Source organism: Ascaphus truei, unplaced genomic scaffold (genome assembly GCF_040206685.1).
Source record: "Ascaphus truei isolate aAscTru1 unplaced genomic scaffold, aAscTru1.hap1 HAP1_SCAFFOLD_909, whole genome shotgun sequence".
NCBI lineage: Eukaryota > Metazoa > Chordata > Amphibia > Anura > Ascaphidae > Ascaphus > Ascaphus truei.
Window position 1 is genome coordinate 14,485 of NW_027457248.1, and position 136,136 is coordinate 150,620.

The 136,136-nt window shown below is 56.4% G+C and overlaps 1 protein-coding gene across 1 annotated transcript; it reads left to right on the forward strand.

Annotated features, from left to right (window-relative positions):
* The first annotated feature begins 51,263 nt into the window (after positions 1-51,263).
* LOC142486499 (ciliary microtubule associated protein 1A-like) lies at positions 51,264-121,515 on the forward strand. Its single transcript, XM_075585079.1, has 6 exons — positions 51,264-51,482; positions 82,224-82,405; positions 105,979-106,182; positions 107,058-107,159; positions 117,680-117,801; positions 121,270-121,515. Exons 2-6 carry the CDS (start codon positions 82,297-82,299, stop codon positions 121,513-121,515), a joined length of 783 nt encoding a protein of 260 aa, XP_075441194.1. The 5' UTR covers positions 51,264-51,482; positions 82,224-82,296.
* Positions 121,516-136,136: the final 14,621 nt, after the last annotated feature.

Consider the following 136,136-nt stretch of genomic DNA (forward strand, 5'->3'; position numbering starts at 1 on the left):
TTCCCCAATGTGCCTCCCAACCCCTACATACCCCAGGGTGGCAGCTTCCCCAATGTGCCTCCCAACCCCTACATACCCCAGGGTGGCAGCTTCCCCAATGTGCCTCCCAATCCCTACATACCCCAGGGTGGCAGCTTCCCCAATGTGCCTCCCAACCCCTACATACCCCAGGGTGGCAGCTTCCCCAATGTGCCTCCCAACCCCTACATACCCCAGGGTGGCAGCTTCCCCAATGTGTCTCCCAACCCCTACATACCCCAGGGTGGCAGCTTCCCCAATGTGTCTCCCAACCCCTACATACCCCAGGGTGGCAGCTTCCCCAATGTGCCTCCCAATCCCTACATACCCCAGGGTGGCAGCTTCCCCAATGTGTCTCCCAACCCCTACATACCCCAGGGTGGCAGCTTCCCCAATGTGCCTCCCAATCCCTACATACCCCAGGGTGGCAGCTTCCCCAATGTGCCTCCCAACCCCTACATACCCCAGGGTGGCAGCTTCCCCAATGTGTCTCCCAACCCCTACATACCCCAGGGTGGCAGCTTCCCCAATGTGTCTCCCAATCCCTACATACCCCAGGGTGGCAGCTTCCCCAATGTGTCTCCCAATCCCTACATACCCCAGGGTGGCAGCTTCCCCAATGTGCCTCCCAATCCCTACATACCCCAGGGTGGCAGCTTCCCCAATGTGCCTCCCAACCCCTACATACCCCAGGGTGGCAGCTTCCCCAATGTGTCTCACAATCCCTACATACCCCAGGGTGGCAGCTTCCCCAATGTGTCTCCCAACCCCTACATACCCCAGGGTGGCAGCTTCCCCAATGTGTCTCCCAATCCCTACATACCCCAGGGTGGCAGCTTCCCCAATGTGTCTCCCAATCCCTACATACCCCAGGGTGGCAGCTTCCCCAATGTGTCTCCCAATCCCTACATACCCCAGGGTGGCAGCTTCCCCAATGTGCCTCCCAACCCCTACATACCCCAGGGTGGCAGCTTCCCCAATGTGCCTCCCAACCCCTACATACCCCAGGGTGGCAGCTTCCCCAATGTGTCTCCCAATCCCTACATACCCCAGGGTGGCAGCTTCCCCAATGTGTCTCCCAATCCTTACATACCCCAGGGTGGCAGCTTCCCCAATGTGCCTCCCAACCCCTACATACCCCAGGGTGGCAGCTTCCCCAATGTGCCTCCCAACCCCTACATACCCCAGGGTGGCAGCTTCCCCAATGTGCCTCCCAATCCCTACATACCCCAGGGTGGCAGCTTCCCCAATGTGCCTCCCAACCCCTACATACCCCAGGGTGGCAGCTTCCCCAATGTGTCTCCCAACCCCTACATACCCCAGGGTGGCAGCTTCCCCAATGTGCCTCCCAACCCCTACATACCCCAGGGTGGCAGCTTCCCAAATGTGTCTCCCAACCCCTACATACCCCAGGGTGGCAGCTTCCCCAATGTGCCTCCCAACCCCTACATACCCCAGGGTGGCAGCTTCCCCAATGTGCCTCCCAACCCCTACATACCCCAGGGTGGCAGCTTCCCCAATGTGCCTCCCAATCCCTACATACCCCAGGGTGGCAGCTTCCCCAATGTGCCTCCCAACCCCTACATACCCCAGGGTGGCAGCTTCCCCAATGTGCCTCCCAACCCCTACATACCCCAGGGTGGCAGCTTCCCCAATGTGTCTCCCAACCCCTACATACCCCAGGGTGGCAGCTTCCCCAATGTGTCTCCCAACCCCTACATACCCCAGGGTGGCAGCTTCCCCAATGTGCCTCCCAATCCCTACATACCCCAGGGTGGCAGCTTCCCCAATGTGTCTCCCAACCCCTACATACCCCAGGGTGGCAGCTTCCCCAATGTGCCTCCCAATCCCTACATACCCCAGGGTGGCAGCTTCCCCAATGTGCCTCCCAACCCCTACATACCCCAGGGTGGCAGCTTCCCCAATGTGTCTCCCAACCCCTACATACCCCAGGGTGGCAGCTTCCCCAATGTGTCTCCCAATCCCTACATACCCCAGGGTGGCAGCTTCCCCAATGTGTCTCCCAATCCCTACATACCCCAGGGTGGCAGCTTCCCCAATGTGCCTCCCAATCCCTACATACCCCAGGGTGGCAGCTTCCCCAATGTGCCTCCCAACCCCTACATACCCCAGGGTGGCAGCTTCCCCAATGTGTCTCACAATCCCTACATACCCCAGGGTGGCAGCTTCCCCAATGTGTCTCCCAACCCCTACATACCCCAGGGTGGCAGCTTCCCCAATGTGTCTCCCAATCCCTACATACCCCAGGGTGGCAGCTTCCCCAATGTGTCTCCCAATCCCTACATACCCCAGGGTGGCAGCTTCCCCAATGTGCCTCCCAACCCCTACATACCCCAGGGTGGCAGCTTCCCCAATGTGCCTCCCAACCCCTACATACCCCAGGGTGGCAGCTTCCCCAATGTGTCTCCCAATCCCTACATACCCCAGGGTGGCAGCTTCCCCAATGTGTCTCCCAATCCTTACATACCCCAGGGTGGCAGCTTCCCCAATGTGCCTCCCAACCCCTACATACCCCAGGGTGGCAGCTTCCCCAATGTGCCTCCCAACCCCTACATACCCCAGGGTGGCAGCTTCCCCAATGTGCCTCCCAATCCCTACATACCCCAGGGTGGCAGCTTCCCCAATGTGCCTCCCAACCCCTACATACCCCAGGGTGGCAGCTTCCCCAATGTGCCTCCCAACCCCTACATACCCCAGGGTGGCAGCTTCCCCAATGTGCCTCCCAATCCCTACATACCCCAGGGTGGCAGCTTCCCCAATGTGCCTCCCAATCCCTACATACACCAGGGTGGCAGCTTCCCCAATGTGCCTCCCAACCCCTACATACCCCAGGGTGGCAGCTTCCCCAATGTGCCTCCCAACCCCTACATACCCCAGGGTGGCAGCTTCCCCAATGTGCCTCCCAACCCCTACATACCCTAGGGTGGCAACTTCCCCAATGTGTCTCCCAACCCCTACATACCCCAGGGTGGCAGCTTCCCCAATGTGCCTCCCAACCCCTACATACCCCAGGGTGGCAGCTTCCCCAATGTGCCTCCCAACCCCTACATACCCCAGGGTGGCAGCTTCCCCAATGTGCCTCCCAACCCCTACATACCCCAGGGTGGCAGCTTCCCCAATGTGCCTCCCAATCCCTACATACCCCAGGGTGGCAGCTTCCCCAATGTGCCTCCCAACCCCTACATACCCCAGGGTGGCAGCTTCCCCAATGTGTCTCCCAACCCCTACATACCCCAGGGTGGCAGCTTCCCCAATGTGCGTCCCAACCCCTACATACCCCAGGGTGGCAGCTTCCCCAATGTGTCTCCCAACCCCTACATACCCCAGGGTGGCAGCTTCCCCAATGTGCCTCCCAACCCCTACATACCCCAGGGTGGCAGCTTCCCCAATGTGTATCCCAACCCCTACATACCCCAGGGTGGCAGCTTCCCCAATGTGCCTCCCAACCCCTACATACCCCAGGGTGGCAGCTTCCCCAATGTGCCTCCCAACCCCTACATACCCCAGGGTGGCAGCTTCCCCAATGTGCCTCCCAACCCCTACATACCCCAGGGTGGCAGCTTACCCAATGTGCCTCCCAACCCCTACATACCCCAGGGTGGCAGCTTCCCCAATGTGCCTCCCAACCCCTACATACCCCAGGGTGGCAACTTCCCCAATGTGCCTCCCAACCCCTACATACCCCAGGGTGGCAACTACCCCAATGTGCCTCCCAACCCCTACATACCCCAGGGTGGCAGCTTCCCCAATGTGCCTCCCAACCCCTACATACCCCAGGGTGGCAGCTTCCCCAATGTGTCTCCCAACCCCTACATACCCCAGGGTGGCAGCTTCCCCAATGTGCCTCCCAACCCCTACATACCCCAGGGTGGCAGCTTCCCCAATGTGCCTCCCAACCCCTACATACCCCAGGGTGGCAGCTTCCCCAATGTGCCTCCCAACCCCTACATACCCCAGGGTGGCAGCTTCCCCAATGTGCCTCCCAATCCCTACATACCCCAGGGTGGCAGCTTCCCCAATGTGCCTCCCAACCCCTACATACCCCAGGGTGGCAGCTTCCCCAATGTGCCTCCCAACCCCTACATACCCCAGGGTGGCAGCTTCCCCAATGTGCCTCCCAACCCCTACATACCCCAGGGTGGCAGCTTCCCCAATGTGCCTCCCAATCCCTACATACCCCAGGGTGGCAGCTTCCCCAATGTGCCTCCCAACCCCTACATACCCCAGGGTGGCAGCTTCCCCAATGTGCCTCCCAATCCCTACATACCCCAGGGTGGCAGCTTCCCCAATGTGCCTCCCAACCCCTACATACCCCAGGGTGGCAGCTTCCCCAATGTGCCTCCCAACCCCTACATACCCCAGGGTGGCAGCTTCCCCAATGTGCCTCCCAACCCCTACATACCCCAGGGTGGCAGCTTCCCCAATGTGCCTCCCAATCCCTACATACCCCAGGGTGGCAGCTTCCCCAATGTGCCTCCCAACCCCTACATACCCCAGGGTGGCAGCTTCCCCAATGTGCCTCCCAACCCCTACATACCCCAGGGTGGCAGCTTCCCCAATGTGCCTCCCAACCCCTACATACCCCAGGGTGGCAGCTTCCCCAATGTGTCTCCCAACCCCTACATACCCCAGGGTGGCAGCTTCCCCAATGTGTCTCCCAACCCCTACATACCCCAGGGTGGCAGCTTCCCCAATGTGTCTCCCAATCCCTACATACCCCAGGGTGGCAGCTTCCCCAATGTACCTCCCAACCCCTACATACCCCAGGGTGGCAGCTTCCCCAATGTGTCTCCCAATCCCTACATACCCCAGGGTGGCAGCTTCCCCAATGTGCCTCCCAACCCCTACATACCCCAGGGTGGCAGCTTCCCCAATGTGACTCCCAACCCCTACATACCCCAGGGTGGCAGCTTCCCCAATGTGCCTCCCAACCCCTACATACCCCAGGGTGGCAGCTTCCCCAATGTGCCTCCCAACCCCTACATACCCCAGGGTGGCAGCTTCCCCAATGTGCCTCCCAACCCCTACATACCCCAGGGTGGCAGCTTCCCCAATGTGCCTCCCAACCCCTACATACCCCAGGGTGGCAGCTTCCCCAATGTGCCTCCCAACCCCTACATACCCCAGGGTGGCAGCTTCCCCAATGTGCCTCCCAACCCCTACATACCCCAGGGTGGCAGCTTCCCCAATGTGCCTCCCAACCCCTACATACCCCAGGGTGGCAGCTTCCCCAATGTGCCTCCCAACCCCTACATACCCCAGGGTGGCAGCTTCCCCAATGTGCCTCCCAACCCCTACATACCCCAGGGTGGCAGCTTCCCCAATGTGTCTCCCAACCCCTACATACCCCAGGGTGGCAGCTTCCCCAATGTGCCTCCCAACCCCTACATACCCAGGGTGGCAGCTTCCCCAATGTGTCTCCCAACCCCTACATACCCCAGGGTGGCAGCTTCCCCAATGTGCCTCCCAACCCCTACATACCCCAGGGTGGCAGCTTCCCCAATGTGCCTCCCAACCCCTACATACCCCAGGGTGGCAGCTTCCCCAATGTGCCTCCCAATCCCTACATACCCCGGGGTGGCAGCTTCCCCAATGTGTCTCCCAACCCCTACATACCCCGGGGTGGCAGCTTCCCCAATGTGCCTCCCAATCCCTACATACCCCGGGGTGGCAGCTTCCCCAATGTGCCTCCCAATCCCTACATACCCCAGGGTGGCAGCTTCCCCAATGTGCCTCCCAACCCCTACATACCCCAGGGTGGCAGCTTCCCCAATGTGTCTCCCAACCCCTACATACCCCAGGGTGGCAGCTTCCCCAATGTGTCTCCCAACCCCTACATACCCCAGGGTGGCAGCTTCCCCAATGTGCCTCCCAATCCCTACATACCCCAGGGTGGCAGCTTCCCCAATGTGCCTCCCAACCCCTACATACCCCGGGGTGGCAGCTTCCCCAATGTGCCTCCCAATCCCTACATACCCCGGGGTGGCAGCTTCCCCAATGTGTCTCCCAACCCCTACATACCCCGGGGTGGCAGCTTCCCCAATGTGCCTCCCAATCCCTACATACCCCGGGGTGGAAGCTTCCCCAATGTGCCTCCCAACCCCTACATACCCCAGGGTGGCAGCTTCCCCAATGTGTCTCCCAACCCCTACATACCCCAGGGTGGCAGCTTCCCCAATGTGTCTCCCAACCCCTACATACCCCAGGGTGGCAGCTTCCCCAATGTGCCTCCCAACCCCTACATACCCCAGGGTGGCAGCTTCCCCAATGTGCCTCCCAACCCCTACATACCCCAGGGTGGCAGCTTCCCCAATGTGTCTCCCAACCCCTACATACCCCAGGGTGGCAGCTTCCCCAATGTGCCTCCCAACCCCTACATACCCCAGGGTGGCAGCTTCCCCAATGTGCCTCCCAACCCCTACATACCCCAGGGTGGCAGCTTCCCCAATGTGTCTCCCAACCCCTACATACCCCAGGGTGGCAGCTTCCCCAATGTGCCTCCCAATCCCTACATACCCCAGGGTGGCAGCTTCCCCAATGTGCCTCCCAATCCCTACATACCCCAGGGTGGCAGCTTCCCCAATGTGCCTCCCAACCCCTATATACCCCAGGGTGGCAGCTTCCCCAATGTGCCTCCCAACCCCTACATACCCCAGGGTGGCAGCTTCCCCAATGTGCCTCCCAACCCCTACATACCCCAGGGTGGCAGCTTCCCCAATGTGCCTCCCAACCCCTACATACCCCAGGGTGGCAGCTTCCCCAATGTGTCTCCCAACCCCTACAAACCCCAGGGTGGCAGCTTCCCCAATGTGCCTCCCAACCCCTACATACCCCAGGGTGGCAGCTTCCCCAATGTGCCTCCCAACCCCTACATACCCCAGGGTGGCAGCTTCCCCAATGTGTCTCCCAACCCCTACATACCCCAGGGTGGCAGCTTCCCCAATGTGCCTCCCAATCCCTACATACCCCAGGGTGGCAGCTTCCCCAATGTGCCTCCCAATCCCTACATACCCCAGGGTGGCAGCTTCCCCAATGTGCCTCCCAACCCCTACATACCCCAGGGTGGCAGCTTCCCCAATGTGCCTCCCAACCCCTACATACCCCAGGGTGGCAGCTTCCCCAATGTGCCTCCCAATCCCTACATACCCCAGGGTGGCAGCTTCCCCAATGTGTCTCCCAACCCCTACATACCCCAGGGTGGCAGCTTCCCCAATGTGCCTCCCAATCCCTACATACCCCAGGGTGGCAGCTTCCCCAATGTGCCTCCCAATCCCTACATACCCCAGGGTGGCAGCTTCCCCAATGTGCCTCCCAACCCCTACATACCCCAGGGTGGCAGCTTCCCCAATGTGCCTCCCAACCCCTACATACCCCAGGGTGGCAGCTTCCCCAATGTGTCTCCCAACCCCTACATACCCCAGGGTGGCAGCTTCCCCAATGTGTCTCCCAACCCCTACATACCCCAGGGTGGCAGCTTCCCCAATGTGTCTCCCAACCCTTACATACCCCAGGGTGGCAGCTTCCCCAATGTGCCTCCCAACCCCTACATACCCCAGGGTGGCAGCTTCCCCAATGTGCCTCCCAACCCCTACATACCCCAGGGTGGCAGCTTCCCCAATGTGCCTCCCAACCCCTACATACCCCAGGGTGGCAGCTTCCCCAATGTGTCTCCCAATCCCTACATACCCCAGGGTGGCAGCTTCCCTAATGTGTCTCCCAACCCCTACATACCCCAGGGTGGCAGCTTCCCCAATGTGCCTCCCAACCCCTAACTACCCCAGGGTGGCAGCTTCCCCAATGTGTCTCCCAACCCCTACATACCCCAGGGTGGCAGCTTCCCCAATGTGCCTCCCAACCGCTACATACCCCAGGGTGGCAGCTTCCCCAATGTGCCTCCCAACCCCTACATACCCCAGGGTGGCAGCTTCCCCAATGTGCCTCCCAACCCCTACATACCCCAGGGTGGCAGCTTCCCCAATGTGCCTCCCAACCCCTACATACCCCAGGGTGGCAGCTTCCCCAATGTGCCTCCCAACCCCTACATACCCCAGGGTGGCAGCTTCCCCAATGTGCCTCCCAATCCCTACATACCCCAGGGTGGCAGCTTCCCCAATGTGCCTCCCAACCCCTACATACCCCAGGGTGGCAGCTTCCCCAATGTGCCTCCCAACCCCTACATACCCCAGGGTGGCAGCTTCCCCAATGTGTCTCCCAATCCCTACATACCCCAGGGTGGCAGCTTCCCCAATGTGCCTCCCAGTCCCTACATACCCCAGGGTGGCAGCTTCCCCAATGTGCCTCCCAACCCCTACATACCCCAGGGTGGCAGCTTCCCCAATGTGCCTCCCAACCCCTACATACCCCAGGGTGGCAGCTTCCCCAATGTGCCTCCCAATCCCTACATACCCCAGGGTGGCAGCTTCCCCAATGTGCCTCCCAACCCCTACATACCCCAGGGTGGCAGCTTCCCCAATGTGCCTCCCAACCCCTACATACCCCAGGGTGGCAGCTTCCCCAATGTGTCTCCCAACCCCTACATACCCCAGGGTGGCAGCTTCCCCAATGTGTCTTCCAATCCCTACATACCCCAGGGTGGCAGCTTCCCCAATGTGCCTCCCAACCCCTACATACCCCAGGGTGGCAGCTTCCCCAATGTGCCTCCCAATCCCTACATACCCCAGGGTGGCAGCTTCCCCAATGTGCCTCCCAACCCCTACATACCCCAGGGTGGCAGCTTCCCCAATGTGTCTCCCAACCCCTACATACCCCAGGGTGGCAGTTTCCCCAATGTGTCTTCCAATCCCTACATACCCCAGGGTGGCAGCTTCCCCAATGTGCCTCCCAACCCCTACATACCCCATGGTGGCAGCTTCCCCAATGTGCCTCCCAACCCCTACATACCCCAGGGTGGCAGCTTCCCCAATGTGCCTCCCAACCCCTACATACCCCAGGGTGGCAGCTTCCCCAATGTGCCTCCCAACCCCTACATACCCCAGGGTGGCAGCTTCCCCAATGTGCCTCCCAATCCCTACATACCCCAGGGTGGCAGCTTCCCCAATGTGTCTCCCAACCCCTACATACCCCAGGGTGGCAGCTTCCCCAATGTGCCTCCCAACCCCTACATACCCCAGGGTGGCAGCTTCCCCAATGTGCCTCCCAACCCCTACATACCCCAGGGTGGCAGCTTCCCCAATGTGTCTCCCAACCCCTACATACCCCAGGGTGGCAGCTTCCCCAATGTGCCTCCCAATCCCTACATACCCCAGGGTGGCAGCTTCCCCAATGTGCCTCCCAACCCCTACATACCCCAGGGTGGCAGCTTCCCCAATGTGTCTCCCAATCCCTACATACCCCAGGGTGGCAGCTTCCCCAATGTGCCTCCCAACCCCTACATACCCCAGGGTGGCAGCTTCCCCAATGTGCCTCCCAACCCCTACATACCCCAGGGTGGCAGCTTCCCCAATGTGCCTCCCAACCCCTACATACCCCAGGGTGGCAGCTTCCCCAATGTGCCTCCCAACCCCTACATACCCCAGGGTGGCAGCTTCCCCAATGTGCCTCCCAACCCCTACATACCCCAGGGTGGCAGCTTCCCCAATGTGCCTCCCAACCCCTACATACCCCAGGGTGGCAGCTTCCCCAATGTGCCTCCCAATCCCTACATACCCCAGGGTGGCAGCTTCCCCAATGTGTCTCCCAACCCCTACATACCCCAGGGTGGCAGCTTCCCCAATGTGCCTCCCAACCCCTACATACCCCAGGGTGGCAGCTTCCCCAATGTGCCTCCCAACCCCTACATACCCCAGGGTGGCAGCTTCCCCAATGTGTCTCCCAACCCCTACATACCCCAGGGTGGCAGCTTCCCCAATGTGCCTCCCAATCCCTACAAACCCCAGGGTGGCAGCTTCCCCAATGTGCCTCCCAACCCCTACATACCCCAGGGTGGCAGCTTCCCCAATGTGCCTCCCAACCCCTACATACCCCAGGGTGGCAGCTTCCCCAATGTGCCTCCCAATCCCTACATACCCCAGGGTGGCAGCTTCCCCAATGTGCCTCCCAACCCCTACATACCCCAGGGTGGCAGCTTCCCCAATGTGCCTCCCAATCCCTACATACCCCAGGGTGGAAGCTTCCCCAATGTGCCTCCCAACCCCTACATACCCCAGGGTGGCAGCTTCCCCAATGTGCCTCCCAACCCCTACATACCCCAGGGTGGCAGCTTCCCCAATGTGTCTCCCAATCCCTACATACCCCAGGGTGGCAGCTTCCCCAATGTGCCTCCCAACCCCTACATACCCCAGGGTGGCAGCTTCCCCAATGTGCCTCCCAACCCCTACATACCCCAGGGTGGCAGCTTCCCCAATGTGCCTCCCAACCCCTACATACCCCAGGGTGGCAGCTTCCCCAATGTGTCTCCCAACCCCTACATACCCCAGGGTGGCAGCTTCCCCAATGTGCCTCCCAACCCCTACATACCCCAGGGTGGCAGCTTCCCCAATGTGCCTCCCAACCCCTACATACCCCAGGGTGGCAGCTTCCCCAATGTGCCTCCCAACCCCTACATACCCCAGGGTGGCAGCTTCCCCAATGTGCCTCCCAACCCCTACATACCCCAGGGTGGCAGCTTCCCCAATGTGTCTCCCAATCCCTACATACCCCAGGGTGGCAGCTTCCCCAATGTGCCTCCCAACCCCTACATACCCCAGGGTGGCAGCTTCCCCAATGTGCCTCCCAACCCCTACATACCCCAGGGTGGCAGCTTCCCCAATGTGCCTCCCAACCCCTACATACCCCAGGGTGGCAGCTTCCCCAATGTGTCTCCCAACCCCTACATACCCCAGGGTGGCAGCTTCCCCAATGTGTCTCCCAACCCCTACATACCCCAGGGTGGCAGCTTCCCCAATGTGCCTCCCAATCCCTACATACCCCAGGGTGGCAGCTTCCCCAATGTGCCTCCCAACCCCTACATACCCCAGGGTGGCAGCTTCCCCAATGTGCCTCCCAATCCCTACATACCCCAGGGTGGCAGCTTCCCCAATGTGCCTCCCAACCCCTACATACCCCAGGGTGGCAGCTTCCCCAATGTGTCTCCCAATCCCTACATACCCCAGGGTAGCAGCTTCCCCAATGTGTTTCCCAACCCCTACATACCCCAGGGTGGCAGCTTCCCCAATGTGCCTCCCAATCCCTACATACCCCAGGGTGGCAGCTTCCCCAATGTGCCTCCCAACCCCTACATACCCCAGGGTGGCAGCTTCCCCAATGTGTCTCCCAACCCCTACATACCCCAGGGTTGCAGCTTCCCCAATGTGTCTCCCAACCCCTACATACCCCAGGGTGGCAGCTTCCCCAATGTGCCTCCCAATCCCTACATACCCCAAGGTAGCAGCTTCCCCAATGTGCCTCCCAACCCCTACATACCCCAGGGTGGCAGCTTCCCCAATGTGCCTCCCAATCCCTACATACCCCAGGGTGGCAGCTTCCCCAATGTGCCTCCCAATCCCTACATACCCCAGGGTGGCAGCTTCCCCAATGTGCCTCCCAACCCCTACATACCCCAGGGTGGCAGCTTCCCAATGTGCCTCCCAACCCCTACATACCCCAGGGTGGCAGCTTCCCCAATGTGCCTCCCAACCCCTACATACCCCAGGGTGGCAGCTTCCCCAATGTGCCTCCCAATCCCTACATACCCCAGGGTGGCAGCTTCCCCAATGTGTCTCCCAACCCCTACATACCCCAGGGTGGCAGCTTCCCCAATGTGCCTCCCAATCCCTACATACCCCAGGGTGGCAGCTTCCCCAATGTGCCTCCCAACCCCTACATACCCCAAGTGGCAGCTTCCCCAATGTGCCTCCCAACCCCTACATACCCCAGGGTGGCAGCTTCCCCAATGTGTCTCCCAACCCCTACATACCCCAGGGTTGCAGCTTCCCCAATGTGTCTCCGAACCCCTACATACCCCAGGGTGGCAGCTTCCCCAATGTGCCTCCCAATCCCTACATACCCCAGGGTGGCAGCTTCCCCAATGTGCCTCCCAACCCCTACATACCCCAGGGTGGCAGCTTCCCCAATGTGCAACCCAATCCCTACATACCCCAGGGTGGCAGCTTCCCCAATGTGCCTCCCAATCCCTACATACCCCAGGGTGGCAGCTTCCCCAATGTGCCTCCCAATCCCTACATACCCCACGGTGGCAGCTTCCCCAATGTGCCTCCCAACCCCTACATACCCCAGGGTGGCAGCTTCCCCAATGTGCCTCCCAACCCCTACATACCCCAGGGTGGCAGCTTCCCCAATGTGCCTCCCAACCCCTACATACCCCAGGGTGGCAGCTTCCCCAATGTGCCTCCCAACCCCTACATACCCCAGGGTGGCAGCTTCCCCAATGTGCCTCCCAACCCCTACATACCCCAGGGTGGCAGCTTCCCCAATGTGCCTCCCAACCCCTACATACCCCAGGGTGGCAGCTTCCCCAATGTGCCTCCCAACCCCTACATACCCCAGGGTGGCAGCTTCCCCAATGTGTCTCCCAATCCCTACATACCCCAGGGTGGCAGCTTCCCCAATGTGTCTCCCAACCCCTACATACCCCAGGGTGGCAGCTTCCCCAATGTGCCTCCCAACCCCTACATACCCCAGGGTGGCAGCTTCCCCAATGTGTCTCCCAACCCCTACATACCCCAGGGTGGCAGCTTCCCCAATGTGCCTCCCAACCCCTACATACCCCAGGGTGGCAGCTTCCCCAATGTGTCTCCCAATCCCTACATACCCCAGGGTGGCAGCTTCCCCAATGTGCCTCCCAACCCCTACATACCCCAGGGTGGCAGCTTCCCCAATGTGCCTCCCAACCCCTACATACCCCAGGGTGGCAGCTTCCCCAATGTGTCTCCCAACCCCTACATACCCCAGGGTGGCAGCTTCCCCAATGTGCCGCCCAACCCCTACATACCCCAGGGTGGCAGCTTCCCCAATGTGTCTCCCAACCCCTACATACCCCAGGGTGGCAGCTTCCCCAATGTGCCTCCCAACCCCTACATACCCCAGGGTGGCAGCTTCCCCAATGTGCCTCCCAATCCCTACATACCCCAGGGTGGCAGCTTCCCCAATGTGCCTCCCAACCCCTACATACCCCAGGGTGGCAGCTTCCCCAATGTGCCTCCCAATCCCTACATACCCCAGGGTGGCAGCTTCCCCAATGTGTCTCCCAACCCCTACATACCCCAGGGTGGCAGCTTCCCCAATTTACCTCCCAATCCCTACATACCCCAGGGTGGCAGCTTCCCCAATGTGTCTCCCAATCCCTACATACCCCAGGGTGGCAGCTTCCCCAATGTGCCTCCCAATCCCTACATACCCCAGGGTGGCAGCTTCCCCAATGTGCCTCCCAATCCCTACATACCCCAGGGTGGCAGCTTCCCCAATGTGTCTCCCAACCCCTACATACCCCAGGGTAGCAGCTTCCCCAATGTGCCTCCCAACCCCTACATACCCCAGGGTGGCAGCTTCCCCAATGTGCCTCCCAATCCCTACATACCCCAGGGTGGCAGCTTCCCCAATGTGCCTCCCAATCCCTACATACCCCAGGGTGGCAGCTTCCCCAATGTGCCTCCCAACCCCTACATACCCCAGGGTGGCAGCTTCCCCAATGTGCCTCCCAACCCCTACATACACCAGGGTGGCAGCTTCCCCAATGTGCCCCCCAACCCCTACATACCCCAGGGTGGCAGCTTCCCCAATGTGCCTCCCAACCCCTACATACCCCAGGGTGGCAGCTTCCCCAATGTGCCTCCCAACCCCTACATACCCCAGGGTGGCAGCTTCCCCAATGTGTCTCCCAACCCCTACATACCCCAGGGTGGCAGCTTCCCCAATGTGTCTCCCAACCCCTACATACCCCAGGGTGGCAGCTTCCCCAATGTGCCTCCCAACCCCTACATACCCCAGGGTGGCAGCTTCCCCAATGTGTCTCCCAACCCCTACATACCCCAGGGTGGCAGCTTCCCCAATGTGTCTCCCAACCCCTACATACCCCAGGGTGGCAGCTTCCCCAATGTGCCTCCCAATCCCTACATACCCCAGGGTGGCAGCTTCCCCAATGTGCCTCCCAACCCCTACATACCCCAGGGTGGCAGCTTCCCCAATGTGCCTCCCAACCCCTACATACCCCAGGGTGGCAGCTTCCCCAATGTGCCTCCCAACCCCTACATACCCCAGGGTGGCAGCTTCCCCAATGTGTCTCCCAACCCCTACATACCCCAGGGTGGCAGCTTCCCCAATGTGTCTCCCAACCCCTACATACCCCAGGGTGGCAGCTTCCCCAATGTGCCTCCCAATCCCTACATACCCCAGGGTGGCAGCTTCCCCAATGTGCCTCCCAACCCCTACATACCCCAGGGTGGCAGCTTCCCCAATGTGCCTCCCAATCCCTACATACCCCAGGGTGGCAGCTTCCCCAATGTGCCTCCCAATCCCTACATACCCCAGGGTGGCAGCTTCCCCAATGTGCCTCCCAATCCCTACATACCCCAGGGTGGCAGCTTCCCCAATGTGCCTCCCAACCCCTACATACCCCAGGGTGGCAGCTTCCCCAATGTGCCTCCCAACCCCTACATACCCCAGGGTGGCAGCTTCCCCAATGTGCCTCCCAACCCCTACATACCCCAGGGTGGCAGCTTCCCCAATGTGCCTCCCAACCCCTACATAAACCAGGGTGGCAGCTTCCCCAATGTGCCTCCCAACCCCTACATACCCCAGGGTGGCAGCTTCCCCAATGTGCCTCCCAACCCCTACATACCCCAGGGTGGCAGCTTCCCCAATGTGCCTCCCAACCCCTACATACCCCAGGGTGGCAGCTTCCCCAATGTGTCTCCCAATCCCTACATACCCCAGGGTGGCAGCTTCCCCAATGTGTCTTCCAACCCCTACATACCCCAGGGTGGCAGCTTCCCCAATGTGCCTCCCAACCCCTACATACCCCAGGGTGGCAGCTTCCCCAATGTGTCTCCCAACCCCTACATACCCCAGGGTGGCAGCTTCCCCAATGTGCCTCCCAACCCCTACATACCCCAGGGTGGCAGCTTCCCCAATGTGTCTCCCAATCCCTACATACCCCAGGGTGGCAGCTTCCCCAATGTGCCTCCCAACCCCTACATACCCCAGGGTGGCAGCTTCCCCAATGTGCCTCCCAACCCCTACATACCCCAGGGTGGCAGCTTCCCCAATGTGTCTCCCAACCCCTACATACCCCAGGGTGGCAGCTTCCCCAATGTGCCTCCCAACCCCTACATACCCCAGGGTGGCAGCTTCCCCAATGTGTCTCCCAACCCCTACATACCCCAGGGTAGCAGTTTCCCCAATGTGCCTCCCAACCCCTACATACCCCAGGGTGGCAGCTTCCCCAATGTGCCTCCCAATCCCTACATACCCCAGGGTGGCAGCTTCCCCAATGTGCCTCCCAACTCCTACATACCCCAGGGTGGCAGCTTCCCCAATGTGCCTCCCAATCCCTACATACCCCAGGGTGGCAGCTTCCCCAATGTGTCTCCCAACCCCTACATACCCCAGGGTGGCAGCTTCCCCAATGTGCCTCCCAATCCCTACATACCCCAGGGTGGCAGCTTCCCCAATGTGCCTCCCAATCCCTACATACCCCAGGGTGGCAGCTTCCCCAATGTGCCTCCCAATCCCTACATACCCCAGGGTGGCAGCTTCCCCAATGTGCCTCCCAATCCCTACATACCCCAGGGTGGCAGCTTCCCCAATGTGTCTCCCAACCCCTACATACCCCAGGGTGGCAGCTTCCCCAATGTGCCTCCCAACCCCTACATACCCCAGGGTGGCAGCTTCCCCAATGTGCCTCCCAACCCCTACATACCCCAGGGTGGCAGCTTCCCCAATGTGCCTCCCAATCCCTACATACCCCAGGGTGGCAGCTTCCCCAATGTGCCTCCCAACCCCTACATACCCCAGGGTGGCAGCTTCCCCAATGTGCCTCCCAACCCCTACATACCCCAGGGTGGCAGCTTCCCCAATGTGCCCCCCAACCCCTACATACCCCAGGGTGGCAGCTTCCCCAATGTGCCTCCCAACCCCTACATACCCCAGGGTGGCAGCTTCCCCAATGTGCCTCCCAACCCCTACATACCCCAGGGTGGCAGCTTCCCCAATGTGTCTCCCAACCCCTACATACCCCAGGGTGGCAGCTTCCCCAATGTGCCTCCCAATCCCTACATACCCCAGGGTGGCAGCTTCCCCAATGTGCCTCCCAATCCCTACATACCCCAGGGTGGCAGCTTCCCCAATGTGTCTCCCAACCCCTACATACCCCAGGGTGGCAGCTTCCCCAATGTGCCTCCCAACCCCTACATACCCCAGGGTGGCAGCTTCCCCAATGTGCCTCCCAACCCCTACATACCCCAGGGTGGCAGCTTCCCCAATGTGTCTCCCAATCCCTACATACCCCAGGGTGGCAGCTTCCCCAATGTGCCTCCCAACCCCTACATACCCCAGGGTGGCAGCTTCCCCAATGTGTCTCCCAATCCCTACATACCCCAGGGTGGCAGCTTCCCCAATGTGCCTCCCAACCCCTACATACCCCAGGGTGGCAGCTTCCCCAATGTGTCTCCCAATCCCTACATACCCCAGGGTGGCAGCTTCCCCAATGTGTCTCCCAATCCCTACATACCCCAGGGTGGCAGCTTCCCCAATGTGCCTCCCAACCCCTACATACCCCAGGGTGGCAGCTTCCCCAATGTGTCTCCCAATCCCTACATACCCCAGGGTGGCAGCTTCCCCAATGTGTCTCCCAACCCCTACATACCCCAGGGTGGCAGCTTCCCCAATGTGCCTCCCAACCCCTACATACCCCAGGGTGGCAGCTTCCCCAATGTGTCTCCCAACCCCTACATACCCCAGGGTGGCAGCTTCCCCAATGTGCCTCCCAACCCCTACATACCCCAGGGTGGCAGCTTCCCCAATGTGCCTCCCAACCCCTACATACCCCAGGGTGGCAGCTTCCCCAATGTGTCTCCCAACCCCTACATACCCCAGGGTGGCAGTTTCCCCAATGTGCCTCCCAACCCCTACATACCCCAGGGTGGCAGCTTCCCCAATGTGCCTCCCAATCCCTACATACCCCAGGGTGGCAGCTTCCCCAATGTGCCTCCCAACCCCTACATACCCCAGGGTGGCAGCTTCCCCAATGTGCCTCCCAATCCCTACATACCCCAGGGTGGCAGCTTCCCCAATGTGTCTCCCAACCCCTACATACCCCAGGGTGGCAGCTTCCCCAATGTGCCTCCCAATCCCTACATACCCCAGGGTGGCAGCTTCCCCAATGTGTCTCCCAATCCCTACATACCCCAGGGTGGCAGCTTCCCCAATGTGCCTCCCAATCCCTACATACCCCAGGGTGGCAGCTTCCCCAATGTGCCTCCCAATCCCTACATACCCCAGGGTGGCAGCTTCCCCAATGTGTCTCCCAACCCCTACATACCCCAGGGTGGCAGCTTCCCCAATGTGCATCCCAACCCCTACATACCCCAGGGTGGCAGCTTCCCCAATGTGCCTCCCAATCCCTACATACCCCAGGGTGGCAGCTTCCCCAATGTGCCTCCCAATCCCTACATACCCCAGGGTGGCAGCTTCCCCAATGTGCCTCCCAACCCCTACATACCCCAGGGTGGCAGCTTCCCCAATGTGCCTCCCAACCCCTACATACCCCAGGGTGGCAGCTTCCCCAATGTGCCCCCCAACCCCTACATACCCCAGGGTGGCAGCTTCCCCAATGTGCCTCCCAACCCCTACATACCCCAGGGTGGCAGCTTCCCAATGTGCCTCCCAACCCCTACATACCCCAGGGTGGCAGCTTCCCCAATGTGTCTCCCAACCCCTACATACCCCAGGGTGGCAGCTTCCCCAATGTGCCTCCCAATCCCTACATACCCCAGGGTGGCAGCTTCCCCAATGTGCCTCCCAATCCCTACATACCCCAGGGTGGCAGCTTCCCCAATGTGTCTCCCAACCCCTACATACCCCAGGGTGGCAGCTTCCCCAATGTGCCTCCCAACCCCTACATACCCCAGGGTGGCAGCTTCCCCAATGTGTCTCCCAATCCCTACATACCCCAGGGTGGCAGCTTCCCCAATGTGCCTCCCAACCCCTACATACCCCAGGGTGGCAGCTTCCCCAATGTGTCTCCCAATCCCTACATACCCCAGGGTGGCAGCTTCCCCAATGTGCCTCCCAACCCCTACATACCCCAGGGTGGCAGCTTCCCCAATGTGTCTCCCAATCCCTACATACCCCAGGGTGGCAGCTTCCCCAATGTGTCTCCCAATCCCTACATACCCCAGGGTGGCAGCTTCCCCAATGTGTCTCCCAATCCCTACATACCCCAGGGTGGCAGCTTCCCCAATGTGCCTCCCAACCCCTACATACCCCAGGGTGGCAGCTTCCCCAATGTGTCTCCCAATCCCTACATACCCCAGGGTGGCAGCTTCCCCAATGTGCCTCCCAATCCCTACATACCCCAGGGTGGCAGCTTCCCCAATGTGCCTCCCAATCCCTACATACCCCAGGGTGGCAGCTTCCCCAATGTGCCTCCCAATCCCTACATACCCCAGGGTGGCAGCTTCCCCAATGTGCCTCCCAACCCCTACATACCCCAGGGTGGCAGCTTCCCCAATGTGCCTCCCAACCCCTACATACCCCAGGGTGGCAGCTTCCCCAATGTGCCTCCCAATCCCTACATACCCCAGGGTGGCAGCTTCCCCAATGTGTCTCCCAATCCCTACATACCCCAGGGTGGCAGCTTCCCCAATGTGCCTCCCAATCCCTACATACCCCAGGGTGGCAGCTTCCCCAATGTGCCTCCCAATCCCTACATACCCCAGGGTGGCAGCTTCCCCAATGTGCCTCCCAATCCCTACATACCCCAGGGCTGGCAGCTTCCCCAATGTGCCTCCCAACCCCTACATACCCCAGGGTGGCAGCTTCCCCAATGTGCCTCCCAATCCCTACATACCCCAGGGTGGCAGCTTCCCCAATGTGTCTCCCAATCCCTACATACCCCAGGGTGGCAGCTTCCCCAATGTGCCTCCCAATCCCTGCATACCCCAGGGTGGCAGCTTCCCCAATGTGCCTCCCAACCCCTACATACCCCAGGGTGGCAGCTTCCCCAATGTGTCTCCCAATCCCTACATACCCCAGGGTGGCAGCTTCCCCAATGTGCCTCCCAACCCCTACATACCCCAGGGTGGCAGCTTCCCCAATGTGTCTCCCAACCCCTACATACCCCAGGGTGGCAGCTTCCCCAATGTGCCTCCCAACCCCTACATACCCCAGGGTGGCAGCTTCCCCAATGTGTCTCCCAATCCCTACATACCCCAGGGTGGCAGCTTCCCCAATGTGTCTCCCAATCCCTACATACCCCAGGGTGGCAGCTTCCCCAATGTGCCTCCCAACCCCTACATACCCCAGGGTGGCAGCTTCCCCAATGTGTCTCCCAACCCCTACATACCCCAGGGTGGCAGCTTCCCCAATGTGCCTCCCAACCCCTACATACCCCAGGGTGGCAGCTTCCCCAATGTGCCTCCCAATCCCTACATACCCCAGGGTGGCAGCTTCCCCAATGTGTCTCCCAATCCCTACATACCCCAGGGTGGCAGCTTCCCCAATGTGCCTCCCAATCCCTACATACCCCAGGGTGGCAGCTTCCCCAATGTGTCTCCCAATCCCTACATACCCCAGGGTGGCAGCTTCCCCAATGTGCCCCCCAATCCCTACATACCCCAGGGTGGCAGCTTCCCCAATGTGCCTCCCAACCCCTACATACCCCAGGGTGGCAGCTTCCCCAATGTGCCTCCCAACCCCTACATACCCCAGGGTGGCAGCTTCCCCAATGTGTCTCCCAACCCCTATATACCCCAGGGTGGCAGCTTCCCCAATGTGTCTCCCAACCCCTACATACCCCAGGGTGGCAGCTTCCCCAATGTGCCTCCCAATCCCTACATACCCCAGGGTGGCAGCTTCCCCAATGTGCCTCCCAATCCCTACATACCCCAGGGTGGCAGCTTCCCCAATGTGCCTCCCAACCCCTACATACCCCAGGGTGGCAGCTTCCCCAATGTGTCTCCCAATCCCTACATACCCCAGGGTGGCAGCTTCCCCAATGTGCCTCCCAACCCCTACATACCCCAGGGTGGCAGCTTCCCCAATGTGCCTCCCAACCCCTACATACCCCAGGGTGGCAGCTTCCCCAATGTGTCTCCCAACCCCTACATACCCCAGGGTGGCAGCTTCCCCAATGTGCCTCCCAACCCCTACATACCCCAGGGTGGCAGCTTCCCCAATGTGTCTCCCAATCCCTACATACCCCAGGGTGGCAGCTTCCCCAATGTGCCTCCCAACCCCTACATACCCCAGGGTGGCAGCTTCCCCAATGTGCCTCCCAACCCCTACATACCCCAGGGTGGCAGCTTCCCCAATGTGCCACCCAACCCCTACATACCCCAGGGTGGCAGCTTCCCCAATGTGTCTCCCAACCCCTACATACCCCAGGGTGGCAGCTTCCCCAATGTGTCTCCCAATCCCTACATACCCCAGGGTGGCAGCTTCCCCAATGTGTCTCCCAACCCCTACATACCCCAGGGTGGCAGCTTCCCCAATGTGCCTCCCAACCCCTACATACCCCAGGGTGGCAGCTTCCCCAATGTGCCTCCCAACCCCTACATACCCCAGGGTGGCAGCTTCCCCAATGTGTCTCCCAATCCCTACATACCCCAGGGTGGCAGCTTCCCCAATGTGTCTCCCAATCCCTACATACCCCAGGGTGGCAGCTTCCCCAATGTGTCTCCCAATCCCTACATACCCCAGGGTGGCAGCTTCCCCAATGTGCCTCCCAACCCCTACATACCCCAGGGTGGCAGCTTCCCCAATGTGCCTCCCAATCCCTACATACCCCAGGGTGGCAGCTTCCCCAATGTGTCTCCCAATCCCTACATACCCCAGGGTGGCAGCTTCCCCAATGGGCCTCCCAATCCCTACATACCCCAGGGTGGCAGCTTCCCCAATGTGTCTCCCAATCCCTACATACCCCAGGGTGGCAGCTTCCCCAATGTGCCTCCCAACCCCTACATACCCCAGGGTGGCAGCTTCCCCAATGTGCCTCCCAACCCCTACATACCCCAGGGTGGCAGCTTCCCCAATGTGCCTCCCAACCCCTACATACCCCAGGGTGGCAGCTTCCCCAATGTGTCTCCCCAACCCCTACATACCCCAGGGTGGCAGCTTCCCCAATGTGCCTCCCAACCCCTACATACCCCAGGGTGGCAGCTTCCCCAATGTGCCTCCCAACCCCTACATACCCCAGGGTGGCAGCTTCCCCAATGTGCCTCCCAATCCCTACATACCCCAGGGTGGCAGCTTCCCCAATGTGCCTCCCAACCCCTACATACCCCAGGGTGGCAGCTTCCCCAATGTGTCTCCCAACCCCTACATACCCCAGGGTGGCAGCTTCCCCAATGTGCCTCCCAATCCCTTCATACCCCAGGGTGGCAGCTTCCCCAATGTGCCTCCCAACCCCTACATACCCCAGGGTGGCAGCTTCCCCAATGTGCCTCCCAGTCCCTACATACCCCAGGGTGGCAGCTTCCCCAATGTGCCTCCCAATCCCTACATACCCCAGGGTGGCAGCTTCCCCAATGTGCCTCCCAATCCCTACATACCCCAGGGTGGCAGCTTCCCCAATGTGCCTCCCAACCCCTACATACCCCAGGGTGGCAGCTTCCCCAATGTGCCTCCCAACCCCTACATACCCCAGGGTGGCAGCTTCCCCAATGTGCCTCCCAACCCCTACATACCCCAGGGTGGCAGCTTCCCCAATGTGTCTCCCAACCCCTACATACCCCAGGGTGGCAGCTTCCCCAATGTGCCTCCCAACCCCTACATACCCCAGGGTGGCAGCTTCCCCAATGTGCCTCCCAACCCCTACATACCCCAGGGTGGCAGCTTCCCCAATGTGCCCCCCAACCCCTACATACCCCAGGGTGGCAGCTTCCCCAATGTGCCTCCCAACCCCTACATACCCCAGGGTGGCAGCTTCCCCAATGTGCCTCCCAACCCCTACATACCCCAGGGTGGCAGCTTCCCCAATGTGTCTCCCAACCCCTACATACCCCAGGGTGGCAGCTTCCCCAATGTGTCTCCCAACCCCTACATACCCCAGGGTGGCAGCTTCCCCAATGTGTCTCCCAACCCCTACATACCCCAGGGTGGCAGCTTCCCCAATGTGTCTCCCAATCCCTACATACCCCAGGGTGGCAGCTTCCCCAATGTGTCTCCCAACCCCTACATACCCCAGGGTGGCAGCTTCCCCAATGTGCCTCCCAACCCCTACATACCCCAGGGTGGCAGCTTCCCCAATGTGTCTCCCAATCCCTACATACCCCAGGGTGGCAGCTTCCCCAATGTGCCTCCCAACCCCTACATACCCCAGGGTGGCAGCTTCCCCAATGTGTCTCCCAATCCCTACATACCCCAGGGTGGCAGCTTCCCCAATGTGCCTCCCAACCCCTACATACCCCAGGGTGGCAGCTTCCCCAATGTGTCTCCCAATCCCTACATACCCCAGGGTGGCAGCTTCCCCAATGTGTCTCCCAATCCCTACATACCCCAGGGTGGCAGCTTCCCCAATGTGTCTCCCAATCCCTACATACCCCAGGGTGGCAGCTTCCCCAATGTGCCTCCCAACCCCTACATACCCCAGGGTGGCAGCTTCCCCAATGTGTCTCCCAATCCCTACATACCCCAGGGTGGCAGCTTCCCCAATGTGCCTCCCAATCCCTACATACCCCAGGGTTGCAGCTTCCCCAATGTGCCTCCCAATCCCTACATACCCCAGGGTGGCAGCTTCCCCAATGTGCCTCCCAATCCCTACATACCCCAGGGTGGCAGCTTCCCCAATGTGCCTCCCAACCCCTACATACCCCAGGGTGGCAGCTTCCCCAATGTGCCTCCCAACCCCTACATACCCCAGGGTGGCAGCTTCCCCAATGTGCCTCCCAATCCCTACATACCCCATGGTGGCAGCTTCCCCAATGTGTCTCCCAATCCCTACATACCCCAGGGTGGCAGCTTCCCCAATGTGCCTCCCAATCCCTACATACCCCAGGGTGGCAGCTTCCCCAATGTGCCTCCCAATCCCTACATACCCCAGGGTGGCAGCTTCCCCAATGTGCCTCCCAATCCCTACATACCCCAGGGTGGAAGCTTCCCCAATGTGCCTCCCAACCCCTACATACCCCAGGGTGGCAGCTTCCCCAATGTGCCTCCCAATCCCTACATACCCCAGGGTGGCAGCTTCCCCAATGTGTCTCCCAATCCCTACATACCCCAGGGTGGCAGCTTCCCCAATGTGCCTCCCAAACCCTACATACCCCAGGGTGGCAGCTTCCCCAATGTGCCTCCCAACCCCTACATACCCCAGGGTGGCAGCTTCCCCAATGTGTCTCCCAATCCCTACATACCCCAGGGTGGCAGCTTCCCCAATGTGCCTCCCAACCCCTACATACCCCAGGGTGGCAGCTTCCCCAATGTGTCTCCCAACCCCTACATACCCCAGGGTGGCAGCTTCCCCAATGTGCCTCCCAACCCCTACATACCCCAGGGTGGCAGCTTCCCCAATGTGTCTCCCAATCCCTACATACCCCAGGGTGGCAGCTTCCCCAATGTGTCTCCCAATCCCTACATACCCCAGGGTGGCAGCTTCCCCAATGTGCCTCCCAACCCCTACATACCCCAGGGTGGCAGCTTCCCCAATGTGTCTCCCAACCCCTACATACCCCAGGGTGGCAGCTTCCCCAATGTGCCTCCCAACCCCTACATACCCCAGGGTGGCAGCTTCCCCAATGTGCCTCCCAATCCCTACATACCCCAGGGTGGCAGCTTCCCCAATGTGTCTCCCAATCCCTACATACCCCAGGGTGGCAGCTTCCCCAATGTGCCTCCCAATCCCTACATACACCAGGGTGGCAGCTTCCCCAATGTGTCTCCCAATCCCTACATACCCCAGGGTGGCAGCTTCCCCAATGTGCCCCCCAATCCCTACATACCCCAGGGTGGCAGCTTCCCCAATGTGTCTCCCAACCCCTACATACCCCAGGGTGGCAGCTTCCCCAATGTGCCTCCCAACCCCTACATACCCCAGGGTGGCAGCTTCCCCAATGTGTCTCCCAACCCCTATATACCCCAGGGTGGCAGCTTCCCCAATGTGTCTCCCAACCCCTACATACCCCAGGGTGGCAGCTTCCCCAATGTGCCTCCCAATCCCTACATACCCCAGGGTGGCAGCTTCCCCAATGTGCCTCCCAATCCCTACATACCCCAGGGTGGCAGCTTCCCCAATGTGCCTCCCAACCCCTACATACCCCAGGGTGGCAGCTTCCCCAATGTGTCTCCCAATCCCTACATACCCCAGGGTGGCAGCTTCCCCAATGTGCCTCCCAACCCCTACATACCCCAGGGTGGCAGCTTCCCCAATGTGTCTCCCAACCCCTACATACCCCAGGGTGGCAGCTTCCCCAATGTGCCTCCCAACCCCTACATACCCCAGGGTGGCAGCTTCCCCAATGTGTCTCCCAATCCCTACATACCCCAGGGTGGCAGCTTCCCCAATGTGCCTCCCAACCCCTACATACCCCAGGGTGGCAGCTTCCCCAATGTGCCTCCCAACCCCTACATACCCCAGGGTGGCAGCTTCCCCAATGTGTCTCCCAACCCCTACATACCCCAGGGTGGCAGCTTCCCCAATGTGCCTCCCAACCCCTACATACCCCAGGGTGGCAGCTTCCCCAATGTGCCTCCCAATCCCTACATACCCCAGGGTGGCAGCTTCCCCAATGTGTCTCCCAATCCCTACATACCCCAGGGTGGCAGCTTCCCCAATGTGCCTCCCAACCCCTACATACCCCAGGGTGGCAGCTTCCCCAATGTGCCTCCCAACCCCTACATACCCCAGGGTGGCAGCTTCCCCAATGTGCCTCCCAATCCCTACATACCCCAGGGTGGCAGCTTCCCCAATGTGTCTCCCAATCCCTACATACCCCAGGGTGGCAGCTTCCCCAATGTGTCTCCCAATCCCTACATACCCCAGGGTGGCAGCTTCCCCAATGTGCCTCCCAACCCCTACATACCCCAGGGTGGCAGCTTCCCCAATGTGCCTCCCAACCCCTACATACCCCAGGGTGGCAGCTTCCCCAATGTGTCTCCCAACCCCTACATACCCCAGGGTGGCAGCTTCCCCAATGTGCCTCCCAACCCCTACATACCCCAGGGTGGCAGCTTCCCCAATGTGTCTCCCAATCCCTACATACCCCAGGGTGGCAGCTTCCCCAATGTGCCTCCCAACCCCTACATACCCCAGGGTGGCAGCTTCCCCAATGTGCCTCCCAACCCCTACATACCCCAGGGTGGCAGCTTCCCCAATGTGCCACCCAACCCCTACATACCCCAGGGTGGCAGCTTCCCCAATGTGTCTCCCAACCCCTACATACCCCAGGGTGGCAGCTTCCCCAATGTGTCTCCCAATCCCTACATACCCCAGGGTGGCAGCTTCCCCAATGTGTCTCCCAACCCCTACATACCCCAGGGTGGCAGCTTCCCCAATGTGCCTCCCAACCCCTACATACCCCAGGGTGGCAGCTTCCCCAATGTGCCTCCCAACCCCTACATACCCCAGGGTGGCAGCTTCCCCAATGTGTCTCCCAATCCCTACATACCCCAGGGTGGCAGCTTCCCCAATGTGTCTCCCAATCCCTACATACCCCAGGGTGGCAGCTTCCCCAATGTGTCTCCCAATCCCTACATACCCCAGGGTGGCAGCTTCCCCAATGTGCCTCCCAACCCCTACATACCCCAGGGTGGCAGCTTCCCCAATGTGCCTCCCAATCCCTACATACCCCAGGGTGGCAGCTTCCCCAATGTGTCTCCCAATCCCTACATACCCCAGGGTGGCAGCTTCCCCAATGTGCCTCCCAATCCCTACATACCCCAGGGTGGCAGCTTCCCCAATGTGTCTCCCAATCCCTACATACCCCAGGGTGGCAGCTTCCCCAATGTGCCTCCCAACCCCTACATACCCCAGGGTGGCAGCTTCCCCAATGTGCCTCCCAACCCCTACATACCCCAGGGTGGCAGCTTCCCCAATGTGCCTCCCAACCCCTACATACCCCAGGGTGGCAGCTTCCCCAATGTGCCTCCCAACCCCTACATACCCCAGGGTGGCAGCTTCCCCAATGTGTCTCCCAACCCCTACATACCCCAGGGTGGCAGCTTCCCCAATGTGCCTCCCAACCCCTACATACCCCAGGGTGGCAGCTTCCCCAATGTGCCTCCCAACCCCTACATACCCCAGGGTGGCAGCTTCCCTAATGTGCCTCCCAATCCCTACATACCCCAGGGTGGCAGCTTCCCCAATGTGCCTCCCAACCCCTACATACCCCAGGGTGGCAGCTTCCCCAATGTGTCTCCCAACCCCTACATACCCCAGGGTGGCAGCTTCCCCAATGTGCCTCCCAATCCCTACATACCCCAGGGTGGCAGCTTCCCCAATGTGCCTCCCAACCCCTACATACCCCAGGGTGGCAGCTTCCCCAATGTGCCTCCCAGTCCCTACATACCCCAGGGTGGCAGCTTCCCCAATGTGCCTCCCAATCCCTACATACCCCAGGGTGGCAGCTTCCCCAATGTGCCTCCCAATCCCTACATACCCCAGGGTGGCAGCTTCCCCAATGTGCCTCCCAACCCCTACATACCCCAGGGTGGCAGCTTCCCCAATGTGCCTCCCAACCCCTACATACCCCAGGGTGGCAGCTTCCCCAATGTGCCTCCCAACCCCTACATACCCCAGGGTGGCAGCTTCCCCAATGTGTCTCCCAACCCCTACATACCCCAGGGTGGCAGCTTCCCCAATGTGCCTCCCAACCCCTACATACCCCAGGGTGGCAGCTTCCCCAATGTGCCTCCCAACCCCTACATACCCCAGGGTGGCAGCTTCCCCAATGTGCCTCCCAACCCCTACATACCCCAGGGTGGCAGCTTCCCCAATGTGCCCCCCAACCCCTACATACCCCAGGGTGGCAGCTTCCCCAATGTGCCTCCCAACCCCTACATACCCCAGGGTGGCAGCTTCCCCAATGTGCCTCCCAACCCCTACATACCCCAGGGTGGCAGCTTCCCCAATGTGTCTCCCAACCCCTACATACCCCAGGGTGGCAGCTTCCCCAATGTGTCTCCCAACCCCTACATACCCCAGGGTGGCAGCTTCCCCAATGTGTCTCCCAACCCCTACATACCCCAGGGTGGCAGCTTCCCCAATGTGTCTCCCAATCCCTACATACCCCAGGGTGGCAGCTTCCCCAATGTGTCTCCCAACCCCTACATACCCCAGGGTGGCAGCTTCCCCAATGTGCCTCCCAACCCCTACATACCCCAGGGTGGCAGCTTCCCCAATGTGCCTCCCAACCCCTACATACCCCAGGGTGGCAGCTTCCCCAATGTGCCTCCCAATCCCTACATACCCCAGGGTGGCAGCTTCCCCAATGTGTCTCCCAATCCCTACATACCCCAGGGTGGCAGCTTCCCCAATGTGCCTCCCAACCCCTACATACCCCAGGGTGGCAGCTTCCCCAATGTGCCTCCCAACCCCTACATACCCCAGGGTGGCAGCTTCCCCAATGTGTCTCCCAACCCCTACATACCCCAGGGTGGCAGCTTCCCCAATGTGCCTCCCAATCCCTACATACCCCAGGGTGGCAGCTTCCCCAATGTGTCTCCCAACCCCTACATACCCCAGGGTGGCAGCTTCCCCAATGTGCCTCCCAACCCCTACATACCCCAGGGTGGCAGCTTCCCCAATGTGTCTCCCAACCCCTACATACCCCAGGGTGGCAGCTTCCCCAATGTGCCTCCCAATCCCTACATACCCCAGGGTGGCAGCTTCCCCAATGTGCCTCCCAACCCCTACATACCCCAGGGTGGCAGCTTCCCCAATGTGCCTCCCAACCCCTACATACCCCAGGGTGGCAGCTTCCCCAATGTGCCTCCCAACCCCTACATACCCCAGGGTGGCAGCTTCCCCAATGTGTCTCCCAACCCCTACATACCCCAGGGTGGCAGCTTCCCCAATGTGTCTCCCAACCCCTACATACCCCAGGGTGGCAGCTTCCCCAATGTGCCTCCCAACCCCTACATACCCCAGGGTGGCAGCTTCCCCAATGTGCCTCCCAACCCCTACATACCCCAGGGTGGCAGCTTCCCCAATGTGCCTCCCAACCCCTACATACCCCAGGGTGGCAGCTTCCCCAATGTGTCTCCCAACCCCTACATACCCCAGGGTGGCAGCTTCCCCAATGTGCCTCCCAACCCCTACATACCCCAGGGTGGCAGCTTCCCCAATGTGCCACCCAACCCCTACATACCCCAGGGTGGCAGCTTCCCCAATGTGCCTCCCAACCCCTACATACCCCAGGGTGGCAGCATCCCCAATGTGCCTCCCAACCCCTACATACCCCAGGGTGGCAGCTTCCCCAATGTGCCTCCCAACCCCTACATACCCCAGGGTGGCAGCTTCCCCAATGTGCCTCCCAACCCCTACATACCCCAGGGTGGCAGCTTCCCCAATGTGTCTCCCAACCCCTACATACCCCAGGGTGGCAGCTTCCCCAATGTGCCTCCCAACCCCTACATACCCCAGGGTGGCAGCTTCCCCAATGTGTCTCCCAACCCCTACATACCCCAGGGTGGCAGCTTCCCCAATGTGTCTCCCAACCCCTACATACCCAAGGGTGGCAGCTTCCCCAATGTGCCTCCCAACCCCTACATACCCCAGGTTGGCAGCTTCCCCAATGTGCCTCCCAATCCCTACATACCCCAGGGTGGCAGCTTCCCCAATGTGTCTCCCAACCCCTACATACCCCAGGGTGGCAGCTTCCCCAATGTGTCTCCCAATCCCTACATACCCCAGGGTGGCAGCTTCCCCAATGTGCCTCCCAACCCCTACATACCCCAGGGTGGCAGCTTCCCCAATGTGCCTCCCAATCCCTACATACCCCAGGGTGGCAGCTTCCCCAATGTGCCTCCCAATCCCTACATACCCCAGGGTGGCAGCTTCCCCAATGTGCCTCCCAACCCCTACATACCCCAGGGTGGCAGCTTCCCCAATGTGCCTCCCAATCCCTACATACCCCAGGGTGGCAGCTTCCCCAATGTGCCTCCCAACCCCTACATACCCCAGGGTGGCAGCTTCCCCAATGTGCCTCCCAACCCCTACATACCCCAGGGTGGCAGCTTCCCCAATGTGTCTCCCAACCCCTACATACCCCAGGGTGGCAGCTACCCCAATGTGCCTCCCAATCCCTACATACCCCAGGGTGGCAGCTTCCCCAATGTGCCTCCCAACCCCTACATACCCCAGGGTGGCAGCTTCCCCAATGTGCCTCCCAATCCCTACATACCCCAGGGTGGCAGCTTCCCCAATGTGCCTCCCAACCCCTACATACCCCAGGGTGGCAGCTTCCCCAATGTGTCTCCCAACCCCTACATACCCCAGGGTGGCAGCTTCCCCAATGTGCCTCCCAACCCCTACATACCCCAGGGTGGCAGCTTCCCCAATGTGCCTCCCAACCCCTACATACCCCAGGGTGGCAGCTTCCCCAATGTGTCTCCCAATCCCTACATACCCCAGGGTGGCAGCTTCCCCAATGTGCCTCCCAACCCCTACATACCCCAGGGTGGCAGCTTCCCCAATGTGCCTCCCAACCCCTACATACCCCAGGGTGGCAGCTTCCCCAATGTGTCTCCCAATCCCTACATACCCCAGGGTGGCAGCTTCCCCAATGTGTCTCCCAACCCCTACATACCCCAGGGTGGCAGCTTCCCCAATGTGCCTCCCAACCCCTACATACCCCAGGGTGGCAGCTTCCCCAATGTGTCTCCCAATCCCTACATACCCCAGGGTGGCAGCTTCCCCAATGTGCCTCCCAACCCCTACATACCCCAGGGTGGCAGCTTCCCCAATGTGCCTCCCAACCCCTACATACCCCAGGGTGGCAGCTTCCCCAATGTGTCTCCCAACCCCTACATACCCCAGGGTGGCAGCTTCCCCAATGTGCCTCCCAACCCCTACATACCCCAGGGTGGCAGCTTCCCCAATGTGCCACCCAACCCCTACATACCCCAGGGTGGCAGCTTCCCCAATGTGCCTCCCAACCCCTACATACCCCAGGGTGGCAGCATCCCCAATGTGCCTCCCAACCCCTACATACCCCAGGGTGGCAGCTTCCCCAATGTGCCTCCCAACCCCTACATACCCCAGGGTGGCAGCTTCCCCAATGTGCCTCCCAACCCCTACATACCCCAGGGTGGCAGCTTCCCCAATGTGTCTCCCAACCCCTACATACCCCAGGGTGGCAGCTTCCCCAATGTGCCTCCCAACCCCTACATACCCCAGGGTGGCAGCTTCCCCAATGTGTCTCCCAACCCCTACATACCCCAGGGTGGCAGCTTCCCCAATGTGTCTCCCAACCCCTACATACCCAAGGGTGGCAGCTTCCCCAATGTGCCTCCCAACCCCTACATACCCCAGGTTGGCAGCTTCCCCAATGTGCCTCCCAATCCCTACATACCCCAGGGTGGCAGCTTCCCCAATGTGTCTCCCAACCCCTACATACCCCAGGGTGGCAGCTTCCCCAATGTGTCTCCCAATCCCTACATACCCCAGGGTGGCAGCTTCCCCAATGTGCCTCCCAACCCCTACATACCCCAGGGTGGCAGCTTCCCCAATGTGCCTCCCAATCCCTACATACCCCAGGGTGGCAGCTTCCCCAATGTGCCTCCCAATCCCTACATACCCCAGGGTGGCAGCTTCCCCAATGTGCCTCCCAACCCCTACATACCCCAGGGTGGCAGCTTCCCCAATGTGCCTCCCAATCCCTACATACCCCAGGGTGGCAGCTTCCCCAATGTGCCTCCCAACCCCTACATACCCCAGGGTGGCAGCTTCCCCAATGTGCCTCCCAACCCCTACATACCCCAGGGTGGCAGCTTCCCCAATGTGTCTCCCAACCCCTACATACCCCAGGGTGGCAGCTACCCCAATGTGCCTCCCAATCCCTACATACCCCAGGGTGGCAGCTTCCCCAATGTGCCTCCCAACCCCTACATACCCCAGGGTGGCAGCTTCCCCAATGTGCCTCCCAATCCCTACATACCCCAGGGTGGCAGCTTCCCCAATGTGCCTCCCAACCCCTACATACCCCAGGGTGGCAGCTTCCCCAATGTGTCTCCCAACCCCTACATACCCCAGGGTGGCAGCTTCCCCAATGTGCCTCCCAACCCCTACATACCCCAGGGTGGCAGCTTCCCCAATGTGCCTCCCAACCCCTACATACCCCAGGGTGGCAGCTTCCCCAATGTGTCTCCCAATCCCTACATACCCCAGGGTGGCAGCTTCCCCAATGTGCCTCCCAACCCCTACATACCCCAGGGTGGCAGCTTCCCCAATGTGCCTCCCAACCCCTACATACCCCAGGGTGGCAGCTTCCCCAATGTGTCTCCCAATCCCTACATACCCCAGGGTGGCAGCTTCCCCAATGTGTCTCCCAACCCCTACATACCCCAGGGTGGCAGCTTCCCCAATGTGCCTCCCAACCCCTACATACCCCAGGGTGGCAGCTTCCCCAATGTGTCTCCCAATCCCTACATACCCCAGGGTGGCAGCTTCCCCAATGTGTCTCCCAACCCCTACATACCCCAGGGTGGCAGCTTCCCCAATGTGCCTCCCAACCCCTACATACCCCAGGGTGGCAGCTTCCCCAGGGTGCCTCCTGTTAATAATTATTCTCTACTCCATATACGTAGGACTCTTCTCCAGTACTCAGATAGATTTCGCACCCCCCGGGAGGCCTTTTCCCCACTGTTAGGACGCTGGAAAAGGAGTCGAGCAGCTCGGAGGAGAAGTAATTGAGTCGGACACCAGTGAGCGTTGTCAAAAACCTCTCCTGTTTATTAAATGGTTACAGTCAGGTTTAATAGGCGAGCGAGCGAAAGTATATACGTGCAAAGCTTACTTCCCTTATTCTATGCTTATCTTCAGAGTGACAGATGGAAAGTTACAGTTTGGGAACTCATGGTTTGCCCAGTCTCAGGGCACGGGGTGCATCATAATTCTTGCTTGAAATGCTGAGACGGTACATACATTTTAGCTTTGCCTTCTTGGCTAAAACTTCCTGTTACTTCATTCCGGAACTATGTCTGAACATATATAGTACAGAAGTTCAGCCAACATTAAGTGGGTAAAAGGTTAGTTAACATCAGACTAAACGAAATGGCAGTTTTAGTATAGAATGGTTATAGCAGACAAAATGGAGTCCCCCCTTGATACACACATTATCAGCCCCTCCTTTTGTCATAAAAATGACAATCCCTTGGATGCGGGGGTCTCGTACTGGATTTGAACATTATCATAATCCACTAAAGGTATCGGGACACTGGTGGTTGTAGTTCTAGAGTGGTATGTTACAGTTGCGGGACCGGGAAAAGGGGCATTAATGTTCAGTGAAGCATACATGTGACTAGCTGACTTAACAGAAGGCATAATCATTTTGCATAAAGATGAACACATTAATTTGCAGCATGAAATAATAACAACTAAATACTACAAACATGCAAACGATAAATATCAGTCCCATAACAATTCTCTTTCCCTCATTTTGTCATGGGTCCATAACCTAACTACTATATTGTTTTTGATATTGTTGATATACTTTGTCGTACTGAACTAGTGGTGCAGGTTTTGGGGGTCAGAAGAAAATAAAAAATATATATATGGCCACAGGAGTTCTTGTTTGTAGAGAGATATATATCGGTGTGGCTGGTATAATATCTTTTCTGTTTACCAGGTTGACTATTACTACAAAACCCATTACCAATTTCTAAATTACTATTCACACTGCTCTTCTATAACTACTAGCACATTATGGCGGCTAAAATTTCTGAAAATTGGTGGGGGCCAATTTCTACCGGGAGCGATTGCACAAATATCCATCTTGCACGCATCTTTCATACTGCATTTATTCAGAATGGCAAAACAGCAAAATGGCTGCTATGGTCAAAAATGGCTGACTTATGATCCTTACCTTGTGGCTGACACACGCCTCTGGGTGACCTCCCACTTTCCTCATAGCCTCATATCCAATCTTCTTAGTCCCCTCTTATTCTTTAGAGACAGTCTATTTAAAGAACAGTTAACCATTGCATAGTCCTGCTGGACCAGGAGTTTGTCCAATTGTGCCTTGTCATTCCTTTTCGGCCATTATCTCGGCCCAGTTAATTTCTTCTCGGTCTCTTCTTCTGGGGGACTGCCGACATCACCGAAAAGAGGCATAGCGTCGGTGGGGGTGCAACGCACTTCTGGATCAAAGTTTACTGCATATGACACATACATAGAGAGTGATGAGTAGGACAGACACACACACAAAAGCATCCAATAGCTTCGCTTCCAGAGAACTAATCCAACCACCAAGTCCCAACAAATCCCATCCGTCATCTCTACCTTTAAACACTGGAACTACTTTTCCCAAATAACATGACCTGTTCTAGTTGCAGGGTAATATTCTATCTGTCCTTCTATCACAGAGTCAATAACTTCCCTAGGGAAAACTCGTATTTCTACACCCTTCGTAACCAATTTCTTATAGATGGTTCTACAAATGTCTTATATCATATTGTCCTTTTCTCAAGGGGTTAAATATAACACTCATTTTTCCTGGGGAATTGAATATAGATAGTACATTTGGGTTACATTATACATAAAATATGGGCTTTGTTTACCAGGATTCCATTGTGTGACAAAAAGTGTGCATATATGCTATACACAAATCAATAAAAACAAAATAACAATTACTAAACAAAATATACCTGTTCCTACCCTATCGTCTTTGTGTGCACACTATTTACATAAACCTAATAGACTATACATTTATAATTAAAATAACAAAACCTGTAAAGAAAAAAGATTATTAAAAAGTTCAAAGTTCATATGTTGAGGCCTGGAATTTTGGCTGTGTCTCTAGGCTTTTCCACTTTGGATACGGTGTAGATTGAAGCAACTGTGGGTGGTGCTGGGATAAGTTTCATATGCGTAACGTGGATCCAAAAAGAGACCTCTGCCACTTTATTTGCTGTAGTGGTGATGAGTAGTACTTTTAATAGTAGTAGTAGCGCCTTTTCATCTGGGATGAAGAACGTTCTTGCGTAGGAAATGCTTGACCATTAACCCATCTCTCGTAGGTGCACTTTCAACTTTGACATGTGCCTAGAGAGACTCGAAAATATATTAGTTGCATACAATACTTACTAATTGTTTTTACTAAACAGTCACTGTGGTCTTGACTTTGCTACAATCTAAATTCATTAAAATTGGTGCCTCAGCTATTGCCAAACCAAAAGAAAAAAATGGCTAAAATAATTCTGTATAGAACTCCAAACTAATTACTTGTAATATAATTTCTTTGAAAAGTGCCGAGCACACTGCCAACCTTAAAAGGCACTCAGCATTATTCTTAAAAATAAAAAAATAATAATTTCAGATTTCGTTCATCCCGGGCACTAAACCATCTAACTTCTGGGCATAGACAGCTATATGATAAACAGCAATAACACCCCTCCTTTGTTCACATAATTTTTTTTATATGTGAACAATATTACAGAAAGGATAACAACATTCAAAACGTAACTAACTATTGTTGCTCGATCTGTAGCAAAACTAACCTGAAACCTTTGGGTATAAAATTTGCATTAAAACCCATGAAAACACTACTGAATATAAATATAATCTGCTATTGTCTTCTGACAGAAACATCCTGTAATATAAGAAATTATAGACACAGATTTAAAAACTTTTTTTTTTTTCCGGATTGGAACAAGCTTGAAATAACGTTCTGGGCATCCTGCCAAAACCTTTGGAACAAAACAGATAAGAAAAAAACTGTTAATTACATTGCAATATAATTTGGGACATCTTAAAAATGCAGCTCCTCACACGGCCTGATTACAGAATAAAATGTGACACACAAAAGAAACAACAATAATACAACAAAAATTACCAAGACAAGGCAATGCAAAACGGTTTGATCCTGCCCGCAAACTATATTAATAAAACATTAAACCTAATTTGTAGCTACAGAGCTTCGGTCACTTTCGTGTCTCAAATGTATCTCCGCACATTTTTTGAAGTGAAACTTCCTCAGTGGCGCCTCATTCAAACTGGGGCAAACATGGATCGTGGAGACAGAAATGAAACGGATGTGACGTCGGTGCTGGCAGCTGAGGCCGGGCTGTGTTCTGGCTCAGCCCAACCCCAACACTGACATCACACCCGCTCCACAAATCAGATGCGGCGGCGATAGCCGCCGGTGCCGCTCCTAACAGCCGCCATTCCCGCTACATGTCCGCTGCCATGCCGCGCATGCGCAGTAGTCATGGGGACGCAGAGGAAAGCCACGCATGCGCAGAAGAGGCTGGCAGCGGCGCCGTTCCCCGCCCGCTGCCATGCCAATGGACAGGAGGAGGGAGGCTGGCGCCGGCGCCGCCCCTAACAGCCGCCGTTCCCTGCCTGCTGCCATGTCATGCCAGCTTTTCTTCCGCCCACTCCACAGGCTGAGCAATGATTGGCTGCGGCCTGCGCATGCGCCGCTGGGCTCACGACAGGCAGCAAGGGTCGCCAAGCTCTGTGCGGCTATAGTCCGGCGCCGCCATTCCCCCCACACTGTGTCCTGTTGCCTCCTCCGGTAACTGGGAGTGGGGGGGTTTGAGCGCGCCGCCGGGGGGTGGGGAAGGGGGGAGCTTGAGCGCGCCGCCGGGTTGTGGGGAAGGGGGGAGCTTGAGCGCGCCGGCGGGGGGTGGGGAAGGGGGGAGCTTGAGCGCGCCGCCGGGGGGTGGGGAAGGGGGGAGCTTGAGCTCGCCGCCGGGTTGTGGGGAAGGGGGGAGCTTGAGCGCGCCGGCGGGGGGTGGGGAAGGGGGGAGCTTGAGCGCGCCGCCGGGGGGTGGGGAAGGGGGGAGCTTAAGCGCGCCGCCGGGTTGTGGGGAAGGGGGGAGCTTGAGCGCGCCGGCGGGGGGTGGGGAAGGGGGGAGCTTGAGCGCGCCGGCGGGGGGTGGGGAAGGGGGGAGCTTGAGCGCGCCGCCGGGGGGTGGGGAAGGGGGGAGCTTAAGCGCACCGCCGGGTTGTGGGGAAGGGGGGAGCTTGAGCGCGCCGGCGGGGGGTGGGGAAGGGTTGAGCTTGAGCGCGCCGCCGGGGGGTGGGGAAGGGGGGAGCTTGAGCGCGCCGCCGGGGGGTGGGGAAGGGGGGAGCTTGAGCGCGCCGGCGGGGGGTGGGGAAGGGGGGAGCTTGAGCGCGCCGCCGGGGGGTGGGGAAGGGGGGAGCTTGAGCGCGCCGCCGGGGGTGGGGGGGGTCTGCTCAGAAGACTCAGACTGAGCCCCCCGGGTCCGCAGCTCCGCCGGGGGTGGGGGGAGTCAGGACACAGACAGGGAGACATACAGTTTGTACACACAGAGAGATACACATACACTGACAGACACACACACACTGACAGACACGCACACACTGACATACACACATTGACTGACACATACACACATTGACTGACACATACACACATTGACTGACACATACACACATTTACTCTGACACACACTGACTGACACACACACTTACTCTGATGCACGCACACACTCTGACGCACGCACACACTCTGACGCACGCACACACACTCTGACGCACGCACGCGCACACTCTGACACGCACACACTCTGACACAGACTGACGCACGCACACCCCAGTGATGTACCGAACACCGCCCCTGAATGATGTGCCTATTCCTTCCCCCCCTGTGAGCTCCCCCACCCGCTCAACATTCATGATGCTGGTACTGCTGCCAATAAACACATACACACACACACTGACGCATGCACACTTTGACGCACACACACTTTGATGCACGCACACTGACTGACACACATACGCACGCACACTGACTGTCACACATACGCACGCACACTGACTGTCACACGCACGCACACTGACTGTCACACATACGCACGCACACTGACTGTCACACATACGCACGCACACTGACTGTCACACATACGCACGCACACTGACTGTCACACATACGCACGCACACTGACTGTCACACGCACGCACACTGACTGTCACACATACGCACGCACACTGACTGACACACATACGCACGCACACTGACTGTCACACATACGCACGCACACTGACTGTCACACATACGCACGCACACTGACTGTCACACGCACGCACACTGACTGTCACACATACGCACGCACACTGACTGACACACATACGCACGCACACTGACTGACACACATACGCACGCACACTGACTGTCACACATACGCACGCACACTGACTGACACACATACGCACGCACACTGACTGTCACACATACGCACGCACACTGACTGTCACACGCACGCACACTGACTGTCACACATACGCACGCACACTGACTGACACACATACGCACGCACACTGACTGTCACACATACGCACGCACACTGACTGTCACACATACGCACGCACACTGACTGACACACATACGCACGCACACTGACTGTCACACATACGCACGCACACTGACTGACACACATACGCACGCACACTGACTGACACACATACACTCACTGATTGACACACATACACACACTGACTGACACACATACACACTGACCGACACAGAGAGACATTCACACAACACAGAGAGAGAGAGACATACACTGACACACACACACACACACACACACACACACACACACACACACACACACACACACACACACACACACACACACACACACACACACACACACACACACACATTGACTGACAGACACACACACACACACACTGACAGACACACACACACACACACAGACTGACACACATGCACACACTGACTGACACACATGCACACACTGACTGACACACATGCACACACTGACTGACACACATACACACACTGACCGACACACATACACACACTGACCGGTACAGATACATACACTGACCGGCACAGATACATACACTGACTGACACACACACAAACAAACACACATACATACTCTCTGACTGACACACATACATAGTCACTGACTGACACATACACTGACTGACACGTGTGCCGAGCACGCGCGTTATAAGTCAATTTCTGTGACAAAAGTCAAAGAAGTTTCACTTACTATGCGCGTGCACAGCACACACAGCTTTTTTTTTCAACTGGAGAAGGGGGGCTGCCTGGGCTGCTATTCTGATTCTCTCTCTCCCTCTCTCTCGACATGGAAATAGAGAAGTTGGAAAAGGATGTCTTTCTGGTTTTAAGAAATCATCGTCTGGCCAGAACGAATAAATCCTCAAAATATACCAGTGACCGGGCTGAATTATATATTTTTTTCCTTTCTCTCACATTTGCCCATTATTTGTCCTTCTCTCAATAACCAGTCAAACTCTCCATTTCCCATTATTGATTAGTTTACGTTATAGTGAGGGTGTTTCTCACCTTTAAAATTTAAACTTAACATGAGCAATTAATTATATTCTTATCTCAGAAACACTTGATAGTACCTAGATAATAATTTTGTATATATACAATAAACCGACATTCATATTATTCAATGCACATAAAACTTTCACATAGTTAGGATTCACTCAGATTATACAAACACACAGGGATTACTCAATCAACCTTTTTACCATACTTGTAAAATTTAATATAACATTCTGGGGAAAAACTATTTTTCCTACCTTGAATTTACACACAAAACATATTTTCCACTAAGATTTACAATACTTGAGATTCTCAATACCGGCGGGAAAGACCCGTCTGAAGTTAGACAAAAATATTCTACTAAAAAAATTCTCTGGTTCTCTTCTTAGGGGCTGGTTTGCAATTACTGGCAAAATATCCTGTCTCTTTACAATTATAGCACAAATAGTTACAATTTAAATTGTTGATAAAATTGATTGCCCCTTCTTGTGCCACGCCAAATAAAAATGACATCATCTATGTAGCGACGCCACAGGGCCAGGTCCGCCCAGAAAACGCCATCAATCCAGACATGGTTCTCCTCCCATACACCCATGAATAGATTGGAGTAACTCGGCGCGAACCTGGTACCCATGGCCGTCCCACACAGCTGAAGATAAAAAATTTAGCTGAGCCAGAAATAGTTATTTTTTAATATAAACTCTATTTCTGAGATTTAAAAAGGCTATTTGTTAATTTTTTACTGATGCATCTTTTTTTTAAAACGTTTTCTATTGCTTGCAAACCTCTTCCGTGCAATGAAGTCACATCGCATCTTACACAAATAAAATCTTTTCCCATTCCATCTGGTCAACTATATTTATTACCTGAGTTGTATCCCTTAAGAAGGCAATTCAACTACATACTTTTGGGGGGGAAAAATCAGTGTATTTTGACAAGTTTTGTGTTATTGTATTAATTCCCGATATAAATCGGTCTCCATGGAGGCTTTTCCATATGTTTATGTATTTTGGGAATAAAATAAAATATGGGAAGTTTTGGAAATGCATTAACTAAAAATACTGAAATACCGAATTGTTAATGATCCCTCATTGTTTCCCATCCAGGAGTATTATCTCCATTTTTTTCTGAATGGGAATGGTGGGATCTCAATCCAAAATGTTGTGTAGCCCTGGTAAGATTATGGGCTATATTTCTATCCTCCTCCTGTGCAGTAATCCCTGTTAAGGGCAGGTTTGCCAGGAGTTATCATGGGTTTGCCCCACTTCAAGCACTTGCTCTGAAATGGTGAAGGTAGGTCACCTGACCCGGTGTCCAATCAAGAGACACAGGGGCGGTGCCTGCTGAAACTATCAAAGAGCAGTGCACTTCCTATTTAGTGACAGAAGTTGTTGGTCTGGGACATCCAGAAGGGAGACAGTCTGCTGTGAGTGACTGCCTATACCTGCTGTAAAGCTGCTGCTGAGGCCTTGAATAAAGAGTCTTCTGTTTAAAAAGACAGTGTGTGGAGACTGGAATCTCTCATCCCTGGGAGGGGATTCTGTGGTAGGGATTCCACCCCGCGTTCCTGGGGCTTACTACAGATGGAGGCGCTGCACCATTGAAGGAGAACGAAGGCATTCACCCCAGAAACCTGTCCTGTTGTCCCCCATGTCATCGTGGGAGACTCAGGCCCTCCTGTTGCCAGCAGGTATGCACCACACAGATACATCTAGCCAGACTAAGAAACACCCTAGGGTACCCGATCTGCGATTGGGTGGGGGTACATGGGCTACAATTGGAGGCGCTGCTGAGATAATCAGGACAGGTTTTCAGCGAAGCAGAGCTGAAAGTAATATGTACACTTTTAGAGCAAGTGCTGCAGAGAGATGGGCATTTTTGGAGACTGGGGGTAGTCAGGAGAGACTGTTCTCTCGCACAGTACACCCTAGGTGCCCTAAGAGGGTGATGTAAATTTGGGTACACTTGGCTATAGCTGTCCTTGTCGCCTTGAGGCAGATAGTGTAGGATTCCTGTGGGGGTAGCCTGGTTAACTTAGGACAGGAACTTCAGCATAGGGTCTGCACTATGAGTGGCCAAAAGTAGGTTGACGCCAAGTACTGCTGGAAGTCCCAGTACACTAGCCAGTACCCAGAAAACACACCACAGAGTGCTTGTAATGAACCATCAGCGAGTGCGGTGTACAAGGAGAGAGTTCTGCCTAGCCTGGGGTATGCCATGCGTTTTTTTCACTGGTTAGAGCACCATTGAGAGTAGTAAGTACCTAGGCACGAGTTGCACTTCAGACACAGAGTAGCGCTATCGTGGGCTTAGAGGACTCACTAAAGATGGCGGCGATATGTACATGTGCTCTGCGGGGAATGGAGGTTAAAATGGCGACTGCGGCGCCATTCACTGCAACGCGTGTTGCAGCCGATCCAAAATGGCGACACCCAATCCTAGATCGCGCACGTGCTGCGTGCATGCAGGCTGTGCGAGAAATGTGCGACGACCGTTTCACGTAAGGCTACGCTTCTTCAGGGGAATAAACGTCACTCGCTGACGTCATCAGAGGTGGCAGCATACAGTGATGAACCGCATTGGGAGAAGACAGGCTTGTATTCACTCCTGAGTCCCATCACAGACTTGGCATACGATCCGCTGTGATCACGCTACATTTTGGGGCTGTGTCATGCTACCTGGGCGCCCCTATACATACTCTAGGCATGACATGCCACGCAGTCTGTTTATAGCAATTTTAACCCCTATGGTACAATCGTTAGAGGGAACGCTAAACAGCAAACACCAGGGTATGATGCAATCTAACTACATGTATTTGCATGGGATCCAGCATGTGTAAATGGCTATCCCAATTCTAATATGCATACAAATAGGATATTTATCCATGCAAGGATATGCTACACCAATGAGCCTGAATAAATAGAATATGATATTAACTAACCTATCATAACCTGTGACTCTCTATTGAATAATAACATTGCATGAATCACTGATATGAATATACAAGAATCAGCAGGGTTCCTATGGATTTAGATAGTTTCCTGAACTAATGCTGATTGTACTAATCACCTCTGGATGAGGTATTTTAATAGTTTTGAATGATATGTATGTGTTTTTAATGAGTATTTAGACTAATAAAACTTTATTATTTTCTTTGGACTTTGTGGTATTATAAGGCTTACTAATTCCCTATCTCCTTATTAGACTGGAGTTCTAAAAGAGCTTGATGTTCCTTCCTATTTAAATTCCTTTTTATGATCGTGTTGTTGAAGTTTTTCAAAATCACAGGTGATCACCTGAAAAAACATTTCAACAAAATTTCCTTTACGAAACTGGGGGGAAAAGGTACAGTTTGGCTTAAGGTTTGAATGAACATATTGATCCTTGCTATCAAATATTGATGTATCCTGCTGCTCGGTCTAGTTTTTAACTTCAGCACTCTGTTTAAAAAATATATTTTTAGAGTTAACTTTCTAAGGTATTTGTGGGCATCAATAAACAGAAATGTGAAAGAGTTCGGCGCTTTGTTTGGTGTGAAATTCAGTCCTTTGTTAAGAAGACATTTGATCTTGAGAGAGCTCCAATGACTCAGATTGAATATCCGTACTGGTTTAACTACCTCGTTCCCTTTTTTGTGGCACCCTCTTGCCCCTCTGGTTCCCCTCCGCCTTTTCTTTTTCTCCCCAATGCTGATGCTATTTTGGATATCTCTTAGGCCAGCTCCCCGCTGGCTACTGCAGCGCCCGCAGTTGGGGACGCTGCAGGGACAATAGCCGCTGCAAAATGGGACCGGGCCCGCTGCGAGGGGGGGGCGCTGCGCTCCGCCGACAGTGACTCCAAGAGAATTGTGAGCAGGAGTCGCGACGGAGCGCTAAGCCACGCCCCCCGGCGGTTCAGCCAATGAGGGCGAACCTGCCGGATGACATCACGGCCGCGGCCAGACCAGGGGAATCTGCTGCACGCGCCGCCAGCCTCGCTGACGCGCGTGCAGCGCAGGTACTGTGGCCGCAGCCTTAAGGGGGAGAATTTGTATGACTCGAGCCACGGATTTTTGGCCGGTTCTACTTGCAAGACTTTTGTCTTGCTTGTGATCTCCGTCTTGTGAATCAGAAAGAGATCTGTATCTCCTTTCTTGGGGTACAGCGGGTTCAGATGGTCCTTGTGGCCTAGATTGGTACCCATACTTCCTAGAGATCTTTGGTTCATATTCTCTTCACTTTTCATATTTGTGCTTTGGGTGAATTCTTTTTTCTTTCTTTCTGGATGCCGAGAAGGCATTTGATCGTATTGATTGGTCTTACTTACGAGAGACGCTGGGGGTGTTTGGGTTTGGGGGCCGCCTGCTGGAGGCCATAATGGCCCTATACTCAGGACCCACTGCGAGAGTAAGACACCAAGGTTTCCCATCAGAACTGTTTAATATACGGAGCGGGACCCGTCAGGGCTGCCCGCTGTCCCCACTACTCTTTGCCCTTTGCATTGAGCCCCTTGCAGCCCATATGGGTGAATTCTTTTTTAATACATGATTCTACCAACACTACTTGTATGTACACAAGCTGTCTCACAAAACTGTAGAATAAATGCTATTCAACTCAACTTAGGCGCATTATAACGCTGTCACACAAGAACTGCAGTGTAAGTCCTCTATCACTTAGTCTGAGCAAACTCAGAGTATAACCAAAGAAAACACTGGATGCCACTCCAATACTCTTACTCAGTGCTCAGTACAATGGTATATTTATAAACCAACAGGGAATATACACGTTGTGTGAAATCATCACTGTCCTCTAGGGGCTGAATAGGGCAGCTGTAGGACTTTTGCAGCACACAGAGTTAATCCTCTTTGGAATGGCTGTTCAGCTGTTACCTAATGAAGCTAATCAGCATGGTCTGAAGTCAGGAAGTGCTTTAAAAGACTGGAAGCTGCCATGCTCAGGGAGACCATTTTCCCTCAGAGAAGCGGGGGAGACAGAGGGGCTCCCCAGCTACCGGAAGCCGGGTCACACGACGCGGGGGTGGGGTCACACGACGCGAGGGTGGGGTCACACGACGCGGGGTCACACGACGCGGGGGTGGGGTCACACGACGCGGGGGTGGGGTCACATGACGCGGAGGTGGGGTCACACGACGCGGGGGTGGGGTCACACGACGCGGGGATGGGGTCACACGACGCGGGGATGGGGTCACACGACGCGGGGATGGGGTCACACGACGCGAGGATGGGGTCACACGACGCGGAGGTGGGGTCACACGACGCGGAGGTGGGGTCACGACGCGGAGGTGGGATCACACGACGCGGATGTGGAGATCACACGACGCGGATGTGGGGTCACACGACGCGGATGTGGGGTCACATGACGCTGGGATGGGGTCACACGACGCGGAGGTCGGGTCACACGACGCGGGGATGGGGTCCCACAACGCGGAGGTGGGGTCACCCGACGCGTGGGTGGGGTCACACGACGTGGGGATGGGGTCACGACGCGGAGGTGGGGTCACACGACGCGGGGGTGGGGTCACACGACGCGGGGGTGGGGTCACACGACGCGGAGGTCGGGTCACACGACGCGGTGATGGGGTCACACGACGCGTTCTCCCCCCGGGGTCCCTGGAAGTAACTGGGCAAGGGTCGTTGTATACTGTTTGCGGCCGTGCGCGTGCGCGTGCGCATGTGCCGCACAGGGCTGCCACCTTCGACTGACGGCCAACCCGGAGATTTTTTTTTTAAATGCACGTGTGTGTGTGTGTGCGCGCTGTGAGTGAAGGTACTGTGGTTGTGTTGTGAGTGAAGGTACTGTGTGTGTGTTAAGTGAAGGTACTGTGTGTGTGTTAAGTGAAGGTACTGTGTGTGTGTGTGTGTGTGTGTGCTGTGAGTGAAGGTACTGTGTGTGTGTGTGTGTGCTGTGAGTGAAGGTAGTGTGTGTGTGTGTGTGTGTGTGTGTGCTGTGAGATAATTGGTACTGTGTGTGTGTGTGCTCTGTGAGTGAAGGTACTGTGTGTGTGTGTGTGTGTGTGCTGTGAGTGAAGGTACTGTGTGTGTGTGTGCTGTGAGTGAAGGTACTGTGTGTGTGTGCTGTGAGTGAAGGTACTGTGTGTGCTGTGTGTGTGTGTGCTGTGAGTGAAGGTACTGTGTGTGTGTGTGCTGTGAGTGAAGGTACTGTGTGTGTGTGTGTGTGTATGTGTGTTTGTGTGTCTGTGTGTATAGATTGTGAATTATGTATGAATTTTTTTTTTTTAAAGTTGTAATATAAATATTATATAAGCGGAACACTGCGCCTGAGGGTCACACGACGCGGGGGTGGGGTCACACGACGCGGGGGTGGGGTCACACGACGCGGGGGTGGGGTCACACGACGCGGGGATGGGGTCACACGACGCGGGGGTGGGGTCACACGACGCGGGGATGGGGTCACACGACGCAGGGGTGGGGTCACACGACGCTGGGATGGGGTCACACGACGCGGAGGTCGGGTCACACGACGCGGGGATGGGGTCCCACGACGCGGGGGTGGGGTCACACTATGCGGGGGTGGGGTCACACGACGCGGGGGTGGGGTCACACGACGCGGGGGTGGGGTCACACGACGCGGAGGTCGGGTCACATGACGCTGGGATGGGGTCACACGACGCGGAGGTCGGGTCACACGACGCGGGGATGGGGTCCCACGACGCGGAGGTGGGGTCACCCGACGCGGGGTGGGGTCACCCGACGCAGGGATGGGGTCACGACGCAGAGGTGGGTCACACGACGCGGAGGTGGGGTCACACGACGCGGATGTGGGGTCACACGACGCGGATGTGGGGTCACACGACGCGGATGTGGGGTCACACAACACGGAGGTGGGGTCACACGACGCGGGGGTGGGGTCACACGACGCGGGGGTGGGGTCACACGACGCGGAGGTCGGGTCACACGACGCGGTGATGGGGTCACATGACGCGAGGGTGGGGTCACACGACGCGGGGGTGGGGTCACACGACGCGAGGGTGGGGTCACACGACGCGGAGGTCGGGTCACACGACGCAGTGATGGGGTCACACGACGCGTTCTCCCCCCGGGGTCCCTGGAAGTAACTGGGCAAGGGTCGTTGTATACTGTTTGCGGCCGTGCGCGTGCGCATGTGCCGCACAGGGCTGCCACCTTCGACTGACGGCCAACCCGGAGATTTTTTTTTTTAAATGCACGTGTGTGTGTGTGTGTGTGTGTGTGCGCGTGCTGTGAGTGAAGGTACTGTGTGTGTGTTGTGAGTGAAGGTACTGTGTGTGTGTGTGTGTGTGTGTGTTGTGAGTGAAGGTACTGTGTGTGTGTTAAGTGAAGGTACTGTGTGTGTGTGTTGTGAGTGAAGGTACTGTGTGTGTGTTGTGAGTGAAGGTACTGTGTGTGTGTTAAGTGAAGGTACTGTGTGTGTGTGTGTGTGTGTGTGTGTGTGTGTGCTGTGAGTGAAGGTACTGTGTGTGTGTGTGCTGTGAGTGAAGGTACTGTGTGTGTGTGTGCTGTGAGTGAAGGTACTGTGTGTGTGTGTGTGTGTGTGTGTGTGCTGTGAGTGAAGGTACTGTGTGTGTGTGTGTGTGTGTGCTGTGAGTGAGGGTACTGTGTGTGTGTGTGTGTGTGTGTGCTGTGAGTGAAGGTACTGTGTGTGTGTGTGTGTGTGCTGTGAGTGAAGGTACTGTGTGTGCTGTGAGTGAAGGTACTGTGTGTGTGTGTGTGTGTGTGTGTGTGTGTGTGTGTGTGTGTGTGTGTGTGTGTGTGTGTGTGTGTGTGTGCTGTGAGTGAAGGTACTGTGTGTGTGTGTGTGTGTGTGTGTGTGTGTGTGTGCTGTGAGTGAAGGTATTGTGTGTGTGTGCTGTGAGTGAAGGGTGTGTGTGTGTGTGTGTGTGTGTGTGTGTGTGTGTGCTGTGAGTGAAGGTACTGTGTGTGTGTGAGTATGTGTGTGTGTATATGTGTGTGTGTGTGCTGTGAGTGAAGGTACTGTGTGTGTGTCTGTGAGTGAAGGTACTGTGTGTGTGTGTGTGTGTGTGTGTGTGTGTGTGTGTGTGTGTGTGTATGTGTGTTTGTGTGTCTGTGTGTATAGATTGTGAATTATGTATGAAATATTTTTTTTTTTTAAAGTTGTAATATAAATATTATATAAGCGGAACACTGCGCCTGAGGGTCACACGACGCGGGGGTGGGGTCACACGACTCGGGGGTGGGGTCACACGACTCGGGGGTGGGGTCACACGACGCGGGGGTGGGGTCACACGACTCGGGGGTGGGGTCACACGACGCGGGGGTGGGGTCACACGACGCGGAGGTCGGGTCACACGACGCGGATGTGGGGTCACACGGCGCGGATGTGGGGTCACACGACGCGGATGTGGGGTCACACGACGCGGAGGTCGGGTCACATGACGCTGGGATGAGGTCACACGACGCGGAGGTCGGGTCACACGACGCGGGGATGGGGTCCCACAACGCGGAGGTGGGGTCACCCGACGCGGGGGTGGGGTCACCCGACGCAGGGATGGGGTCACGACGCAGAGGTGGGTCACACGACGCGGAGGTGGGGTCACACGACGCGGATGTGGGGTCACACGACGCAGAGGTCGGATCACACGACGTGGGGATGGGGTCCCACGACGCAGGGGTGGGGTCACACGACGCGGGGGTGTGTGTGTGTGTGTGTGCTGTGAGTGAAGGTACTGTGTGTGTGTGTGCTGTGAGTGAAGGTACTGTGTGTGTGTGTGTGTGTGTGTGTGTGTGTGTGTGTGTGTGTGTGCTGTGAGTGAAGGTACTGTGTGTGTGTGTGTGCTGTGAGTGAAGGTACTGTGTGTGTGTGTGTGTGTGCTGTGAGTGAAGGTACTGTTTGTGTGTGTGTGTGCTGTGAGTGAAGGTACTGTGTGTGTGTGTGTGTGTGTGTGTGCTGTGAGTGAAGGTACTGTGTGTGTGTGTGTGTGTGTGTGTGCTGTGAGTGAAGGTACTGTGTGTGTGTGTGTGTGTGTGCTGTGAGTGAAGGTACTGTGTGTGCTGTGAGTGAAGGTACTGTGTGTGTGTGTGCTGTGAGTGAAGGTACTGCGTGTGTGTGTGTGTGTGTGTGTGTGTATGTGTGTGTGCTGTGAGTGAAGGTACTGTGTGTGTGTGTGTGCTGTGAGTGAAGGTACTGTGTGTGTGTGTGTGTGCTGTGAGTGAAGGTACTGTGTGTGTGTGTGTGTGTGTGTGTGTGTGTGTGTGCTGTGAGTGAAGGTACTGTGTGTGTGTGTGTGTGTGTGCTGTGAGTGAAGGTACTGTTTGTGTGTGTGTGTGCTGTGAGTGAAGGTACTGTGTGTGTGTGTGTGCTGTGAGTGAAGGTACTGTGTGTGTGTGTGTGTGTGTGTGTGTGTGTGTGCTGTGAGTGAAGGTACTGTGTGTGTGTGTGTGTGTGCTGTGAGTGAAGGTACTGTGTGTGCTGTGAGTGAAGGTACTGTGTGTGTGTGTGTGTGTGTGTGTGTGCTGTGAGTGAAGGTACTGCGTGTGTGTGTGTGTGTATGTGTGTGTGCTGTGAGTGAAGGTACTGTGTGTGTGTGTGTGTGTGTGTGTGTGTGTGTGTGTGTGTGTGTGTGCTGTGAGTGAAGGTATTGTGTGTGTGTGCTGTGAGTGAAGGTTGTGTGTGTGTGTGCTGTGAGTGAAGGTTGTGTGTGTGTGTGTGTGTGTGTGTGTGTGTGTGTGTGTGTGTGTGTGTGTGCTGTGAGTGAAGGTACTGTGTGTGTGTGTGTGTATATGTGTGTGTGTGTGCTGTGAGTGAAGGTACTGTGTGTGTGTGTGTTTGTGTGTCTGTGAGTGAAGGTACTGTGTGTGTGTTTGTGTGTCTGTGAGTGAAGGTACTGTGTGTGTGTGTGTGTGTGTGTGTGTGTGTGTGTGTGTGTGTGTGTGTGTGTGTGTGTATGTGTGTTTGTGTGTCTGTGTGTATAGATTGTGAATTATGTATGAAATATTTTTTTTTTTAAAAGTTGTAATATAAATATTATATAAGCGGAACACTGCGCCTGAGGGTCACACGACGCGGGGGTGGGGTCACACGACTCGGGGGTGGGGTCACACGACTCGGGGGTGGGGTCACACGACGCGGGGGTGGGGTCACACGACTCGGGGGTGGGGTCACACGACACGGGGGTGGGGTCACACGACTCGGGGGTGGGGTCACACGACGCGGGGGTGGGGTCACACGACTCGGGGGTGGGGTCACACGACGCGGAGATGGGGTCACACGACTCGGGGGTGGGGTCACACGACTCGGGGGTGGGGTCACACGACTCGGGGGTGGGGTCACACGACGCGGGGGTGGGGTCACACGACTCGGGGTGGGGTCACACGACGCGGGGGTGGGGTCACACGACGCGGATGTGGGGTCACACGACGCGGATGTGGGGTCACACGACGCGGAGGTGGGGTCACACGACGCGGATGTGGGGTCACACGACGCGGAGGTCGGATCACACGACGCGGATGTGGGATCACACAACGCGGAGGTCGGATCACACGACGTGGGGATGGGGTCACGACGCAGAGGTGGGTCACACGACGCGGAGGTCGGGGTCACACGACGCGGATGTGGGGTCACACGACGCGGGGGTGTGTGTGTGTGTGTGTGTGCTGTGAGTGAAGGTACTGTGTGTGTGTGTGCTGTGAGTGAAGGTACTGTGTGTGTGTGTGCTGTGAGTGAAGGTACTGTGTGTGTGTGTGTGCTGTGAGTGAAGGTACTGTGTGTGTGTGTGTGTGTGTGTGTGTGTGTGTGTGTGTGTGTGTGTGTGTGTGTGTGTGTGTGTGTGTGTGTGTGTGTGTGTGTGTGTGTGTGTGTGTGTGTGCTGTGAGTGAAGGTACTGTGTGTGCTGTGAGTGAAGGTACTGTGTGTGTGTGTGTGTGTGTGTGTGTGTGTGTGTGTGTGTGTGTGTGTGTGTGTGTGTGTGTGTGTGTGTGTGCTGTGAGTGAAGGTACTGTGTGTGCTGTGAGTGAAGGTACTGTGTGTGTGTGTGTGTGTGTGTGTGTGCTGTGAGTGAAGGTATTGTGTGTGTGTGTGTGTGTGTGTGTGCTGTGAGTGAAGGTACTGTGTGTGTGTGTATATGTGTGTGTGTGTGTGTGCTGTGAGTGAAGGTACTGTGTGTGTGTTTGTGTGAAGGTACTGTGTGTGTTTGTGTGTCTGTGAGTGAAGGTACTGTGTGTGTGTGTGTGTGTGTGTGTGCTGTGAGTGAAGGTACTGTGTGTGTGTGTGTATATGTGTGTGTGTGTGTGTGTGTGTGTGTGTGCTGTGAGTGAAGGTACTGTGTGTGTGTTTGTGTGAAGGTACTGTGTGTGTGTGTTTGTGTGTCTGTGAGTGAAGGTACTGTGTGTGTGTGTGTGTGTGTGTGTGTGTGTGTGTGTGTGTGTGTGTGTGTGTGTGTGTGTGTGTCTGTGTGTATAGATTGTGAATTATGTATGAAATTTTTATTTTTTTTAAAGTTGTAATATAAATATTATATAAGCGGAACATTGCGCCTGAGGGTCACACGACGCGGGGGTGGGGTCACACGACGCGGGGGTGGGGTCACGCGACGCGGGGGTGGGGTCACGCGACGCGGGGGTGGGGTCACGCGACGCGGGGGTGGGGTCACGCGACGCGGAGGTGGGGTCACGCGACGCGGGGGTGGGGTCACGCGACGCGGGGGTGGGGTCACGCGACGCGGGGGTGGGGTCACGCGACGCGGGGGTGGGGTCACGCGACGCGGAGGTGGGGTCACGCGACGCGGAGGTGGGGTCACGCGACGCGGGGGTGGGGTCACGCGACGCGGAGGTGGGGTCACGCGACGCGGGGGTGGGGTCACGCGACGCGGGGGTGGGGTCACGCGTTGCGGGGGTGGGGTCACGCGACTCGGGGGTGGGGTCACGCGACGCGGGGGTGGGGTCACGCGACGCGGATTGTGGGGTCACGCGACGCGGATGTGGGGTCACGCGACGCGGGGGTGGGGTCACGCGACGCGGGGGTGGGGTCACGCGACGCGGGGGGTGGGGTCACGCGACGCGGGGGGTGGGGTCACGCGACGCGGGGGTGGGGTCACGCGACGCGGAGGTGGGGGTCACGCGACGCGGGGGTGGGATCACGCGACGCGGGGGTGGGGTCACGCGACGCGGGGGTGGGGTCACGCGACTCGGAGGTGGGGTCACGCGACGCGGGGGTGGGATCACGCGACGCGGGGGTGGGGTCACGCGACGCGGGGGGTGGGGTCACGCGACTCGGAGGTGGGGTCACGCGACGCGGGGGTGGGATCACGCGACGTGGGGGTGGGGTCACGCGACGCGGAGGTGGGGTCACGCGACTCGGAGGTGGGATCACGCGACGCGGATGTAGGGTCACGCGACGCGGATGTGGGGCACGCGACGCGGATGTGGGGTCACGCGACGCGGGGGTGGGGTCACGTGACGCGGAGGTGGGGTCACGTGACGCGGAGGTGGGGTCACGTGACGCGTTCTCCCCCGGGTCCCTGGGTAAGCGGAACACTGCGCCTGAGGATCACGCTGCCAGGCACTGGATGCGGTCTGAACCAAACTCTCTGCGCCTGCGTGTGTATTGAACGTCACTGCGCATGCGTGTGGATAAGGATCGTCACTTCGTCTGTATGGGGCGGAGCCGGGGACACTTCCCGTGCGCGTGCGCATACTTCCATATGGGGGCACTCTGCGCCGTTGCCATGGTAGCAGTTGCGTGGCAGCCGGCGTCCGGTTACCAGGAGACGGTAAACAATGGCGGAGACTAAATCCACAGGCCCGGGGGCGGAGCGGCCAGAGCCGGGGAGCGGACACAGCGAGAGGGCACCGGCACCGGGAGAGAGGTGAGACCCCGGGACACACACTGCCCCCCCCCCCCCCCCGGGACACACACTGCCCCCCCGGGACACACACTGCCCCCCCGGGACACACACTGCCCCCCCTCATCTCTCACTGCCTCCCCTCATCTCTCACTGCCTCCCCCCCATCTCTCACGGCCCCCTCCGGACACTCACTGCCCCCCCCCGGGACACACACTGCCCCCCCCCCGGGACACACACTGCCCCCCCCCCCGGGACACACACTGCCCACCCCCCCGGGACACACACTGCCCACCCCCCCGGGACACACTGCCCCCCCCCCCCGGGACACACACTGCCCCCCCCCCGGGACACACACTGCCCCCCCCCCCGGGACACACACTGCCCACCCCCCCGGGACACACACTGCCCACCCCCCCGGGACACACACTGCCCCCCCCCACGGGACACACACTGCCCCCCCCCACGGGACACACACTGCCCCCCCCCGGACACACACTGCCCCCCCCCCCGGACACACACTGCCCCCCCGGGACACACACTGCCCCCCCGGGACACACACTGCCCCCCCTCATCTCTCACTGCCTCCCCTCATCTCTCACTGCCTCCCCCCCATCTCTCACGGCCCCCTCCGGGACACACACTGCCCCCCCCGGGACACACACTGCCCCCCCCCCGGGACACACACTGCCCCCCCCCCGGGACTACACACTGCCCACCCCCCCGGGACACACACTGCCCACCCCCCGGGACACACTGCCCCCCCCCCCGGGACACACACTGCCCCCCCCCCGGGACACACACTGCCCCCCCCCCGGGACACACACTGCCCCACCCCCCCGGGACACACACTGCCCACCCCCCCGGGACACACACTGCCCCCCCCCCACGGGACACACACTGCCCCCCCCCACGGGACACACACTGCCCCCCCCCCGGACACACACTGCCCCCCCCCCCCGGGACACACACTGCCCCCCCCCCGGGACACACACTGCCCCCCCCCCCCCCGGGACACACACTGCCTCCCCCCCATCTCTCACTGCCCCCCCCCGGGACACACACTGCCCCCCCCCCCGGGACACACACTGCCCCCCCCCCGGGACACACACTGCCCCCCCCCGGGACACACACTGCCCCCCCCCCCGGGACACACACTGCCCCCCCCCCGGGACACACACTGCCCCCCCCCCCCGGGACACACACTGCCCCCTCCCCGGGACACACACTGCCCCTTCCCCGACACACACACTGCCCCCTCCCCGACACACACACTGCCCCTCCCCGACACACACACTGCCCCCTCCCCGACACACACACTGCCCCTCCCCGACACACACACTGCCCCCTCCCCGACACACACACTGCCCCCTCCCCGGGACACACACTGCCCCCTCCCCGGGACACACACTGCCCCCTACCCGGGACACACACTGCCCCCTCCCCGGGACACCCACACTGCCCCCTCCCCGGGACACACACTGCCCCCTCCCCGGGACACACACTGCCCCCTCCCCGGACACACACTGCCCCCTCCCCGGGACACACACTGCCCCCTCCCCGGGACACACACTGCCCCCTCCCCGGGACACACACTGCCCCCTCCCCGGGACACACACTGCCCCTCCCCGGGACACACACTGCCCCCTCCCCGGGACACACACTGCCCCCTCCCCGGGACACACACTGCCCCCTCCCCGGGACACACACTGCCCCCTCCCCGGGACACACACTGCCCCCCCCCCCGGACACACACTGCCCCCCCCCCCGGGACACACACTGCCCCCCCCCCCCCCGGGACACACACTGCCCCCCCCCCCCGGGACACACACTGCCCCCCCCCCGGGACACACACTGCCCCCCCCCCCGGGACACACACTGTCCCCCCCCGGGACACACACTGCCCCCCCCCCCCGGGACACACACTGCCCCCCCCTCATCTCTCACTGCCCCCCCCTCATCTCTCACTGCCCCCCCTCATCTCTCACTGCCCCGCTCATCTCTCACTGCCCCCCCTCATCTCTCACTGCCCCCCCTCATCTCTCACTGCCCCCCTCATCTCTCACTGCCCCCCTCATCTCTCACTGCCCCCCTCATCTCTCACTGCCCCCCATATCTCTCACTGCTCCCCCTCATCTCTCACTGCTCCCCCTCATCTCTCACTGCCCCCTCATCTCTCACTGCCCCCCTTATCTCTCACTGCCCCCCTTATCTCTCACTGCCCCCCCTCATCTCTCACTGCCCCCCTCAACTCTCACTGCCCCCCCTCATCTCTCACGGCCCCCCTTCATCTCTCACTGCCCCCCCTCATCTCTCACTACCCCCCTCATCTCTCACTGCTCCCCCTCATCTCTCACTGCCCCCCTCATCTCTCACTGCCCCTTCATCTCTCACTGCCCACCCATCTCTCACGGCCCACCCATCTCTCACGGCCCCCCCTTCATCTCTCACTGCCCCCCCTCATCTCTCACTACCCCCTTCATCTCTCACTGCCCCCCTCATCTCTCACTGCCCCCCTCATCTCTTACTGCCCCCCTCATCTCTTACTGCCCCCCTCATCTCTCACTGCCCCCCTTCATCTCTCACTAACCCCCCTTCATCTCTCACTGCCCCCCCTCATCTCTCACTGCCCCCCTCATCTCTCACTGCCCCCCATATCTCTCACTGCCCCCCATATCTCTCACTGCCCCCCCTTCATCTCTCACTGCCCCCCTTCATCTCTCACTGCCCCCCTTCATCTCTCACTGCCCCCCTTCATCTCTCACTGCCCCATTTCATCTCTCACTGCCCCCCTCATCTCTCACTGCCCCCCTCATCTCTCACTGCCCCCCTCATCTCTCACTGCCCCCCTCATCTCTCACTGCCCCCCTCATCTCTCACTGCCCCCCTCATCTCTCACTGCCCCCCTCAACTCTCACTGCCCCCCCTCATCTCTCACGGCCCCCCTTCATCTCTAACTGCCCCCCCTCATCTCTCACTACCCCCCTCATCTCTCACTGCTCCCCCTCATCTCTCACTGCCCCCCTCATCTCTCACTGCCCCTTCATCTCTCACTGCCCACCCATCTCTCACTGCCCCCCTCATCTCTCACTGCACCCTTCATCTCTCACTGCCCCCTCATCTCTCACTGCCCCCTCATTTCTCACTGCCCCCCTCATCTCTCACTGCCGCCCTTCATCTCTCACTGCCCCCCCCTCATCTCTTACTGCCCCCCCTCATCTCTCACTGCCCCCCCCTCATCTCTCACTGCCCCCCTCATCTCTCACTGCTCCTCCTCATCTCTCACTGCTCCTCCTCATCTCTCACTGCTCCCCCTCATCTCTCACTGCCCCCTCATCTCTCACTGCCCCCCTCATCTCTCACTGCCCCCTCATCTCTCACTGCCCCCTCATCTCTCACTGCCCCCTCATCTCTCACTGCCCCCTCATCTCTCACTGCCCCTCTCATCTCTCACTGCTCCCCCATATCTCTCACTGAGGGTCTCTCGCTGCCCCCCCATATCTCTCGCTGCACCCCCTAATCTCTCACTGCCCCCCTCATCTCTCGCTGCCCCTCATCTCTCCGCTGCCCCCCTCATCTCTTACTGCCCCCCTCATCTCTTACTGCCCCCCTCATCTCTCACTGCCCCCCTCATCTCTCACTGCTCCCCCTTCATCTCTCACTAACCCCCCTTCATCTCTCACTGCCCCCCTCACCTCTCACTGCCCCCTCATCTCTCACTGCCCCCCCTCATCTCTCACTGCACCCCTCATCTCTCACTGCACCCCTCATCTCTCACTGCACCCCCTCATCTCTCACTGCACCCCCTCATCTCTCACTGCACCCCCTCATCTCTCACTGCACCCCCTCATCTCTCACTGCCCCCCCTCATCTCTCACTGCTCCCTCATCTCTCACTGCCCCCCTCATCTCTCACTGCCCCCCTCATCTCTCACTGCCCCCCCTCTTCTCTCACTGCCCCCCTTCATCTCTCACTGCCCCCCTCATCTCTCACTGCCCCCTCATCTCTCACTGCCCCCTCATCTCTCACTGCCCCCTCATCTCTCACTGCCCCCTCATCTCTCACTGCCCCCTCATCTCTCACTGCCCCCTCATCTCTCACTGCCCCCTCATCTCTCACTGCCCCCCTCATCTCTCACTGCCCCCTTCATCTCTCACTGCCCCCCACTCATCTCTCACTGCCCCCTTCATCTCTCACTGCCCCCCACTCATCTCTCACTGCCCCCCCTCATCTCTCACTGCCCCCCCCCCTCATCTCTCACTGCCCCCCTCATCTCTCACTGCCCCCCTCATCTCTCACTGCACCCCTCATCTCTCACTGCCCCCCTCATCTCTCACTGCTCCTCCTCATCTCTCACTGCTCCCCCTCATCTCTCACTGCCCCCCTCATCTCTCACTGCCCCCCCTCATCTCTCACTGCCCCCCTCATCTCTCGCTGCCCCCCTCATCTCTCTCGCTGCCCCCTCATCTCTCACTGCCCCCCTCATCTCTCACTGCTTCTTCTCATCTCTCACTGCTCCCCCTCATCTCTCACTGCTCCCCCTCATCTCTCACTGCTCCCCCTCATCTCTCACTGCTCCCCCTCATCTCTCACTGCCCCCCTCATCTCTCACTGCTCCCCCTCATCTCTCACTGCTCCCCCTCATCTCTCACTGCCCCCTCATCTCTCACTGCCCCCTCATCTCTCACTGCTCCCCCTCATCTCTCACTGCTCCCCCTCATCTCTCACTGCTCCCCCTCATCTCTCACTGCCCCCCCATATCTCTCACTGCCCCCCCATATCTCTCACTGCCCCCCTCATCTCTCACTGCCCCCCTCATCTCTCACTGCCCCCCCCCTCATCTCTCACTGCCCCCTCATCTCTCACTGCCCCCTCATCTCTCACTGCCCCCCCTCATCTCTCACTACTGCCCCCCCTCATCTCTCACTACTGCCCCCCTCATCTCTCACTGCCCCCCCTCATCTCTCACTGCCCCCCCCCCTCATCTCTCACTGCCCCCCCCCTCATCTCTCACTGCCCTCTCATCTCTCACTGCTCCCCCTCATCTCACTGCCCCCCTCATCTCACTGCCCCCCTCATCTCTCACTGCCCCCCTCATCTCACTGCCCCCCCCATATCTCTCACTGCCCCCCCCATATCTCTCACTGCCCCCCTCATCTCTCACTGCCCCCCTCATCTCTCACTGCCCCCCCCTCATCTCTCACTGCCCCCCTCATCTCTCACTGCCCCCCCCCTCATCTCTCACTGCCCCCTCATCTCTCACTGCCCCCCTCATCTCTCACTGCCCCCCTCATCTCTCACTGCCCCCCTCATCTCTCACTGCCCCCCCTCATCTCTCACTGCCCCCCCTCATCTCTCACTACTGCCCCCCTCATCTCTCACTACTGCCCCCCTCATCTCTCACTGCCCCCTCATCTCTCACTGCCCCCCCCCTCATCTCTCACTGCCCTCTCATCTCTCACTGCTCCCCCTCATCTCACTGCCCCCTCATCTCACTGCCCCCCTCATCTCACTGCCCCCCTCATCTCACTGCCCCCCTCATCTCATTGCCCCCCTCATCTCTCACTGCCCCCCTCATCTCACTGCCCCCCCTCATCTCTCACTGCCCCCCTCATCTCTCACTGCCCCCTCATCTCTCACTGCTCCCCCTCATCTCTCACTGCTCCCCCTCATCTCTCACTGCTCCCCCTCATCTCTCACTGCTCCCCCTCATCTCTCACTGCTCCCCCTCATCTCTCACTGCCCCCCCTCATCTCTCTCGCTGCCCCCCCTCATCTCTCTCGCTGCCCCCCCCCCTCATCTCTCTCGCTGCCCCCCCTCATCTCTCACTGCCCCCCCCTCATCTCTCTCGCTGCCCCCCCTCATCTCTCACTGCCCCCCTCATCTCTCGCTGAGGGTCTCTCACTGCCCCCCCTCATCTCTCGCTGAGGGTCTCTCGCTGCCCCCCCTCATCTCTCACTGCCCCCCTCATCTCTCTCGCTGCCCCCCTCATCTCTCACTGCCCCCCCTCATCTCTCGCTGAGGGTCTCTCACTGCCCCCCCTCATCTCTCGCTGAGGGTCTCTCACTGCGCCCCCTCATCTCTCGCTGAGGGTCTCTCTCACTGCCCCCCCTCATCTCTCGCTGAGGGTCTCTCGCTGCCCCCCCTCATCTCTCACTGCCCCCCCCTCATCTCTCTCGTTCCCCCCCCCTCATCTCTCACTGCCCCCCCTCATCTCTCGCTGAGGGTCTCTCACTGCCCCCTCACATCATTGTCCCCCCCTCATCACTGCCCAACCCTCATCACTGCCCACCCCATCACTCACTGGTCCCCCTCATCTCTCACTGCCCCCCCTCATCTCTCACTTCCCCCCTTTATCACTCACTACCCCCCCTCATCTCTCACTGCCCCCCCCTCATCTCTCACTGCCCCCCTCATCTCTCACTGACCCCCCTCATCTCTCACTGCCCCCCTTTATCACTCACTGCCCCCCTCATCTCTCACTGCCCCCCCCATCTCTCACTGCCTCCCCTCATCTCTCACTGCCCCCCTTCATCTCTCACTGCCCCCTTCATCTCTCACTGCCCCCTTCATCTCTCACTGCCCACCTCATCTCTCACTGCCCCCCCTCATCTCTCACTGCCCCCCTCATCTCTCACTGCCCCCTTCATCTCTCACTGCCCCCCCTTATCTCTCACTGCCCCCCTCATCTCTCACTGCCCCCCTCATCTCTCACTGCCCCCCCTCATCTCTCACTGCCCCCCCTTCATCTCTCACTGCCCCCCCTTCATCTCTCACTGCCCCCCCTTCATCTCTCACTGCCCCCTCATCTCTCACTGCCCCCCCTCATCTCTAACTGCCCCCCCTCATCTCTCACTGCCCCCCCTCATCTCTAACTGCTCCCCTCATCTCTCACTGCCCCCCTTCATCTCTTACTGCCCCCCTCATCTCTCACTGCCCCCCTTCATCTCTCACTGCCCCCCTCATCTCTCACTGCCCCCCTCATCTCTCACTGCCCCCCCTCACTCTCTCACTGCCCCCCCTCATCTCTCACTGCCCCCTCATCTCTCACTGCCCCCTTCATCTCTCACTGCCCCCCCCTCATCTCTCACTGCCCCCCCTCAACTCTCACTGCCCCCCTCATCTCCCACTGCCCCCCCTCATCTCCCACTGCCCCCCCTCATCTCTCACTGCCCCCCTCATCTCTCACTGCCCCCCCTCATCTCTCACTGCCCCCCTCATCTCTCACTGCCCCCCTCATCTCTCACTGCCCCCCCTCATCTCTCACTGCCCCCCCTCATCTCTCACTGCTCCCCCTCATCTCTCACTGCCCCCCTCATCTCTCACTGCCCCCCCTCATCTCTAACTGCTCCCCTCATCTCTCACTGCCCCCCTTCATCTCTCACTGCCCCCCATCTCTTACTGCCCCCCCTCATCTCTCACTGCCCCCCTTCATCTCTCACTGCCCCCCCTCATCTCTCACTGCCCCCCTCATCTCTCACTGCCCCCCTCATCTCTCACTGCCCCCTCATCTCTCACTGCCCCCTTCATCTCTCACTGCCCCCCCCTCATCTCTCACTGCCCCCCCTCAACTCTCACTGCCCCCCTCATCTCCCACTGCCCCCCCTCATCTCTCACTGCCCCCCCCCCTCATCTCTCACTGCCCCCCCCCTCATCTCTCACTGCCCCCCTCATCTCTCACTGCCCCCCCTCATCTCTCACTGCCCCCCCTCATCTCTCACTGCTCCCCCTCATCTCTCACTGCCCCCCTCATCTCTCACTGCCCCCCCTCATCTCTCACTGCTCCCCCTCATCTCTCACTGCTCCCCCTCATCTCTCACTGCTCCCCCTCATATCTCACTGCCCCCCCTCATCTCTCACTCACTGCCCCCCTCATCTCTCACTGCCCCCCTGATCTCTCACTGCCCCCCTCATCTCTCGCTGAGGGTCTCTCGCTCCCCCCCTCATCTCTCGCTGCACCCCCTCATCTCTCACTGCACCCCCTCATCTCTCACTGCCCCCCCTATCTCTCACTGCCCCCCTCATCTCTCACTGCCCCCTCATCTCTCACTGCCCCCCCTCATCTCTCACTGCCCCCCTCATCTCTCACTGCCCCCCCTCATCTCTCGCTGCCCCCCTCATCTCTCGCTGCACCCCCTCATCTCTCACTGCCCCCCCCTCATCTCTCACTGCCCCCCCTCATCTCTCACTGCCCCCCCTCATATCTTACTGCCCCCCCTCATCTCTCTCGCTGCCCCCCCTCATCTCTCACTGCCCCCCCTCATCTCTCGCTGAGGGTCTCTCACTGCCCCCCATATCTCTCGCTGAGGGTCTCTCGCTGCCCCTCCTCATCTCTCACTGCCCCCCTCATCTCTCACTGCCCCCCCTCATCTCTCGCTGAGGGTCTCTCACTGCCCCCTCATATCTCTCGCTGAGGGTCTCTCACTGCCCCCCCTCATCTCTCTCGCTGCCCCCCCTCATTTCTCGCTGAGGGTCTCTCACTGCCCCCCCATATCTCTCGCTGAGGGTCTCTCATTGCCCCCCGTCATCTCTCACTGCCCCCCTCATCTCTCACTGCCCGCCTCATCTCTCACTGCCCCCCCTTATCACTCACTGCCCCCACTCATCTCTCACTGCCCCCCCTCATCTCTCACTGCCCCCCTCATCTCTCACTGCCTCCCCTCATCTCTCACTGCCCCCCTTCATCTCTCACTGCCCCCCCTCATCTCTCACTGCCCCCCCCTCATCTCTCACTGCCCCCCCTCATCTCTCACTGCCCCCCTCATCTCTCACTGACCCCCCTTCATCTCTCACTGCCCCCCCTTCATCTCTCACCGCCCCCCCTCATCTCTCACCGCCCCCCCTCATCTCTCACTGCCCCCCCTCATCTCTCACTGTCCCCCCCTCATCTCTCACTGCCCCCCCTTCATCTCTCACTGCCCCCCCTTCATCTCTCACTGCCCCCCTTCATCTCTCACTGCCCCCTCATCTCTCACTGCCCCCCTCATCTCTCACTGCCCCCTCATCTTTAACTGCCCCCCCTCATCTCTCACTGCCCCCCTCATCTCTCACTGCCCCCTTCATCTCTCACTGCCCCCTTCATCTCTCACTGCACCCCCTCATCTCTCACTGCCCCCCCTCATCTCTCACTGCCCCCCCTCATCTCTCACTGCTCCCTCATCTCCCACTGCTCCCCCTCATCTCTCACTGCCCCCCTCATCTCTCACTGCTCCCCCATCTCTCACTGCCCCCCTCATCTCTCACTGCCCCCCCTCATCTCTCACTGCCCCCTCATCTCTAACTGCCCCCCCTCATCTCTCACTGCCCCCCTCATCTCTCACTGCCCCCCTCATCTCTCACTGCCCCCCTCATCTCTCACTGCCCCCCTCATCTCTCACTGCCCCCCCTCATCTCTCACTGCACCCCCTCATCTCTCACTGCCCCCCCTCATCTCTCACTGCTCCCTCATCTCCCACTGCTCCCCCTCATCTCTCACTGTCCCCCTCATCTCTCACTGCTCCCTCATCTCCCACTGCTCCCCCTCATCTCTCACTGCCCCCCTCATCTCTCACTGCTCCCCCCATCTCTCACTGCCCCCCCTCATCTCTCACTGCCCCCCCTCATCTCTCACTGCCCCCTCATCTCTCACTGCCCCCTCATCTCTCACTGCCCCCCTCATCTCTCACTGCCCCCTCATCTCTCACTACCCCCTCATCTCTCACTGCCCCCTCATCTCTCACTGCCCCCTTCATCTCTCACTTCCCCCCCTCATTTCTCACTGCCCCCCCATATCTCTCACTGCCCCCCCTCATCTCTCACTGCCCCCCCCTCATCTCTCTGCCCCCCCTCATCTCTCACTGCCCCCCTCATCTCTCACTGCTCCTCCTCATCTCTCACTGCTCCCCCTCATCTCTCACTGCCCCCTCATCTCTCACTGCCCCCTTCATCTCTCACTGCCCCCTCATCTCTCACTGCCCCCCTTCATCTCTCACTTCCCCCCCTCATTTCTCACTGCCCCCCCATATCTCTCACTGCCCCCCCTCATCTCTCACTGCCCCCCCTCATCTCTCTGCCCCCCCTCATCTCTCACTGCCCCCCCTCATCTCTCACTGCCCCCCTCATCTCTCACTGCTCCTCCTCATCTCTCACTGCTCCCCCTCATCTCTTACTGCCCCCTCATCTCTCACTGCCCCCCTCATCTCTCACTGCCCCCCTCATCTCTCACTGCCCCCTCATCTCTCACTGCCCCCCCTCATCTCTCACTGCCCCCCCTCATCTCTCACTGCCCCCCCTCATCTCTCACTGCCCCCCTCATCTCTCACTGCTCCCCTCATCTCTCACTGCCCCCCTCATCTCTCACTGCTCCCTCCTCATCTCTCACTGCTCCCCCTCATCTCTCACTGCCCCCCTCATCTCTCACTGCTCCCCCTCATCTCTCACTGCCCCCCTCATCTCTCACTGCCCCCCTCATCTCTCACTGCCCCCTCATCTCTCACTGCCCCCCCTCATCTCTCACTGCCCCCCCCTCATCTCTCACTGCCCCCCCTCATCTCTCACTGCCCCCCTCATCTCTCACTGCCCCCCTCCATCTCTCACTGCCCCCCCCATCTCTCACTGCCCCCTCCACTCATCTCTCACTGCCCCCCTCATCTCTCACTGCCCCCCCTCATCTCTCACTGCCCCCCCTCATCTCTCACTGCCCCCCCCTCATCTCTCACTGCCCCCCTCATCTCTCACTGCCCCCCTCATCACTCACTGCCCCCCCTCATCTCTCACTGCCCCCCCTCATCTCTCACTGACCCCCCTCATCTCTCACTGACCCCCCTCATCTCTCACTGACCCCCTCATCTCTCACTGACCCCCCTCATCTCTCACTGCCCCCCTTATCTCTCACTGCCCCCTCATCTCTCACTGCCCCCTTTCATCTCTCACTGCCCCCCCTCATCTCTCACTGCCCCCCCTCATCTCTCACTGCCCCCCCCTCATCTCTCACTGCCCCCCCTCATCTCTCACTGCCCCCCCTCATCTCTCACTGCCCCCCCTCATCTCTCACTGCCCCCCCCTCATCTCTCACTGCCCTCCTCATCTCTCACTGCCCCCCCTCATCTCTCACTGCCCCCCCTCATCTCTCACTGCCCCCCCCTCATCTCTCACTGCCCCCCCTCATCTCTCACTGACCCCCTTATCACTCACTGCCCCCTCATCTCTCACTGCCCCCCTTCATCTCTCACTGCTCCCCCTCATCTCTCACTGCCCCCCTCATCGCTCACTGCCCCCCACATCTCTCACTGCTCACCCACATCTCTCGCTGCTCCCCCACATCTCTCGCTGCTCCCCTCATCTCTCGCTGCCCCCCTTCATCTCTCACTGCCCCCCTTCATCTCTCACTGCCCCCCTTCATCTCTCACTGCTCCCCCTCATCTCTCACTGCCCCCCGTCATCTCTCACTGCCCCCCTCATCTCTCACTGCCCCCCTCATCTCTCACTGCCCCCATCATCTCTCGCTGCCCCCCTCATCTCTCACTGCTCCTCCTCATCTCTGTTCCCCCCTCATTACTGCCCCCCCCTCATTACTGCCCCCCTCATCACTGCCCCCCCTCATCACTGCCCCCCCCTCATCACTGCCCCCCATCACTGCCCCCCATCACTGCCTCATCTCTCAGTGCCCCCCTCATCACTGCCCCCCATCTCTCACTGCTCCCCCATCTCACTGCCCGTCATCATCAGTGCTTTCCCCATCTCTCACTGCCCCCCCTCATCTCTCGCTGCCCCCCCATATCTCTTCCACTGCCCCCCCTCATCTCTCGCTGAGGGTCTCTCACTGCCCCCCCTCATCTCTCACTGCCCCCCATATCTCTTCCACTGCCCCCCCTCATCTCTCGCTGAGGGTCTCTCACTCCCCCTCACAACATTGTCCCCCCCTCATCACTGCCCAACCCTCATCACTGCCTCCCCATCTCGTACTGCCCCCCTTCACATCATTGCCCCCCTCATCACTGCCTCCCCATCTCGCACTGCCCCCCTCACATCATTGCCCCCCTCATCACTGCCCTCCATCTCTCACTGACCCCTCATCACGGCCCCGCCTCATTACTGTCCCCCATCTCTCACTGCCCCCCTTATCTCTCACTGCCACATCCCTGCCCCCCCGATCTCTCACTGCCCCCCCCTGATCTCTCACTGCCCCCCAACTGTCACTGCCCCCCTTATCTCTCACTGCCCCATCACTGATCCCCCGATCTCTCACTGTCCCACCCCTGATCTCTCACTGCCCCCCCGATCTCTCACTGCCCCCCCACCCAATCTCTCACTGCCCCCCCCACCCGATCTCTCACTGCCCCCCCCCCACCCGATCTCTCTCTGCCCCCCCCCACCCGATCTCTCACTGCCCCCCCCCACCCGATCTCTCTCTGCCCCCCCCACCCGATCTCTCACTGCCCCCCCACCCGATCTCTCTCTCCCCCCCCACCCGATCTCTCACTGCCCCCCCCACCCGATCTCTCACTGCCCCCCCCACCCGATCTCTCACTGCCCCCCCACCCGATCTCTCACTGCCCCCCCCCCCACCCGATCTCTCACTGCCCCCCCACCCGATCTCTCACTGCCCCCCCCACCCGATCTCTCACTGCCCCCCCACCCGATCTCTCACTGCCCCCCCCCCCCACCCGATCTCTCTCTGCCCCCCCCACCCGATCTCTCTCTGCCCCCCCCACCCGATCTCTCACTGCCCCCCCACCCAATCTCTCACTGCCCCCCCCACCCGATCTCTCACTGCCCTCCCCCACCCGATCTCACTGCCCTCCCCCACCCGATCTCTCACTGCCCCCCCGCCTGATCTCTCACTGCCCCCCCCCGATCTCTCACTGCCCCCCCCCACCTGATCTCTCACTGACCCCCGCCTGATCTCTCACTGCCCCCCCCCCACCTGATCTCTCACTGCCCCCCCCCACCCGATCTCTCACTGCCCCCCCCACCCGATCTCTCACTGCCCCCCCCACCCGATCTCTCACTGCCCCCCCCCACCCGATCTCTCACTGCCCCCCCCCCCCCCCCCCCAGCCGATCTCTCACTGCTCCCCCCACCCGATCTCTCACTGCCCCCCGAGACGAGAGGTCAGAGGTGAGATATATGGAGGTACAGAGCGGTGTAATGAGAGGTGAGATATATGGGGTGCAGAGGGTTGTAACAAGAGGTCAAAGGTGAGCTATATGGAGGTGCAGAGGGTGTAACGAGAGGTCAGAGGTGAGAGATATGGAGGTGCAGAGGAGTGTAATGAAATATCAGAGGTGAGAGATATGGAGGTGCAGAGGAGTGTAACGAGAGGTCAGAGGTGAGATATATGGGGGTGCAGAGGGGTGTAATGAGATAGAGGTGAGAGATATGGAGGTGCAGAAGGGTGTAACGAGAGGTCAGAGGTGAGATATATGGGGGTGTAGAGTGGTGTAACGAGAGGTGAGATATATGGAGGTGCAGAGCGGTGTTACGAGAGGTGAGATATATGGAGGTGCAGAGGGTTGTAACGAGAGGTCAAAGGTGAGATATATGGAGGTGCAGAGTGGTGTAACGAGAGGTGAGATATGGAGGTGCAGAGGAGTGTAACGAGAGGTGAGATATGGGGGTGCAGAGGGGTGTAACGAGAGGTGAGATATGGAGGTGCAGAGGGGTGTAACGAGAGGTGAGATATGGAGGTGCAGAGGAGTGTAACGAGAGGTCAGAGGTGAGATATATGGGGGTGTAGAGTGGTGTAACGAGAGGTGAGATATGGGGGTGCAGAGGGGTGTAACGAGAGGTGAGATATGGAGGTGCAGAGGAGTGTAACGAGAGGTGAGATATATGGAGGTGCAGAGGGTTGTAACGAGAGGTGAGATATGGAGGTGCAGAGTGGTGTAACGAGAGGTGAGATATGGAGGTGCAGAGGAGTGTAACGAGAGGTCAGAGGTGAGATATATGGGGGTGTAGAGTGGTGTAACGAGAGGTGAGATATGGGGGTGTAGAGTGGTGTAACGAGAGGTGAGATATGGAGGTGCAGAGGAGTGTAACGAGAGGTGAGATATGGAGGTGCAGAGGAGTGTAACGAGAGGTGAGATATGGAGGTGCAGAGAGTTGTAACGAGAGGTGAGATATATGGGGGTGCAGAGTGGTGTAACGAGAGGTGAGATATGGAGGTGCAGAGGAGTGTAACGAGAGGTGAGATATGGAGGTGCAGAGCGTTGTAACGAGAGGTGAGATATATGGGGGTGCAGAGTGGTGTAACGAGAGGTGAGATATATGGAGGTACAGAGCGGTGTAACGAGAGGTGAGATATATGGAGGTACAGAGCGGTGTAACGAGAGGTGAGATATATGGGGGTGCAGAGTGGTGTAACGAGAGGTGAGATATATGGGGGTGCAGAGTGTTGTAATGAGAGGTGAGATATATGGGGGTGCAGAGCGGTGTAACGAGAGGTGAGATATGGAGGTACAGAGTGGTGTAACGAGAGGTGAGATATGGAGGTGCAGAGTGGTGTAACGAGAGGTGAGATATATGGAGGTACAGAGCGGTGTAACGAGAGGTGAGAGATATGGAGGTGCAGAGCGGTGTAACGAGAGGTGAGATATATGGGGGTGCAGAGGGGTGTAACGAGAGGTGAGATATATGGGGGTGCAGAGGGGTGTAACGAGAGGTGAGAGATATGGGGGTGCAGAGCGGTGTAACGAGAGGTGAGATATGGAGGTGCAGAGGGGTGTAACGAGAGGTGAGATATGGAGGTGCAGAGGGGTGTAACGAGAGGTGAGATATGGAGGTGCAGAGGGGTGTAACGAGAGGTGAGATATGGAGGTGCAGAGTGGTGTAACGAGAGGTGAGATATGGAGGTGCAGAGTGGTGTAACGAGAGGTGAGATATATGGGGGTGCAGAGGGTTGTAACGAGAGGTCAGAGGTGAGATATATGGGGGATCAGAGGGGTGTAATGAGATATCAGAGGTGAGAGATATGGAGGTGCAGAGGGGTGTAACGAGAGGTGAGATATATGGAGGTACAGAGTGGTGTAACGAGAGGTGAGATATATGGAGGTACAGAGCGGTGTAATGAGAGGTGAGATATATGGAGGTACAGAGCGGTGTAAGGAGAGGTGAGATATATGGGGGTGCAGAGTGGTGTAATGAGAGGTGAGATATATGGAGGTACAGAGCGGTGTAATGAGAGGTGAGATATATGGGGGTGCAGAGTGGTGTAATGAGAGGTGAGATATATGGGGGATCAGAGGGGTGTAATGAGATATCAGAGGTGAGAGATATGGAGGTGCAGAGTGGTGTAACGAGAGGTGAGATATATGGAGGTACAGAGCGGTGTAATGAGAGGTGAGATATATGGGGGTGCAGAGTGGTGTAATGAGAGGTGAGATATATGGAGGTGCAGAGCGGTGTAACGAGAGGTGAGATATATGGGGGTGCAGAGGGTTGTAGAGCCTTAAAAGTAAGGAGGAGAATAATGTTTTTTTAAATGGAAAGGAATAGGAAGCCAGAGAGACGGCTCTGGGCGTTGTTCTGCTTCCGATGTCCTGAAGAGCAGGAAGAGATTCGGGCCGCAGCATTTTGAATGGACTTTAAATGAATGTTTCAGTAATCTGTACGGGAGAGAACAAGGGCGTCCGTCCGTGTGTTTAAGGAAGCAGCGTGTCTTAGCCATGCTGCGAGAGGAAGAGACCGCAAGCTTCAGTCCTATCGTTTCTATGTGGGGAGGCGGAGGAGGGGAAGGTAGCGAGACCGGGGGTAGGGGTGTTAGTGACTGGTTTGGGGGGGCTATGAGACGTTGAGGTGAGGGAGGGCCGTGCAGGCAGGGATCGCTGACACAGACCGGGGTGGGGGTGTTAGTGACTGGTTTGGGGGGGCTATGAGACGTTGAGGTGAGGGAGGGCCGTGCAGGCAGAGATCGCTGACACAGACCGGGGGTAGGGGTGTTAGTGACTGGTTTGGGGGGGCTATGAGACGTTGAGGTGAAGTAGGGCCCGGCAGGCAGGGATCGCTGGTACAGACCGGGGGTAGGGGTGTTAGTGACTGGTTTGGGGGGGCTATGAGACGTTGAGGTGAGGAAGGGCCCGGCAGGCAGGGATCACTGACACAGACCGGGGGTGGGGGTGTTAGTGACTGGTTTGGGGGGGCTATGAGACGTTGAGGTGAGGAAGGGCCGGGCAGGCAGGGATCGCTGACACAGACCGGGGGTAGGGGTGTTAGTGACTGGTTTGGGGGGGCTATGAGACGTTGAGGTGAGGAAGGGCCCGGCAGGCAGAGATCGCTGACACAGACCGGGGGTGGGGGTGTTAGTGACTGGTTTGGGGGGGCTATGAGACGTTGAGGTGAGGGAGGGCCGTGCAGGCAGAGATCGCTGACACAGACCGGGGGTAGGGGTGTTAGTGACTGGTTTGGGGGGCTATGAGACGTTGAGGTGAAGTAGGGCCCGGCAGGCAGGGATCGCTGGTACAGACCGGGGGTAGGGGTGTTAGTGACTGGTTTGGGGGGGCTATGAGACGTTGAGGTGAGGGAGGGCCCGGAAGGCAGGGATCGCTGACACAGACCGGGGGTAGGGGTGTTAGTGACTGGTTTGGGGGGGCTATGAGACGTTGAGGTGAGGGAGGGCCCGGCAGGCAGAGATCGCTGACACAGACCGGGGGTAGGGGTGTTAGTGACTGGTTTGGGGGGGCTATGAGACGTTGAGGTGAGGAAGGGCCGGGCAGGCAGAGATCGCTGACACAGACCGGGGGTAGGGGTGTTAGTGACTGGTTTGGGGGGGGCTATGAGACGTTGAGGTGAGGGAGGGCCGGGCAGGCAGGGATCGCTGACACAGACCGGGGGTAGGGGTGTTAGTGACTGGTTTGGGGGGGGCTATGAGACGTTGAGGTGAGGGAGGGCCGGGCAGGCAGAGATCGCTGACACAGACCGGGGGTGGGGGTGTTAGTGACTGTTTGGGGGGGGCTATGTGACGTTGAGGTGAGGAAGGGCCGTGCAGGCAGAGATCGCTGACACAGACCGGGGGTGGGGGTGTTAGTGACTGGTTTGGGGGGGCTATGGGACGTTGAGGTGAGGGAGGGCCCGGCAGGCAGGGATCGCTGGCACAGACCGGGGGTAGGGGTGTTGGTGACTGGTTTGGGGGGGACTATGAGACGTTGAGGTGAGGGAGGGCCCGGCAGGCAGAGATCGCTGACACAGACCGGGGGTAGGGGTGTTAGTGACTGGTTTGGGGGGGCTATGAGACGTTGAGGTGAGGGAGGGCCCGGCAGGCAGAGATCGCTGACACAGACCGGGGGTAGGGGTGTTAGTGACTGGTTTGGGGGGGCTATGAGACGTTGAGGTGAGGGATGGCCCGGCAGGCAGAGATCGCTGACACAGACCGGGGGTGGGGGTGTTAGTGACTGGTTTGGGGGGGCTATGAGACGTTGAGGTGAGGGAGGGCCCGGCAGGCAGAGATCGCTGACACAGACCGGGGGTAGGGGTGTTAGTGACTGGTTTGGGGGGGGGCTATGAGACGTTGAGGTGAGGGAGGGCCGTGCAGGCAGGGATCGCTGACACAGACCGGGGGTGGGGGTGTTAGTGACTGGTTTGGGGGGGGCTATGAGACGTTGAGGTGAGGGAGGGCCGGGCAGGCAGAGATCGCTGACACAGACCAGGGGTAGGGGTGTTAGTGACTGGTTTGGGGGGGCTATGAGACGTTGAGGTGAGGAAGGGCCCGGCAGGCAGAGATCGCTGACACAGACCGGGGGGGGGGGGGTGTTAGTGACTGGTTTGGGGGGGCTATGAGACGTTGAGGTGAGGGAGGGCCGGGCAGGCAGAGATCGCTGACACAGACCGGGGGTAGGGGTGTTAGTGACTGGTTTGGGGGGGCTATGAGACGTTGAGGTGAGGGAGAGCCGGGCAGTCAGAGATCGCTGACACAGACCGGGGGAGGGGGTGTTAGTGACTGGTTTGGGGGGGCTATGAGACGTTGAGGTTAAGTAGGGTCCGGCAGGCAGGGATCGCTGGTACAGACCGGGGGTAGGGGTGTTAGTGACTGGTTTGGGGGGGCTATGAGACGTTGAGGTGAGGGAGGGCCGGGCAGGCAGAGATCGCTGACACAGACCGGGGGTGGGGGTGTTAGTGACTGGTTTGGGGGGGCTATGAGACGTTGAGGTGAGGGAGGGCCCGGCAGGCAGGGATCGCTGGTACAGACCGGGGGTAGGGGTGTTAGTGACTGGTTTGGGGGGGCTATGAGACGTTGAGGTGAGGGAGGGCCCGGCAGGCAGGGATCGCTGACACAGACCGGGGGTAGGCGTGTTAGTGTCTGGTTTGGGGGGGCTATGAGACGTTGAGGTAAGGGAGGGCCCGGCAGGCAGAGATCGCTGACACAGACCGGGGGTAGGGGTGTTAGTGACTGGTTTGGGGGGGCTATGAGACGTTGAGATGAGGAAGGGCCGGGCAGGCAGAGATCGCTGACACAGACCGGGGGTGGGGGTGTTAGTGACTGGTTTGGGGGGGCTATGAGACGTTGAGGTGAGGGAGGGCCCGGCAGGCAGGGATCGCTGGTACAGACCGGGGGTAGGGGTGTTAGTGACTGGTTTGGGGGGGCTATGAGACGTTGAGGTGAGGGAGGGCCCGGCAGGCAGGGATCGCTGACACAGACCGGGGGTAGGCGTGTTAGTGTCTGGTTTGGGGGGGCTATGAGACGTTGAGGTAAGGGAGGGCCCGGCAGGCAGAGATCGCTGACACAGACCGGGGGTAGGGGTGTTAGTGACTGGTTTGGGGGGGCTATGAGACGTTGAGATGAGGAAGGGCCGGGCAGGCAGAGATCGCTGACACAGACCGGGGGTGGGGGTGTTAGTGACTGGTTTGGGGGGGCTATGAGACGTTGAGGTGAGGGAGGGCCCGGCAGGCAGAGATCGCTGGTACAGACCGGGGGTGGGGGTGTTAGTGACTGGTTTGGGGGGGCTATGAGACGTTGAGGTGAGGGAGGGCCGTGCAGGCAGGGATCGCTGACACAGACCGGGGGTGGGGGTGTTGGTGACTGGTTTGGGGGGGCTATGAGACGTTGAGGTGAGGGAGGGCCGGGCAGGCAGAGATCGCTGACACAGACCGGGGGTAGGGGTGTTAGTGACTGGTTTGGGGGGGCTATGAGACGTTGAGGTGAGGGAGGGCCGTGCAGGCAGGGATCGCTGACACAGACCGGGGGTGGGGGTGTTAGTGACTGGTTTGGGGGGCTATGAGACGTTGAGGTGAGGGAGGGCCGTGCAGGCAGAGATCGCTGACACAGACCGGGGGTAGGGGTGTTAGTGACTGGTTTGGGAGGGCTATGAGACGTTGAGGTGAGGGAGGGCCGTGCAGGCAGGGATCGCTGACACAGACCGGGGGTAGGGGTGTTAGTGATTGGTTTGGGGGGGCTATGAGACGTTGAGGTGAGGGAGGGCCGTGCAGGCAGAGATCGCTGACACAGACCGGGGGTAGGGGTGTTAGTGACTGGTTTGGGGGGGGCTATGAGACATTGAGGTGAGGGAGGGCCCGGCAGGCAGAGATCGCTGACACAGACTGGGGGTAGGGGTGTTAGTGACTGGTTTGGTGGGGGCTATGAGACGTTGAGGTGAGGGAGGGCCCGGCAGGCAGAGATCGCTGACACAGACCGGGGGTAGGGGTGTTAGTGACTGGTTTGGGGGGGCTATGAGACGTTGAGGTGAGGGAGGGCCGTGCAGGCAGGGATCGCTGACACAGACCGGGGGTGGGGGGTGTTAGTGACTGGTTTGGGGGGGCTATGAGACGTTGAGGTGAGGGAGGGCCGTGCAGGCAGAGATCGCTGACACAGACCGGGGGTAGGGGTGTTAGTGACTGGTTTGGGGGGGCTATGAGACGTTGAGGTGAGGGAGGGCCGTGCAGGCAGGGATCGCTGACACAGACCGGGGGTGGGGGGTGTTAGTGACTGGTTTGGGGGGGCTATGAGACGTTGAGGTGAGGGAGGGCCGGGCAGGCAGAGATCGCTGACACAGACCGGGGGTGGGGGTGTTAGTGACTGGTTTGGGGGGGCTATGAGACGTTGAGGTGAGGGAGGGCCGGGCAGGCAGAGATCGCTGACACAGACCGGGGGTAGGGGTGTTAGTGACTGGTTTGGGGGGGCTATGAGACGTTGAGGTGAGGGAGGGCCGTGCAGGCAGAGATCGCTGACACAGGCCGGGGGTAGGGGTGTTAGTGACTGGTTTGGGGGGGCTATGAGACGTTGAGGTGAGGGAGGGCCGGGCAGGCAGAGATCGCTGACACAGACCGGGGGTGGGGGTGTTAGTGACTGGTTTGGGGGGGGCTATGAGACGTTGAGGTGAGGAAGGGCCCGGCAGGCAGGGATCGCTGACACAGACCGGGGGTGGGGGTGTTAGTGACTGGTTTGGGGGGGGCTATGAGACGTTGAGGTGAGGGAGGGCCCGGCAGGCAGAGATCGCTGACACAGACCGGGGGTGGGGGTGTTAGTGACTGGTTTGGGGGGGCTATGAGACGTTGAGGTGAGGATGGGCCCGGCAGGCAGGGATCGCTGACACAGACCGGGGGTGGGGGTGTTAGTGACTGGTTTGGGGGGGCTATGAGACGTTGAGGTGAGGGAGGGCCCGGCAGGCAGAGATCGCTGACACAGACCGGGGGTAGGGGTGTTAGTGACTGGTTTGGGGGGGCTATGAGACGTTGAGGTGAGGGAGGGCCGTGCAGGCAGAGATCGCTGACACAGACCGGGGGTAGGGGTGTTAGTGACTGGTTTGGGGGGGCTATGAGACGTTGAGGTGAGGGAGGGCCGTGCAGGCAGGGATCGCTGACACAGACCGGGGGTGGGGGGTGTTAGTGACTGGTTTGGGGGGGCTATGAGACGTTGAGGTGAGGGAGGGCCGGGCAGGCAGAGATCGCTGACACAGACCGGGGGTGGGGGTGTTAGTGACTGGTTTGGGGGGGCTATGAGACGTTGAGGTGAGGGAGGGCCCGGCAGGCAGAGATCGCTGACACAGACCGGGGGTAGGGGTGTTAGTGACTGGTTTGGGGGGGCTATGAGACGTTGAGGTGAGGGAGGGCCGTGCAGGCAGAGATCGCTGACACAGACCGGGGGTAGGGGTGTTAGTGACTGGTTTGGGGGGGCTATGAGACGTTGAGGTGAGGGAGGGCCGTGCAGGCAGGGATCGCTGACACAGACCGGGGGTGGGGGGTGTTAGTGACTGGTTTGGGGGGGCTATGAGACGTTGAGGTGAGGGAGGGCCGGGCAGGCAGAGATCGCTGACACAGGCCGGGGGTAGGGGTGTTAGTGAATGGTTTGGGGGGGCTATGAGACGTTGAGGTGAGGGAGGGCCGGGCAGGCAGAGATCGCTGACACAGACCGGGGGTGGGGGTGTTAGTGACTGGTTTGGGGGGGGGGCTATGAGACGTTGAGGTGAGGAAGGGCCCGGCAGGCAGGGATCGCTGACACAGACCGGGGGTGGGGGTGTTAGTGACTGGTTTGGGGGGGGCTATGAGACGTTGAGGTGAGGGAGGGCCCGGCAGGCAGGGATCGCTGACACAGACCGGGGGTAGGGGTGTTAGTGACTGGTTTGGGGGGGCTATGAGACGTTGAGGTGAGGAAGGGCCCGGCAGGCAGGGATCGCTGACACAGACCGGGGGTAGGGGTGTTAGTGACTGGTTTGGGGGGGCTATGAGACGTTGAGGTGAGGAAGGGCCCAGCAGGCAGGGATCGCTGACACAGACCGGGGGTGGGGGTGTTAGTGACTGGTTTGGGGGGGCTGTGAGACGTTGTGGTGAGGGAGGGCCCGGCAGGCAGAGATCGCTGACACAGACCGGGGGTAGGGGTGTTAGTGACTGGTTTGGGGGGGGCTATGAGATGTTGAGGTGAGGGAGGGCCCGGCAGGCAGGGATCGCTGACACAGACCGGGGGTAGGGGTGTTAGTGACTGGTTTGGGGGGGGCTATGAGACGTTGAGGTGAGGGAGGGCCCGGCAGGCAGGGATCGCTGACACAGACCGGGGGTAGGGGTGTTAGTGACTGGTTTGGGGGGGGGGCTATGAGACGTTGAGGTGAGGGAGGGCCGGGCAGGCAGGGATCGCTGACACAGACCGGGGGTAGGGGTGTTAGTGACTGGTTTGGGGGGGCTATGAGACGTTGAGGTGAGGAAGGGCCGGGCAGGCAGAGATCGCTGACACAGACCGGGGGTGGGGGTGTTAGTGACTGGTTTGGGGGGGCTATGAGACGTTGAGGTAAGGGAGGGCCCGGCAGGCAGGGATCGCTGACACAGACCGGGGGTAGGGGTGTTAGTGACTGGTTTGGGGGGGCTATGAGACGTTGAGGTGAGGGAGGGCCGGGCAGGCAGAGATCGCTGACACAGACCGGGGGTTGGGGTGTTAGTGACTGGTTTGGGGGGGCTATGAGACGTTGAGGTGAGGGAGGGCCCGGCAGGCAGGGATCGCTGACACAGACCGGGGGTAGGGGTGTTAGTGACTGGTTTGGGGGGGCTATGAGACGTTGAGGTGAGGAAGGGCCGGGCAGGCAGAGATCGCTGACACAGACCGGGGATGGGGGTGTTAGTGACTGGTTTGGGGGGGCTATGAGACGTTGAGGTGAGGAAGGGCCCGGCAGGCAGGGATCGCTGGTACAGACCGGGGGTAGGGGTGTTAGTGACTGGATTGGGGGGGGCTATGAGACGTTGAGGTGAGGGAGGGCCGGGCAGGCAGAGATCGCTGACACAGACCGGGGGTGGGGGTGTTAGTGACTGGTTTGGGGGGGCTATGAGACGTTGAGGTGAGGAAGGGCCCGGCAGGCAGGGATCGCTGGTACAGACCGGGGGTAGGGGTGTTAGTGACTGGTTTGGGGGGGCTATGAGACGTTGAGGTGAGGAAGGGCCCGGCAGGCAGGGATCGCTGACACAGACCGGGGGTGGGGGTGTTAGTGACTGGTTTGGGGGGGGCTATGAGACGTTGAGGTGAGGGAGGGCCCGGCAGGCAGGGATCGCTGACACAGACCGGGGGTAGGGGTGTTAGTGACTGGTTTGGGGGGGCTATGAGACGTTGAGGTGAGGAAGGGCCCGGCAGGCAGGGATCGCTGACACAGACCGGGGGTAGGGGTGTTAGTGACTGGTTTGGGGGGGCTATGAGACGTTGAGGTGAGGAAGGGCCCAGCAGGCAGGGATCGCTGACACAGACCGGGGGTGGGGGTGTTAGTGACTGGTTTGGGGGGGCTGTGAGACGTTGTGGTGAGGGAGGGCCCGGCAGGCAGAGATCGCTGACACAGACCGGGGGTAGGGGTGTTAGTGACTGGTTTGGGGGGGGCTATGAGATGTTGAGGTGAGGGAGAGCCCGGCAGGCAGGGATCGCTGACACAGACCGGGGGTAGGGGTGTTAGTGACTGGTTTGGGGGGGGGCTATGAGACGTTGAGGTGAGGGAGGGCCCGGCAGGCAGGGATCGCTGACACAGACCGGGGGTAGGGGTGTTAGTGACTGGTTTGGGGGGGGGCTATGAGACGTTGAGGTGAGGGAGGGCCGGGCAGGCAGGGATCGCTGACACAGACCGGGGGTAGGGGTGTTAGTGACTGGTTTGGGGGGGCTATGAGACGTTGAGGTGAGGAAGGGCCGGGCAGGCAGAGATCGCTGACACAGACCGGGGGTGGGGGTGTTAGTGACTGGTTTGGGGGGGCTATGAGACGTTGAGGTAAGGGAGGGCCCGGCAGGCAGGGATCGCTGACACAGACCGGGGGTGGGGGGTGTTAGTGACTGGTTTGGGGGGGCTATGAGACGTTGAGGTGAGGGAGGGCCGGGCAGGCAGACATCGCTGACACAGACCGGGGGTTGGGGTGTTAGTGACTGGTTTGGGGGGGCTATGAGACGTTGAGGTGAGGGAGGGCCCAGCAGGCAGGGATCGCTGACACAGACCGGGGGTAGGGGTGTTAGTGACTGGTTTGGGGGGGCTATGAGACGTTGAGGTGAGGGAGGGCCGGGCAGGCAGACATCGCTGACACAGACCGGGGGTTGGGGTGTTAGTGACTGGTTTGGGGGGGCTATGAGACGTTGAGGTGAGGGAGGGCCCAGCAGGCAGGGATCGCTGACACAGACCGGGGGTAGGGGTGTTAGTGACTGGTTTGGGGGGGCTATGAGACGTTGAGGTGAGGAAGGGCCGGGCAGGCAGAGATCGCTGACACAGACCGGGGGTGGGGGTGTTAGTGACTGGTTTGGGGGGGCTATGAGACGTTGAGGTGAGGGAGGGCCCGTCAGGCAGGGATCGCTGACACAGACCGGGGGTAGGGGTGTTAGTGACTGGTTTGGGGGGGGCTATGAGACGTTGAGGTGAGGGAGGGCCGGGCAGGCAGAGATCGCTGACACAGACCGGGGGTAGGGGTGTTAGTGACTGGTTTGGGGGGGCTATGAGACGTTGAGGTGAGGGAGGGCCCGGCAGGCAGGGATCGCTGACACAGACCGGGGGTGGGGGTGTTAGTGACTGGTTTGGGGGGGGCTATGTGACGTTGAGGTGAGGGAGGGCCGGGCAGGCAGAGATCGCTGACACAGACCGGGGGTGGAGGTGTTAGTGATTGGTTTGGGGGGGCTATGAGACGTTGAGGTGAGGACGGGCCCGGCAGGCAGAGATCGCTGACACAGACCGGGGGTAGGGGTTTTAGTGACTGGTTTGGGTGGGCTATTTGACGTTGAGGTGAGGGAGGGCCGGGCAGGCAGAGATCGCTGACACAGACCGGGGGTGGGGGTGTTAGTGACTGGTTTGGGGGGGCTATGAGACGTTGAGGTGAGGGAGGGCCCGGCAGGCAGAGATCGCTGACACAGACCGGGGGTAGGGGTGTTAGTGACTGGTTTGGGGGGGGCTATGTGACGTTGAGGTGAGGGAGGGCAGGGCAGGCAGAGATCGCTGACACAGACCGGGGGTGGAGGTGTTAGTGACTGGTTTGGGGGGGCTATGAGACGTTGAGGTGAGGACGGGCCCGGCAGGCAGAGATCGCTGACACAGACCGGGGGTAGGGGTTTTAGTGACTGGTTTGGGGGGGCTATTTGACGTTGAGGTGAGGGAGGGCCGGGCAGGCAGAGATCGCTGACACAGACCGGGGGTGGGGGTGTTAGTGACTGGTTTGGGGGGGCTATGAGACGTTGAGGTGAGGATGGGCCCGGCAGGCAGGGATCGCTGACACAGACCGGGGGTAGGGGTGTTAGTGACTGGTTTGGGGGGGCTATGAGACGTTGAGGTGAGGGAGGGCCCGGCAGGCAGAGATCGCTGACACAGACCGGGGGTAGGGGTGTTAGTGACTGGTTTGGGGGGGCTATGAGACGTTGAGGTGAGGAAGGGCCCGGCAGGCAGAGATCGCTGACACAGACCGGGGGTAGGGGTGTTAGTGACTGGTTTGGGGGGGGCTATGAGACGTTGAGGTGAGGGAGGGCCGGGCAGGCAGAGATCGCTGACACAGACCGGGGGTGGGGGTGTTAGGGACTGGTTTGGGGGGGCTATGAGACGTTGAGGTGAGGAAGGGCCCGGCAGGCAGGGATCGCTGACACAGACCGGGGGTAGGGGTGTTAGTGACTGGTTTGGGGGGGCTATGAGACGTTGAGGTGAGGGAGGGCCGGCAGGCAGGGATCGCTGACACAGACCGGGGGTGGGGGTGTTAGTGACTGGTTTGGGGGGGGCTATGAGACGTTGAGGTGAGGGAGGGCCGTGCAGGCAGGGATCGCTGACACAGACCGGGGGTGGGGGTGTTAGTGACTGGTTTGGGGGGGCTATGAGACGTTGAGGTGAGGAAGGGCCCGGCAGGCAGGGATCGCTGACACAGACCGGGTGTGGGGGTGTTAGTGACTGGTTTGGGGGGGCTATGAGACGTTGAGGTGAGGGAGGGCCATGCAGGCAGGGATCGCTGACACAGACCGGGGGTGGGGGTGTTAGTGACTGGTTTGGGGGGGCTATGATACGTTGAGGTGAGGGAGGGCCATGCAGGCAGGGATCGCTGACACAGACCGGGGGTAGGGGTGTTAGTGACTGGTTTGGGGGGGCTATGAGACGTTGAGGTGAGGGAGGGCCCGGCAGGCAGAGATCGCTGACACAGACCGGGGGTAGGGGTGTTAGTGACTGGTTTGGGGGGGCTATGAGACGTTGAGGTGAGGGAGGGCCGGGCAGGCAGAGATCGCTGACACAGACCGGGGGTAGGGGTGTTAGTGACTGGTTTGGGGGGGCTATGAGACGTTGAGGTGAGGGAGGGCCCGGCAGGCAGGGATCGCTGACACAGACCGGGGGTAGGGGTGTTAGTGACTGGTTTGGGGGGGGCTATGAGACGTTGAGGTGAGGGAGGGCCCGGCAGGCAGGGATCACTGACACAGGCCGGGGGTAGGGGTGTTAGTGACTGGTTTGGGGGGGCTATGAGACGTTGAGGTGAGGAAGGGCCCGGCAGGCAGAGATCGCTGGCAAAGACCGGGGGTAGGGGTGTTAGTGACTGTTTTGGGGGGGCTATGAGACGTTGAGGTGAGGAAGGGCCGTGCAGGCAGGGATCGCTGGCACAGACCGGGGGTAGGGGTGTTAGGGACTGGTTTGGGGGGGCTATGAGACGTTGAGGTCAGGGAGGGCCCGGGAGGCAGAGATCGCTGACACAGACCGGGGGTAGGGGTGTTAGTGACTGGTTTGGGGGGCTATGAGACGTTGAGGTGAGGAAGGGCCCGGCAGGCAGAGATCGCTGGCACAGACCGGGGGTAGGGGTGTTAGTGACTGGTTTGGGGGGGCTATGAGACGTTGAGGTGAGGAAGGGCCCGGCAGGCAGGGATCGCTGGCACAGACCGGGAGTAGGGGTGTTAGTGACTGGTTTGGGGGGGCTATGAGACGTTGAGGTGAGGGAGGGCCCGGCAGGCAGGGATCGTTGACACAGACCGGGGGTGGGGGTGTTAGTGACTGGTTTGGGGGGGCTATGAGACGTTGAGGTGAGGGAGGGCCCGGCAGGCAGAGATCGCTGGCAAAGACCGGGGGTAGGGGTGTTAGTGACTGTTTTGGGGGGGCTATGAGACGTTGAGGTGAGGAAGGGCCCGGCAGGCAGGGATCGCTGACACAGACCGGGTGTGGGGGTGTTAGTGACTGGTTTGGGGGGGCTATGAGACGTTGAGGTGAGGGAGGGCCATGCAGGCAGGGATCGCTGACACAGACCGGGGGTGGGGGTGTTAGTGACTGGTTTGGGGGGGCTATGATACGTTGAGGTGAGGGAGGGCCATGCAGGCAGGGATCGCTGACACAGACCGGGGGTAGGGGTGTTAGTGACTGGTTTGGGGGGGCTATGAGACGTTGAGGTGAGGGAGGGCCCGGCAGGCAGAGATCGCTGACACAGACCGGGGGTAGGGGTGTTAGTGACTGGTTTGGGGGGGGGGCTATGAGACGTTGAGGTGAGGGAGGGCCCGGCAGGCAGAGATCGCTGACACAGACCGGGGGTAGGGGTGTTAGTGACTGGTTTGGGGGGGCTATGAGACGTTGAGGTGAGGGAGGGCCGGGCAGGCAGGGATCGCTGACACAGACCGGGGGTAGGGGTGTTAGTGACTGGTTTGGGGGGGCTATGAGACGTTGAAGTGAGGAAGGGCCCGGCAGGCAGAGATCGCTGACACAGACCGGGGGTAGGGGTGTTAGTGACTGGTTTGGGGGGGCTATGAGACGTTGAGGTGAGGGAGGGCCGGGCAGGCAGAGATCGCTGACACAGACCGGGGGTGGGGATGTTAGTGACTTGTTTGGGGGGGGCTATGAGACGTTGAGGAGAGGGAGGGCCGGGAAGGCAGGAATCGCTGACACAGACCGGGGGTGGGGGTGTTAGTGACTGGTTTGGGGGGGCTATGAGACGTTGAGGTGAGGGAGGGCCGGGCAGGCAGAGATCGCTGACACAGACCGGGGGTAGGGGTGTTAGTGACTGGTTTGGGGGGGCTATGAGACGTTGAGGTGAGGGAGGGCCCGGCAGGCAGGGATCGCTGACACAGACCGGGGGTAGGGGTGTTAGTGACTGGTTTGGGGGGGGCTATGAGACGTTGAGGTGAGGGAGGGCCCGGCAGGCAGGGATCACTGACACAGGCCGGGGGTAGGGGTGTTAGTGACTGGTTTGGGGGGGCTATGAGACGTTGAGGTGAGGAAGGGCCCGGCAGGCAGAGATCGCTGGCAAAGACCGGGGGTAGGGGTGTTAGTGACTGTTTTGGGGGGGCTATGAGACGTTGAGGTGAGGAAGGGCCGTGCAGGCAGGGATCGCTGGCACAGACCGGGGGTAGGGGTGTTAGGGACTGGTTTGGGGGGGCTATGAGACGTTGAGGTCAGGGAGGGCCCGGGAGGCAGAGATCGCTGACACAGACCGGGGGTAGGGGTGTTAGTGACTGGTTTGGGGGGCTATGAGACGTTGAGGTGAGGAAGGGCCCGGCAGGCAGAGATCGCTGGCACAGACCGGGGGTAGGGGTGTTAGTGACTGGTTTGGGGGGGCTATGAGACGTTGAGGTGAGGAAGGGCCCGGCAGGCAGGGATCGCTGGCACAGACCGGGAGTAGGGGTGTTAGTGACTGGTTTGGGGGGGCTATGAGACGTTGAGGTGAGGGAGGGCCCGGCAGGCAGGGATCGTTGACACAGACCGGGGGTGGGGGTGTTAGTGACTGGTTTGGGGGGGCTATGAGACGTTGAGGTGAGGGAGGGCCCGGCAGGCAGAGATCGCTGACACAGACCGGGGCTGTATGAGGAAGGTGGACGAGAAGGAAACGTGTAGATTTTGGAGCATCACGTGACCTGTGTGATCTGCACACGGAGAGCTGGAACCCGTTGCACCATTGGTTAGATTGATTAGTGATAGATTTGGCGCGGGTCCAAGCTTTGCTTTTTTACACAGCTCCCTCACAGTATGGCCTGACATGCCCACGCGCCCTGTCCCCACGCGCCCTGTCCCCACGCGCCCTGTCCCCACGCGCCCTGTCCCCACGCGTCCTGTTCCCCACGCGTCCTGTTCCCCACGCGTCCTGTTCCCCACGCGTCCTGTTCCCCACGCGCCCTGTCCCCACGCGCCCTGTCCCCACGCGCCCTGTCCCCACGCGTCCTGTCCCCACGCGTCCTGTCCCCACGCGCCCTGTTCCCCACGCGCCCTGTCCCACACGCCCTGTCCCCACGCGCCCTGTCCCCACGCGCCCTGTCCCCACGCGCCCTGTCCCCACGCGTCCTGTTCCCCACGCGTCCTGTTCCCCACGCGTCCTGTTCCCCACGCGTCCTGTTCCCCACGCGTCCTGTTCCCCACGCGTCCTGTTCCCCACGCGTCCTGTTCCCCACGCGTCCTGTTCCCCACGCGTCCTGTTCCCCACGCGTCCTGTTCCCCACGCGCCCTGTCCCACGCGCCCTGTCCCCACGCGCCCTGTCCCCACGCGCCCTGTCCCCACGCGCCCTGTCCCCACGCGCCCTGTCCCCACGCGTCCTGTCCCCACGCGCCCTGTCCCCACGCGTCCTGTCCCCACGCGCCCTGTCCCCACGCGCCCTGTCCCCACGCGCCCTGTCCCCACGCGTCCTGTCCCCACGCGCCCTGTCCCCACGCGCCCTGTCCCCACGCGTCCTGTCCCCACGCGCCCTGTCCCCACGCGTCCTGTTCCCCACGCGTCCTGTTCCCCACGCGTCCTGTCCCCACGCGTCCTGTCCCCACGCGTCCTGTCCCCACGCGTCCTGTCCCCACGCGTCCTGTCCCCACGCGTCCTGTCCCCACGCGCCCTGTCCCCACGCGCCCTGTTCCCACGCGTCCTGTCCCCACGCGCCCTGTCCCCACGCGCCCTGTCCCCACGCGCCCTGTCCCCACGCGCCCTGTCCCCACGCGTCCTGTCCCCACGCGCCCTGTTCCCCACGCGCCCTGTCCCACACGCCCTGTCCCCACGCGCCCTGTCCCCACGCGCCCTGTCCCCACGCGCCCTGTCCCCCACGCGTCCTGTTCCCCACGCGTCCTGTTCCCCACGCGTCCTGTTCCCCACGCGTCCTGTTCCCCACGCGTCCTGTTCCCCACGCGTCCTGTTCCCCACGCGCCCTGTCCCACGCGCCCTGTCCCCACGCGCCCTGTCCCCACGCGCCCTGTCCCCACGCGCCCTGTCCCCACGCGCCCTGTCCCCACGCGTCCTGTCCCCACGCGCCCTGTCCCCACGCGTCCTGTCCCCACGCGCCCTGTCCCCACGCGCCCTGTCCCCACGCGCCCTGTCCCCACGCGCCCTGTCCCCACGCGTCCTGTCCCCACGCGCCCTGTCCCCACGCGCCCTGTCCCCACGCGCCCTGTCCCCACGCGCCCTGTCCCCACGCGCCCTGTCCCCACGCGCCCTGTCCCCACGCGCCCTGTCCCCACGCGTCCTGTCCCCACGCGTCCTGTCCCCACGCGTCCTGTTCCCCACGCGTCCTGTTCCCCACGCGTCCTGTTCCCCACGCGTCCTGTCCCCACGCGTCCTGTCCCCACGCGTCCTGTCCCCACGCGTCCTGTCCCCACGCGTCCTGTCCCCACGCGTCCTGTCCCCACGCGTCCTGTCCCCACGCGCCCTGTCCCCACGCGCCCTGTTCCCACGCGTCCTGTCCCCACGCGCCCTGTCCCCACGCGCCCTGTCCCCACGCGCCCTGTCCCCACGCGCCCTGTCCCCACGCGCCCTGTCCCCACGCGTCCTGTCCCACACGTCCTGTTCCCACACGCGTCCTGTCCCCACGCGTCCTGTCCCCACGCGTCCTGTCCCCACGCGTCCTGTCCCCACACGCCCTGTCCCACACGTCCTGTTCCCACACGCCCTGTCCCACACGTCCTGTCCCCCACACGTCCTGTTCCCACACGTCCTGTTCCCACCCTTCTCTGGCAGGTCACACGGTTCTCCCCAGTCGCACTGTGAGCCCGGCGGACACCGGCGGTGGATTCCCCGGTGCTAGAAGATCATGGCCACCGATATGTGGGTTGGAACCTGGAGACCCCACAGACCCAGGGGGCCCATCGCAGCTCTGTACAGCAGCCCAGGGCCAAAGTACGGCCTGCCAGGGGCCACAGGTATGTGTGCAGACTGAGCCCAATATGTGTGCGGGTATTAATAGTTGTCTGTAGCACGTGTATGTTTCAGGACCTCACAGGTCTCTTCTTCACATGTACAGAGCTCCCCAAACCTCACAGGTCTCTTCTTCACATGCAAAGAGCTCCCCAAACCTCACAGGTCTCTTCTTCACATGTACAGAGCTTTCCCAAACCTCACAGGTCTCTTCTTCACATGCAAAGAGCTTTCCCAAACCTCACAGGTCTCTTCTTCACATGTACACAGCTTTCCCAAACCTCACAGGTCTCTTCTTCACATGTACACAGCTTTCCAAACCTCACAGGTCTCTTCTTCACATGTACACAGCTTTCCAAACCTCACAGGTCTCTTCTTCACATGTACAGAACTTCCCAAACCTCACAGGTGTCTTCTTCACATGTTCACAGCTTTCCAGACCTCACAGGTCTCTTCTTCACATGTACACAGCTTCCCCAAACCTCACAGGTCTCTTCTTCACATGTACACAGCTTTCCAGAGCTCACAGGTCTCTTCTTCACGTGTAAAGAGCTTTCCCAAACCTCACAAGTCTCTTCTTCACGTGTATAGAGCTTTCCTTAACCTCACAGGTCTCTTCTTCACATGTACAGAGCTTTCCAAACCTCACAGGTCTCTTCTTCACATGTACAGAGCTTTCCAAACCTCACAGGTCTCTTTTTCACATGTACAGAGCTTTCCAAGCCTCACAGGTCTCTTCTTCACATGTACAGAGCTTCCCAAACCTCGCAGGTCTCTTCTTCACATGTACACAGCTTTCCCAAACATCACAGGTCTCTTCTTCATATGTAAAGAGCTTTCCAAACCTCACAGGTCTCTTCTTCACATGTACAGAGCTCCCGAAACCTCACAGGTCTCTTCTTCATATTTACATTGATTTCCCAAACCTCACAGGTCTCTTCTTCACATGTACAGAGCTTTCTTAACCTCACAGATCTCTTCTTCATATTTACATTGATTTCCCAAACCTCACAGGTCTCTTCTTCATATGTAAAGAGCTTTCCAAACCTCACAGGTCTCTTCTTCACATGTACAGAGCTTTCTTAACCTCACAGGTCTCTTCTTCATATTTACATTGATTTCCCAAACCTCACAGGTCTCTTCTTCATATGTAAAGAGCTTTCCAAACCTCACAGGTCTCTTCTTCACATGTACAGAGCTCCCGAAACCTCACAGGTCTCTTCTTCATATTTACATTGATTTCCCAAACCTCACAAGTCTCTTCTTCACGTGTACAGAGCTCCCCAAACCTCACAAGTCTCTTCTTCACACGTACAGAGCTTAAACTAGTCCCGTACCGCTCGGGCCCTCTAAAGCCAAACTTAATTGCGTTATTAAATGAATCAGGTCCCGACCCCATCCAGTGGGGTGTACTCTCCCCACCCCTCCTCCCATCCCAGTGTGGCTCAGCCCACCCATATCCCTGTAGGGAAGAAGGGGGAATGGGGACCATCCATATCCCTGTAGGGGGAAAGGGGTATTGGGTAACATCCATATCCCTGTAGGGGGAAAGGGGTATTGGGTAACATCCATATCCCTGTAGGGAAGAAGGGGGAATGGGGACCATTCATATCCCAGTAGGGAGGAGGGTGGAATGGGGACCATCCATATCCCAGTAGGGAGGAGGGTGGAATGGGGACCATCCATATCCCAGTAGGGAGGAGGGTGGAATGGGGACCATCCATATCCCAGTAGGGAGGAGGGTGGAATGGGGACCATCCATATCCCAGTAGGGAGGAGGGTGGAATGGGGACCATCCATATCCCAGTAGGGAGGAGGGTGGAATGGGGACCATCCATATCCCAGTAGGGAGGAGGGTGGAATGGGGACCATCCATATCCCTGTAGGGAAGAAGGGGGAATGGGTAACATCCATATCCCTGTAGGGGGGAAAGGGGAATGGGGACCATCCATATGTCACGGGAATGATACGGGTGCTCACCACAAACCGGACTGGACCTCAAGGCCAAGGTGGGGATACAGGTACACCACCGCCCTACAGCCGCGTGGGTGGGTCCGGTAAGCAATGTAGTGTGGATAGCCTGGGTCGGGGCAGGAGAGTGTAGAAACGTAGAGGTACTTGCCGGAGTCAGGGTCGGAGAGATCAAGAGTAGTCGAAGTCCAATGCCAGGGTTGAGGAGAGGAGAAGGTAGAAGTCCGATGAGCGAGCCGGGGTTCAAGGGTGCCAGAAGTCGGGAGTCCGAAAACAAGCGAGGGTCTGTAACAGAAGTACAAGAGCAGACTGCGAGGTAGCTTGTAGCAAGCACAACGAGAGACTGACTATGCTCAGCAATCAGCTCAGGGCTGGTTGCACTAAATACTGAGAGGAGCCAATGGGGAACTACCAGCAGTGAGGTCAGATGTAGGTAGAGCGCTGGTAGGCTGAGGCTGGGTGTAGGGCAGGTGTGGGAGGTTCAAGATCATTGGAAGCAGTGGAGATGGACATACACGCGAGCGCGTGTGCGACACCTGCCGAGGAAGGAACATCGGGACAACGCCGTGAAAGCAATTGAGAGACGTCAGCGTGCGCAGGGGTCTGCCCCGGCGGCGCGCACGTCTTGTAGGTGACTGGCGGATGGAGCAGGTGATGCGGGCCCGGATCCTGCACGCCTCGGCGGCGGGGGACGTGGGCGTTGGAGTCGAGGGACGGGATGCCGCGGGAGGTAGGAGACGCGGCGCCCTTACGTAACCCCCCCCCCCCTTCAGGGTCAGCCTCCGGACGATCCATACAAGGCTTAAGAGGAAACTTAAGATGAAATGCCTGGGTCAGCCTGGGAGCATGTACCTGGTCCTGTGGAATCCAGGCCCTCTCTCTTCGGGGCCAAAACCCTTCCAATGTACCAAATATTGGAGTCCTCCTCTTGAGATACGAGAATCCAAGATGGACTGCACCTCGAACTATTCTTGTCCATTTACCAGTTTGGGACGAGGTGTGACGTGTCGGGTCTGAGGATTGGGTATGAATGGCTTTAGTAGAGAGCAGTGAAAAGTAGAGGGGATCCTCATAGCTGTGGGCAATTTCAGTCGGTAGGTAACCGGATTAATTCTCTCCAATATTAGAAATGGACCGATATATCTGGGTGCCAGTTTCGGGGAAGTGACCTTTAATTGGATGTTCTTTGTGGATAACCATACCTTCTGACCCGGGGCATAATTGGGTGGTCTGACGATGGCGATCAGCCTGTCTCTTCTGCATAGTAGTGGCCCGTCTGAGATTATCCTGAATCCTAGTCCAGGAAGCCTGAAGATCCTGAATCCTCTCCTCCGCGGTCGGAACTCCTGTACTAGGACCAGACTGGGGAAGGGTAGAGGGATGAAAGCCATAATTAGAAAAAAATGGAGACTGTAGAGTGGACTAATTCCTGAGATTATTATGAGCGTATTCTGCCCATGGGAGTAGATCAAGCCAATTTTCCTGACAGTCAGATATGAAGCAACAAAGGATCTGCTCTAGAGACTGGTTCGTTCAGTTTGGCCATTGGTCTGCGGGTGGTATCCAGAAGAGAAGTGAAGTGCCACGTTGAGTCTTTTACAGAAGGCCCTCCAGAATCTTGACACGAACTGCGAACCTCGATCAGAGACTATGGTTTGGAGGGAACCATGGAGCCTGAAGACCTCCCTCACAAATACCTCGGCTAGTTAAGGGGCGCTGGGTAAGCCTTTGAGTTTGATAAAGTGCGCTTGTTTAGAAAAGCGGTCGACCACTACTAGTATCGTGTCCATTCCCTTAGATTTGGGGAGATCTACAATAAAGTCCATCGAGAGATGTTCCCATGGTCGGTCAGGAATGGGAAGGGGTTGCAGGAGATCTGGAGATTTATTCCGTGGTGTCTTGTTTTGTGCGCAGGTGGGACATGCTGAAACATAATGCTGAATGTCCTTTCGCATGCTTGGCCACCAGAAGGTTCGTTGCAAGAGTTCGATAGTCCTTTTGATCCCTGTATGACCTTCCGTCTTGGCCGCGTGCCCCCATTGCATTACCTTTTGTGAATAGTCGCCCAACTGGCACCCTGAGACCCTGAGGAATCTGACGTTGAACCTTAGTGATTTCGGCCAGTGCGTATTAGCCGAAAGAACACATTTAGGGGGAAGAATTGTCTCTTGGTGGTCCTCGGTCTTATCCTCTACTGCGAATTGACGAGACAGTGCGTCTGCTTTAACATATTTTGAGCCCGGGAGATATGAAATAAGGAAGTTGAACCGGGTGAAGAAGAGGGACCAACGTGCCTGCCGGGCACTCAGACGGCGGGCAGTCTCAATATACAAGAAGTTTTTATGATCCGTAAGGATGGTGATGGGGTACTCAGCACCTTCCATTAGGTGACGCCACTCCTCCAAGGCCATTTTGATCGCGAGGAGCTCACGGTTACCCACGGTTACCCACGTCATAATTCCGTTCTGATGCGGAGAACTTTTTAGAAAAGAATGCACAGGGATGCAGTCTGGCCTGTGGGTTCTCCCTTGGGGATAAGATTGCCCCTGCTCCTATGTCCGAAGCATCCACCTCGAGAGTGAAAGGCTGTCCTGGATCCGGATGCACCAAGATGAGTGCTGTGACAAAAGCTTTTTTGAGAACCTCAAATGCCAGGATGGCCGCGGGAGCCCATAGTGCTGGATTAGCGCTCTTCCGGGTGAGGGCTGTGATTGGTGCGACTACGGCAGAGAAATATTTTATGAACCTGCGGTAATAATTGGCAAAGCCTAAGAACCTCGTTACCGCTTTCAGGGAGAGGGGATGGGGCCAATCTGTGACTGCTTTCTCCTTACAAAAAGAGGGAAAGTTTAGGGAGTGATCAACTTAAACCATACTAATTGAAATATATTAAATGACAAATCCAATCGATAATTGTGAGATGGGTGCAAATTGTGAACTGAAAAGTGAATCAGAAAAATGAAGGGTACAAAGTGATTGTACCCCAAAGAAAATGCACTTAAATGCACACCACTAATTAAAATATAAACTTGTATTTATTGTTACTTAAAACATATATTACCGAGTGCGTGTGTGTAACTGTATTTAAAAAGAAATTAAATCAAATAACATATGCACCAGAGTCCCCCTCATATATAGCCTCTCCTACTCAGTACATAGCGGTAGGGTGATGGGGGCTAAATGGTGCAATCAGCAAAAGGTGGAAAACCACCATATCAGTGGGCAGCACAGATAGTGTAATAATAGTGCTACCAGTGGAGACATTGGTACCAGAGATCACATCACTATTATGATTTCACCACCAATAGTGTACATAGTATTTAATATGGTACAACACCATGCCAGGGTGCTGCCAGGAAGTTACCAGTAGGCACATCGGTATCATTGGATACCTTGTAACACTGCTCACACTACACTTGTGAGTGATAGGCAGGTGTATCTATAGATTTACAGCAGAATAATGCGGTCACAGATGCCACTTAAATCAACTCCAGTGAGCCCTTAGCACCCCTTGCGCAGCCTAAGTACGCTTAGAGCATATTGAGAGACACGATGTAAGACTCCAATGACTCAATGTGGAGAGCAAGTAAAGATCCCTCCCTGGTAAAATACAAATGAACACTAAACTATCAGCATATATTGGCTATGAGCACTGACAAGCTGACTAACACTGTACTGAAACAGCTCCATAACGGAGCCTGATGACGACGTCATGTGCCCAACGCACGTTTCCCTCCAGCTACGGAGCTTCGTCAGGGACAATTTGCAGTAGAGAGGGAGCGGAGCTGATTTATAGCGACGCTAAGCAGGGTCCGCCATGGCATATGCGCCTGTAATCTAACAAAGTGGACCAAATCTGAATAATAGTGGGCATAGGTACCATAAATCCAGAGAGTATAGTGTTGCAATTACCCTTGATGATGTCCGGCAGCCTCTGTAATCAGATGCATTGGTAAATGACACACTTTTTTAGACCGAGCTTTCCCTATAGCGCTATTGCGCATGCGTGAGGAAACAGACTCTTGCCTTCATACCGAGAGTCCCCTTTTTTTTAGCCATTGCGCATGCGTGTCTAGCAGGCAGTTCTTTGCTCGAATGCGCAAGTGTGGGTAGATATACTCCACTCTCCTAATACGCAGCGCAATGAATGAATTGCACTGCGCATGTGCACGGAGATGGAGCCTGCACTTACATCTTCTCTAAAGATAGAGCTGAGAGGCTGTCAGCAGGGATAATGCAAATGCAACTAACACTGGTACCTATGACAACATTGTCACGGTTGTGACAGGTTGTAATTTACACCAAAACTATATATAAATATATATATACCTGGGTTTGAACTGGGACGAGACTTAGATATAATAAAATATAATTTATTCCTTGATAAAGGTGAACACAGCAGATTATACAATAAGAGCAAAATATAGACACTTACTTAAAGATTATGGCAAGAAAGCCATCAGGATTACAGACTGGCCACTTCTCCCATATTTCAGTTGACATCACAGCAAAACAGGCAGGATACAGGCATGCATGAAGATCATTTGCATGAAGAAGAATGAAGAACTTTGCATGAACAACATGGATAAAAGGGTGGCTCTGACTTATATATCATTTTAACCCTTGCATCCCAGCTTACAGCGCCGTGCCGTCTAGTAAAATCCCCTTTGAAGCTTTTGAAACTGACTTTGGGCTTCCAGGGTCCAGTGTGAAAAGTTACACTTACTCTGGTTAATTCCTTTTGTCCGTTGGGCCAAGCATAAGCAATTAGCAATTTAGCCTTTGATGACCACGCGATGTAAATTCTGGCATTCCTGCTCATTATCATAGCAGGGGGTTGCAGTTTCTCAGAACTCAACCAAAATTTCATATTTACTGCAAATCACCTCATAACTTGAGTTCAGTAATACATACAGTCAGGTGAGATATATTAATACATTCCGTTCCACCTGACGCTCGCAGAGAGACCAAACATTACAGTGTAATATGAAAATTAATAGAGATATTAATATCTGGCAGCCACTAAGGGCCAGATATTAAGTGTTTGTAACGGTTGGTGGCGGGGAAGTCCCACGAATACAAATATGTAGGTCTTAGCATGTTCAGCCAAGGACATCTCATAGTATTCTTATATTTAATAAGGTTACTCATTTTGATTCCCTTCTTGGGTAGCTCCACCCCTACCCCCATCAATAAAACCTTTTGAAGTAGGCTTGTAGCTTCTCGCATAACCAACTAGGTAATTACCTGTTGATCCTTCCTGGGTCTTGCATAGCAAGTAGGTAATCACTCTCTGTTGATATACACTTCCAGTGAGGAAGCTTGCATATCAAAACGTGAATAGACCCATTTGGTCCTGGTACGCATTACAAAGGCAGGCAGAGGTTATTAGCATTTGGCCTGTCTTTGTAAGACTGCAGAAAGGCATTTTATCAAAAATATATGTCCCCCTTATGACAAAGTTATATTTTTAATACGTGGGTACTTGGGGGGTTCCCCTTATGACCCAGTGGGTGTGTTATGCAGACACTGACCCAGCAACAATACATTTTACACAGGGGAATAAGCATTTTCATGTTATTTAACAAGGGTTAAGTCACAGTTCTGGGCCTCAGCCCAGTTAACCCCTTGTCTCCCTGGCGAGGTTAGAGGGGGCTCTTGGGGGGTAACCCCGTTAATCCCGGGCCAAACCCTCACTATCGTCACACCTCCCCGGCTCAATGGGGCCCTGGTGCCCCAGTCGCCTCCCCCAGGCACTGGGTTACCACTGGCGCCCTTGACGCCCTCAATACGTCCTGAGTGATTGGCCTGGCAAAATTGTCCTCCGGCATTGACCAGTACACCGTGGATTGTAAAGTCCAGATCCTGCAACGCCGGGCATTCTCCTTTGCCTCCCTCTGCCCCCCACCCAGTGCCTTGTGAACCAAGTCCATGGTGAAATGGGCTCCTGTGCAGACTATGCTGCACATTGCCCAGAAACTGGCATGTCTCTGCACCAACAGGAGACCAGCTATCAAGCACAGACCGTCGCTTTCCTGTCAACCAAGTCTGGGAAAGGGTTATGTCACCATTCTGTAGGGACCCTACCTGCCCTGGCTCTGTGCCATCCTGTAGCTGCTCCGCTATACTCCTGACTCTCCTCCCTGGCTGCCTATCTACCCACAGCCCCTCCTTTGGGAACCCTGGAGAATCTGTCAGGGGGGTCACTCCTGGCCCGTCAGAGCAAGGGACTTTCTGCCTACCTAGCCCATCCCTAGCTTCTGCCAGCTGCCTGACACCCCACTGACTTCCTATCTTCCCCTGCTTCCCAGGGTCTCCCTGCCTAGCCTCCCCTAGGCCCAGCACCTCAGCCCCTGCTGATGACTCCTGCTGCTTACCTCCCTGAAGCCCACCTGCACTCCTCTCCTCCCTGGGCAATCCTAACCCAGACCCTGGAACTACCTGAGTGCACCTACCTCCCTGACCTTGTCTCCCCCTTACCAGGGATGAGCTCAGGGGCATCTCTCCAGATGCAACCGCATTAGCGCTTGGCTGGCAGGTATCCCGGGGGTGGCACAAGCCTGCCACTGCCCCGGATACCCCCAGCCCATAGCCAGGCTGCAACAGGGGGCTGCTGATCTGAGACACCCCCTGAGGCTCTGCCAGGGTAACGGGAAACTCTAGCTGCAATACCTGCTGCTTTCCCTCCCTGGCTACCACTAGCCCTCCTCTCACTGAGATCTGAGGCTGGCTACCTACCTGCATCCTCCCCTCACTCCGCTTCTCCCTAGCTAATCCTAACCTGGATCCTAGGGACACCTGAGTGAGGCCATCTCCCTGACACTGTCTCCCCCTTACCAGGGATGAGCTCAGGGGCACCTCTTCAGATGCAACCGCCTTAGCGCTTGGCTGGCAGGTATCCCTTGAGTGGCACAAGCCTGCCACTGCCCCGGATACCCCCAGCCCATAGCCAGGCTGCAACAGGGGGTTGCTGATTTGAGACACCCCCTGAGGCTCTGCCAGGGTAGCGGGGAAAACTGGCTGGCTCACTTGCTGCCTTCCCTCCCCGGTTCCCACTGGCCCACCCAACCCTCTCCCAGGCAATCCTACCCTAGAGCTGGGTGCTAACGGGGCTAGCCCCTCTCCCTGAAGCTGTGCCCCCATTACCGGAGGTGAGCTCAGGGTTGCTGGTGCAGATGCACCCACCTTAGCTCTTAGCTGGCAGGTAATCCGGGGGTGGTCTAACTTTGCCACAACCCGGACACCTCCAGCCCATAGCAAGGCTGCAACAGTGGGGCTCTTAACTGAGAGTCCCCTTGCTGCTCCACCGCGGTAATGGGGACGTCTAGCTGCCCTACAAGCTGCCCGTCCTTCCCCTCCCCTGGTATCCCTATCTCCTGTCACCCCTATAGTGAAACAACAGGGTACAGTCATAGGGAAACATAAGTCAGAGTCAGTCTGCGACTTGGTCTGGCTTACCTTGCTGGTCCCCGCAGAGACCGCTGCCTTCGTTGGTCCCAATTGCAGGGGGACTGGAGCGGCCGCCGCCGGCCCCATCTGGGTGGGCAGCACCGGGCCGCTGCCGCAACAGCGCCCGGGTTGGGTACAGGTAAAACGGTGCAGGACAAGGGTCCCAGGTCTTTGTGGAGGAACACAGCTCCATGCAAACTTGGTAAAATAACCCCCTCCCGCAAACCCTGTCCCTCCCCCCAAATAAAACTGCCGCTGGCAGGATGCCGGAGTGGCGGCTTCTTCTCTGCCGACGCCGCTGGTTCTCCGCCGGGATCAGGTGGATGGCCGCTGCTCTCCGCCACTGTTGCTGATGCAGCCCGTCCAGGTTCTCCAGGAGACGTCCCGAGGAGGGTTGTCGCCCCGGCTGGGCGGGAGCCATCAGAGGATGCCACTAACTGGGTCATCTTTTCCGCAGCTCGTGAGCGTTGGCCCTGAGGGGCTTCTTCGCCTGACCGCGCACGGTCAGGGCACTGGGCATTATTGTGGCCCATTTGTTGGCAGTGCCGCAGCAACTGCCGGTGCTTCTCCGCCACCGGTGGACTAACCCCAGCAAGGGGCAACGGAGTCCAGAGCGGAGATGCTTGAGTGCCGGGCTCAGGGAGGGGATAAGCGGGTCGGATCATTGCCAGCTTCAGCTGCTCGAGCTGCTCTGCCGGGGACATCTTTCCCTGCGCAAACATCAGGGCCAGCAATTCTGGGTAAAATGGACTGGCCGCCGCAACGGCGAATACCTCTCCTGGTGCAAGACTTCCATGGTCTCCGAGACCACCCGCTCCCTCCACAAGTCTCTGCCGTCCCGGAGCTGGGTCCCTTCCCTGCTCTCCGGGCGGTGTGATGGTTACAGCAGCTGCAGCTGTGGATCTTTGCTCAGCCTGCCGGGTTTCATGCTCACCGATTGCTGTCTCTTTCTCAGCCTTGCTGGCTGCTGGTCCCCGCGCCGACTTGATGCACTCCTGCGGTCTCAGTGCCCGGCTCCAGTCAGACGGATGGCCGGCACTTTGGTTCTGGAGGCAATGCTTCTCACAAGTAGGGGAACAGTGAGGAGGTGCCATATCTTGTGTTATATGTTGTACACTGTGTGTTCAATATCTTTTGTCCCAGGAACTTGCAATTACCATCAAGTTCCCACTGGATCACAGTACCCTGCAGAATACTGTAATCCAGGTCCAGTTCAGTCCCGCCAGCTGCCACCAGTTAATTACAAGCTTGTCACGGTAGCTTGTGACAGGTTGTAATTTACACCAAAACTATATATAAATATATATATATACCTGGGTTTGAACTGGGACGAGACTTAGATATGATAAAATGTAATTTATTCCTTGATAAAGGTGAACACAACAGATATGTACAAATAACAGGCAAAATATAGACACTTACTTAAAATGGAAATGATGAAGCAGTCATATCTGGACTGGCAGTTCATACAGCACTCTTCATAGTCATCAAGACACCAAAGACATGAAAAGACCTCTGGCAGGAAGACAGTGCATAGCGTTTCTCTCAGCAATCAAGATGGTATAGAACAGACTGAACACTTGAAGAACTTGCAAAACATGAACAACATGGATAAAAGGGTGGCTCTGACTTGTATATCATTTTAACTCTTGCATCCCAGCTTACGGCGCCGTGCCGTCTAGTAAAATCCCCTTTGAAGCTTTTGAAGCTGACTTTGGGCTTCCAGGGTCCAGTGTGAAAAGTTACACTCACTCTGGTTAATTCCTTTTGTCCGTTTGGCCAAGCATAAGCAATTAGCAATTTAGCCTTTGATGACCACGCAATGTAAATTCTGGCATTCCTGCTCATTATCATAGCAGGGGGTTGCAGTTTCTCAGAACTCAACCAAAATTTCATATTTACTGCAAATCACCTCATAACTTGAGTTCAGTAATACATACAGTCAGGTGAGATATATTAATACATTCCGTCCCACCTGACGCTCGCAGAGAGACCAAACATTACAGTGTAATATGAAAATTAATAGAGATATTAATATCTGGCAGCCACTAAGGGCCAGATATTAAGTGTTTGTAACGGTTGGTGGCGGGGAAGTCCCACGAATACAAATATGTAGGTCTTAGCATGTTCAGCCAAGGACATCTCATAGTATTCTTATATTTAATAAGGTTACTCATTTTGATTCCCTTCTTGGGTAGCTCCACCCCTACCCCCATCAATAAAACCTTTTGAAGTAGGCTTGTAGCTTCTCGCATAACCAACTAGGTAATTACCTGTTGATCCTTCCTGGGTCTTGCATAGCAAGTAGGTAATCACTCTCTGTTGATATACACTTCCAGTGAGGAAGCTTGCATATCAAAACGTGAATAGATCCATTTGGTCCTGGTACGCATTACAAAGGCAGGCAGAGGGTATTAGCATTTGGCCTGTCTTTGTAAGACTGCAGAAAGGCATTTTATCAAAAATATATGTCCCCCTTATGACAAAGTTATATTTTTAATACGTGGGTACTTGGGGGGTTCCCCTTATGACCCAGTGGGTGTGTTATGCAGACACTGACCCAGCAACAATACATTTTACACAGGGGAATAAGCATTTTCATGTTATTTAACAAGGGTTAAGTCACAGTTCTGGGCCTCAGCCCAGTTAACCCCTTGTCTCCCTGGCGAGGTTAGAGGGGGCTCTTGGGGGGTAACCCCGTTAATCTCGGGCCAAACCTTCACTATCGTCACAAACACCACACAGATTAAAAGGTCAAATATTGATTCCCTCAATGTAAATACGTAATGGTGTCAGCAAAATACAGTGAAGATGAAATAAAATAAAAATAAAATAACATAAGTATGAATACACGCAAATAATATGTTAGTGTGTGAAAGGATCTTATCACAGTACCTTCCTTGCATGTATACACTAGTTACACACAGAAATAAACCTAAAAGGTCTATATCTCTAGTAGTATAGTCACTAATTGTGATATAAATTTTATTACAGAATTTTAACTAAATATAGTCAATACCAATGATGAGTAAACCATGTGGGTGGTACAGAGCTCTCTTAAACTGGTCAGAAGCAATTATTGTAATTCAAAATGGGACCAAATGGTCAAGTCAATCCAGACAAAGTCTGAACAATTTGACAAAGATCAGGATTTATGGTTTCAAATAAAGGGGGTATAAGTAAAACCTTCATTGAGCCCATTAGGGCTCCTGGTTTTAAGCTTGTAAATCCACTCAGCTTCAATACGCAGTAACATCTGGTCTATGTTACCACCTCTCGCAGGGCATTTTAGTTGATATATACCCATAAATGTCAAACAATTTATATCCCCATTATGAAACTGTGTAAGAATCTTTGACAAAGGGACTCCGGTCCCGAAACGCGTCAGAGTTACCCTGTACTCCTTATGACCACCTAATAAACTATTTTTATCACCCATACTGGTTTGTAGCCCCCACTTTTCTACAGCTGTGCTCTGCCACTGGACCCCACGGGACTGCCTTCTCTTCACATGCACCGGCGTGACGCATGCAACAAACAAAGACCGAGCTGCTACTCAAGTGAGTTCTCTATTATTTACATTAAGATTATCCATCATGGTATGTACTTTTGTTTTACTGGGAGTTTCTACATGACTTTTATGGTATATATGGAGATCTGTTTGATCTTTCCAGCATTACTAGTACACTGCTATGTTTATATTAGTCAAGTGAGTCTCACGTAGCACTTATTCATGCTCTGGTATCTTTGCTAAACATTATTGCGTTCCTGAGAATATATATATATGCTCCAAGGCTAGCTGAGCCCTGAACACTGGGAATACATCCCTTACACACAGCCTATAAGTAAAACCTTCATTGAGCCCATTAGGGCTCCTGGTTTTAAGCTTGTAAATCCACTCAGCTTCAATACGCAGTAACATCTGGTCTATGTTACCACCTCTCACAGGGCATTTTAGTTGATATATACCCATAAATGTCAAACAATTTATAACCCCATTATGAAACTGTGTAACGTCTTGCAACTGGGGTTTCAGTAGAGTACTTGACAGAGTTGACATGCTCAAGTATGCGTCTACGAAGCTGTCTAGTAGTCTTACCTACATATCTCGTCCCACAGTTGCAAGTGATGAGGTATATCACATTGGTAGTTCTGCAATTGATGAAACTATCCACAGTGAAATGCTGCGTGTTATCATGATTCATGAAGGTCTTGGCTATAATGACATGCTTACATGCCTTGCAGCCTTGGCAGCGATACATCCCTTTAATGGGACTCAGCCAAGTCACTGCCCTTGCCCGCTGATGATGACTATGAACAAGGGTATCCCGTAAGTTCTTAGATCGCCTACTGGTGATAGTTGGTCTAGGACCGATGACCTTAGCCAGATCCGTATCTGATAGAAGAAGGTGCCAGTGTCGGGCAAATATTCTTTTTATTGCCCACCATCTTTTATTATAGGTGCCAGTACATCTTATAGTGTTGTCCTTTGTTTTGGGTGTATTAGAGGACAAAAGAAAATCTCTGTCACTATGATAAGCCCTGTTAAGTGTTTTAATGTTTTATCCATGACTTAGGAACCGATCACCTAATTCCTTAGATTGTATGATAAACTCCTGTATTGTAGAGCAATTCCTCCTTAATCGGAGGTACTGACCAGTAGGAATTCCAGCTATGAGACGGGTTGGATGCTGTCTCTGTGCCAGCAATAAACTATTTGTGGCTGTACTTTTCCTACAAACTTTTGTTTGAATATTCCGGTCACTAGCAACATAAATATTGAGGTCCAGAAAAGTAATGGCCGTAGTACTCAGTACAGTTGTTAGTCTCAAGTTCAGAGTGTTAGTGTTAAGGGGGGGACTCTGGTGCATATGTTATTTGATTTAATTTCTTTTTAAATACAATTACACACACACGGTAATATATGTTTTAAGTAATAATTATATAAAAGTTTATATTTTAATTAGTGGTGTGCATTTAAGTGAATTTTCTTTGGGGTACAATCACTTTGTACCCTTCATTTTTCTGTTTTCACCTGAGTAGGGTCCATCACAAGTCCTGTGTCCGAGATGATATATCCTAAGAACGAAGTGGATGACTGGTGGAACTGGCATTTTTCAAGTTTGGCAAACAGACGGTTCTCCCGCAACCTCTGAAGTACCTGTTTAACGTGCCTAGTGTGTTCCAGGGCGTTCTGGGAAAATATAAGGATATCGTCCAGGTAGACCACCACATGCTGATCCAAGAGGTCTCTGAAGACGTCATTAATGAAATCCTGAAAGACTGCGGGCGCGTTGCAGAGACCGAAGGGCATCACTAGGTACTCATAGTGCACATCCCGTGTGTTGCAGGCCGTCTTCCACTCATCTCCCTGACGGATCTGGACCAAGTTGTAGGCTCCCCGGAGGTACAGCTTGGAGAAGATAGTGGCGCCTTGTAACCTCGTTGAGGCCGCGATAATCAATACATGGGCGCAACGTGCCATCCTTCTTCTTTACAAAAAAGAAGTCTGCCCCTGCCGGAGAAGAAGACTTACGAATAAAGCCTCTCTGGAGATTCTCCTGTATGTATAGTTTCATTGCCTTGGTTTCGGGGGGGGGGACAGCGGGTAGGAGCAACCACTGTGGGGAATAGCGCCTGGGAGAAGATCTATAGGACAATCATAGGCGCGATGGGGTGGTAATTCCTCAGCTTGACTCTTGTCGAAGACGTCTCTGAACTCCCAGTAGACATACGGAAGTAGAGAGTTACTAGATTCCAGACACGTGGCCCCTATTAGAGCTTTGGGGAGATCCAGATAAACCTCTCGACACCGGCCTCCCCAGGTGATGGGCTGTGACTGGAGCCAGTCAATCTGGGGGTTGTGAGGCTGGAGCCAGGGAAGACCCAGTATCACATCTACCACCGGCGTGTGAATGACATCCAGCTGTATGTGTTCAGAATGGTGACCAGTCATTTTGAGATGGAGAGGAACGGTCTGCAGTGATATGAGAGCGGGCTGTAGAGGCCAACTGTCAATGGCTTCGAGGCCCACGGGTCGATCTTCTTTGCAAAAACCTGATCGACAAAGTTTCCACCGGAACCGGAGTCTAGGAAGGCCTGTGTGGCAGTGTCTCCGAAGTCTCCTGATTGAGTTACCGGAAGAAGTACCTTGGACGGCAGTTTGAGAGAGGAAGGAGAGGTTACCATACCCAGTGTAGTTCCCCAGTACTCACTGGGGGCTGGCGTTTTCCAACTTAGATGAGCAGGTGCTCACCAGATGTCCACTATTTCCGCAGTAGAGGCACAAGCCTGTATAACGTCGGCGTAGTCTCTTTTCCAGGAGAAAGGCAAGTACCACCCAGCTGCATGGGCTCTTCTGTGGTTACGGAGGCGGAATCCCTGGAAGCTGTATGTGGGATGGAGATGGGTTGTACACGTCTTTGGCGCTTCCCCTTCTCCGCTCTTCGCTCCTGGAGCCGCTGGTCCATACGGATGCAGAGCGTGATGAGCTCCTCCAAAGTGGTGGGACGTTCCAGAGCTGCCATTTCGTCCTTGAGGGAGTCAGTTAAGCCCTGCCGAACACTGCGGCGAGCGCTTCGTCATTCCACTTTGTCTCTGCCGCAATGGTGCGTAATTCAAGCGCGTAGCGAACCACAGAGCGATTCCCCTGTACAATATTGAGGAGAGAGGATGCAGCGGTTACCCTCCTACCTGGTGTATCGAACACTCTCCGGAATTCTGCACAGAATCGGTCCAGGTTTGAGGTCAGATCCGAACGTTGCTCCCAAATAAGTGTAGCCCAGGCCAAGGCGTCTTCGGTCAGCAACGAGATGATATAGGCGACCTTGGAGCGGGGAGAAGGAAAATGAGAGGGTAGAAGTTCAAACTGAATGGCACACTGCTCCAGGAAGCCACGACAGGCCGAAGGATCCCCCGTGTGGCAATTCGGAGTGGGTAGGCGAGGTTAAGGAGATGCTGTCTGGAGTACTGGCGGGGAGAAAGCAGGAAAGATGGAACGGCAGCGGTGGAAGGAGAGGACAGAAGAGATTTAAGTTGGTCGGAGATGGTGCCTAGGTAGTGTTGGAGCAGTTCCATTCGCTGATTATTTTGTGACAGACAAGCCTCTACTTCTTTGAACAAGTCATCATGTTCGTGTAAGCGTCGACCCACCTCGGCGGAGTCCAGGTCTGTTGGGCTGAGCATAATGTCACGGGTGCTCACCACTAACCGGACTGGGTGGGGATACAGGTAAACCACCGCCCTACAGCCGCGTGGGTGTTACTCCGGTAAGCAGAGTAGTTGTGGATAGCCTGGGTCTGGGCTGGAGAGTGTAGGATCATAGAGGTACTTGCCGGAATCAGAGTCGGAGAAGTCAAGAGTAGTCGAAGTCCAATGCCAGGGTTGAGGAGAGGAGAAGGTAGAAGTCCGATGAGCGAGCCGGGGTTCAAGGGTGCCAGAAGTCGGGAATCCGGAAACAAGCGAGGGTCTGTAACAGAAGTACAAGAGCAGACTGCGAGGTAGCTTGTAGCAAGCACAACGAGAGACTGACTATGCTCAGCAATCAGCTCACGGCTGGTTGCACTATATACTGAGAGGAGGCAATGGGGAACTACCAGCAGTGAGGTCAGATGTAGGTAGAGCGCTGGTGGGCTGAGGCTGGATGTAGGGCAGGTGTGGGAGGTTCAAGATCATTGGAAGCAGTGGGGATGAAAATACACACGAGCGACACCCGCCGAGGAAGGAATAGCGGGACAACGCCATGAAGGCAGTTGAGAGACATTGGCGTGAATGGGGGTCTGCCCCGGCGGTGCGCACGTCTTGTAGGTGATGGGCGGAGGGAGGAGGTGATGCGGGGCCGGATCCTGCGCGCCTCGGCAGCAGTGGGCATTGGAGCCGAGATATGGGACGCCGCGGGAGGAAGGAGACGCGGCGCCCTTACACCATATCCCTGTAGGGAGGAAGGGGGAATGGGGACCATCCATATCCCTGTAGGGGGGAATGGGGATCATCTATATCCCTGTAGGGAGGAGAGGGAATGGGGACCATCCATATCCCTGTAGGGGGGAAGGGGGAATGGTTACCATCGATATCCCAATAGGGAGGAGGGGGGAATGGGGAGCATCCATATCCCAGTAGGGGGGAGGGGGGAATGGGGACCATCCATATCCCTGTAGGGGGTAAGGGGGAATGGGGACCATCCATATCCCTGTAGGGGGAATTGGGACAATCCATATCCCTGTAGGGGGAATTGGGACAATCCATATCCCTGTAGGGGAGAAGGGGGAATGGGGATCATCCATATCCCTGTAGGGGGAGGGGGGAATGGGGACCATCCATATCCCAATAGGGGGGAATGGGGACCATCCATATCCCTGTAGGGGAGAAGGGGGAATGGGGATCATCCATATCCCTGTAGGGGGGAGGGGGGAATGGGGATCATCCATATCTCAATAGGTGGGAAGGGGGAATAGGGACCATCCATATCCCAATAGGGGGGAATGGGGACCATCCATATCCCAGTAGGGGGAATGGGGGAATGGGGACCATCCATATCCCAGTAGGAGGGTGGGGGGAATGGGGACCATCCATATCCCAGTAGGGGGGAAGGGGGAATGGGGATCATCCATATCCCAGTAGGGGGAGGGGGAATGGGGACCATCCATATCCCAGTAGGGAGTAAAGGGGAATGGGGGCCAACCATATCCCAGTAGGGGGGAAGGGGGAATGAGGACCATCAATATCCCTGTAGGGGGAGGGGGAGGGGGGAACATCCATATCCCTGTAGGGAGGATGGGGACCATCCATATCCCTGTAGGGAGAAGGGGGGACCATCCATATCCCTGTAGGGAGGAGGGGGAATGGGGACCATCCATATCCCAGTAGGGAGAAGGGGGGACCATCCATATCCCTGTAGGGAGGGGGGGGAATGGGGACCATCCATATCCCAGTAGGGGGGAATGGGGACCATCCATATCCCAGTAGGGGGGAAGGGGGACCATCCATATCCCTGTAGGGGGAGGGGGGAATGGGGACCATCCATATCCCAGTAGGGAGAAGGGGGGACCATCCATATCCCTGTAGGGAGGGGGGCAAATGGGGACCATCCATATCCCAGTAGGGGGGAATGGGGACCATTCATATCCCAGTAGGGGGGAGGTGGACCATCCATATCCCTGTAGGGGGGAGGGGGGAATGGAGACCATCCATATCCCAGTAGGGAGGGGGGGAATGGGGACCATCCATATCCCAGTAGGGGGGAAGGGGGACCATCCATATCCCAGTAGGGGGGAGGGGGACCATCCATATCCCTGTAGGGGGGAGGGGGGAATGGAGCCCATCCATATCCCAGTAGGGAGGGGGGTAATGGGGACCATCCATATCCCTGTAGGGGGGAATGGGGACCATCCATATCCCTGTAGGGGGGAGGGGGGAATGGGGACCATCCATATCCCTGTAGGGGAGAGGGGGGAATGGGGACCATCCATATCCCAGTAGGGGGAAGGAGGGAATTGGGACCATCCATATCCCAGTAGGGGGGAAGGGGGAATGGGGACCATCCATATCCCAGTAGGGGGAGGGGGGAATGGGGACCATCCATATCCCAGTAGGGGGGAAGGGGGACCATCCATATCCCAGTAGGGGGAGGGGGGAATGGGGACCATCCATATCCCAGTAGGGGGGAAGGGGGAATGGGGACCATCCATATCCCAGGAGGGGGGAGTGGGGACTATCCATATCCCAGTAGGGGGGAAGGGGGACCATCCATATCCCAGTAGGGAGGGGGGGAATGGGGACCATCCATATCCCTGTAGGGGGGAATGGGGACCATCCATATCCCTGTAGGGAGGAGGGGGGAATGGGGACCATCCATATCCCATTAGGGGGGAAGTGGGACCATCCATATCCCTGTAGGGGGGAAGGGGGAATGGGGACATCCATATCCCAGTAGGAAAGGGGGGGGAATGGGTCCATCCATATCCCAGTAGGGGGGAAGGGGGACCATCCATATCCCAGTAGGGAAGGGGGGGGAATGGGTCCATCCATATCCCATTAGGGGGGAAGAGGGAATGGGGACATCCATATCCCAGTAGGGGGGAGGGGGGAATGGGGACCATCCATATCCCAGTAGGGGGGAAGGGGGACCATCCATATCCCAGTAGGGGGAGGGGGAAGGGGGACCATCCATATCCCTGTAGGGGGGAAGGGGGAATGGGGACCATCCATATCCCAGTAGGGGGGAGGGGGGAATGGGGACCATCCATATCCCTGTAGGGGGAGGGGGAATGGGGACCATCCATATCCCTGTAGGGGGGAAGGGGGAATGGGGACCATCCATATCCCAGTAGGGGGGAAGGGGGAATGGGGACCATCCATATCCCTGTAGGGGGGAATGGGGACCATCCATATCCCTGTAGGGAGGAGGGGGGAATGGGGACCATCCATATCCCATTAGGGGGGAAGGGGGACCATCCATATCCCTGTAGGGGGGAAGGGGGAATGGGGACATCCATATCCCAGTAGGGAAGGGGGGGGGAATGGGTCCATCCATATCCCAGTAGGGGGGAAGGGGGACCATCCATATCCCAGTAGGGAAGGGGGGGGAATGGGTCCATCCATATCCCATTAGGGGGGAAGGGGGAATGGGGACATCCATATCCCAGTAGGGGGGAGGGGGGAATGGGGACCATCCATATCCCAGTAGGGGGGAAGGGGGACCATCCATATCCCAGTAGGGAAGGGGGGGGGATGGGTCCATCCATATCCCAGTAGGGGGGAAGGGGGACCATCCATATCCCAGTAGGGGGAGGGGGAAGGGGGACCATCCATATCCCTGTAGGGGGGAAGGGGGAATGGGGACCATCCATATCCCAGTAGGGGGGAAGGGGGAATGGGGACCATCCATATCCCTGTAGGGGGAGGGGGAATGGGGACCATCCATATCCCAGTAGGGGGGAAGGGGGAATGGGGACCATCCATATCCCAGTAGGGGGGAAGGGGGAATGGGGACCATCCATATCCCAGTAGGGGGGAAGGGGGAATGGGGACCATCCATATCCCTGTAGGGAGGGAGGGGGAAATGGGGACCATCCATATCCCTGTAGGGAGGAGGGGGGAATGGGGACCAACCATATCCCAGTAGGGGGAGGGGGGATGGGGACCATCCATATGCCTGTAGGGAGGAGGGGGTTAATGGGGACTAACCATATCCCAGTAGGAAGGGAGGAGGAAATGGGGACCATCCATATCCCTGGAGGGGGGAGGGGGGAATGGGGACCAACCATATCCCAGTAGGGGGAGGGGGAATGGGGACCATCCATATGCCTGTAGGGGGGAGGGGGGAATGGGGACCATCCATATCCCAGTAGGGGGGAAGGGGGAATGGGGACCATCCATATCCCAGGAGGGGGGAGTGGGGACTATCCATATCCCAGTAGGGGGGAAGGGGGACCATCCATATCCCAGTAGGGAGGGGGGGAATGGGGACCATCCATATCCCTGTAGGGGGGAATGGGGACCATCCATATCCCTGTAGGGAGGAGGGGGGAATGGGGACCATCCATATCCCATTAGGGGGGAAGGGGGACCATCCATATCCCTGTAGGGGGGAAGGGGGAATGGGGACATCCATATCCCAGTAGGAAAGGGGGGGGAATGGGTCCATCCATATCCCAGTAGGGGGGAAGGGGGACCATCCATATCCCAGTAGGGAAGGGGGGGGAATGGGTCCATCCATATCCCATTAGGGGGGAAGAGGGAATGGGGACATCCATATCCCAGTAGGGGGGAGGGGGGAATGGGGACCATCCATATCCCAGTAGGGGGGAAGGGGGACCATCCATATCCCAGTAGGGGGAGGGGGAAGGGGGACCATCCATATCCCTGTAGGGGGGAAGGGGGAATGGGGACCATCCATATCCCAGTAGGGGGGAGGGGGGAATGGGGACCATCCATATCCCTGTAGGGGGAGGGGGAATGGGGACCATCCATATCCCAGTAGGGGGGAGGGGGGAATGGGGACCATCCATATCCCAGTAGGGGGGAAGGGGGAATGGGGACCATCCATATCCCTGTAGGGGGGAATGGGGACCATCCATATCCCTGTAGGGAGGAGGGGGGAATGGGGACCATCCATATCCCATTAGGGGGGAAGGGGGACCATCCATATCCCTGTAGGGGGGAAGGGGGAATGGGGACATCCATATCCCAGTAGGGAAGGGGGGGGAATGGGTCCATCCATATCCCAGTAGGGGGGAAGGGGGACCATCCATATCCCAGTAGGGAAGGGGGGGGAATGGGTCCATCCATATCCCATTAGGGGGGAAGGGGGAATGGGGACATCCATATCCCAGTAGGGGGGAGGGGGGAATGGGGACCATCCATATCCCAGTAGGGGGGAAGGGGGACCATCCATATCCCAGTAGGGAAGGGGGGGGGGATGGGTCCATCCATATCCCAGTAGGGGGGAAGGGGGACCATCCATATCCCAGTAGGGGGAGGGGGAAGGGGGACCATCCATATCCCTGTAGGGGGGAAGGGGGAATGGGGACCATCCATATCCCAGTAGGGGGGAAGGGGGAATGGGGACCATCCATATCCCTGTAGGGGGAGGGGGAATGGGGACCATCCATATCCCAGTAGGGGGGAAGGGGGAATGGGGACCATCCATATCCCAGTAGGGGGGAAGGGGGAATGGGGACCATCCATATCCCAGTAGGGGGGAAGGGGGAATGGGGACCATCCATATCCCTGTAGGGAGGGAGGGGGAAATGGGGACCATACATATCCCTGTAGGGAGGGAGGAGGAAATGGGGACCATCCATATCCCTGTAGGGAGGGAGGAGGAAATGGGGACCATCCATATCCCTGTAGGGAGGAGGGGGGAATGGGGACCAACCATATCCCAGTAGGGGGAGGGGGGATGGGGACCATCCATATGCCTGTAGGGAGGAGGGGGTTAATGGGGACTAACCATATCCCAGTAGGAAGGGAGGAGGAAATGGGGACCATCCATATCCCTGGAGGGGGGAGGGGGGAATGGGGACCAACCATATCCCAGTAGGGGGAGGGGGAACGGGGACCATCCATATGCCTGGAGGGGGGAGGGGGGAATGGGGACCATCCATATCCCAGTAGGGGGGAGGGGGAATGGGGACCATCAATATGCCTGTAGGGGGGAGGGGAGAATGGGGACCAACCATATCCCAGTAGGGGGAGGGGGAATGGGGACCATCCATATGCCTGTAGGGAGGAGGGGGTTAATGGGGACTAACCATATCCCAGTAGGGAGGGAGGAGGAAATGGGGACCATCCATACCCCTGTAGGGGGGAGGGGGGAATGGGGACCAACCATATCCCAGTAGGGGGAGGGGGAATGGGGACCATCCATATGCCTGTAGGGGGGAGGGGGGAATGGGGACCATCCATATCCCAGTAGGGGGAGGGGGAATGGGGACCATCCATATGCCTGTAGGGGGGAGGGGGGAATGGGGACCAACCATATCCCAGTAGGGGGAGGGGGAATGGGGACCATCCATATGCCTGTAGGGAGGAGGGGGTTAATGGGGACTAACCATATCCCAGTAGGGAGGGAGGAGGAAATGGGGACCATCCATATCCCTGTAGGGGGGAGGGGGAATGGGGACCAACCATATCCCAGTAGGGGGAGGGGGAATGGGGACCATCCATATGCCTGTAGGGGGGAGGGGGGAATGGGGACCATCCATATCCCAGTAGGGGGGAGGGGGAATGGGGACCATCCATATGCCTGTAGGGGGGAGGGGGGAATGGGGACCATCCACATCACTGACCCCCCTGTTTCCCTCTCTCAGGTCACTGACCTCCCTCTGTTTCCCTCTCTCAGGTCACTGACCTCCCCTCTGTCCCTCTCTCAGGTCACTGACCTCCCCTCTGTCCCCCTCTCAGGTCGCTGACCCCCCCTGTTTCTCTCTCTCAGGTCGCTGACCCCTCTATGTCTCCCCCCCCCCCTCTCTCAGGTCGCTGACTCCTCTATGTCTCCCCCCCCCTCTCTCAGGTCGCTGACCCCTCTATGTCTCCCCCCCCCTCTCTCAGGTCGCTGACCCTTCTATGTCTCCCCCCCCCCTCTCTCAGGTCGCTGACCCCTCTATGTCTCCCCCCCCTCTCTCAGGTCGCTGACCCCTCTATTCCCCCCTCACAGGTTTTGTCCATCACGACCCCTCTAAGTACCGCGCCCCAGCGTACAGCTTCGGGAGCCGCCGCTTCAAGTTTGTGGATGATTGCTCCCCGGGGCCGGGGTACCTAGTGCCAGCAAACATCACCATGAGGGGCAAAGACGGGACCCCCGCATATTCCATCTATGGGAGACCCCGGGATCTCAACACCTTCAGAACCCCTGGACCGGGTGAGTAAGGGGGAGGGGCAGAGAACTGATGCAAATGTGGCCCTCACAGTCTCACAACTTCCCTAAACTGGGCGGAGGGGGGGGGGGGTGGTTATTGCAATGTCTTCCACATCAGTTTATTTGTAACAGGATTGTTACCGCAGGCCAGCGGGGACCCCCGGACACCTACGGGGACCCCCTGCTCCCCGAGATACAGGCCCCGTTATGGGGTGCCGGTATCGCCTGTGCATTTTATTCCCACGGTCATGTGACACAGACATTTCCATGCATAGGAGATACCGGCACCCCATAACGGGGCCGGTATCTCGGGAAGCAGGGGGTCCCGGACCTGAAACCAACGCGGTTCTGCTCCGGAGACCCCCTGCTCATCTACACTATTAATCCAATTTAAATTAAAAAACAGTCATTTCGGGCGAGATTTGCGCAGGGAGAGGCGTCTCTCTGCAGCAGATAGAACTCGCTGGGGGAGCCCTTCTCGGAGGGCAGATCGTGTCGGCGCCGGCTACTCGCCATTTGTTGAAATGTCGCTATCGCTGGTATTCTGGGCTTTCTGCACCATAATAGCAACGCTGCCAAAAATGGCGATTTAAACGAGACGGCGATTATTTTTTATCGGCGCTTCTTGCACAGGCCCCTATGTTGCAGGTTGAGACACCTTTTACTGGCCTAACATTTCATTTCGGAAGTCTTTTACTGTGTGTGCGTGCGTGTGTTCGCTTGTGTGTGCGTGCGCGTGTGCTGACACTGTATGCAGCTCTGTACAGGCACAATGTGTCCCTGTGCTGAAGAGCTTACAATCTAATCTGGATGCCGTGGTGTGGGTGTGAGACCCTGGCTGTTGTGCATGTGACAGTGTTTGGTTTGTCCCCCCGCAGGTACTTATTCCCCGGAGCGCTCGGGGAAATCTGCGTATCCATCGTCTCCCACCTACTCACTGGCTGCAAGAACCAAGGCATTCAGCAACGACCAGACCCCGGGTAGGGATCGCGTGTGTCTGTGTCAGACTGTAATCTCTAGCCTGCACTGTGTGTGTGTCTGTGTCAGTCAGACTGTAATCTCCAGCCTGCACCGTGTGTGTGTCTGTCAGACTGTAATCTCTAGCCTGCACCGTGTGTGTGTCTGTGTCAGACTGTAATCTCTATCCTGCACTGTGTGTGTCTGTGTCAGACTGTAATCTCTAGCCTGCACTGTGTGTGTGTGTCTGTGTCAGGCTGTAATCTCCAGCCTGCACCGTGTGTGTCTGTGTCAGTCAGACTGTAATCTCTATCCTGCACCGTGTGTGTGTCTGTGTCAGTCAGACTGTAATCTCTATCATGCACCGTGTGTGTGTCTGTGTCAGACTGTAATCTCTAGCCTGCACTTTGTGTGTCTGTGTCAGGCTGTAATCTCCAGCCTGCACCGTGTGTGTGTCTGTGTCAGACTGTAATCTCCAGCCTGCACCGTGTGTGTGTCTGTGTCAGTCAGACTGTAATCTCCAGCCTGCACTGTGTGTGTGTCTGTGTCAGTCAGACTGTAATCTCCAGCCTGCACTGTGTGTGTGTCTGTGTCAGACTGTAATCTCTAGCCTGCACTGTGTGTGTGTGTCTGTGTCAGGCTGTAATCTCCAGCCTGCACCGTGTGTGTCTGTGTCAATCAGACTGTAATCTCTATCCTGCACCGTGTGTGTGTCTGTGTCAGTCAGACTGTAATCTCTATCCTGCACTGTGTGTGTGTCTGTGTCAGACTGTAATCTCTAGCCTGCACTGTGTGTGTGTGTCTGTGTCAGACTGTAATCTCCAGCCTGCACTGTGTGTGGCTGTGTCAGACTGTAATCTCCAGCCTGCACGTGTGTGTGTTTCTGTGTCAGACTGTAATCTCCAGCCTGCACTGTGTGTGTGTCTGTGTCAGACTGTAATCTCTAGCCTGCACCGTGTGTGTCTGTGTCAGACTGTAATCTCTAGCCTGCACGTGTGTGTGTGTGTCAGACTGTAATCTCTAGCCTGCACGTGTGTGTGTGTGTGTCTGTGTCAGGCTGTAATCTCCAGCCTGCACCATGTGTGTGTCTGTGTCAAACTGTAATCTCTATCCTGCACTGTGTGTGTCTGTGTCAGTCAGACTGTAATCTCTATCCTGCACTGTGTGTGTCTGTGTCAGACTGTAATCTCCAGCCTGTACCGTGTGTGTCTGTGTCAGACTGTAATCTCTATCCTGCACTGTGTGTGTGTCTGTGTCAGTCAGACTGTAATCTCTATCCTGCACTGTGTGTGTCTGTGTCAGACTGTAATCTCCAGCCTGCACCGTGTGTGTCTGTGTCAGACTGTAATCTCTATCCTGCACTGTGTGTGTGTCTGTGTCAGTCAGACTGTAATGTCTATCCTGCACTGTGTGTGTCTGTGTCAGTCAGACTGTAATCTCTAGCCTGCACTGTGTGTGTGTCTGTGTCAGACTGTAATCTCCAGCCTGCACCGTGTGTGTGTCTGTGTCAGACTGTAATCTCCAGCCTGCACTTTGTGTGTGTCTGTGTCAGACTGTAATCTCCAGCCTGCACCGTGTGTGTGTCTGTGTCAGACTGTAATCTCCAGCCTGCACCGTGTGTGTGTCTGTGTCAGACTGTAATCTCCAGCCTGCACCGTGTGTGTGTCTGTGTCAGACTGTAATCTATCCTGCACTGTGTGTGTGTGTGTGTGTGTGTCTGTGTCAGTCAGACTGTAATCTCCAGCCTGCACCGTGTGTGTGTCTGTGTCAGACTGTAATCTCTAGCCTGCACCGTGTGTGTGTCTGTGTCAGGCTGTAATCTCCAGCCTGCACCGTGTGTGTGTCTGTGTCAGACAGTAATCTCCAACCTGCACTGTGTGTGTCTGTGTCAGTCAGACTGTAATCTCTAGCCTGCACTGTGTGTGTGTCTGTGTCAATCAGACTGTAATCTCTAGCCTGCACTGTGTGTGTGTGTGTGTGTGTGTGTGTGTGTGTGTGTGTGTGTGTGTGTGTGTGTGTGTGTGTGTGTGTGTCAGACTGTAATCTCCAGCCTGCACTGTGTGTGTGTCTGTGTCAGTCAGACTGTAATCTCTTTCCTGCACCGTGTGTGTGTCTGTGTCAGACTGTAATCTCTATCCTGCACTGTGTGTGTCTGTGTCAGACTGTAATCTCTAGCCTGCACTGTGTGTGTGTGTGTCTGTGTCAGGCTGTAATCTCCAGCCTGCACCGTGTGTGTCTGTGTCAGTCAGACTGTAATCTCTATCCTGCACCGTGTGTGTGTCTGTCAGTCAGACTGTAATCTCTATCATGCACTGTGTGTGTCTGTGTCAGACTGTAATCTCTAGCCTGCACTGTGTGTGTGTGTCTGTGTCAGGCTGTAATCTCCAGCCTGCACCGTGTGTGTCTGTGTCAGTCAGACTGTAATCTCTATCCTGCACCGTGTGTGTGTCTGTGTCAGTCAGACTGTAATCTCTATCATGCACTGTGTGTGTGTCTGTATCAGACTGTAATCTCTAGCCTGCACTGTGTGTGTCTGTGTCAGGCTGTAATCTCCAGCCTGCACCGTGTGTGTGTCTGTGTCAGACTGTAATCTCCAGCCTGCACCGTGTGTGTGTCTGTGTCAGTCAGACTGTAATCTCCAGCCTGCACTGTGTGTGTGTCTGTGTCAGTCAGACTGTAATCTCCAGCCTGCACTGTGTGTGTGTCTGTGTCAGACTGTAATCTCTAGCCTGCACTGTGTGTGTGTGTCTGTGTCAGGCTGTAATCTCCAGCCTGCACCGTGTGTGTCTGTGTCAATCAGACTGTAATCTCTATCCTGCACCGTGTGTGTGTCTGTGTCAGTCAGACTGTAATCTCTATCCTGCACTGTGTGTGTGTCTGTGTCAGACTGTAATCTCTAGCCTGCACTGTGTGTGTGTGTCTGTGTCAGACTGTAATCTCCAGCCTGCACTGTGTGTGGCTGTGTCAGACTGTAATCTCCAGCCTGCACGTGTGTGTGTCTGTGTCAGACTGTAATCTCCAGCCTGCACTGTGTGTGTGTCTGTGTCAGACTGTAATCTCTAGCCTGCACCGTGTGTGTCTGTGTCAGACTGTAATCTCTAGCCTGCACGTGTGTGTGTGTGTGTGTCAGACTGTAATCTCTAGCCTGCACGTGTGTGTGTGTGTGTCTGTGTCAGGCTGTAATCTCCAGCCTGCACCATGTGTGTGTCTGTGTCAAACTGTAATCTCTATCCTGCACTGTGTGTGTCTGTGTCAGTCAGACTGTAATCTCTATCCTGCACTGTGTGTGTCTGTGTCAGACTGTAATCTCCAGCCTGTACCGTGTGTGTCTGTGTCAGACTGTAATCTCTATCCTGCACTGTGTGTGTGTCTGTGTCAGTCAGACTGTAATCTCTATCCTGCACTGTGTGTGTCTGTGTCAGACTGTAATCTCCAGCCTGCACCGTGTGTGTCTGTGTCAGACTGTAATCTCTATCCTGCACTGTGTGTGTGTGTCTGTGTCAGTCAGACTGTAATCTCTATCCTGCACTGTGTGTGTCTGTGTCAGTCAGACTGTAATCTCTAGCCTGCACTGTGTGTGTGTCTGTGTCAGACTGTAATCTCCAGCCTGCACCGTGTGTGTGTCTGTGTCAGACTGTAATCTCCAGCCTGCACTTTGTGTGTGTCTGTGTCAGACTGTAATCTCCAGCCTGCACCGTGTGTGTGTCTGTGTCAGACTGTAATCTCCAGCCTGCACCGTGTGTGTGTCTGTGTCAGACTGTAATCTCCAGCCTGCACCGTGTGTGTGTCTGTGTCAGACTGTAATCTATCCTGCACTGTGTGTGTGTGTGTCTGTGTCAGTCAGACTGTAATCTCCAGCCTTCACCGTGTGTGTGTCTGTGTCAGACTGTAATCTCCAGCCTGCACCGTGTGTGTGTCTGTGTCAGACAGTAATCTCCAACCTGCACTGTGTGTGTGTCTGTGTCAGTCAGACTGTAATCTCTAGCCTGCACTGTGTGTGTGTCTGTGTCAATCAGACTGTAATCTCTAGCCTGCACTGTGTGTGTGTGTGTGTGTCAGACTGTAATCTCCAGCCTGCACTGTGTGTGTGTCTGTGTCAGTCAGACTGTAATCTCTATCCTGCACCGTGTGTGTGTGTGTCAGACTGTAATCTCTAGCCTGCACTGTGTGTGTGTCTGTGTCAGTCAGACTGTAATCTCTAGCCTGCACCGCGTGTGTCTGTGTCAGACTGTAATCTCCAGCCTGCACCGTGTGTGTGTCTGTGTCAGACTGTAATCTCCAGCCTGCACTTTGTGTGTGTCTGTGTCAGACTGTAATCTCCAGCCTGCACCGTGTGTGTGTCTGTGTCAGACTGTAATCTCTATCCTGCACTGTGTGTGTGTCTGTGTCAGTCAGACTTTAATCTCTAGCCTGCACTGTGTGTGTGTGTGTGTGTGTGTGTGTGTGTGTGTGTGTGTGTGTGTGTGTGTGTGTGTGTGTGTGTGTGTGTGTGTGTGTCAGACTGTAATATCCAGCCTGCACTGTGTGTGTGTCTGTGTCAGACTGTAATCTCTATCCTGCACTGTGTGTGTGTCTGTGTCAGTCAGACTGTAATCTCTAGCCTGCACTGTATGTGTGTCTGTGTCAGACTGTTATCTCCAGCCTGGACCGTGTGTGTGTCTGTGTCAATCAGACTGTAATCTCCAGCCTGCACCGTGTGTGTGTCTGTGTCAGACTGTAATCTCTATCCTGCACTGTGTGTGTGTCTGTGTCTGTGTCAGACTGTAATCTCTAGCCTGCACTGTGTGTGTGTCTGTGTCAGTCAGACTGTAATATTTAGCATGTATGGTGTGTGTGTGTCAGTCAGACTGTAATCTCTAGCCTGCACTGTGTGTGTGTGTGTCAGACTTTAATCTCCAGCCTGCACCGTGTGTGTCTGTGTCAGACTGTAATCTCTATCCTGCACTGTGTGTGTGTCTGTGTCAGTCAGACTGTAATCTCTATCCTGCACTGTGTGTGTCTGTGTCAGTCAGACTGTAATCTCTAGCCTGCACTGTGTGTGTGTCTGTGTCAGACTGTAATCTCCAGCCTGCACCGTGTGTGTGTCTGTGTCAGACTGTAATCTCCAGCCTGCACCGTGTGTGTGTCTGTGTCAGACTGTAATCTCTAGCCTGCACCGTGTGTGTGTCTGTGTCAGGCTGTAATCTCCAGCCTGCACCGTGTGTGTGTCTGTGTCAGACAGTAATCTCCAACCTGCACTGTGTGTGTGTCTGTGTCAGTCAGACTGTAATCTCTAGCCTGCACTGTGTGTGTGTCTGTGTCAATCAGACTGTAATCTCTAGCCTGCACTGTGTGTGTGTGTGTGTGTGTGTGTGTGTCAGACTGTAATCTCCAGCCTGCACTGTGTGTGTGTCTGTGTCAGTCAGACTGTAATCTCTATCCTGCACCGTGTGTGTGTGTGTGTCAGACTGTAATCTCTAGCCTGCACTGTGTGTGTGTCTGTGTCAGTCAGACTGTAATCTCCAGCCTGCACTGTGTGTGTGTCTGTGTCAAACTGTAATCTCCAGCCTGCACAGTGTATGTGTCTGTGTCAGACTGTAATCTCCAGCCTGCACCGCGTGTGTCTGTGTCAGACTGTAATCTCCAGCCTGCACCGTGTGTGTGTCTGTGTCAGACTGTAATCTCCAGCCTGCACTGTGTGTGTGTCTGTGTCAGACTGTAATCTCCAGCCTGCACCGTGTGTGTGTCTGTGTCAGACTGTAATCTCTATCCTGCACTGTGTGTGTGTCTGTGTCAGTCAGACTGTAATCTCTAGCCTGCACTGTGTGTGTGTGTGTGTGTGTGTGTGTGTGTGTGTGTGTGTGTGTGTGTGTGTGTGTGTGTGTGTCAGACTGTAATCTCCAGCCTGCACTGTGTGTGTGTCTGTGTCAGACTGTAATCTCTATCCTGCACTGTGTGTGTGTCTGTGTCAGTCAGACTGTAATCTCTAGCCTGCACTGTATGTGTGTCTGTGTCAGACTGTAATCTCCAGCCTGCACCGTGTGTGTGTCTGTGTCAATCAGACTGTAATCTCCAGCCTGCACCGTGTGTGTGTCTGTGTCAGACTGTAATCTCTATCCTGCACTGTGTGTGTGTCTGTGTCTGTGTCAGACTGTAATCTCTAGCCTGCACTGTGTGTGTGTCTGTGTCAGTCAGACTGTAATATTTAGCATGTATGGTGTGTGTGTGTCAGTCAGACTGTAATCTCTAGCCTGCACTGTGTGTGTGTGTGTGTGTCAGACTTTAATCTCCAGCCTGCACTGTGTGTGTCTGTGTCAGACTGTAATCTCTATCCTGCACTGTGTGTGTGTCTGTGTCAGTCAGACTGTAATCTCTATCCTGCACTGTGTGTGTCTGTGTCAGTCAGACTGTAATCTCTAGCCTGCACTTGTGTGTGTCTGTGTCAGACTGTAATCTCCAGCCTGCACCGTGTGTGTGTCTGTGTCAGACTGTAATCTCCAGCCTGCACTTTGTGTGTGTCTGTGTCAGACTGTAATCTCCAGCCTGCACCGTGTGTGTGTCTGTGTCAGACTGTAATCTATCCTGCACTGTGTGTGTGTGTCTGTGTCAGTCAGACTGTAATCTCCAGCCTGCACCGTGTGTGTGTCTGTGTCAGACTGTAATCTCTAGCCTGCACTGTGTGTGTCTGTGTCAGGCTGTAATCTCCAGCCTGCACCGTGTGTGTGTCTGTGTCAGACAGTAATCTCCAACCTGCACTGTGTGTGTGTCTGTGTCAGTCAGACTGTAATCTCTAGCCTGCACTGTGTGTGTGTCTGTGTCAATCAGACTGTAATCTCTAGCCTGCACTGTATGTGTGTGTGTGTGTGTGTGTGTCAGACTGTAATCTCCAGCCTGCACTGTGTGTGTGTCTGTGTCAGTCAGACTGTAATCTCTATCCTGCACCGTGTGTGTGTCAGACTGTAATCTCTAGCCTGCACTGTGTGTGTGTCTGTGTCAGTCAGACTGTAATCTCTAGCCTGCACCGTGTGTGTCTATGTCAGACTGTAATCTCCAGCCTGCACCGTGTGTGTGTCTGTGTCAAACTGTAATCTCCAGCCTGCACCGTGTATGTGTCTGTGTCAGACTGTAATCTCCAGCCTGCACCGCGTGTGTCTGTGTCAGACTGTAATCTCCAGCCTGCACCGTGTGTGTGTCTGTGTCAGACTGTAATCTCCAGCCTGCACTGTGTGTGTGTCTGTGTCAGACTGTAATCTCCAGCCTGCACCGTGTGTGTGTCTGTGTCAGTCAGACTGTAATCTCTAGCCTGCACTGTGTGTGTGTGTCTGTGTCAGACTGTAATCTCTATCCTGCACTGTGTGTGTGTCTGTGTCAGTCAGACTGTAATCTCTAGCCTGCACTGTGTGTGTGTGTGTGTGTGTGTGTGTGTGTGTGTGTGTGTGTCAGACTGTAATCTCCAGCCTGCACTGTGTGTGTCTGTGTCAGACTGTAATCTCTATCCTGCACTGTGTGTGTGTCTGTGTCAGTCAGACTGTAATCTCTAGCCTGCACTGTATGTGTGTCTGTGTCAGACTGTAATCTCCAGCCTGCACCGTGTGTGTGTCTGTGTCAATCAGACTGTAATCTCCAGCCTGCACCGTGTGTGTGTCTGTGTCAGACTGTAATCTCTATCCTGCACTGTGTGTGTGTCTGTGTCAGTCAGACTGTAATCTCTAGCCTGCACTGTGTGTGTGTCTGTGTCAGTCAGACTGTAATATTTAGCATGTATGGTGTGTGTGTGTCAGTCAGACTGTAATCTCTAGCCTGCACTGTGTGTGTGTGTGTGTGTGTCAGACTGTAATCTCCAGCCTGCACTGTGTGTGTCTGTGTCAGTCAGACGGTAATCTCTAGCCTGCACCGTGTGTGTCAGACTGTAATCTCTAGCCTGCACCGTGTGTGTGTATGTGTCAGTCAGACTGTAATCTCTAGCATGTATGGTGTGTCTGTGTCAGACTGTAATCTCTAGCATGTATGGTGTGTCTGTGTCAGACTGTAATCTCTAGCCTGCACTATGTGTGTCTCTGTGTCAATCAGACTGTAATCTCTAGCCTGCACGTGTGTGTGTGTGTGTCAAACTGTAATCTCTAGCCTGCACTGTTTGTCTCTGTGTCAGTCAGACTGTAATCTCTATCCTGTACTGTGTGTGTGTCTGTGTCATTCAGACTGTAATCTCCAGCCTGCACTGTGTGTGTCTGTGTCAGTCAGACTGCAATCTCTAGCCTGCACCGTGTGTCTGTGTCAGTCAGACTGCAATCTCTAGCCTGCACCGTGTGTCTGTGTCAGTCAGACTGTAATCTCTAGCCTGCACCGTGTGTGTGTCTATGTCAGACTTTAATCTCCAGCCTGCACTGTGTGTCTCTGTGTCAGTCAGACTGTAATCTCTAGCCTGCACTGTGTGTGTGTCGATCAGACTGTAATCTCTAGCCTTCACCGTGTGTGTCAGACTGTAATCTCTAGCATGTACGGTGTGTCTGTGTCAGACTGTAATCTCTAGCCTGCACCGCGCGTGTGTCTGTGTCTGTCAGACTGTTATTTCTAGCCTGCACTGTGTGTGTCTCTGTCAGTCAGACTGTAATCTCTATCCTGTACTTTGTGTGTCTCTGTGTCATTCAGACTGTAATCTCTAGCCTGTACTGTGTGTGTGTGTCTGTGTCAGTCAGACTGTAACCTCCAGCCGTGTGTGTGTATCAGCCTGTAACCTGCAGCCGTGTGTGTGTGTGTGTCAGCCTGTAACCTTCAGCCGTGTGTGTGTATCAGCCTGTAACCTGCAGCCGTGTGTGTGTGTCAGACTGTAACCTCCAGCCGTGTGTGTGTGTCAGACTGTAACCTCCAGCCGTGTGTGTGTCAGACTGTAACCTCCAGCCTTGTGTGTGTCAGACTGTAACCTCCAGCCGTGTGTGTGTCAGACTGTAACCTCCAGCCTTGTGTGTGTCAGACTGTAACCTCCAGCCTTGTGTGTGTCAGACTGTAACCTCCAGCCGTGTGTGTCAGCCTGCACTTTCTCTACATGTTTTACACCATGAGCCGTGTTGACTAAGCAGTGCTATCCCATAAACCCCCTGAATGGGCAGTGAGGTGTACAAACAGTATAAGGATTAGGCAGCACTCAGCAATGGGGCCGGGAAAGAGTAATGCGTCAGTGACGTTGCGACAGGAACAAGGAAAGGCCCTAAATCCTTCAACGATAATCCCAAAGGTGTTCCCAGCACTCACACTGAATAGAGGAGATTTGGATATGCCAAAAGAAACTTTTATATAGCGAAACAGCACAAATCACACATTATCAAACTAAATATGCTGATACATAAAAGGACACGTCCTAATGAGAACATACACGTAATAGAGAGGGAAGGAAAGACAACAAAACACCACCAAACGGGGGAGTGGGCAGTATATGTACAAGGGGGGCAACGTTTCGGGGGTGAACCCCTTCTTCTGGTCCGTTTCCAAGGACCAGATGGGTCTTCGGTACTTCCCTTGATTCCCTATACTTAAAAAACCCCTCCAAGGTATATCCAGAGGGATGAAACCCCACGTAATACTCTAAGACCCCCGCTGCGTACATGTTACCCCCTGTGTGTGTTACACTGTATCTCTTCCCCCAGGTCCCACTGCGTACATGTTACCCCCTGTGTGTGTTGCACTGTATCTCTTCCCCCAGGTCCCACTGCGTACATGTTACCCTCTGTGTTACACTGTATCTCTTCCCCAGGTCCCATTGCGTATGTTACCCTCTGTGTGTGTTGCACTGTATCTCTTCCCCCAGGTCCCACTGCGTACATGTTACCCTCTGTGTTACACTGTATCTCTTCCCCAATGTCCCATTGCGTACATGTTACCCTCTGTGTTACACTGTATCTCTTCCCCCAGGTCCCATTGCGTATGTTACCCTCTGTATGTGTTACACTGTATCTCTTCCCCCAGGTTCCGCTGCGTACATGTTACCCTCTATGTGTTACACTGTATCTCTTCCCCCAGGTCCCGCTGCGTACATGTTACCCTCTGTATGTGTTACACTGTATCTCTTCCCCCAGGTCCTACTGCGTATGTTACCCTCTGTATGTGTTACACTGTATCTCTTCCCCCAGGTTCCGCTGCGTACATGTTAACCTCTGTATGTGTTACACTGTATCTCTTCCCCCAGGTCCCGCTGCGTACATGTTACCCTCTGTATGTGTTACACTGTATCTCTTCCCCCAGGTTCCGCTGCGTACATGTTACCCTCTGTATGTGTTACACTGTATCTCTTCCCCCAGGTTCCGCTGCGTACATGTTACCCTCTGTATGTGTTACACTGTATCTCTTCCCCCAGGTCCCATTGCGTATGTTACCCTCTATGTGTTACACTGTATCTCTTCCCCCAGGTCCCGCTGCGTACATGTTACCCTCTGTATGTGTTACACTGTATCTCTTCCCCCAGGTCCCGCTGCGTACATGTTACCCTCTGTATGTGTTACACTGTATCTCTTCCCCCAGGTCCCATTGCGTATGTTACCCTCTATGTGTTACACTGTATCTCTTCCCCCAGGTCCCGCTGCGTACATGTTACCCTCCGTGCTGGGGCCGAGGATAGTGGATAGATCTTCAGCCCCCAACTACACCATGACTGGTCGGAGCAAGATCGGCAGCTTCCACGAGGACCTGCAGAAAGTGAGGGACAGAGGACACGTGTGTGTGTGTCAGAGAGAGAGAGGACACGTGTGTGTCAGAGAGAGAGGACACGTGTGTGTGTCAGAGAGAGAGAGAGAGGACACGTGTGTGTGTCAGAGAGAGAGAGAGAGGACACGTGTGTGTGTCAGAGAGAGAGGACACGTGTGTGTCAGAGAGAGAGAGGACACATGTGTGTGTGTCAGAGAGAGAGGACACGTGTGTGTCAGAGAGAGAGGACACGTGTGTGTGTCAGAGAGAGAGGACACGTGTGTGTGTCAGAGAGAGGACACGTGTGTGTCAGAGAGAGAGGACACGTGTGTGTGTCAGAGAGAGAGAGGACACGTGTGTGTGTCAAAGAGAGGACACGTGTGTGTGTCAGAGAGAGAGAGAGGACACGTGTGTGTCAGAGAGAGACAGAGGACACGTGTGTGTGTCAGAGAGAGCACACGTGTGTGTCAGAGAGAGAGAGAGAGAGAGAGAGGACACGTGTGTGTGTCAGAGAGAGAGAGGGCACATGTGTGTCAGAGAGAGAGAGAGGACGTGTGTGTGTGTGTGTGTGTGTGTGTGTCAGACAGAGAGAGAGGACATGTGTGTGTGTTTGTCAGAGAGAGGCTCTCTGCGGGTAACGCTGCCTGTGTGCGGGTAACGCTGCCTGTGTGCCGGTAACTCTGCCTCTGCGCCGGTAACTCTGCCTCTGCGCCGGTAACTCTGCCTCTGCGCCGGTAACTCTGCCTCTGCGCCGGTAACTCTGCCTCTGCGCCGGTAACTCTGCCTCTGCGCCGGTAACTCTGCCTCTGCGCCGGTAACTCTGCCTCTGCGCCGGTAACTCTGCCTCTGCGCCGGTAACTCTGCCTCTGCGCCGGTAACTCTGCCTCTGCGCCGGTAACTCTGCCTGTGTGCGGGTAACTCTGCCTCTCTGCCGGTAACTCTGCCTCTCTGCCGGTAACTCTGCCTGTGTGCGGGTAACTCTGCCTCTCTGCCGGTAACTCTGCCTCTGTGCGGGTAACTCTGCCTGTGTGCGGGTAACTCTGCCTCTGTGCCGGTAACTCTGCCTGTGTGCCGGTAACGCTGCCTCTGTGCCGGTAACTCCGCCTGTGTGCGGGTAACTCTGCCTCTCTGCCGGTAACTCTGCCTCTGTGCGGGTAACTCTGCCTGTGTGCGAGTAACTCTGCCTCTGTGCGGGTAACTCTGCCTGTGTGCGGGTAACTCTGCCTGTGTGCGGGTAACTCTGCCTGTGTGCGGGTAACGCTGCCTCTGTGCCGGTAACGCTGCCTCTGTGCCGGTAACGCTGCCTGTGTGCGGGTAACTCTGCCTCTGTGCCGGTAACTCTGCCTCTGTGCCGGTAACTCTGCCTCTCTGCCGGTAACTCTGCCTCTCTGCCGGTAACTCTGCCTCTGTGCGGGTAACGCTGCCTCTGTGCGGGTAACGCTGCCTCTGTGCGGGTAACGCTGCCTCTGTGCGGGTAACGCTGCCTGTGTGCGGGTAACGCTGCCTCTGTGTGGGTAACGCTGCCTCTGTGCGGGTAACGCTGCCTGTGTGCGGGTAACGCTGCCTCTGTGCGGGTAACGCTGCCTCTGTGCGGGTAACGCTGCCTGTGTGCGGGTAACGCTGCCTGTGTGCGGGTAACGCTGCCTGTGTGCGGGTAACGCTGCCTGTGTGCGGGTAACGCTGCCTGTGTGCGGGTAACGCTGCCTGTGTGCGGGTAACGCTGCCTCTGTGCGGGTAACGCTGCCTCTGTGCGGGTAATGCTGCCTCTGTGCGGGTAACGCTGCCTGTGTACGGGTAACGCTGCCTCTGTGCGGGTAACCCTGCCTGTGTGTGGGTAACGCTGCCTCTGTGCGGGTAACGCTGCCTGTGTGCCGGTAACGCTGCCTCTGTGCGGGTAACGCTGCCTCTGTGCGGGTAACGCTGCCTCTGTGCGGGTAACGCTGCCTCTGTGCGGGTAACGCTGCCTGTGTGCGGGTAACGCTGCCTCTGTGCGGGTAACGCTGCCTGTGTGCGGGTAACGCTGCCTCTGTGCGGGTAACGCTGCCTGTGTGCGGGTAACGCTGCCTCTGTGCGGGTAACTCTGCCTCTGTGCGGGTAACGCTGCCTGTGTGCGAGTAACGCTGCCTCTGTGCGGGTAACGCTGCCTCTGTGCGGGTAATGCTGCCTGTGTGCCGGTAACGCTGCCTCTGTGCGGGTAACGCTGCCTCTGTGCGGGTAACGCTGCCTCTGTGCGGGTAATGCTGCCTGTGTGCGGGTAATGCTGCCTGTGTGCGGGTAAATTGGGTAAGTGCATCTGCGGTTATCAAGTGAAACCGGGAACGGATACATTGAGTTCCCGACCGCAGACCGCAGACCGCAGACCGCAGACGGGGAAATGTTTAACCACATACCACATCGAAGCCCTCACCCAATGAACTATATAACTTTAGTTAGGAAGGTCGTAGAATTGGGAATTCCAGTTTTCAAGTTTCAAAAAGTCAGACTGAAGTACTGTATGTGTTGAAGGTCAGAGAGGCTATGGCTGTGTGCATATAGGATTGTGTCATCTGCATACATGTGTATTGAAGCTTCCTTACAAGCTGTGGGAAGATCATTAATGAACACTGAGAAGAGTAGGGGCCCCAGAACAGAGCCTTGCGGGACACCACAGGTGATATCCAGGGGGTTGGATTTAGAGCCTGAGATGGACACAAGTTGGGATCTACCCGATAGGTAGGACTGAAACCAGTTTAAAGCATGCTTCCCTATTCCAGAGCTCTGGAGTTTGTTAAGCAGGATAGCATGATCAACAGTATCAAAAGCCTTTGCAAAATTTAGGAATACTGCACCAGTGAATTGTCCCCGTTCCATTCCGCACTGGATTTCATTGCAAACTTTTAGCAGGGTAGTTACGGTGGAGTGTTTGGGGCAAAAGCCAGATTGGAATTGGCTAGGGAAATTTGTCTTGTTATAGTAATCACTTAATTGGGAGTGGACACATTTTTCCATGACTTTGGATAGGATTGGGAGAAGGGAGATTGGCCTGTAGTTTGAGACAGTGTTTTTGTCCCCACTTTTGAAGATTGGGACAACTCTGGCAGTTTTCCAGGTCTTACGGATATGGCCTGTAGACAGGATAGAGTTGACTATGGATGCAATTGGTTTGGCAATTGCTGGGGCACCAAGTCTTAGGAACCTAGATTGTAGTAGGTCAGGTCCACATTGGCTCCTTAGTTTTAATTTGAGGAGCGCTTGTGTAATCTCCTCTTCGGATACTGGGCCAAATTGAAAATTAATAAGCTTGGTCTGCCGTGACAGGCTTATATATTAACTGGTGGCAGCGGTGGGATCTGATTGAATCTATGATATAGTATCTTGCAGGGTACTATAGCATAGCGGGGAGGCTCTCAGTTACGAGCTCCTCAAAGCGTGAGATAGCACACACACGAGTTACAAGAGAACACAGTCACTCTTTGTGCCCTCTCTTGTTGCCTGCGGGAGAATCATGACAAGCGAGCTGGGAGATTCCGGTCCTGGGATCGTGCCAGGCTCGTTGCCCGGTGTGAAGAGTATGTGTTACCGATGGCTGGTCGGGCGAAGACACAGCTGGAAGAGGATGTGGAACAGTATGAAGAAAGTCTTTCTGTCCTTTCACGCACGGCTCCGGTGACTGCAGCCGCAGCGGAGTCACTCCGGCACAGGGTGGGTGAATTGATGCCACCCCCGGAGGAGGATGAACCAGATTAGGAGGAAGGTGCTCACCGGGATATTGGTGAAGGACTGGGTTTGGGGGTTGCGGGGAACATTATTGTGCCTATAGTTCCAATTGTTCCTGTACCTGCGGAGACCCTAATTCTGGACTGACCGCACTTCTTGCCTCATGGGGGGCAAACGCTACAGCTGATGAGCGGATTCGCATGCTGGCAGCGGTCCACGGACAGGCGACCCCTCATGCTCACCTGGTGAATGGAGAGCACCCTGTGCCTCAAGCAAATCACCACAGCTTTAACAAGTTCGTCTGTAGCATGGACAAGATTGACGGTTTCCTATCAGACTTTGAGACACAGTGCTTAAGGTACCGAGTACCTCAACGGGACTGGGTGCTGCGGCTACAGCCCTTGCTATCGGGCAAGGCAAAATAAACCCTGCAGTTCACCCCATGAACAGACCAGGATGACTACGAGCACCTCAAGGCATTACTACCGTTGCGGTATGCCCTCACCCCAGAAGCGCACAGAGGCAAGTTCCGGGCAGAGGAACGCCATCCTCAGGAGTCCTTTGTAAACAGTGCCCGCATGGCACGCCAGGGTACTCAGTGAGTGGAGGGTTGTGGTGCTACCGCATACCACAAGCTGCTGGACTTACTGTGTCAGGAGCAGCTACTGCAGCAGTGCCCCTCGGACATGAGGGCAGGAAATTAACTGAGAAAAACCTTCCGCTCGCTCCTAGTGGTTTTAGATCAAGTTTGTACTTAAATACTTAATAATAATAGCATGTTCTTCTATAGCGCTGCTAGTTGTTCGCAGCGCTTTACAGAGACATTTTGCTGGCTGAGGTCCCTGCCCCGTGGAGCTTACAATCTATGTTTTTGGTGCCTGAGGCACAGGGAGATAAAGTGACTTGCCCAAGGTCACAAGGAGCTGACACCGGGAATTGAACCAGGTTCCCCTGCTTCACACTCTCAGTGCCAGTCAGTGTCTGTACTCACTGAGCCGCTCCTATACTTAGGTGCATATGGAGAATAAAGGCTTGCATATAACAACTTGTTGTATGAGACACAGCTCTCACACTAGATCCCTTTCATTGCACTCAAAGTACTGTACACATTTAGTGTTATTTAAACATGGCGAATTCATCAGAATGAATCATTCTTTTGGACAGGATGTTCCACTACACCGTGTATGTACCACTGACGGGAAAATGATGTGTAATAACATTTTATTTCAACAAAGACTTGTGAATAATAGGGGGTGGGGGACAATGATTACACAAATACTATTGGGTTGGGTATAATGATTACACGGTACCTGGGTAACAGTTTCACACAGGGGTGTGGGGGTTAGTGGGCGTCTCTCAGCCTGTGGCAGGTGCTGATATAGTGTGCAGCCAGTCCTGCGGGGTTTCATCTCCCAGGAGGATCGCTATTTGTTGGTTCTCTTCTGTATTATTAAAGTTCTGGAGCAGAGCAGTGAGTTTCTCTAGTGGGCACTCCTCACTTCAGAGTATTGTGTGCAGTGCAACAGGAAGTGCGTGTCATCTTCTACCTCTCCTAGCTCACATCGCTGGCACAGTCTCATCTCCCGGGGCTTCCAGTTCTGTCTGTGTCTGCCTGTCTCTCTCACACACCTCTCCTACCTCACATCGCTGGCACAGTCTCACCTCCCGGGGCTTCCAGTTCTGTCTGTGTCTGCCTGTGTCTCTCACACACCTCTCCTAGCTCACATCGCTGGCACAGTCTCCCCTCCCGGGGCTTCCAGTTCTGTCTGTGTCTGCCTGTCTCTCTCACACACCTCTCCTAGCTCACATCTTTGGCACAGTCTCATCTCCCGAGGCTTCCAGTTCTGTCGGTGTCTGCCTGTGTGTCTCACACACCTCTCCTATCTCACATCGCTGGCACAGTCTCATCTCCCGGGGCTTCCAGTTCTGTCTGTGTCTGTCTGTTTCTATTTCCAGGCTGTGGGCACTTATTCTGTACTGGCTAAGGGTCTGTCTCTGTTTTGGGTCTTTTACCTTCAGTAGGTAGGGTGCCAGAGTGTATTCTCTCTGTAGGCTGTGGTAGGTTTCCAGCTTCTTTGAGCGCTGGATATCATTTTCCCACACAGTCACATACTGCTCCTTCATTTCGCTGGCGATTGAGTTGATTTATTTTTTCGGCAGGTTGTTGATCTGTGTGGGGTTCTGTCCTGGGAGTGGAAGGACAAGTATTTTGATGGCACAGGGTTTAGTGAGGAGGTCCTGGCTTCTCATTGCTCTGTAGCAGTAAGACTGTGGATGGCTGGTGTTTAGGTGAGCCCAGAATGTCAGTGCTCTCTTCTGTACCGTGAGCAGTAGAGGAAAGCTGCCCAGCTCAGCCCGGCATGCATTGTTTCATGTACCCCTGTGTACTTGGAGAAGGTGTTTGCAGAATTCCAGATGCAGTATTTCTGTTGGGCTGGTATCCCATTTTGTGGAGTCTGGGTATGTTACAGGGCCCCACACCTCGCTGCCACACAGAAGGATGGGTGTGATGATGCTGTTGAATATTTTCTCCCAGATTCTTATTGGTGGTTTGAGGTGGTACATCTGTTTCCTTATTGCATAAAATGCTCTGCGGGCTTCTCCTTCAGTGTATTTATGGCCAGGTTGAATTTCCCCGATGAGCTGATTGTCAGACCAAGGTATGTGTAGCTCGCTCTCTGTTCCAGTGCATTGTCTTCCAGTGTAAATTGCGATATGGTTGGATGTTTTTTAGATTTTTTCTGGAATACCATTATTCTGGTTTTTTCTAGGTTCACAGAGAGTGCCCAGGTCTGGCTGAATTTTTCTAGTATTGACAGTTTCTGTTGGAGGCCTTGTTCTGTTGGAGACAGCAGGAGCAGGTCGTCTGCGTACTGTATAGTAGAGACTTAATTTCAGTTCCAGCCAAGTTGAGCCCAGGTGCTGAGGAGGATTCTAGGGCTGCTGCGAGCTCATTGATGTAGATGTTACAAAGTGTGGGACTCAGGCTGCAGCGACACACACACAGTGACACACACACACAGTGACACACACACAGTGACACACACACAGTGACACACACACACAGTGACACACACACAGTGACACACACACAGTGACACACACACAGTGACACACACACAGTGACACACACACAGTGACACACACACAGTGACACACACACACTGACACACACACAGTGACACACACACAGTGACACACACACACTGACACACACACAGTGACAAACACACAGTGACACACACCTTCTGTGGGACTCAGGCTGCAGCCCTGTCTGACTCCACGGCCTTGATGGAAGAAGTCTGTCCTTTTGTTATTTACTTGTACGCAGCATTTGTTTTCAGAGTACATACTTTTGATCGTGTCGTATGTTCTCCCCCCGATTCCGCTCTCTAGTATTTTCAGCAATAGGCCTGGATGCCAGAAGGAGTCGTAGGCTTTTTTAAAGTCCACAAAGCAAGCAAAGATTTTGCCCTTGTTGGTGTTGTGGACGTGTTTATTGATCAGGCTGTGTAAGGTATAGATGTGATCCGTGGTGCGGTCTTGTAGGGTGTAGATGTGATCCGTGGTGTGGTGGTTTGGCAGGAAGCCTGTCTGGCTCTTACTCAGTACACTGCTCTGTCAGGAAGGTGAGGATTCTGCTGTTCAAGATGCTGTTGAACAGTTTCCCCAGGGTGCTGCTGACACGGATTCCTCTGTAATTGGATGGGTCCAGCCTGTCTCCTTTCTTGTGGATAGGGGTTATCAGTCCTTCGTTCCACAGTTCAGGGAAGTAGCCAGTAGTGAGGACCAGGTTGAACATGTTCAGTATTGCTTCTTGTATAGATGGATTGCTATACTTCAGCATCTCTTGTAGAATGCCATCTGGTCCGCTGGCTTTCTTGGTTTTTATTAGTTTTATTTTTTCTTTTATTTCCTGGATTGTGATTGGTATGTCCAGGGGGTTTTGGATGTCTTTTATAGTGTTCTCCAGTGATGTTTGTTTGGTGAGGATTTGTTCTTGTTCTTGCGTCAGGTTTTCTTCTGGGATTTCTTGGTAAAGGTCCTCAAAGTAGTTTTTCCAGATGTTACCATTCTGAATGGCCAGGTGTCTGTTATTCTGCTTTGTATCCAGATGTGTAGAGCGCCAGTGCATCAGGAAGACAAGTCCTTAGTGTATTCGTAACATCTGCAGTTGAGAAGCTCCCAATAATCTGTATAACACAATAAAGTTACCCTAATAGGGTTTAAGGGACTAGTACTTAATGCCACAGGCACCAATAAAGAATAGTACAATAAATGTCCCATATAGTGAGAATGAAGGGGTATGGCAACCCACAGGTATAACTCACTTTTGAATTGCAGAATCCAGGGGAGTGTTCTTCAGCAGGAATCAATAGCGTGCAGTCCACCAGTAACAGGAGAGAAAACGGCAATGCGCTGCCAAGAAAACCAGGAGGAGGCTCAAGGCAGCAAAAGCAAAAATGTATTTATGCCATAAAAAGATTGGACAAAAGTCTCCCCTAGCCCCAACAAGTATCTACCTACGCGTTTCGGGCTCTATGCCCTTTCTCAGGGTGTTGAGACCTTGAGAAAGGGCGTAGGTGGATACTTGTTGGGGCTAGGGGGACATTTGTCCAATCTTTTTATGGCATAAATACATTTTTGCTTCTGCTCCGTGAGCCTCCTCCTGGTTTTCTTGGCAGTGACTGCCGTTTCTTCTCCTGTTCCTATTCTGCTTTGTATCCAGATGTTTCCAGGTTTGCCAGAAAGTATTTTCATCTAATGCTTCTTCAATTCTTTCTAGTTTTTTGGCAATGTGGTTGTGTTTTTTCTTCCTTAGGGTGTGCCTGTAGTGCTTCAGGTGTTGGTGGTACCTCATTCGTAGTTCTGTATTGTTTGGGTCTCTGTGTTTTTGGTTTGATATTGTTCGCAGGCTTTTTCTAATGGTGTTGCATTCCTTATCAAACCATTTTTCTTTGATTTTGTCATTTGTTGTTGGTCTCTTAGGGCTGGTTTTTTTCAGGTTTGATGTCTTTGCTATTAGATGGAATATTGTGGTGAGATTTCTTACTGCTAGGTTTACACCGTGTTTGTTCTGCTCGTAGTTTGTGTCCTGGAAGCTTTGGAGCAGGTTTCCCACTTCTGAGCTGTAGATTGTTTCTGTGTATGTCGCGAGGCTCTTATGTCGATGTGTATGTGGCTTTCAGGCTATGAAGGTTGGAGATGGTTTTTTTGTGGTGTGCTTGGTTGGTCTGGTCTCTTAATAAAGAGCAGGGTTTGATTGTGGTCTGATAGGGGTGATGCTGGTGTGACTATGAAAGCACTGATGGCTTGTGGGTCTACTGATGCGGCACATCTGAATCTAACAAACCCCCGTAATCTCCCGGGGCTTAGCTCGGCTGGCGCCGAACTTGGCCGCGCCAGCCGCATCTCCTCCCTGCACTCCCCTCCCATCGCGTGCATATTTCTCTCCCTTCCCGACCCCCTGGCTGCTCCTGCTGTCCCCCTCCTGCTTCCCCGAAGCCCCGCTTACCCCGCTTTAACTTCAGGGGATGTCGGGGAAGCCGGGGAATCGGGCGTGTCACGTGACACTGACGTCACAGTGACGCGCGGACAAGCCGCGTCAGCACGCATTTGATTCAGCTCGGCCGCCACTGTATGTCGGTTATTGCGTAGTCTACTACGCTGCTGCACAGCACAGAGCTGTATGTGTATCTACCCAAAGAGTCTCCTCTCGTCTGTCCATTGATAATGTACAGTCCCAGACCGCGACACAGGTTTAGGAGCTCTTTACCATTCTTGCTTGTTGCGCTGTCGTAGCTGGTTCTTTGATGTGTCACAGAGCTATGACAGCAAGTAAAAGCTGTAGTTATTTCCCTCTGTAGATATGTAGTCCTGTTCTCTGCCTGTTCTGGCGTTCAGGTCTCCACATATCAGCACTTTACCCAGGGTCTGAAAGGGGATTGCCTCTATCTGCAGGGTCTCGAAGATGCCTGGATTGTAGTATGGGGAGTCGGAGGGGGGGATGTATGCTGCACATAGGTATGTGTCATATAGATGGGTGAACATGGAGCCTTTTATTTGTAGCCACAAGTGGGTATCTCCTCTCTTGATTGGGTTTATTTGGCTGTTAAGCTCCTCTTTGTACCATATTATGATTCCTCCTGATTGGCGGCCTCGTTTCACACCTCTGTGTTTTTGGGGTGGGACTAAGAGCTGCCTGTAACCCATAGGTATGAGAGACATCTCCTCCGATTGGATCCATGTTTCATGGAGGATAAAAATGTCTTCGCTCGTTAAATTGTTTATAAAGTCGGGGCTTGTGGTTTAGAACCAAATGCTGACGCATTCAGGCCCTGAATGTTCCAGCTGCTAATTTTAAAAGATCCCATCTTGAATATTGTATAAGTTATATATCTTATCTTATGCCTTCCAGTAAGCTATATGGCAAGTGTTTTTTTTTTTGTTACTTGTCTTTGTTGATACAATAAATGTGGGTACGTTCATTCTTGGCGTGTATGTACTCCTCTTTCTCTGCATGTAGTGGTGTATGCTTGTTTGTGGTAGTGATTTTGGTAGGATTATGCATTTTTACATCAGTCTGGTGCAGATGGTAGTGAGCAGTTCCCGGATTTCCTTTAGTTCATTGCTAGCCGTTAGTCTGGTTCTGGAGGTTGTTGTTGTGATGCTTTTCTGTGATGCTGGGTGGTTGTCCCAATGCTGCTGTCTATGTGGGTATCCCTGTGTCTCATGAGATCTGTGTAGTCTGGGTCCATAGTGCAGTGTCCTGTCCTTCAGGGGGTATTTGGCTGCTCTCGCCAAGGTGACATCTTTCAGGGTCTTTACAAAGTAGCGTAAGTGGTTGAGGTGCACGTGGTCATACGGGTGTTGGGGTATGATGGAGTCATGCTGAGCCAGGTGTACATGGGGGAGAGATGTGCATGTTTTTGCCAACTCTGTGTTGATGTTCTGGATGGTATCAGTTGGGATATCTCTTCTTGGTAGTAGGGTAGACATAATTATCTTTGTGGTGGGGAATCTTTGTGTTGCTCTCTGCGCTACTCGTGTCAGATTCTCAGCAAGAAGCCTCTGCTGGGTCAGGAGGTCGTTAGTACCAGTGTCGATGATGACGTATCCAGGATTTCTGAAGTCTGGTTTGTTTAGAATATACTGGGCTCTCTGTGTTTTGGGGCAGTGGATCGTGGTTACGTGTTTGCCTGGGAATAGTCTCTGTGTGGTGGGGCAGTGGATCGTGGTTACGTGTTTGCCTGGGAATAGTCTCTGTGTTGTGGGGCAGTGGATCGTGGTTACGTGTTTGCCTGGGAATAGTCTCTGTGTGGTGGGGCAGTGGATCGCGGTTACGTGTTTGCCTGGGAATAGTCTCTGTGTGGTGGGGCAGTGGATCGCGGTTACGTGTTTGCCTGGGAATAGTCTCTGTGTGGTGGGGCAGTGGATTGCGGTTACGTGTTTGCCTGGGAATAGTCTCTGTGTGTGGTGGGACAGTGGATCGCGGTTACGTGTTTGCCTGGGAATAGTCTCTGTGTGTGGTGGGGCAGTGGATCGTGGTTACGTGTTTGCCTGGGAATAGTCTCTGTGTGGTGGGGCAGTGGATCGCGGTTACGTGTTTGCCTGGGAATAGTCTCTGTGTGGTGAGGCAGTGGATCGTGGTTACGTGTTTGCCTGGGAATAGTCTCTCTGTGTGGTGGGACAGTGGATCGTGGTTACGTGTTTGCCTGGGAATAGTCTCTGTGTGGTGAGGCAGTGGATCGTGGTTACGTGTTTGCCTGGGAATAGTCTCTGTGTGGTGAGGCAGTGGATCGTGGTTACATGTTTCCCTGGGAATAGTCTCTCTGTGTGGTGGGGCAGTGGATCGCGGTTACATGTTTCCCTGGGAATAGTCTCTCTGTTTGGTGGGGCAGTGGATCGTGGTTACGTGTTTGCCTGGGAATAGTCTCTGTGTGGTGAGGCAGTGGATCGCAGTTACATGTTTCCCTGGGAATAGTCTCTCTGTGTGGTGAGGCAGTGGATCATGGTTACATGTTTGCCTGGGAATAGTCTCTGTGTGGTGGGGCAGTGGATCGTGGTTACGTGTTTGCCTGGGAATAGTCTCTATGTGTTGTGGGGCAGTGGATCGCGGTTACATGTTTGCCTGGGAATAGTCTATGTGTGGTGGGGCAGTGGATCGTGGTTACGTGTTTGCCTGGGAATAGTCTATGTGTGGTGGGACAGTGGATCGTGGTTACGTGTTTGCCTGGGAATAGTCTCTGTGTGGTGGGGCAGTGGATCGTGGTTACGTGTTTGCCTGGGAATAGTCTCTGTGTGGTGGGGCAGTGGATCGTGGTTACGTGTTTGCCTGGGAATAGTCTCTGTGTGGTGGGGCAGTGGATCGTGGTTACGTGTTTGCCTGGGAATAGTCTCTGTGTGGTGGGGCAGTGGATCGTGGTTACGTGTTTGCCTGGGAATAGTCTCTGTGTTGTGGGGCAGTGGATCGCGGTTACGTGTTTGCCTGGGAATAGTCTCTCTGTGTGGTGGGGCAGTGGATCGTGGTTACGTGTTTGCCTGGGAATAGTCTCTGTGTGGTGGGGCAGTGGATCGCGGTTACGTGTTTGCCTGGGAATAGTCTCTGTGTGGTGGGACAGTGGATCGTGGTTACGTGTTTGCCTGGGAATAGTCTCTGTGTGGTGGGACAGTGGATCGTGGTTACGTGTTTGCCTGGGAATAGTCTCTGTGTGGTGGGACAGTGGATCGTGGTTACGTGTTTGCCTGGGAATAGTCTCTGTGTGGTGGGGCAGTGGATCGCGGTTACATGTTTGCCTGGGAATAGTCTCTGTGTGGTGGGACAGTGGATCGTGGTTACGTGTTTGCCTGGGAATAGTCTCTGTGTGGTGGGGCAGTGGATCGTGGTTACGTGTTTGCCTGGGAATAGTCTCTGTGTGGTGGGGCAGTGGATCGCGGTTACATGTTTGCCTGGGAATAGTCTCTGTGTGGTGGGACAGTGGATCGTGGTTACGTGTTTGCCTGGGAATAGTCTCTGTGTGGTGAGGCAGTGGATCGCGGTTACGTGTTTGCCTGGGAATAGTCTATGTGTGGTGGGGCAGTGGATCGCGGTTACGTGTTTGCCTGGGAATAGTCTCTCTGTGTGGTGAGGCAGTGGATCGTGGTTACGTGTTTGCCTGGGAATAGTCTCTGTGTGGTGGGGCAGTGGATCGTGGTTACGTTTTTGCCTGGGAATAGTCTCTCTGTGTGGTGGGGCAGTGGATCGTGGTTACGTGTTTGCCTGGGAATAGTCTCTGTGTGGTGGGGCAGTGGATCGCGGTTACATGTTTGCCTGGGAATAGTCTCTGTGTGGTGGGGCAGTGGATCGTGGTTACGTGTTTGCCTGGGAATAGTCTCTGTGTGGTGGGGCAGTGGATCGTGGTTACGTGTTTGCCTGGGAATAGTCTCTGTGTGGTGGGTCAGTGGATCGTGGTTACGTGTTTGCCTGGGAATAGTCTCTGTGTGGTGGGGCAGTGGATCGCGGTTACGTGTTTGCCTGGGAATAGTCTCTGTGTGGTGGGTCAGTGGATCGCGGTTATGTGTTTGCCTGGGAATAGTCTCTGTGTGGTGGGGCAGTGGATCGTGGTTACGTGTTTGCCTGGGAATAGTCTCTGTGTGGTGGGACAGAGGATCGTGGTTACGTGTTTGCCTGGGAATAGTCACTGTGTGGTGGGGCAGTGGATCGTGGTTACGTGTTTGCCTGGGAATAGTCTCTGTGTGGTGGGGCAGTGGATCGCGGTTACGTGTTTGCCTGGGAATAGTCTCTGTGTGGTGGGGCAGTGGATCGTGGTTACGTGTTTGCCTGGGAATAGTCTCTGTGTGGTAGGGCAGTGGATCGTGGTTACGTGTTTGACTGGGAATAGTCTCTGTGGGTTGTGGGGCAGTGGATCGCGGTAACGTGTATGCCTGGGAATAGTCTCTGTGTGGTGAGGCAGTGGATCGTGGTTACGTGTTTGCCTGGGAATAGTCTCTGTGTTGTGAGGCAGTGGATCGCGGTTACGTGTTTGCCTGGGAATAGTCTCTGTGTGGTGAGGCAGTGGATCGCGGTTACGTGTTTGCCTGGGAATAGTCTCTGTGTGGTGAGGCAGTGGATCGTGGTTACGTGTTTGCCTGGGAATAGTCTCTGTGTGGTGGGGCAGTGGATCGTGGTTACGTGTTTGCCTGGGAATAGTCTCTGTGTGGTGGGGCAGTGGATCACGGTTACGTGTTTGCCTGGGAATAGTCTCTCTGTGTGGTGGGGCAGTGGATCGTGGTTACGTGTTTGCCTGGGAATAGTCTCTGTGTGGTGGGGCAGTGGATCACGGTTACGTGTTTGCCTGGGAATAGTCTCTGTGTGGTGGGGCAGTGGATCGTGGTTACGTGTTTGTCTGGGAATAGTCTCTGTGTGGTGGGGCAGTGGATCGCGGTTACGTGTTTGCCTGGGAATAGTCTCTGTGTGGTGGGGCAGTGGATCGTGGTTACGTGTTTGCCTGGGAATAGTCTCTGTGTTGTGGGACAGTGGATCGTGGTTACGTGTTTGCCTGGGAATAGTCTCTGTGTGGTGGGGCAGTGGATCGCGGTTACGTGTTTGCCTGGGAATAGTCTCTGTGTGGTGGGGCAGTGGATCGTGGTTACGTGTTTGCCTGGGAATAGTCTCTGTGTTGTGGGACAGTGGATCGTGGTTACGTGTTTGCCTGGGAATAGTCTCTCTGTGTGGTGGGGCAGTGGATCGTGGTTACGTGTTTGCCTGGGAATAGTCTCTGTGTGGTTTGGCAGTGGATCGTGGTTACGTGTTTGCCTGGGAATAGTCTCTGTGTGGTGGGGCAGTGGATTGCGGTTACGTGTTTGCCTGGGAATAGTCTCTGTGTGTTGGTGGGGCAGTGGATCGCGGTTACGTGTTTGCCTGGGAATAGTCTCTGTGAGGTGGGGCAGTGGATCGTGGTTACGTGTTTGCCTGGGAATAGTCTCTGTGTGTTGGTGGGGCAGTGGATCGTGGTTACGTGTTTGCCTGGGAATAGTCTCTGTGTGTGGTGGGGCAGTGGATCGCGGTTACATGTTTGCCTGGGAATAGTCTCTGTGTGGTGGGGCAGTGGATCGTGGTTACGTGTTTGCCTGGGAATAGTCTCTGTGTGGTGGGGCAGTGGATCGCGGTTACATGTTTGCCTGGGAATAGTCTCTGTGTGGTGGGGCAGTGGATCGCGGTTACATGTTTGCCTGGGAATAGTCTCTGTGTGGTGGGGCAGTGGATCGTGGTTACATGTTTGTCTGGGAATAGTCTCTGTGTGGTGAGGCAGAGGATCGTGGTTACGTGTTTGCCTGGGAATAGTCTCTGTGTGGTGGGGCAGTGGATCGTGGTTACGTGTTTGCCTGGGAATAGTCTCTGTGTGGTGGGGCAGTGGATCGTGGTTACGTGTTTGCCTGGGAATAGTCTCTGTGTGGTGGGACAGTGGATCGTGGTTACATGTTTGCCTGGGAATAGTCTCTGTGTGGTGAGGCAGTGGATCGTGGTTACGTGTTTGCCTGGGAATAGTCTCTGTGTTGTGGGGCAGTGGATCGTGGTTACGTGTTTGCCTGGGAATAGTCTCTGTGTGGTGGGGCAGTGGATCGTGGTTATGTGTTTGCCTGGGAATAGTCTCTGTGTGGTGGGGCAGTGGATCGTGGTTATGTGTTTGCCTGGGAATAGTGTCTGTGTGGTGGGGCAGTGGATCGTGGTTACGTGTTTGCCTGGGAATAGTCTCTGTGTGGTGGGGCAGTGGATCGCGGTTACGTGTTTGCCTGGGAATAGTCTCTGTGTGGTGGGGCAGTGGATCGCGGTTACGTGTTTGCCTGGGAATAGTCTCTGTGTGGTGGGGCAGTGGATCGTGGTTACGTGTTTGCCTGGGAATAGTCTCTGTGTGGTGGGGCAGTGGATCGTGGTTACGTGTTTGCCTGGGAATAGTCTCTGTGTGGTGGGGCAGAGGATCGTGCTTACGTGTTTGCCTGGGAATAGTCTCTGTGTGGTGGGGCAGTGGATCGTGGTTACGTGTTTGCCTGGGAATAGTCTCTCTGTGTGGTGGGGCAGTGGATCGTGGTTACGTGTTTGCCTGGGAATAGTCTCTGTGTGGTGGGGCAGAGGATCGTGGTTACATGTTTGCCTGGGAATAGTCTCTGTGTGGTGGGACAGTGGATCGCGGTTACGTGTTTGCCTGGGAATAGTCTCTCTGTGTGGTGGGGCAGTGGATCGTGGTTACGTGTTTGCCTGGGAATAGTCTCTGTGTGTGGTGGGGCAGTGGATCGTGGTTACATGTTTGCCTGGGAATAGTCTCTCTGTGTGGTGGGGCAGTGGATCGTGGTTACGTGTTTGCCTGGGAATAGTCTCTGTGTGGTGGGGCAGTGGATCGTGGTTACGTGTTTGCCTGGGAATAGTCTCTGTGTGGTGGGGCAGTGGATCGTGGTTACGTGTTTGCCTGGGAATAGTCTCTGTGTGGTGGGGCAGTGGATCGTGGTTACGTGTTTGCCTGGGAATAGTCTCTGTGTGGTGGGGCAGTGGATCACGGTTACGTGTTTGCCTGGGAATAGTCTCTGTGTGGTGGGGCAGTGGATTGCGGTTACGTGTTTGCCTGGGAATAGTCTCTGTGTGGTGGGACAGTGGATCGCGGTTACGTGTTTGCCTGGGAATAGTCTCTGTGTGGTGGGGCAGTAGATCGCGGTTACGTGTTTGCCTGGGAATAGTCTCTGTGTGGTGGGGCAGTGGATCGCGGTTACGTGTTTTCCTGGGAGTAGTCTCTGTGTGGTGGGGCAATGGATCGTGGTTACGTGTTTGCCTGGGAATAGTCTCTGTGTGGTGGGGCAGTGGATCGTGGTTACGTGTTTGCCTGGGAATAGTCACTGTGTGGTGGGACAGTGGATCGTGGTTACGTGTTTGCCTGGGAATAGTCTCTGTGTGGTGGGGCAGTGGATCGTGGTTACGTGTTTGCCTGGGAATAGTCTCTGTGTGGTGGGGCAGTGGATCGTGGTTACGTGTTTGCCTGGGAATAGTCTCTGTGTGGTGGGGCAGTGGATCGTGGTTACGTGTTTGCCTGGGAATAGTCTCTGTGTGGTGGGACAGTGGATCGCGGTTACGTGTTTGCCTGGGAATAGTCTCTGTGTGGTGGGACAGTGGATCGTGGTTACATGTTTGCCTGGGAATAGTCTCTGTGTGGTGAGGCAGTGGATCGTGGTTACGTGTTTGCCTGGGAATAGTCACTGTGTGGTGGGACAGTGGATCGTGGTTACGTGTTTGCCTGGGAATAGTCTCTGTGTGGTGGGGCAGTGGATCGTGGTTACGTGTTTGCCTGGGAATAGTCTCTGTGTGGTGAGGCAGTGGATCGTGGTTACGTGTTTGCCTGGGAATAGTCACTGTGTGGTGGGACAGTGGATCGTGGTTACGTGTTTGCCTGGGAATAGTCTCTGTGTGGTGGGGCAGTGGATCGTGGTTACGTGTTTGCCTGGGAATAGTCTCTGTGTGGTGGGGCAGTGGATCGCGGTTACGTGTTTGCCTGGGAATAGTCTCTGTGTGGTGGGACAGTGGATCGCGGTTACGTGTTTGCCTGGGAATAGTCTCTGTGTGGTGGGACAGTGGATCGTGGTTACATGTTTGCCTGGGAATAGTCTCTGTGTGGTGAGGCAGTGGATCGCGGTTACGTGTTTGCCTGGGAATAGTCTCTGTGTGGTGGGGCAGTGGATCGCGGTTACGTGTTTGCCTGGGAATAGTCGCTCACTGTTCAGGTATCTTCCATTAGAGTTGCTGAGTATTATTGTCAGTGTCTTTTCAAGGTGTTGAGCTGTACTCCCTGTCCTTATCCAGGTGTGCACCCTGTGCCTCACCCTCTCACCCTGTGCGTGTGCACCCTGTGCCTCACCCTCTCACCCTGTGCGTGTGCACCCTGTGCCTCACCCTCTCACCCTGTGCGTGTGCACCCTGTGCCTCACCCTCTCACCTTGTGCGTGTGCACCCTGTGCCTCACCCTCTCACCCTGTGCGTGTGCACCCTGTGCCTCACCCTTTCAATCTCTTTCTGTACCTCTCTCTCTGTGTACCTCTCTCTCTCTCTGTGCCTCACCCCCTCTCTCTCTTTCTGTACCTCTCTCTCTGTGTACCTCTCTCTCTCTCTGTACCTCTCTCTCTCTCTGTACCTCTCTCTCTCTGTACCTCTCTCTCTCTGTGTACCTCTCTCTCTCTTTCTGTACCTCTCTCTCTGTGCCTCTCTCTCTGTGTACCTCTCTCTCTCTCTCTCTCTCTCTGTACCTCTCTCTCTCTCTCTCTCTCTCTCTCTCTCTCTCTCTCTCTCTCTCTCTCTTCTCTCTCTCTCTCTGTGTGCCTCTCTCTCTCTCTGTGTACCTCTCTCTCTCTCTGTACCTCTCTCTCTCTCTGTGTGCCTCTCTCTCTGTGTACCTCTCTCTCTGTGTACCTCTCTCTCTGTACCTCTCTCTCTCTCTCTCTGTACGTCTCTCTCTCTCTCTGTGCCTCTCTCTCTCTCTGTACCTCTCTCTCTGTAGCTCTCTCTCTGTGTACCTCTCTCTCTCTCTCTCTCTCTCTCTCTCTCTCTCTCTCTCTCTCTCTCTCTCTGTACCTCTCTCTCTGTAGCTCTCTCTCTGTGTACCTCTCTCTCTCTCTCTCTCTCTCTCTCTCTCTCT

Coding starts and splice junctions, on each gene's coding strand:
- LOC142486499 (XM_075585079.1), top strand. CDS start 82,297: ATGGCCACCGATATGTGGGTTGGAACCTGGAGACCCCACAGACCCAGG. Junction 82,406..105,978: donor CGGCCTGCCAGGGGCCACAG/GTATGTGTGCAG, acceptor CCCCCCTCACAG/GTTTTGTCCATCACGACCCC. Junction 117,802..121,269: donor TCCACGAGGACCTGCAGAAA/GTGAGGGACAGA, acceptor TGCCTGCGGGAG/AATCATGACAAGCGAGCTGG.